The sequence below is a fragment of the Brassica napus genome, chromosome C8 (assembly GCF_020379485.1).
Source record: "Brassica napus cultivar Da-Ae chromosome C8, Da-Ae, whole genome shotgun sequence".
Lineage (NCBI taxonomy): Eukaryota > Viridiplantae > Streptophyta > Magnoliopsida > Brassicales > Brassicaceae > Brassica > Brassica napus.
The window spans coordinates 30,556,745-30,674,667 of NC_063451.1; the positions used below are offsets into that span (position 1 = coordinate 30,556,745).

A 117,923-nucleotide genomic window follows, 5' to 3' on the forward strand; every position below is an offset into this window, starting at 1 on the left:
GTTGAATTGATTTTGAACTTTTTTATAAATTGTTTATTATTTTTGTATTTACAAAACGTTTATATAAATTCGATTTAACAAAACGTTTTTGTATATAAATTCGATTTTTGGATTTATAAAAGATGATTTCATATTTATAAAAATATTTATATTTATTAAAATTAATTTTGTATTTATAAAACATTTTTTTGATTTATAAACACTATTTTTTTTATTTTTGTATTTATAAAAACTATTTTTAAATATACAAAACCTTCTTTGTGTATAAATTCGTTTTTTGGATTTATAAAAGATGATTTCATATTTTAAAATTAATTTTGTATTTATTAAACATTTTTCGATTTATAAACATTATTTTATTATTTTTTTTATTTATAAATATTATTTTGTAGGGAGAATTGCCAAGTGTGATTCAAAATTTGGAGTCAAACCCAAAACAATACCCCAACTTGGGTCAAAGGCAAAAGTAACCTAAAAGGCTATTGAAATTACAACTATCCCCTTGTGACCAAACAAAAAAACGGAATTTTTTTTACGTTTCTACCTCTCGCAAGTCGTCTGTTTAGACGACTTGAAAATAAGTCGTCCAGACGACTTAACTGAAAGTCGTCTGGACAGTTAGTCTTAAACATAATTTAAAAATTTTGTAAAAAATATTTTGATAAGTGAAAAATGGGAATTATGTAATTAACATATGTCTTAGGAGGTATAAATTAAGATATAACAAATTTCAATTGTTTTCAGCATAGATGAGTGAAAGTAGTGAGTCATGATATTCTTTAGTTTATGTTTCATCAACATATGTTGTAGTATTGTATGTGTTCTTAGGGTTAGATTTTGGAAAGCATTAAAACCGTTTTTGAAAATTTTTAAAATTACTTATGCGTGTTCATTTCTGTGTATAGTAAACACTATTTAAGTATAATTTGATTTTATAAAGTGGTTAGTTAGTTAATCTAGTCATTTTAGTTTAGGGGTTCATTTTAGGGTCTAGGACGACTTAATATTTTGTCGTTTGAAAACAGACGACTAAATATTAAGTCGTCTGTTGTACATTATCAGCCAGAATAAGTCGTCTAAACCGGACCAAACCTTAAAGTTTACCAATGTACTTTTAAAGCTAACCGGATTATTTACCCAATATATAAGGTGATTTTTTTTTGTTTCATTTTTCGCGAAATTCAGAAACCCTAACAGTTCTCTCTCAAAGGCAATTTCGAATTCCCACGATTTCCGAACAAACCATCGTTCTCAACGTCGGCTATCTATCTCACTTCATTCTCACCGTTGTCGCCGCAACTTCTTCTAACCCTAGCGCCGCCGATTCCTCTAAACCCTAGCGCCGCCGATTCCTCTAAACCCTAGCGCCGCCGCTTCCACTATTTCCGAACAAACCGTCGCCCTCGCCACCGTGGTCACCAATGTTCTCACCGCCGCTTCCTCTAAACACTAGCGCCGCCGCTTCTTCTAAACCCTAGCGCCGCCGCTTCTTCTCTGTAAACCTTAGCGCTGTTTCTCTGTAAACCCTAACGCCGGTAAATCATCAATCTCGAGGAAAAGATGAACATAAAACGTTGTCTCTATCAATTTACTCATTCTCACCGTTTCACGTTTATTTTTTCAGATCTATAACCGCAATTTCGAGTACTCCAACTCCTTCTGCGACTAACCAGGTCCACTTTGTACTGGAAGACTTGTAAGTAATTGAAGTCGTCTGGAAAGTCTTCCAACTGGACGACTTAGTAGATGACTTAAATATAAGTCGTCCATTTGGAAGACTTTCCAGACGACTTAAATTACTTACAAGTCTTCCAGTACAAAGCGGACCTGATTAGTCCGTTTGGAAGACTTTCCAGACGACTTAAATTTAAGTCGTCTGGAAAGTCGTCCAGTTGGAGGACTTTCCAGACGACTTAATTATAAGTCGTCTACTAAGTCGTCTGGACTTATATTGTTGTCTTTGATTATTTTGCAGACAAAAAGGATGGATATTCTAGAATTCCCCCGTAGGTTATACACATCAGGGGAAGAGCCAGAAGCCCACAATAGTATTTCGTATCATACGGATAACAGCAAGTTGCATACTGCTCTTAGGGAAGCTCTTACTGATGACGAATTTGAAGAGTTGAAGGAGTCGAGTTTGGGAGTTTTCATCAAGTTCAAGGAGCAGGGATTTGGTAGGGCTTCAAGGCTGGTTCACTACATGCTCAGTTTCAAGCTGGACATTAAGAAGAAGTATGAGATGTGGTCTCTAGTTGGTCCAGAACCTTTGAGGTTTTCACTGTTAGAGTTTGAAAACCTCACTGGTCTAAACTGCGAGTACATCGAGGACCTTGAGACACCAAAATGTGACGTTACCCAAGAGATGGTTTCTTTCTGGGGGATGCTGGGAGTTCATCTGGAAGCTGGGCCAACTACTGATCAGATAATAGCAGCACTGAAGAGATGCGGGGATTGGTCCAGGGAAGATCGCAAGCGGCTCGCGTACCTCTCCATCTTCACTGGATTCATTGAAGGGAGAAAGATTTCAACCGCTACACGATCTACTCTGGCAAGGCTAGTGATGGATTTAGAACGGTTTGAGAATTATCCATGGGGAGAGTCGCGTTTAAGGTGCTGATGGACTCTTTGTGGAACAAAGAAATTACTGGCTGTTACACCATGGATGGGTTTATACAAGTTCTTCAGGTCTGGGCATACACAGCTATGCCGGAATTGGGTGCTAGTATTGGTGGTCCCAGAGCAGACAGTCCGTCTCCACCGATACTGGCTTACGAGGGCAGCAGAGGCCGCAGATTAATGAAAGCTGCTATCTTGAGTCAGGTATTTACTTCAATCCAAAAGACTGCGCAGACGACTTATAATAAGTCGTCTGTAAGGTCGTCCAGCTGGACGACTTATCTAACTCGATTCTTCTATTTACTGCAGACCCGCGTGATCAACTTTGTTGAGAAGGGCATTAGTGAAATGTGGCCAAAATGGGACTCTGATGTTGAGGACCTGCCCGCGGAGAACATCATTAAAGTCATGTATGAGCGAAGACCGTGGAAGTGGACCATGGATTGCTAGGAAGTCACTGGTACTAAGGTCTATACAAAACCTAAGGTTGTGACTCCATCGAAGAAAGCCAAAGAGATGGTTGTGTTAGAGGAGGAGGAGGAGGAGGAGGAAGACAATCCAAGACCTCGGAAGAAAGCTCGTAAAGAGGCTCCTAAAGTGGCTAGTGAAGAGGCTAGAGAAGAGGCTAGAGGGGTGACCAGAGAGGATTTGGAAATTATGTTCAAGGGCGTAGCTGACTGCATGAAAGAAGGGTTTAAGAAGTGCATGAGGGAGTTTAGGAAGTTGTCCGATAGATTGGAAGCTGTGGAGAAGAAGGTTGGTGTCACCAATCAGCACTGAAGAGATGCGGGGATTGGTCCAGGGAAGATCTTGCCGGAGGATAAAGCAGATGGTGTTACCTCCAAAGAGATTGTTGCTATCACTTCCACCGATCACCAACCGAGCCTCGCTTCCACCGAGCCAAGCGATCCAGTTTCAGAACCGAGCCTGGTTGTATTGGACAAGCGTGCAAAGAGTAAACGAGCGAAGAAACCTGCTCCCACTGTGAGATCTCCTTATACGGCAGAGAAAAAAAAAAGATAAAGTGGCAGCCTATAATTCATTTCTGCCAGTAAACAAAGATAAGTTGAAGGAACTCGCTGATTGGTTGAAAACTGATCCGTAAGTGATTGCTTTACCCATAATAGCATGATTTAGTCGTCCAAAACTGATTGCTTTTTTGTTTGCAGTCATTATTCAACTAAGACCGAGGACAAACCACGTACATCACCAACAAGGTGGTACCACTTCCTCCGGACAGCCAGAGAATGCCTGGAAGACTGCGTAAGTCTTCTGCACACGATTTAAGTCGTCTACAAAGTCGTCCAAGTAGACTACTTTCCAGACGACTTAAAGATAAATCGTCTGGAAAGTCGTCTACTTGGACGACCACGTAGACGACTTATATTTAAGTCGTCTGGTAACTTCTAACTTGTTATATTTAATATGCAGCATATAGATGCTTGGATTAATGTGCTAAGGCAGAGGTATCAGGAGAACCCACAATATTTCAGGAGCGAGCGAATGTGCTTCCTGGATCACAACTTTCCCAGTCTTGGAGAGAGCAGTATCAGCTCTTCAAAACATCGGAACCTGATCACAAAGGTTTAGGAAGAGTTCTACCTGGTGGGGCGTCGAATTTTTATGACGGATCAATACCTTCATTTTGCCAATCAAACAAGAAGTGGGGGGAAGACATTGATGATATCTATGCGCCAGTGAACTTGAACGACAACCATTGGGTTGCTATTTGGATATCGATCCCTAAGAGGCACATAGTCGTCTGGGACATCATACCTTCATCTAGTGTACCAGACGCATGGGATGCGATAATGGAGCCTTTTCTCCAGATGGTCCCTTATCTGCTTGTTGAGTGCGCAGCCACCGACGAAATACGGGTCAAATACGGGTTGGAGCCATACACATATGAGAGACTGCTGAAAGGTGTACCCACGGCCAACAATGGTGATTGTGGCGTGTACGCTGTAAAGTACATTGAATGTCATGCTCTTGGGGTCTCCTTTGACCCTAAAGACTTCGCTAGGTGCAACGCGAAGAAAATGAGGGATAATATGGCGGTGGATATATGGAAGGAGCTTGTTGATCAGCATTTGAAAGAAAATGTGGATGGTGACAAGTTCGTGGGCATGTATGATTAGATTTGTGTTTGTATTTGAACTTGTCTTTGTATTTGAACATGATTTTTTAACGAGCGAAGTATTTGTATTTCAGCTTGTCTTTGTATAGATTTGTAAATATATAAGTTGTCTGGAAGAAATAAGTCGTCTGGAAGGTTTTCCAACTGGACGACTTACAAATAAGTTGTCTAGAAGGTTTGGACGACTTATTATAAGTCGTCTGGAAGGTTTTCCAACTGGACGACTTACAAATAAGTCGTCTAGAAGGTTTGGATGACTTATTATAAGTCGTCTGGAAGGTTTTCCAACTGGACGACTTACACTGGACTTCTAAAAATAAAATACACTGGACGACTTAGTAGAAGGTCGTCTAAAAATAAAATACACTGGACGACTTAGTAGAAGGTCGTCTAAAAATAAAATACACTGGACGACTTAGTAGAAGGTCGTCTAAAAATAAAATACACTGGACGACTAAAAATTTAGTCGTCTGGACGGGTAATCAAGACTGGACGACTTAAATTTAGGTCGTCTGGACAACTAGTCAACTGGTTGTGTACATTGTGGTTTCGTATGGCCAGTTTCCTTGCAGTTTGAGCATCTTCGTGCCCTGTGTTTCTTCCTGGGTTTGTGTCCTCTCATCCTAGATAGCTCCAACCAAGATTGCCATCTTGATTTCTTCGGTCTCCCCCGACCACGCTTTAGTTCTGGAGGAAAGCATTCTCGTTCCTCAATATGTTGTGACACGATAGGATATATATTCTCTGAGTATCCTGCATACAGATAATTCTTTGAGTACAGTGGACATACAAGTGTGGAGATATGCAAACCAGCATGTGTTCCAGCAGCTATAGCATGAGAGCAAAGTATTTTCTCCACTCCATAGACACCACAATCACACTTTGCATGTTCCAAATCAACCACACAGTCCATTTTGCCACCTTTGACAAAGAAATGCCATCCATCAATTGGTTCGACCGTCATCATATCCGCTATCTCTTCTCGAACAGCAAGCAAGTATTCAACACCCCGGCTATGTTCAGTTGTGAGACTCAAAGCATCTTGTCTCATTTTCCAATACCATTTTCCTAACTTCTGCCTTATGAACTCCAGCAGGAACGTAATCGAAAATCCTCTTGCTCGCTTCAGTGCGGAATTAATAGATTCAGCAATGTTGCTTGTTTTTATGTTGAACCTGTTCCCCTTACAATAAACCCTTGACCATAGCCTGACGTCGGCTTTCTCCAAATACGTTGCAAGGTCCGGGTTTGCACTCCGTATCTCAGCCATGTACCGGTCAAAATCGTAAACCGTGTGAGCATAAGCAGCCCCTTTCACCAAGTACATGAGATGTTTCCCTTTAAACTTTTTGACAATGTTATCTTGAAGGTGATAATAACATATTCCTCGGGTTGCCCAAGGAAACACCTTATCACACGCACTTTAAATGGCCTTGTGCCGGTCGGAGACTATCACCAGAGGCTTGTCATGAGATATACAACTAGCCAATTTTGTGAAAAACCATTTCCAAGAAGGTACATCTTCCTCATCCACGATCCCAAAAGCCAATGGGAATATCTGAAAATTGCCATCTTGTGCGGCTGCAACTAACATAGTTCCTCCATACTTTCCACTTAGGTGAGTTCCATCCACCACAATGACCCTTCTCTGATACTTAAAACCTTTGATAGAAGCTCCAAAAGAGAGAAATAGATACTTAAATCTTTTCATAGAATCAAGTTCTATCGCCGTGATAGAATCAGGATTTGCAATGGAGATTTGCTCGAGATATGATGCCAGACGCGAATACCCTTCTTCTGCTGATCCTCTCACCAATCTTTGTGCATATAACAGTGCTCTGTATGAAGTGGTGTAATCAAGCGCCATGCCAAACATGTTCCTCATTGCATCAGTGATATGCTGCGGAGTTATCCCATCAATGATTCCAACACGATCAATGAAAAGACTACCTACATACTTCGGAGTACAGTGTCTCCGCTGAGCGATTTGGTCTCCCACTGAGCATAAATGTTTTTCCACATACTTTGTTACCCAAAACGTGTTTGTCCCATGTTTGACACTCGCTCTGACCTTCCATCCACAATAGCTAACCCGACATGTTGCCACAACGAGAGTTTTCGTTGATTTGTATAATCTGAAAGAAAACTTACCCCTCACTGCTGCCAACCGCAGCTCTGAAAGCAGTGCACCCTTGCTAACAAAACTCTGGTTGACATAGATATTGGTACCATTCGATTTTCCTCCTTCAATAGCATTTGTCTTAGCATATGTCTTTTGGATTTCTTCAAAACAAATATTATCATCATCTTCCTCGTCCTCATCTGGAACCTTTCCATAAAGACTGTAATCCCCACCATTCTGATCCGTTTCACCAACAATAGAATTATCAGCATCCTCCTCCCCATTTTCCTCCTCCCCATCTTGATTTTCATCTTCAACAAACTCATTATCACATACATCTTCAAAACATTCATCAGCTTCATCATCATCACCAACATCTTCTTCCCATTCACCACCTTCATCATCATCACCAACATCTTCTTCCCATTCACCAGCTTCATCATTATCACCAACATCTTTTTCCCATTCACCAGCTTCATCAATATCCATTTTCTCTGAAACCGTTTCGGCCTTGCTGCGGCTTGATACACAAAGACATACTCTATGGGTTTTGAGTATCTCCAGCAAGTTTCGAACTTGTCTATCACTTGTAACATGAATGGGAAGACTGCCTGGAGCCATCATCATTTCTGCTGGTAATGAGTATCTAATCTCCACACTCACTGTTCTCATGTCCAGGTTATAATCTTCTTGAGCCATTGCAACAAGTTCAGCATGTGTTGAATCTTCATTCAATAAAACCAATCTTGCTCCTTTGAGATCATCAACCACAAAATCCCAACGGAAATCTCTCAACAACCATTCTCCATACACTGCATGTAACTGAAAAATCATCTGCAAATATTCAAAATAAAACACATTAGTAAACATAGAGAAAATGAAGAAGTTCAATAAACATTGCCGCAGACGACTTAGCATTAAGTCGTCCAGAAGACTTAAAGGGACGACTTAATTCTAAGTCGTCTAAAGAGGTCACTTTTGCAATTGAAAATTAAAAGGGACGACTTAATTCTAAGTCGTCCGGCTTTGTTTGTTAAAAAAAAAACTTAAGACGACTTATATATAAGTCGTCTACGAGAAACGGGCTAGTTTTGCATTTGACCGAATCGTGTCAGATCTTTGACTATTTTTGGACGACTTATAATTCAGTCGTCTCTGGGAAAGTTAAAATTTCAATATTTTATGAAAACTTGACGACTTACGTGTAAGTCGTCCTAGGTTAGTTTTGTAATTGAAAAATAAAACTTGAAATTTAACTTTCTCCAGACGACTTAGATGAAAGTCGTCCAGCTAAATGACTTAATTTAAGGTCGTCCGGGATAAGCAAGGTTTGACCAGAAAATTGGGAAAAATTCTGGACGACTTTGCTTTCCCCGGACGACTTTAAATTAAGTCTTCTAGAGGGACGACTTTATATTAAGTCGTCTGGTTAAAGTTAAATTATGAAGTTTTATTTTTCAATTACAAAACTAACCTAGGACGACTTACACGTAAGTCGTCAAGTTTTCATAAAATATTGAAATTTTAACTTTCCCAGAGACGACTGAATTATAAGTCGTCCAGAAATAGTCAAAGATCTGACACGATTCGGTCAAATGCAAAACTAGCCCGTTTCTCGTAGACGACTTATATATAAGTCGCCTGGAGTGTTTTTTTTTTACAAACAAAGCTGGACGACTTAATTTAAGTCGTCCGTTTGACCAGAAGACTCATCAGTAAGTCTTCTACATACAGATGACTTACTAGTAAGTCTTCTACGCGAACAAATCTTGAAAAAAAATTCAAATTCGTACCTTAAACTAGGTGAGATGACTTCGTTTGCACACAGGGTCTTCTCCAACCACCCAGAACCTCAAACGAAAGCAACCGTAAGTCAAAACGAAAGAAATATGGCTCTGTCAACCATAGCCCATATTTTGAATCAAAAGCTTGAGTTTTTTGGATGAATATAGAGAGAAAGTGAAAGAAATGTTGTTTTTAGTTCATAACAATTGAAACAGAGAGAGTGTAAAGAGATTTACGTGCATTAAAGGGCATTAAAAGCTCCAAACAGTTCGTACAAGGTTGTTGCCACTATTCATTGCAGTGGCAATATTGTAAATACTTGAAGAAGATGAGGTTGAGACAGTAAAGAAGCCATTTTCGAAAAAAAAATGTTAATGGCATTTTCGTATATAAAATGCAGGTGTGGGGTTAAAATCTCAAAAAAAAAGGAGTCAAAAGAAAAGGTTAGTTTTCTGTTTGACTCCAAGTTTTGAGTCACTTTTGCAAAAAGCCCCTATTTTGTAATTATAAAAAGATGATTTCATATCTATAAAAATATTTGTATTTATTAAAACTAATTTTGTATTTATAAAACATTTTTTTTATTTATAAACACTATTTTATTATTTTTTGTATTTATAAAAACTATTTTGTATTTATAAAAAGATGATTTCATATTTATAAAAATATTTATATTTATTAAAACTAATTTTGTATTTATAAAACATTTTTTACTTATAAAAACTATTTTATTATTTTTTGTATTTTAAATATGTTTTCTATTTCAATTTTAATTTTATATTTTTGAATTTCAATTTAAAAAAATAAATTTATAATTTTTTTTTAAATTTTGGAAATATTCCGAGGAAGTGTATCCCTCGGAATATTCCGACGACATATTCCTCAGAATATTCCGAGGAATTTCCGACGAAAAAAATCGTCGGAATTCTGTCAGAAATTTCCGAGGGATTTCCGAGGAAAGATGAATTTCCGAGGAGTTACTTCCGAGGACTTTTTTCGTCGGTATGTCGTCGGAATAGCGTTATTCCGACGACATACCGACGATTTTTTCCCTCAGTATGCCGCTGTTTTCTTGTAGTGACTTGGGAACTAACATCAAGATTATTGGGGGTTCTTAGCATGGGATACTCTTAACGGAATATAAGAACTCGGTTCTTAACTTTTAACTAAAAAAGTTAAGCAAGCCGGTTCTTAATTTTTTTAGTTAAAAGTTAAGAAACGGATTCTTATATTCTGCTAAGAACCTTACCCTCAGAACACCCAATAATCATGCTCTAAGAACCTGTTTATTTTTATTAGTCCACGGAACGGGGAAGACCAACATTCAGAACATATTTTTCGACTTGGATGTATGATTTTTATTGTTTTATATAGCAGAAATCTAGTTCAACAGTATAAAAACTAAACGTAAAGTATGACTTGAAATGAAAACATAATAATATATATGAACTGGCAGATCTGCATAGACTTGTGTCTCCTTTTTTTAATCAAAAGACTTGTGTCCTATGGTTATAATTGTGTAGGGAGAAAAAAAGTAGAAGTGTTAACGTTAATCCATAATTTTTTTTTTCACATTTACGGATGTTTTTATTGATGATACTCTGACTAAATAAGTCTTTTACACTTAATGAAAAAGTCTTTTAAATACTGAAACAAAAAGAATAATAAGCTTATCTATCTATACTATTAAAATAGAAATCATGACTTCTTTCATGTGTGATTTTTTATTTGGACCATCATTAGAAAATTTATTAAATTTTACATAACATAATTATAATATCTTTTAATTTCTTTATGTTATTTGAAATAATAATAAATATCTTAAAAATGTCTAACAAAATCTTTCAAATAGCTTATAGAATCTTTTTAAAATTTATTTTCAAAATTAGTTATTTAAAATTTTAATTATCATAAAGTATATTAGAAACTAAATTTTAGTTTAGTTTTGATTGTAAACAAATATTAATAATTATGTAAAATACTTTTAATAATATTTTCATGAAAATAATAATTTTAATTTGAATTAATTTTCAAAATTAAATTTAAGAAATATTTTAAAAGATGTTTTTAAAAAGAAATATTTTATCTATTTAGCACATAAATTATGACTTATTTCATATGTTATTTTTTTTTAATTATATCACTTGGAAGCCATACCTTTAAATGCTTTTACCATGCAATACAATTAATTTACACTTCTCTCCATAGGTGAAACATTTGATCTTAATTTATATCGTATATACAAGATTTTAGTCTACTATTATTAACGTATGCGTATTCACTTGAATTAAAAACCAATTCGGTTTATTATTTAAGAATCTATACTAAATTGGTTTAATTAATCACTATACACCAAATTCTCTATTATGTAGGTTCAACTTAATTTAATTTTCACATATATTTCAAATTTAGAAATAAAACAAAATTTATGTAAATCAGTATTGTTACATAATAATATTTTCAAAATAATTTTTTTTACAAAAATACAAAATTTATAAATTTTATAGTAGTAATATTATATGCAACACAAATATTATTATAAAATTAGATAATATATAACGCTAAATTATATTAATTTATTAACATATTTTATTGCATAACCTAAAATATTTTAATATTAAAGAAAACTCGCGGTCGTGCGGATCAAAAATCCAGTTCTTGTAATTAACAGAGGCGCTGACCTTAGTGAAATTATAAGTGCATGTACGAACGCAATTGATTTAGAGTACATTTAGACAAATTTAGACAAGGTCCTTTATTTCTGTGTCAATCGTGTCAGGATGAGATTATTCAGTAGTAGTATCTCAACCTTGCTTATACATTAATCTTCTGTCCTACCGAACCAACCATATGTGTTCTCTATAGTTTTCCGGGTCTATAGTATTTATTATCTAATCTAAGAAAGATTCGGGTGGAAGAAATGTCACGTGAATTGAAGATTGGCTTATTGAGAAATAATTGCTTTTATTTCAGAAATAATCGTTTTAAAGCTGAGGGTGATATCTTAAGGATCGGATCTCATCAAATCAGATACTATAAAGGTTTTGTGGATTTGATCATTTAAATATAAAACTTTAGCTGACGAAAAAGTAATAATAATATAAAACTTTATAGTGTTGTCGCTTGCCAATGATCTCCACGTAAATGGGTTGCAGTCTTGCAAACTTATAAATCCTAGGTTACAACGTGTTTCGATGTACTTTTACCAAACTATGTAAATGGTGTAGTCCTCTAGATTGCTTAAACTTTTGTTTCTTGAGCTATATATTGCTTTTTTTTGTTTTTTTTTTCAACTATATATTGGTTGGTTTTTTTTTTTTGTTTTTTTCACCTATATATCGCTTAAACTTTTGTAACCAAAGTCTGAAAAAAATCGTCCACCGTATGTTTTTTTTTTTGATGAATTATATATTCCTACATTCTTGAGTTGACTCTATGTTTATTAGTTTTCTGGCGACGAAATAAATAATTAAATAAGCCTATAACCTATTGTTACAACTTTCAACCGAAATTACACCACAATAAATATAGTAGCTGAACAATACAGTTAAACAAGTGTGAAAGCATCATGGTCTGTGAATCCAGAGTTTAGAGCATAGTCTCAACCAAGCAGTAGCTAGGGTCAATAAGGCATATGCGTATATTTTTTATACACAATACTCCATGCTACTATAATGTATTTCTTAATTAGTTGATATTAAACGAGATTGTTTGTTGGTGTGAAGCATTAAGTAGTGCTGGATTATGAAAAGTTATACTCCGTAAAGTCCCATTCTAATTTATTATTTTAATTATGAAACATTAGATTCGATGAAGAAAAAATGATAGATAAAGACATATTATGCGTGCTTTATCTTTCCATCTCTTAAAAGTCTTGGAGCGGCGGACCTGGCTCACTTGGGTCATGGTCGTTAATTTTGGGAACTTGAATTCACACCTTGATTATTCTGAATAACTAATTATATAAGGTATGCATTAAATAGACGGGAAGACATGCAATGAAGTAAAACATTTACAATAAAATTCATGTGGTACATTTTCAGAAAAAAAAAATAATTCATGTGGTACACTATCATATTACATATTTAACCTAAATCAGCTTGAGTATAACACAGTTCATATGATGACAATGAGAAACCAAATCCAGCTTACGTGCTTAAAATCATTCAATATACTTCTGTTGTTTCTTTAAAAAATGACATTTTACACACAAACAAGCAATAAAATACCTATAGGATGATCGATCGATTCTCTAATAAGGGCAAGCTCTGAGATTAAAATGGCCCCACGTCCACAATTTTTAAGTTTAAGATTTGAATGACAAAAATTTAAGCAAAAAGCTAACTAATAAAATAACCAAACTCACCACTTATGACCAGATATATATTAAAGCCACAGAGAAAAACTGCAGTTAATAATCTCTAGAATTATCTTATCCTAATAAAGTATATATGCATTTCTTTTGATTAAAGACAGATTATATAAACATATCTTGAACGATATAGGAACTAAAAATTTGAAGTGACCCACGAATCATACTTGTTTGTTAAAACCCGAAAATTGAATAGTCTATGGATGTGACTATATCTCATTTCCAAACGAGCAGCATATCTTTTTCTTTTGAAACTGGACGAGCAGCATATCTTACAATAGATATCTTGATGTGGACCAGTTTTTCGAAACAATGCCTTTCTAATTAAAGTGATGATCCTCTATAAGATTTTGTCCTCAATTACATGGAACTTTACCTAAATGTATCTTTCTTAGACTTATTAAAAACAGATTTGAAGTATGTAAAGTGATACATGCAGGAACTATATCAAACATTACTAATATAACGTTATAAATAAATTCTTCCACTTAGATAATAGAGGAAGCTTCTTAATTGTCTACTTGAAATTGACGTCTTTTGGTTTGACGTCGCATGAAATTTGTATCGGCATCAGCAATATTTTGCAGAACTTGCGGGCTTTCAATAAAATTATATACGAAACCATTTATATGAACGTATGAATTACATTTACATTTTTTTTTTCTTCAAAATTGAAAAGATCACGCAAATTCCTAATGGGAAAAAATCGGTTCTGACTTCCTGCAGTCTCTCTGATTTATAAATTTAAGAAAAATCAACAAAAAAAAAAGTGAAGGAATGAAAATAAATAAATAGATAAATATATGCCACAGGTTGCACTTAACAAATAACAATCATAAGAAAAAGCTGAGAACATAGTATTGAACATATCTTACATGTGTCAGACAATCAAAACACTGCAGAATCACAGTCGGAACCATATACTTGGGTAACACACTAACACCGTAACATTTTTAGTTCTTAACTTACAGAGTGGCCTCAGGTTAATGACATTGTGAATCAGGGCAACTTTAACAAGAATATGAACCCAATTGACATATATGGGCATTATCCTTTATTTAGGCCTCCAAAAAAAAATCTAAGTTAGCGAGCCGCGACAAAAGTGGGAACGATCTCTTCTCGAATTCACGCTTTTATTATTACTGACTCTCTCTACTACACTCATGATTTTGACACTTGGAGTCCAGTGCGAGCCATGGCGAACTTTGTATAGCCGTTAAAGTTCTTCTTTTACAGCCTTTTCTCTTTTCAGCTCTATCTCTCTTTCTTTGATTTGGCTGCAGAGTGATCTCTAAAGATTGCAATGTAAGTGATCATCCATTTGGTGATCTGTTTCTTGAGTACTCAAAATAAAAGTCCCAACTAGCTAAGCTCGAACATAAATCTCCTATTTGTGTTTAGGATTCGTCTGCAATGTTAAATGTTTTCCCTCACTTATTGTTCCTTGTTTTGTGATTTCAAGAAAGTGTTTTAAGAAGTGTTTAGTTTGAAGGAATCTACTGCTGTCTATGAGATATGTGAAGGAGGAGCCTATTGTGATGGACTTAGACAGTGATGATGACGACATGAATGATGTTCTTTGGGGACAAGTGAATGACTGTATGATGGATACGGAGCAGCAAGCTGATATTTCAACAGAATTTGAGGATGATAATCCTTTCAACAAGTAAACCTGGAAAGGAGATTCAAGTGAAGCGTGAGGATGAAGAATACAAAATATATTCTTCAAAAAAGAAAATCAGAGACCTCTATATCAAATTTTTTTATTATCTGATTCTTTTCACCCGATAGAGAAAATTCAGAGGACATTCCATAGTCTAAAAACGAACTTCATGGATAAGTTCATTTTAAATCCTCATATTATAGACTAACCTATAAATATTTTATCATTTATAACCTTTTTTTTGATACAGTCTTCCAAAACATCTATTAATTTTAGTTTTCATAAGATATTATTATATTTTGTTACCAAAATATAACAATACAAATTGATATAAAAGAATTTTAGTTAACTTCAAATCAAAAAGAATTTACGTCAATGATATTATAGTATCAAATGAATATCTACATTGATACGTAAACACTTATTTTTAACCTAATTTTTAAATCGCGTCCTCCAAGAAATTGCACCATAAAAACCACATATTAAGTAAGAATTTAGAAATTTAGTAAAATGTCTATTTGACAACTTAGAAAATTTGAATTGGACAGAAACAAATTGGATTATCCATGTGAAGATTAAAAGTATATGTAAAGAATCATTCACCAGGATGCAACACGGTGTTGATCGACGCAAAGGTACATGCAATTCAAAGTAATCTATACTTCTCTTTTATATACCAATACAAATGATTGATTTCTGTTAAGGGGCTTAAAATTCTAGCAAGAGTGAGAAACAAATTCATTTGTCGGTACGAATCTTATACTCCATCCGTTTCCAAAAATAAGATGTTTTAGATTTTTTACTTGTTCCACAAAGATAGATTCTTTATATGTTTAAGGTATTTTTTTATGCTTTTAAGAAACATTAAATGAAAATATTTGAATTGATTAAATTTCATTGGTGAAAAGTTATTGGAAAGTGGATAATAAAGTAAAAGAAAAATTAAATTATAAACATTTATTGAATTCTTGATAAGCGTAAACACTTTAAAAAATTGTACTTTCGGAAACAGAGGTAGTATAATAGAAGGAACTTGGAATCCAGTTCATGGAATGTTAGTTATTAACACTAAGCTTTAAGTTAATTTTAATTCTGTTGCATGTTCTCATATATTTTTTTTTTGTTTTTGCAGTAACAAGAAAATATATCAGTGGGAATAGGTTGATAAATCATTCGTAAATTAAATTTAAGAATTATCAAAGTCAATGTAATTTCTTAACTAGTGTCATTTGTTAACATTTTAGAATAATTAATGAATTCTATTTTTTTTTATTATGAATCACTGAAATATAATATTATTATATTTTCCAAATATTATGCATGTATAGTATTTATTATTATAATACATTCAATAATTATTTAGGTTTGTTATTAGGAATTTTTATTGTTAATTGACCCAAAGATAATATTAACTTTGATTAACTTTAAATATATATGTTTTAATTTTATGGGTGGGCCTTCAGATTTAGTGTTTTGAAGCCAGTGTTTCTCTACGAATTTGACCAATGATCGTATCACTGGCGAGACTAAATAACAAATTAAATCACTCGAGCTTTGCTATATAAGATTAATTAACATTGTACTAATACACATACATGATATAAACATAATATAATTCTTCATGAATTGTGATATCATATTCTTCGGGATATACTGGGTGTCCATACTAGATGTATAAGAAAACACGTGATATAGAATAATAGAAACAACTTTTGATGAAGAGTCGTAAAAATATAAACATCAAACTAAGTGGATAGTGAATCTGATACAAACATATCAATACTACATATCAACATACATGAATCATTTATTGCATATATATGGTCTACTGGAACCAAATAAAAAGTATATAATATTTAGAAGGCCACAAATGTTAAAACATAAAATTGTATTTATCATAACCAAAAAATCATATTAACGTGTGTCGTCCACCTAGTACAATAATATATTAAAACAATTGTTTTTAAAATAACTGAATATTGGTTTATGGGACTAAAATATCAAAATAATTTTATTTATAGAAATTATAACTCAGTCATAAAAATAAATAGCAGATAAAAATATAAGTATTTATTTTATAAAATTAAAACTCAAATAAATTATTTCAAATAAAATTATTATTTTATTTATATAAATTAATAACTCAATCATAAAAATAAATTTTAGATAATAATACGTAAATTTATTTTATAGAATTAAAACACAAATAAAATATTTCAAATTATTTTGAAATTATATTTTTTTTCTACAAAACCTTGTGTAAGAGTTTTGCTTTGATACAATATAGTATTTAATTAATTATTAATTAATTAAAAATAGCATTTTGTTCAAAAAAGGAAACAAAAATTTCATTATTATTGAACCCACAAATTTAGGTTTTGGCTGGTTTTAATAAATTGATCAAAAGTTTGAAATGTTAGTCTTGCTAAATTTAAATTTTAGAAAATCTATTTTGTTGGATATTTTTTTTTGAAAATCTTAAATAGTTTTTAAATTTATAAAAAAATCAAGGAAAAAATGTAGTTTGTTAAAGAAAAAAAACGATTTTTTTTAAACACTATTTTAAAATTATTATTGTCATAGTCGATTAGGGATAAGTTGAATCAATACTTTAAAATTATAAAACAATCAAGGCCATGGATTTTGTTTCTTTTATATGTAGGAGAAGATTAGGGAAGTTAGTTTGATAAAGCGAACTATAAACAACAGAAGCGCAAAAGCACAGAAAGCAGCAGAGAAGAGGCGAAAAGGTTTTTTCCCGAGAAAGTAAAACTCTCCTTTTGATTTGAGATTTTCAAGTACGCTTCTTGATTCTACTTCAAAATGATTGGTTCCTGTTTGCTCTTGCTTGTTAGTGATTGTAAAGTAGCTCGTAATCACACTTAGAATATAAAGAACTTGCTCTCTTTATTGAATGCTTTAGAAAATATGCTCAAAACTAAAACTCTTCTCTCTCACATTATATCAGGCCACAAGCTCGACATGTATATATATTAGAGTAAATTTCATTTTCCTAGTAATAGATCACTCCTAATACTACTAGGTTTATAACAAGCCTATCTTATCCTTAACCAGCTTGTTAAATGATACCTTGAGCACCAAGCTATCAAAGCTCACCCAACAGATTGTTTGTTTTAGGTTTTCATTTGTTGAATCTCTAGTGTTTTTCAATCTGATTTCGTGTGAAATTATGTGGGTACTGACTGTTTGGATTCACTTTTATCTTGCTAGATTCTGAAATTGTGATGTTTATTAATGATTTTGATAAGGTTTCCTATTTAGGTTTTTACAGAGTTTCGAGTTTGTGAAACGTCGTAGCTGCTCTCATTTTGATTTTTTTTTTTGTCTTTCTTTCTTTCTTTTGTGTGATCGCTTTTGGGGGATTGTTGTTTCTAGTTGAGCTGACCTCGACTAGAATTATTAGTGGGTTTAGGATTAAGAATTAAAGAGAAATGAAAAGAGAAAAAAAGATATTAATTCACTTTAATTGTGTGTAGATGATGGTCTGATCATCCTTTTCCATGATTTTAATCTGTTCTTTTTTCATGAAGAAGAGATTTGCGTCAATCGATGTTCTTCTAGCTGGATTATTGGTAGTAATTATTTGACCGTTGTAAGTTGTGATATGATAAGACCCCTATGTAGACAGCAGAAACTGATGTTCAAAACGACAAAATTTTTTGTTGTGCACAAAACTTGTAGTAGCGAGCATAGACTATCAACTTGATAATCTTTGCTCTCGCTACTACAAGGTTGCAGGTGTCTAATGTCAAGTTGATAGTCTATGATGGATGAAAGAATCGCTTCCACTATATGGATTTGATTGTTTGGATGTTGTTGTTTCTAAGATAGTGGCTCACCATGATGCATTCAACCTTGGCTCGACCGTGAATGTTTGAAGATCAGATGCTCCAGTGATAGTTCCAGTGTAATAAAGCTTGAGTTCTGATCAAAGGAGCACAAGTTCCAATTCCATGGAACAACAACTAGGCTTTGCTTCATGACAGTTCCAACTAGGTTTTGCTTCTTCTGAGTAATAATAATTTCATCACTGTGTATCTCAAGACTTTTCAAGTGGCTTCAAGTTTATTTATGTGTTTGTTGATCTCTATCACTGTCATTTCAAGTGCAATTTAATCTATTAAAAGGGGAGTATAAAATTAGATTACCCCTTACTTTAACCAATTATTTACAGTGTCATGCCATTGAGATATCTATTGAAACCTATATTTAAGTATATTTGTTTTTTCCTAATTTAAATTATAGATTTCCTTAATCGAATCTTAACCAAAATAGATTATTCAATAGATTTCTGAATATATTTCGTATAAACGTATTAAATGTTTTTGATATTTATTAGTAATAAATAATAAAGGAAAAACCACATATCATAATCAATTTATATAATATATAAATAAAAAATAAAATAATTTATGAAACACTATGATATAATAAAGGATTAAAATAATAAAAATATAATTATTCAATTAATAAATAAAATTGTTATGTTTTAAAATGTTATACTAACAATTAGTTAATACATTTTAATTTATAAATATATATTATACCATTTAGTAAAAAAAAGTTTTAAAGTGAAAAGAAATATTCAGAGGGTCAGAGGTCAAACTCTAGGAATAAACAATAACAACGCGAAATAATTTTTTTTAACAAATTTTTTTTAAAGGTGCTAAAATTTTGGAATTAGAAAGATTTGTGCCCAACCTATATTGTTTTTTACTACGAATGATTGAAATTTGCATCAAAATATTTTATTAAAATTAAAAATTTACTCTTTTTTTTTGTTATAACTGCATAGTTTACTTTTCAATCAAAATTTATGAATAGAAGGTGCAACTTTATTTCGTGATATATGTTTTTGTTTGTAAAAAATAATTTAAAATATATACTACAAAGTTTTATGGAGTAAAAGCAAACAAATTTTTGACTTTAAAAATTATGAAATTATCTGCAAAAATGATAGAAGTAAAGAAAGAAGAAAATCATACATGTTACTATAACATTATTTTGTTCAAATAAACCTTAAACGTTTGAAAATATTGTTAATGTTAAGAATATTTACCATTAATGAAAAAAAAACTTTTATGTATATAAAAATGAAAGCAAACACCCCAAACATCCGCGCGGTTGTACGGATCAATTTCTAGTAAACTTATAAAAGAAAAGAGAAGATAGACCAACAAAAACAAATGTATTCCAATTTGGATCGTTTACAGATAAATAACTATGTACAAATCGAAAAGAGAACAAAAGCTAAACTAACTCCCTAAAAAGCTACAAGATAACGTATTTGACAAAAGACACTGTCTTTCTAACAGAGAAAGCTTACCTTTGTAGTCACCCAAAACTGATACTTGCTTCTTACTGCATCAAAGCCACTGGTCTGATTAGATTGTAAACCGAAACCGGTTCTTCACTAGCACTGGAGACAGATTCCTCGCCGGCTAGATCACTGTTATCACCTGCTTCATACTCAGTAGCTCCAAGGAATATGAAGTCAAGGCCTTCTTCTATTCCAAAATCTGCACTGTTAGTAGGACGTCTATCCACTACCATTGGCTCAGACTCAGAAAAGACTTTGTGACGCGAGCCAAAGTAACGCCCACGGGAATTTCTCTCTGATGGCTCGGCTGGTCTTTTCCTCTTTCTTCCTTTGCTTTGGTTCTTGGGGTGGTGGAGCTTGCATTTCGATCCTTGAGAGCATGATCCAGTGGCTTCGAATACTGGGCAGGTGTAGGAATGCTTCTTCCGACACTGTTACCATTATGTAGAGACAATCCGCAATCTTAACTTCATCAAAGTGTTTGTGAGTGAATCGAGAGGGATATTAAAAGAAACGTGACATGAAGCCAGCGAAGGATCTCTCTTTCCCTTATACTCCTTGTGGTATTAGTCAACGTAATATGCTTATATTGACGTCCTCGAAAGAAGTATAAAGGATCAAGGTCGCTATAAGAGTCAGCAATATTCATAAAACGAGCATATTCATGTGAAAAAATCAATAAAATGAGCTAATCGCAAACCGTGCAGTGTATTCTAAGTTGAATCCTTACCTCGTCACCGTCTGAACAGTATCCTTTTAAGAACCCATCACATATAGCTGCACTCGGGTTGACATGCACATGCCTATACGGACACGCATCATTATTGCATAAGCCTGCGTTTATAGGAGGTATTAGTATTGCGCATAGCCGCAATTGGGAGCTTTGTACAATGGAAACTATTACCTTGCAGAAAATAAGAACAATCTGGCATCCTTGCTGGAATGACCTGTGGAAGAAATAAGTTCGGCAGTTAGAGATTTTCTGTGAAGTAAAACTCTGTAGCAATGACTTTAGTAGGACAACCTTGTGAGTCAATTTGCAAGTTTCATTGGCACACAAGCCATTCAAAAATTTGGTGCAAACTGCAATTTTCGAGGGGTCGTGAACATAGGGACACTTCCCGTCATCTTTGCTGCATTTCCCAAATCTTGTGAAGAACTGGCAGTACTTCTTCTTCTTTTTAGCCGACCGCAACCGAACATTGTGCAGGCTCCATCTGACCTTCTCATTAGCCAACGCACGAGTTCGTTTCTTTGGATCTCTGACAAGCTGGTTACCATTTCCCACGCGAACATATCTGCAAAATTGGATTCAAATGTTCGACTCAGGCCCCAGACTGTAGAGAGTAAAATTAGACAAATTTGAATCAAGGATTACATACTCTTCATTGCCTATCACCAATCTCTTTGGAATGAACGGTCTTTCTGCGCCTTTTCCATTTTCAGTAGGTCCAGAGCACGGTGAATCATCATCTGACAAAGAATCATGTCTTAGTTCGCAGAGATACGTCATGCCAAGACTCTCGTGCAACTAATGAGGAAACTAACATGTGTGTATGATCGGACCATCCATATACTATTACAAAAAGAAACTCCAAATATCCTACCAGATATTCTCTGAAGAGTTCGCCTTGAAGAATCCATTTTATAACGAAGGGAACCAATTCTGAAAACGCGCTCCCCTGAAAAACAAAAGTTGATAAGAAAAAAACCGTGAGGTATGCTGAAATAGTCATCCGGGCATCTCAAAAAACAGCAAGAAGATAAACCAAGACAACTGAAGTTGGAGCTTTGTGCGAACGGGCTAGGAGGCCTAAAAGAGAGAATAATTCGTCCGACTTACGTGTCAGATGGTTTCTGCTTGTCATCCTAGTAGTACTTTGTCCAGAATGCTTTTCACTTTCTTTCTTCGAAAATTCAGCCGCAGTCAAGGTAGCTTCCTGTACAAACAGGGAAAGAAAAAGAAAGTTGACACCACTTTCAGTTGTGCTAACTGCTAAACAAGCAAATCCTTACGCAGACAGGCCAAGGACAATTCAGTGAAGATATTAACCTGATTAGCTTTTCTCGAGTCTCTCTCAATGGACTTGGACCATTTCAAATGCGAACCACCAAGACTTAATACCTTGGATTTTCTAAGTGAATACCCATTTGTTGATCTTGTATAAACCGTATGTCTCTTCCTCATCATGGACAATTTTTGGCTGAAGATTAGAAGGCCCTGTCATCAAGTTTGCAAACACGAAAACAAAAGCGGTGCAGCCTAAGGAATATGAGTACATCAGATGCTAGATACCTGCTCTTGGAAAAGGAACTATTTCGCAAAGCAGAGCCGGAGACTGACTTCATTAGTCTTCTCCAGTATGTCACTCTTTTCCAAGGAACAAGCTGCGGCAAGATCCTCTGATAGCGCATGTGACTTGTGCGCAATCTTGACTGTGGATCATTTTGCGTCCAAACCAGAGAAAATTTTGAACGCTTATATGGTCTCGTGACAGCTGCAAATAAGAACAAGGGACCAGTTACTTAATTTATCGCATCTGGTTATGGGTGCAAAACAGCAAAAACATATGCAAGTCCATTAAAAGGGACTCTGATACGCCTGTTTCTGTAGGAAATCTTAAACCATGGATTGTGCGCTCCTGAAAAAAAAGAAAAGGAATAATGCCAAATTAAACCAATTATTCATTTTCTATTCCAGGAATTAACCATCATCTGTTTACGATCCCCTAAAGAAACATGCGTATCAGAATCAATTTGAACATAGTCCTGATAGATGCTCAAATAGCATATATTTACTTCACTTTTCATACCAGAGTCGGAGAAAGCTGAGCTAGATGATCTTTTCGGAACCATGGTTGTAGCGGCTTGTGAATCTAATGCATCATCAGGTGAGTGACTGACACAGCTCGCTGAAGTCCTCACTAGCTGATTTTTACTTCGCTTGAAATAGCCATCAGAGGTAGGAATCTGATCCTTAGTTGCACCATGAATATCCGAAGCTGCAATCAACTGATTTGCCTTCCTTTTTACATATACCGTTCTCTTCAAATTTGAAGAATCCAACGTAGTATGATTTCTCTTCTGCTGGCAATCTGAAGCATAATCTGTTTGAATCAGTGTGTCAGATGTCTTGGATGCATCTCCACCAGAGTGTGCAACATTGGCTTCTTCAGATGTAGCAGAGTCAATGATAGACTCAGGTAAACCAGAGATGAGGTGATCCCTGCTGTAAGATAACGGAGATTTTCCTGAGGAAGTAACAATGGCATTTGATACTTTGGAGGTGCTGCTATCTGAGGAAGGATTTGACTGCCTCTCAAGAGTGATTATTTCTCCTGTTTTAACAAGAGAACCATACGAGGGTTTTCGTAGAAGGCTATTCCCTTTACGTACGTAACTACTACTAGATTGGGCAGTCACAATGGGAAACTTCGGTTGTGTAATCAAAGTCGGCGACAACGGCTTGACAGCTACCAAAGGAGAGGCAGAACTATCAAACTTTCGATGCCATGTATGACACTTATTGGAAGGGTTAGCATCTTTCTTAGGGCCAGAGACAAAAGGCAGGGCACGGGAAAACCTTTTCTGAGCAGAGTAATTCGATTTCTTTTCCATGTTTTCTACATGGTACCAAGAGCTCAGAGATGTCTTACTTTGGGAATCCCGATCTCGGACAGATATTACATGATCTTTACCGTTGGAGTGTGATCTTGACAGAGGAACACCTGAATCACCAAGAATTTCAGCTCCAGAAACGTTTACAACAGATGACCATACTTCACCGTCAAATATATCAGTCTTAACCCTGTTCAGTGAGTATTTCTCTTGACCGCCAACATCAGATGTTACATCAGCTTCTGGAGTTCTGCACTTAGAGGTTCCACCAGATGGCTTTGCTTTCTCTTTGCAAGTGCTAGTGTCATCAACCATAGAAGCAACATGAACTTCACTCCGTATCTGCCTGTACAGCCTTGGTGGGTTGGATAGAGAACCACATGGAACTGAATCCCCACTAAAAGCAAAAATATTCGTTCCCCCAGTTCTGTACTTACTAGTACCACCAGAATGCTTTGGTTTCGGTTTATCTTTGCAAGTTTCATCAACTGTAGCAGCAACATGAATTTCACTCCGTATCTGCCGGAAGCTCCGCCTCGGTGAGCTGGATAGAGACTGACTTGGGAACACTGAGCCCCCAGTAACAGCCACAATATCAGTTCCCCGAGTTTTGTAGTTCAAAGTTCCACCAGAAGGGTATGTTTTCTCATCTTGAGTATCTACATCAGGCTTCTCAGCACAATTATTTTCCTCATGCATGATGCCATCTCGAGAATCACTGTAGTTAGCTTGAATAGAAGTTTTGTTTTGTATCTGCTCAGTCACTGCCACCAAGGGAGAAATATGACATGGAATAACAGGACTATCAGATACCAAGCAAGAACTAGCCCTTGAAGGATCCTCGTCCAGATTTTTATTCACAGCGAGATTCCAGACAGTACCAAATGCATCAGATACTGTTGAACATGGTTGACTTTCAAGGAGACCAGATTCAGCATCAGTAACAGTTTCATAAGCAGACATGCCATTAATTCCAACTGCAAGATTTGTTTTAGTTACCAATGGAGGCGAGCCAGGCAAACTATTACAAAAAGTGGAATCTTTTTGTCTAACGTCTCGCTGAACAAGACACTCAACTGAACCATCAGTAATACCTTTGCTCAGAGAAACATCTGGCTCAGGTAAACAAACTTCCAAACCTCTAATAGTTGAACCACTTAACTGATCCACAGAAGGAATTTCTGCAGGATAATGAGATGCTATACCCAGATCTTCATCAGACGCAAGTCTCTCGGCACTTACATTTTCCATACATACGTCAGATGGTACTGCCATAGCTAAACCTGATTCACCACTACCTGAACAGCCATCAGTTCTTTCAACAGGCAACACAATTGATGATTCCTTTACATCAACCTTTGCAAGAGATGAAGAAGTATCTTTTGCACAAGCCTTTTCACCTTTATCACTGTCCCGATTGTCAGCCATTTCTGCAGCACTATTACGAGCTGTAGTTTCCATGGATTCTTCTCTGTTACCATTCTCATTCTCAACTAATGGATTGACCATGGTATTGGTAAATGTACAAACGGTAGAACTGTGAGCATTAGCTAGATCCCCTGAAACATTATTATTTGCATTAGCAAGCTCCGTCGAAACATTAGGGATCTCCAGAGAGGCAGAGGAAACTGGACACTTGGGGAGACCCCTAGAGTCATTTTCAAGAGACAGAGAATCTACGTTCTTATTGATCCCCTTGCTGTCATCTTCCGCATTTACATCCATCACTGATAAATTCGTTGATGGTAAACAATCCATATCCACATCTTCACAAGGTTGAGACCGAACACTACATCCAAAACGAATTCTTGCTTCAGAACCCCCGGAGAGATCAGCAACTGTTGACCATGATATAAGTAATTTCTTAGGAGAAGTATTAGTCTTCTTCTTCACATTGTCTTCCATCTCCATACCCTTCGGCAAAAGAGCTTTACAACCAGTACCCGTTCTGTCCAACAGATCTTGATGAGACTTCAGTATACTTTGGTTTCCATTTTCTTCAGTTACCGAAGCCTTCTCACTTTTATCAGGCACCAATGCTCTTCCAGCTTTACTAGACCTAGGTGTCACAGACCGGCATGGGTGGATGCCTGCACTGGCAGGTGAAGCTACAGACTTAGCTACCAAGCGATTCGATTGAAACGAAACATCAAGATTAACTGAAGTTCTCCCCCTTTGATTCTCCACCAATCCACGATCAGAATAACCAAAGTGTTCTTTACACTTAAACGAATTAGAGTTAAACCTTCTCCCACTATAACTACAACGGTTCCGAGCATTCTCTCTACCGTTCAGATGGCTTCTTGGAGTTTCAAGCCTAAGAAGAGCACTCTTCTTCTGCGTTACTTTCCCAGGTGTTCTCTTCGAGTCATTGCTCCCCTCTCTCCTTCCACGATCTAAATGATAGTATTCATCCCTTCTCCGCGCTTCATTCCACCTCAGGTTTCTAGCCCCTTCACTGCTATAACCAACACGTGAAGATAAACTCCTATGTCCATCATCTAAACCCCTAAAACATTCTGCTTTTAACTGACCACGGTCTTGATAGTTTCCATCTATCCTAGCTGCTCCGGATTCTTTTCTCAAATGTCCAAGATTACGAAACTCATCTATAGACCAAGAACTACCATCTAAACCACGATTAATGCCAACACCTGATGAATCCCTCCGTCCCTGAGCAGCATCCACTGTCCATGAATCAAGCCTTCTATCACTGTAACCAACCCCAGCAGACTGAGAGATATCTCGAGATTCCTTAAACGACAACGGCTGCGAAACTTTTTGAGACTCATAGCTAAATTTCTCAGGAATGCATTGAAGATGCTGTTGCGGCGGCGGTTGCTGGGAGTAGTAGGGAGACGGATGATTAACCGCCGGCTTGGGTGGAAGATAATGGAGACGTTGCTCACCGTTTTGGCTTGATGGAACGTAGAAGTTAGGGCTATCGGGATGAGATTCACGAGGAGGAGGCACTGGCGGCGGCGGAAGGAGGGGAAGAGGAGGATTCCATTGGCCGTAGCTCGGATTGTAATGAGACGAATCCATAGCTGATCTTCGTCAACACGATAACGGCGAGGATAATACAAAAAACGAAATTTCTTCCGAAGCGCGGCGACTCTTGGCTGCCGTATTTATATACCTGCACACCCCTAATCTTATTGGGCCTTGTTGGGCCGAATAACTGTTATTGGCTTTGACTGAATTAATTTCGCGAGAATTCAAATTTGTATGGTAAAAAAAAGGAAAAGAAAGATTTGATTCGGCGGCTAATTTGATTAGCATTTATTTCGTCAAATCAACGTTCCCTTTTTAAAAGCAAACGGAATCTTGAATATGACAGGAAGATTAACTGAAATTAATTTCACGGAAATTCAAATTTGTATGCTAAAAAGGGAAAGAAATATTTGATTAGAATGAGATTCGGCGGCTAATTTGATTAGAATTTATTTCGTCTAATCAACGTTCCTTTTTAAACCCAAACGGAATCTTGAATAGGACAGGAAGATTTAACTGAAAATTAATTTCACGAGAATTCAAATTTGTATGCTAAAAAGGGAAAGAAAGATTTGATTAGATCATTAGAATGAGATTTGGCGACTAATTTGATTAGAGTTTTATTTCGCCCAACCACGTTCCTTTCAAACGCAAACGAATAGGACAGGAAGGTGCTTACGTCGTGAATTAATTACTACAGGACCATGATTTTGACTCAGTCACACATGGTTGGTCTCTCAGATTGTGATAGGCACTATAGAGAAATAATACATTTCTAAATTCTCGAAAACATTATTATATGAAATTTTATTTCAGTAAGATAATGCTAGAAAATGACAGTGAGACGTACGACGGTACGAGCATTACAGAACGGACAAAGACCATTGACGGTATATGCACATATTGTATTTCTGTTTTACCCCCAATAAAAGCAAATATTTCCAAAACAGGCCCAAAAAAATTAAAAGCTGCATTTACAACCCTAAACAGGTCCCAAGATAGTCTTCACCATCTCAGCTAAGAAAGTTTTGCTGTTGTGTAAAGAACCAAGCTCAATTGAAGCTCGATGAGCGGCTTTCTCTGCCTTTAAGATAATCCTCCACGGAGATGCCTTGCACCATGCTTCTCATGGAGATAGACTCCTCGTCCTCCATGTCAAGGAACGCTACGTTAAGATGTGACTGTAGATTAGACCTCTTCAGTTTCTCGTCTTTGAGCAGCTTTGAATCCTCTAAACCGTTACTAACTTGTTCCTTAGCCCATTTTAGCATCTCCACGTCACCTTTAAGAAGATTCAACACCTGCATTTTCACAACACAACATCTTATTAACAACCGTTATTACACGCCAAGGTCTAGATAATGACTCACCATTCCCATCTCTGGCCTAGATTGTGGGTTATGCCTTATACAAAGAGTGGCAGCTAACGCCATCCTCTCCATCTGGTCACTATTATTGTGATTAACCAAACTCTGGTCTAGTAACTGAGAGTGATCTCTATCATCAAGAATTGGTTTCGCCTGCACGTGTCATTACATTATCTGTTAATTAGCAAACTAGCAGAGAGTAAGGTTTAGACCTTTCAATGTAGTAGTAGTATCCACATACCCACATGACAAGACTCTCTCTAGCCTTTGGGGATTCGCTACTAACAGGTTTTCTTCCAGAAAGAAGCTCGAGGAGTACAACACCGTACGCATACACGTCTATCTTATCGTTCATCTTACCATACATAAAGTACTCTGGAGCTAAGTACCTGCGCCAAAAAAAAAAAACACATAACATTGTCAAGATTGTTCTCTCTCTAACCAACTTTGATTTAGTTTTTTCTCACCCAAAGGTGCCTGCAACATCTGAGCAGATGATCTGCGTTGTAGATACCGAAGCCCACTTCGCAAGCCCAAAGTCAGAAAGCTGTGAACAAGAGCTTCCTTGTAAGTATCTTCTTATATAATGATAATAGAAAAAAACTGAAAAAGACACTAACCTGTGGCTCAAAATCATCAGACAGTAATATGTTTGATGACTTAACATCTCTGTGAATGACAAGCTGTGGAGCTTTGTTATGTAAATAGTCCAACGCCTCAGCTACTCCCAAAGCTATCTTATATCTCTCGTTCCAACGAAACACACCGTGATCCTTCTTGTTGCCTAATTTTCAAAACCATGCGCTGTTAGAGAGCCACAAACATTACAAGTGGCTAAAAATGGTTAGAGGCTTTACCATGAAGATTCTCTTCAAGGCTTCCTCTTGAGAGATAATTGTACACAAGCAAGAGGTTATTGTTTTCAAAGCAGTAACCCAAGAGGGAAATAACGTTCTTATGGTTTAGCGTTGTGATGATATCAATCTCTGCCGCAAAATCCTTCAAGATGCTTTTGGTTTGCTTGAGAATTTTCACCGCAACCTCTCTGCCATTGGTCAGGTAGCCTCTATAAACCCTGCTGCTTCCTCCTTTTCCGATGAAATTATCTGAAAAAAAAAAGACATTGTTTTTCTCTTTGTTAAGACATAAAAAACATATTACAAAGAGTCTTAAACATGGTTCTTAGAGGAAACAAACCAGGGGAGAAATTGGATGTGACTGACACAAGTTCCTTGTACTTAAAAGATCGGCAAGATGTGGAGAAGAACCTCTGATGAAGACCCTCAGGAGAGCAATTCAAGGTCATAGAATCATTACCACCAGGAACAGTAGCTAGACTTTCATTATTTAAGCTAGACAACTGCTTAGCGTTTGAGCTACTAACGAGAGAATTGGTCCTAGAGGGAAGCTTGAGAACCCACTGAGCAACTGGTATCTGTCTGAAGGAATAACTTCTCGGGACGTTGGTCAACACATCAGGAGAAGCAACACGACAAAGCAGAGGCCAGCCTGGTCTAAACTCAGGCAGTTCGTTTACCAGCATAGTGATGAATCTGGTCAAATCTTCTGGAATCTTTACTGGCTCAGTGACCACTGACTTGTGGAAATCATCTTGATCGCCATTACAGCTAGATGATCTAGATAGATCTCCACAAACAGAGAGATTCTTCCCGAGGCAGGAAGACACTAAAGCCTGCCGTAGACTACAGCCATTGTAACGATCCTCCTCATCCTCCCAAGTGTTAACTACTTTTGTGTTCTTATGCATCTGAAAGAAGCTAGACAAAGTGTTCCGACCAGCATTGCCTTTTCCTATGAACAAACCAAAAGAGTTTTAAACAATTAAACGCACACAAGTCACCATGCAAAACATTAGAATACTCAAAAAGGACATACCTTTCAATGAGGAACCATCTTTCTGAAACATGACTTTCCCGTTGTCAACAGCCATAACCCAGCAGTCTTTTGACAGTTTCCTGGCTAAGTACTTAGCCACGGAGAGAGATGAGTGGCTACAGCTTCTGGAAACTCCAACTACAACTTTGGATCCATAACATAGCTTTGCTTCTTTAACTAGAATCTTGCGAGTAGAAGAGCCTCTGCATAGTTTCAGCTTCAGCTCAACCTAATTACAAGAGATCTCTTTAGACACTGAAGGAATCAAAAGCAGACAACTTTATGTATAATACCTGTTTCAGTTTGCAGAAATCTTCATAGGCTTCAAGAACAGAGTCGAAAGTTTTAACAAGAGAGACAGACGAAGAGTCGCCTGCTCGATCCACAGAGTTAAACATAAGAAAACCCATTTCCAAAAATATTAGCTTTTAGTAATATTATAAACTCAAAAAAGTACCATTGGTGAGAATGTGAAGAGCGATGACTGTATCACCCGGTTCAGCAACCTTGACCAAAGCCCAATCTAGAAGCTCACTGCTCGCCGCATCGAACTTCACACCCACCACAACAGTACTACCTCCTGTGATGATGCCGTTTTGCGTCATCTCTCTCTAGCTCTCTTACCAGTCACGAAAATGGTTGTCTGAGTTTCAGGTGAGTGCTTTGTGTACTTTCCTGAAGTGTGATTCCTGGAGAAACATAATCATCGTGACGATTATATGACTAGAAAACAGAGTTTCTCTTCCACTGTCTTTATGGCGGCTTTGATTTTGGTTCCGCAGGTTCTGAGAAAGAGAAGAGTAACAATGGAACAGCACACATCTTATTAATAAATAATATAAATTCTGATTTATTACTGTACCTATTTTGGCAGTCAGACAATTATTTTATACAGTTTTCAGAAATATTCATGAATGGTGAAACAAGTCAACTTTAAAAACTTTTGTTTTTGGCTTAATAACTTTAAAAATATTATGGAGGATAAAGCGAAAACATCAGGATACATACATATTGACTTGTAACTTGTAAGAAAACTCAAATTAATGTTTTTACCACTCTTTACTGACTCATAATCTACGTACATTGTACGGCATGTTTCACCGTTATCGGTTAATTATATAGAATAATAGAACGTAGTGGTGGTGCCGCCATGTATGATGATTACATGAGGGAGACACTATAATTTATAAATATCTACGGTTTGTTTCTAAATATAAAAAGAATTTTCATAAAATATTGGATTTATTCCTTTGTTTTATACGCTTTCATTCCTTGTCTACTTTTTTCTCTGTCGTCAACGTTTCAGATCGTTGTCTTTTGTTTGATTCTTAATTTATTTTGGTAGGTAGATGATTCAAAGATTTTTTTTTTTTTTTTTTTGATCAAGTAGACGATTCAAAGATAAGTATTAGAAAATGGTCGCAAATTTTGAGTGACGTATAAGCTTCTTAAAATATACGTATTGGTCCTAATGGTTAATTTAGTTCCATTTTGATTTTTTTTTTTCTAACTGAGTATCCTGGCCCCACCGAAGTGGTCCAGACCAGAGACCGAAGTGAGCATGGACGCTGCCAGGGCGTCACCATGTGGCTCACCGTGTAACGGTCTCGGGTGCTGCAATCCACATGTAAATTCCGCAGTGGCCAAGACTCAAACCCAGAGGCGGACACTCGAGCTGGAGCTCCTCTACCACTAGACCAAAGCAACTTGGTTCCATTTTGAGTCTTTGACCAATGCTTTATCTCTCGCCAAACTTCTTAATTTTTAATTGCAATCCCATTTTATTTGAGATATATCTACACATGTGTGTTTATTTTTCTGCTTACAATGAATTACTATATCACTTTTACGTGTAAATTTTGTTCTAAACTATGGTAGCATGCACATAATAATTCATTTATCAGTGTGTGATTGTTGAATAGGGTAGTTAATGTTTGAGGTCACACGATGGGCCGGTGGAACCACTCACACAACATTGAAAGCCACTGTCGGCCATTCCGCCAAATGTCATCCCACTCACGTGAAACCCCAAACAAGCCACCGTACACGTGTCCTCAATTATAAAACTAACTGTACATTGAGAGGTTTAGAATAACAGAATACCTGCCGTTTTAGTTAGTACTTTCGGGGTTATCACGAAAAAAACGACACGCCGGTTAAGGTCCAGAAGGCATACCACATCGGCAACTTAGCAAACGGATGAATCTAAGTGGGGGTTTAGAATAACAGAATACCTGCTGTTTTAGTTAGTACCTTCGGTTATCACGAAGAAAACGACACGCCGGTTAAGGTCCAGTGAATATGCTAAAGATGCAAACGGATGAATCTAAGTGGGGGTTATTGGTTCTAGTAGTTTAGCGGATTTAGAAATCCTTTTTGGATTTAGAAATCATTGACTAATCCATTGATTCTAAAATCAGACAAACAAATTTCAAAATTAACTATATAGATTTCAAAATAAAAATAAGTGGATTATTATAAATCAATGAAATGGATATATAAAGTTCTTATTGCGTAATTATGTATCTAGTTCTTCATTTTCATGCGATATATATATATATATATATATATATATATTTTTCTTCTAAAGTTTCTTAATGTCTAAAAAAATTATGTATTCATGTTTGATGATGTATACACTTGATAAAAAAACTTATCAAAACACGCACAAACACATTGCTTATGTTATTTGAATCACAATAATGATAACTAATTCAGTATTTTCGTATGCGAGACATGTTTCGTTTGCACCTATCAATTTAAAAGTTGAAGAAGTGTCAATAAGTTCTCTCTTCACAAGAGAAAACAACTCGAGAAACAATTCATCATCACTTTTGTAACAAGATAAGTAATACTGTAATAACACCAATTTCGTTTTTATATGTATTATACAATATGTTTGTATGCAAGACATGTGCCTAATGCATGTTTTAAAAATGAACAAAAGACGTAATATTAAGGTTCTTATCAACTACGTTTATTAGGATACACACAAAAAAACAAGGAATTGGAAAACACACAATAATACAAATCCAGTCAAAATAAAAAGGTTTAACTCAATATTTGCTCCTTTGTGTTTTACTCTTAAAATTATTTATAAATCCACTCAAATCTAAGTTAAAATCAAATCCTCAAAGAAATCATTTTAAAATCCATTTTTAAATTATAGAACCAATAACAACATATTTGAAATTGGATTTTAAAATGATAAAACCAATAATACTTGATTTGGCTTGAATTTTAAAATCAATTAAAACACTTAAACCAATAACACTCCCTAAGAGAAAACATTTGGATCAAAGACCGTTGAAAAAAAACTCAGTTGCAAAAATTGGAATAGTTGTTGAAGTAACAATATGCATAAACTAGCTTCTCTAGTCATTGAATGTTTGTCCATAAGACTGTTACATCTACACACTTGTTCTAGAGCCCATATCATCTACTAACACATTCATCTCTGCTGTTAGTGAAATTACCTGAGGTCAAAAAATCCCTGTCTACCATGGAACTACACATCTTGAATCTTACCCACCATATTATTGATTCTGCTCTCGTATTCCAACCTTGTATACATCATTTATGGATAAGGAAGAAAATCCACTAACTTGTGGTTTGGTTTCTCACGGGTTTGTTTTTAGAACCAGTTTGAGACACTGAAGTCTCGAAGCTTTCTGAGATGTTTCTCCATGTCTTCTCGTGTTTTGGTCCACTCTTCCCTTTCTATTACCGTTGTCGGGTCATCTCTTTCCCCCTGAAAGAATATAAACAGAGAGAAAAGTTGAGTAATGCTAGTTGAAGGGATACAAAATAACTGCCTGAAGAAATGGTTGTGTATATGGAAAGATACCACGTGTATGATTTTAAAGGAGGTTCCATTATCTCGTATCACGAGCAAGTCATCCTTCCTATCCCTTTTTCGTCCTCCCGGAACTGTCACCTGAAACAGCCTAAACCTTAATATGGGAAGGAAGATTGACCTAGCAGCTTTGAACTGTACAAGGTATCTTAAGCAAAGCTACGTGATTCAGAACTATGACATATATATAAACCACCATGAGACACATTCAGCTCAGGTTTGTGCTCAGACTCAGAACGAGAAAGAGTGCTTAAATATAGTGGAAGGTAACAATGAGACAAACCAAAACTCTGGCTCTGGTGATTGACTTTGACTTGGAGTCAATAACATAGATCTCTTCAAGGTCTAGCACAAACTCAGGGTCGTTTGATCTTCTATTCCGATAATGCTTCGTCAAGAAAACCTGCATTACGCATAAACAATGATCAAGACATCTGTAACCGCTGAACCAAACCAAGTAGTTTCGAGTCAACATGTTTCCTGGTGTGTGTTCCAAGCAATGTAGCCAAAAACAAAGAGAATCCTTGCATCAACGACCTGATGAATCTAACCGTTCAAAATGATGTACCTTGGATATATCCCTCTCAGATTTATACAGAGGATCTCGAGGAGCATCAATAGGCGGTTCAGTAACATTGTAACATCCATAGTCACTCATCGCACATCGAATATACTCTACTTGCAAAACATCATTAAAGCAAAAGCCGTTATCAGCACCAGAACAGAGCATACGTGTTCCAAAACATAACAACCAGTAAGGATTAAAAGGCTGAACCTTTTGAGGCATTGGGGCAAGAACTCTCGGAATCGAGTAAATATCCGTATCCGGAGGAGTCACATACATCTGCACCCACAAAACGACGCCGTATCACTTGAAAGGAAACCAACTGAGAAATTTTTTTTTAAAAAAGAAGCTAAAAGCAGAGAACTTTCTCGTTCTCCATACCTCTCGTTTTCAGGATCAGGCGGTTTCCTGATAAAGAAATCGCAGTCGAGCAAGCTGATCTTATGAAACTCGTCTTCGTTTATCCTGTAATCAACCACCATCTCCGAGTCCCATCCCTGCGTCGACACAAAGCTCTTGCTCTACACGAACGCGATGTCCCCGTCGCCGGCGCCGACGCTCGCGGCTAAGGTAGGGTCGTACTCGACGTCGTAGTCCTTGTTGTCTACCTCCTCCTCGTCCATGTCGTGTAAGTCAAATAAGACGTTTTTCATAATGGACGGTCGTGGACGGTGAAGGAGGTGATTTTGTCAATAATTATGGCTTTCACATGTCCAAACTTCTTCTATAAAAGGAGAGCTAAGCTGAAGAGTAAAGCATCCCAAAATCAAAATCACAGAGAGAACAAGAAGAAGAAGAACGTGAGGGAGAGAAAAAAAAAATTCTTTTTTCTTAGAGAGTTCAGATATTTTCTCCTATTATAACGAGAAAATTATTAATCGATTTCTCCGTTATAATTAAGAGGTTGTAACTCCTATTATTTTTCTCGTAATAAATTCTTCTACCTTGTCCGTGGTTTTTACCCTTTGGAGTTTTCCACGTTAAATCTGGTGTTCCATTTATTACACTATTTCCCTGCTCTATCCGGTCCAGTTTTACAACAAGTGGTATCAGAGCATAGGTTCTGAAAGAAGCAATGGCGGTAAAATTTGAGATCGAAAAATTCAACGGCAGTAACTTTGCGCTGTGGAAGTTGAAGATGAAGGCTATCTTGAGAAAAGATGGTTGTTTAGCGGCCATTAGTGCAAGACCGGCTACATACACAGATGATGATAAATGGAACGAGATGGATGGGAATGCTATGGCAAATCTTCATCTTGCCCTTGCAGATGGAGTGTTGTCAAGCATAGAGGAGAAGAAGATTGCAAAGGAAATATGAGATCACCTTGCAAAATTGTACGAGGCCAAATCGCTGCACAATAAAATTTTCCTCAAGAGGAAGCTTTATACCCTTCGAATGGGAGAATCTACTTCAGTGACGGAGCACATCAACACCTTGAATACTTTATTTTCTCAACTCACTTCGTTGAGTTATAAAGTAGAATCACAAGAACGTGCTGAGCTTCTACTTCAAAGTCTACCAGATTCATATGATCAACTCATCATCAACTTAACAAATAATGTCTCCACCGACAGTCTAGTCTTTGACGATGTTGCAGCTGCGGTTCTAGAAGAAGAAAGTCGGCGCAAAAGTAAGGAAGACAGACGAGAAAATTCTCAAATAGAGGCATTGACGGTGATGAGAGGGAGATCAATGGAACATGGCTCAAGTGGGAGTCACAAACATGGTAGATCAAAGTCAAGAAGTAAGAAGACTTTTAAATGTTACCACTGTGGCAAGAAGGGTCACTTGAAGAAGGATTGTTGGGAATTGAAGAATTCCAACCCTCAAGGAAATGTCGCAAACACTTCAGATAATGGAATCGCGCTATGTTGTGAAGCAGCAATTTCAAGCGAAAATAGAAGAAGGTTCGCTGATATATGGTTGTTCGACTCAGGAGCTACATATCACATGACCTCTAGAAGAGAATGGTTCCATCATTATGAACCCATCTCAGGAGGATCTATGTACAGTTGCAATGATCATGAACTTAAGATTGTTGGCACTGGATCCATTCAACTGAAGATGTATGATGGTACAGTTTGTACTATTCATGAGGTGCGACACGTGGAAGGCCTGAAAAAGAATTTACTATCTGTGGGGCAACTTGATGATCTTGGTTGCAAAGTTGAAGTTCAAAATGATACTCTAAAAGTAATTAGAGGAGCACTTGTGCTGATGAAAGGAGAGAAGATAGCTGCGAAGTTATACATGTTAAGAGGAGAAACTCTGTCAGAATCAGAAGCATCTATTGCTTCAAGCAGTTCAAGTGAGAAAGCTACTACGGTGTGGCATCAGAAACTTGGGCATATGTCTGAACAAGGCATGAAAATTCTTGCAGAGAAGAAGTTACTTCCGGGTCTCACAAAGGTATCACTATCCTTTTGTGAGCATTGTGTGACAAGCAAGCAGCATCGGTTGAAGTTTAGCACGTCAAATTCTAGAAGTAAAGTTATTCTAGAATTGGTTCACTCTGATGTGTGGCAAGCACCTGTTATATCACTAGGAGGAGCGAAGTACTTTGTGTCCTTCATCGATGACTACTCCAGGAGATGTTGGGTGTATCCTATCAAGAGTAAGGCAGATGTGTTTTCAGTTTTCAAAATTTTCAAAGCACGGGTGGAACTTGAATCTGAGAAGAAGATCAAGTGTTTGAGGACATATAATGGAGGTGAATATACTGGTGATGTATTTAGTCAATTCTGTAAAGTATAGGGCATCAAAAGGCAGTTCACTACATCATACACTCCTCAACAAAATAGAGTGGCAGAGCGGATGAACAAGACTCTGTTAGAAAGAACAAGAGCAATGTTGGGAGTGTTGGTCAAAAATCAACGCATGCAAGTTGGTGATGGTGAAGAACACGTTTTTTTCTCTTTGGTTTTTGGTTGGTAAGTTTGGTTGTTACACCAACTCACCACCAACTCACAAATCCCCTCCTATAAATACATGCACGAAGGAGAAGGGGAAAATCATCCCAAAACAAGAAGAGAAGAAGAAGAGAAAAACGTGAGAGAGAGAGAAAAAAAAAAAAAAAAAATTTCTCACAAAAAATCTTCTTTAAGAAATTACGAGTAATTTCTGAGTGTATTTGGGATCGGGGTGTGAGTTGTGAGCTTGTAAAATTTCCTTGGTTGATAATAAAAGATCTGTAGCAGGTCCGGAGACGTAGGCAACATTGGCCGAACTCCGTTAACAATTTTGTGTGTGTGCTCTTTTTCCCGCTCCCACAAATTCTGGTTTACCGCAAAATTTGACCGCGTATTTCCTAACAACTGGTATCAGAGCCTGAGTTACGGTGATCGGTCAAATTTTTTGCGGGGTTACTATTCACGTGAACAGTAATGTGTTCTAATACACGGTGGTTCCAGAAACGATGGGAGGCGAAGACGGTTTGGCGCACAGTATCGGGAAATTTGACGGCACAAATTATGCATTTTGGAGAATGCAAATTGAAGATTATCTGTACGGAAAGAAGCTTCATCAACCGCTGAGCAAGAAGCCTGAGAAGATGGATCATGATGAGTGGGAGCTCCTTGACAGACAAGTTCTGGGTGTTATAAGGTTAACACTGTCGAAAAACGTTGCTCACAACGTTGCGAAGGAGAAGACCACGGAAGGGCTCATGAAAGTTCTCTCTGATATGTATGAGAAACCTTCGGCAAACAATAAGGTGTTTCTCATGAAGAAACTCTTTCATTTGAAGATGGAAGAAGGTGGCCTGGTTGCCGCACATGTGAACGAGTTCAACACGATTGTCAACCAACTGTCATCAGTTGAAATCGAGTTTGAAGATGAAGTGCGAGCACTGATTTTGTTGGCATCTCTGCCAAATAGTTGGGAGCCAATGAGGGCAGCGGTTAGTAACTCTGTGGGTACTCAAAAGCTCAAATTCAATGATGTTAGAGATCGTATCCTTGCTGAGGAAGTTCGAAGGATAGACTCTGGGGAGGCATCAACGAGCTCTGCTTTCAACGTGGAAAACAGAGGGAGAAACCCAGATAGAAATAACCGAAGTAATGGCAGATCGAAGTCAAGGAATGGATGGGGTCAGTTTAAATTCCGACAGCCTGCAGAGTGCTGGAATTGTGGAAAGACAGGTCACATCAAGAAGAATTGTCGAGCACCACCGAAGGAGGAAGACAACACTAGAGGCGGAGCCAATGCAGTGACACGTGAAATCGCTGATGCATTGGTAGTGTCTGTTGATTCTCCGAGGAAAAGTGAAGCTTGTGATGCAGCTGGAAATAACACCAAAGCGTCAATCTCCTATGTTGATAGCCCAGTTGATTCATGGGTTCTTGACTCAGGAGCGTCATTCCACACCACACCGCACCATAACATCATGGAAAATTATATTGCGGGAAATTACGGAAAAGGTATATCTTGCTGATGGATTACCTTTGGACATAGTTGGTATTGGAGATATCAACCTGAAGATGTCAGACGGACTTGTGTGGAAGATTACGAAGGTCAGACATGTGCCAAAGTTGATGCGAAATCTGATCTCAGTAGGTCAACTTGATGATACGGGGCACGATGTTAATTTTGGTGGTGGAGCCTGGAGAGTCAGAAAAGGTTCCATGGTGGTTGCTAGAGGTCATAAAAGAGGTACTCTTTATATGACGACGAGCTATGAAGACACTGTTGCTGTTGTTGAGGATGTCAAACAGACCAAGTTGTGGCATTGTAGATTGGGGCACATGAGTGAGAAAGGGATGAAACTCATGGTAGAAAATGGCGCTCTTCCGGATCTGAAGACGGTGGATCATCAGATGTGTGAAAGTTGCATCCTTGGGAAACAGAAACGAGTTAGTTTCTCTAAAGGAGGAAGAGAGCCAAAATCTGAGAAGTTAGAGCTGGTGCACACTGACGTGTGGGGACCCGCTCCTGTTGCATCGCTGGGAGGTTCGTACTACTATGTGACCTTCATTGATGACTCCACAAGAAAGGTGTGGGTCTACTTCATGAAGAACAAATATGAAGTGTTCTCGGTTTTCAAGAGATGGAAAACCATGGTTGAGGTTGAGACGAATCTCAAGTTGAAGTGCCTAAGGTCTGATAATGGTGGTGAGTATATCAGCGGCGAGTTCACGAGATACTGCGCTGATAACGGGATCAAGATGGAGAAGACTATTCCTGGAACGCCTCAACAGAATGGAATAGCATAAAGGATGAACCGAACCTTGAATGAGCGTGCAAGGAGCATGAGATTACACTGTGGATTACCAAAGACGTTTTGGGCAGATGCAATCAATACCGCAGCCTTCTTAATAAACAGAGGACCGTCTGTACCATTGGGATTTAAGATCCCTGAAGAAGTTTGGAGCGGAAAGAAAGTAAACCTTTCTTATCTAAAGGTGTTTGGTTGCTTAGCTTATGTTCACATTGACGATGCTGCAAGAAGTAAACTTGACTCGAAGTCTAAAAAGTGTTACTTCATCGGTTATGGTGACACGGAGTTTGGTTACCGGTTTTGGGATGACGAAAATCGGAAGATCATCCGCAGCAAAAATGTTGTGTTCAACGAAGAAGCGTTGTACAAGGATAAGCTAAGAGAAGGCTCGGAGAAGAAAGAGCCTGGAGCTGTTGACTTAGAAGATATCCTGACACCGGAGTTGCCACAGGATACCGCAACAGCAGAAGAAGAAATCTCTCAAGACGAGAGTGGTGAGGCTGAAGAAAGTGATGATTCTGAAGTGGTCCCATATACACCAGTCACGGAGTTACGACGGTCAAGCAGAATCATCAGAAAGCCAGTAAGATTCTCTCCATCGCTCAACTACATTCTGCTCACAGACAGAGGCGAGCCTGAATGTTATGAGGAAGCTATGCAAGTTGATGAGTCGATCAAGTGGGAGCTTGCAATGAACGACGAGATGGACTCGTTGTTATCCAATCACACGTGGGAGTTAGCAGATTTGCCTAAGGAGAAAAAGGCATTGCATAACAAGTGGATCTACCGAATAAAAGAAGAACCTGATGGGAGTAAGCGCTATAAAGCGAGGCTTGTTGTGAAGGGATTCCAACAAAAAGAAGGCGTTGACTACACCGAAATCTTCTCTCCTGTAGTCAAGATGGTGACCATTAGAACGGTTCTTGGGCTGGTAGCACAAGAAGATCTGCATCTTCAACAGATGGATGTGAAGACGGCATTTCTTCACGGTGATTTGGATGAGGAAATTTATATGAAGCAACCCGAAGGCTTTGAGATAAAAGGGAAGGAAAGCCTTGTTTGCAAGCTGAAAAGGAGTTTGTACGGCTTAAAACAAGCTCCAAGACAGTGGTATAAACGGTTCGACAACTTTATTAAAGGCGTTGGTTTCTTGAGGTGTGAAGCTGACCACTGTTGTTACTTCAAGACGCTTGAAGAGTCCTACTTGATATTGCTCCTATATGTCGATGACATGTTGATAGTAGGAGCAGACTTGCACGAGATCAATAGTTTGAAGACGAAACTCTCAGAAGAGTTTGCGATGAAAGACCTTGGAGAAGCAAGACAGATTCTAGGGATGAGAATCAGTAGAAGCAAGGAAGGTCTTAAGTTATCACAAGAGGAGTATGTGAAGAAAGTCCTCAAGAGGTTTAACATGGATGATGCGAAGCCAGTTAGTACTCCCCTGGCAAGTCACTTTCGGTTATCCAGAGAACAGTCTCCAAAGACGGAAGACGAGATGGCATGTATGGATAAAGTTCCATATGCCTCTGCTATAGGAAGCCTGATGTACGCGATGATATGTACAAGGCCAGACATTGCACATGCAGTGGGAGTCGTTAGCAGATTTATGAGCAATCCAGGGAAGGAACATTGGGAAGCCGTTAAGTGGATTTTCAGATATCTAAAAGGAAATCCAAGTTTATCGCTATGTTTCACGAAGTCTAAGACGGGATTGCAGGGATATGTTGATGCTGACAATGGAGGTGACATTGACAGCACGAAGAGCACAACCGGGTATGTCTACACCTTTGGCGGTACTGCAATTTGTTGGGTTTCAAAGTTGCAGAAAATTGTATCTCTATCAAGCTGTGAAGCTGAGTATGTTGCTGTAACGGAGGCAACAAAAGAGATGATATGGCTACAGACTTTTCTAGAAGAGCTAGGCCATGACCAAGGGAAAGGTGTGTTGTACTGTGACAGTAAAAGTGCCATTGATTTGGCAAAGAATCCGGTTTACCATGCTCGGACGAAGCACATACATCGTCGGTATCATTTCATCAGATCAGCATTGGAAGATGAAATGTTGGTGCTTGAGAAGATCCCAGGAAGCAAGAATCCGGCAGACATGTTGACGAAGGTCGTGCCGTATGATAAGCTGAGGTTGTGTGCAACCTCAGTTGGCTTGTTGGAGTAACAAGCTGGGAGACCTGCTACATTGATCAAGGTGTGAAGACAGATTGAAATCAGTCTTCAAGTGGGAGATTGTTGGTCAAAAATCAACGCATGCAAGTTGGTGATGGTGAAGAACACGTTTTTTTCTCTTTGGTTTTTTGGTTGGTAAGTTTGGTTGTTACACCAACTCACCACCAACTCACAAATCCCCTCCTATAAATACATGCATGAAGGGGAAGGGGAAAATCATCCCAAAACAAGAAGAGAAGAAGAAGAGAAAAACGTGAGAGAGAGAAAAAAAAAACTTTTTTTTTCTCACAAAAAATCTTCTTTAAGAAATTACGAGTAATTTCTGAGTGTATTTGGGATCGGGGTGTGAGTTGTGAGCTTGTAAAATTTCCTTGGTTGATAATAAAAGATCTGTAGCAGGTCCGGAGACGTAGGCAACATTGGCCGAACTCCGTTAACAATTTTGTGTGTGTGCTCTTTTTCCCGCTCCCACAAATTCTGGTTTACCGCAAAATTTGACCGCGTATTTCCTAACAGGGAGCTGCAAGCTTAGAGAAGAAATTCTGGGCAGAAGCAGTCAAGACCGCCTGTTATATGATAAATCTGTCGCCATCAACTGCAATTGAGTTGAAAACACCGATGGAGATGTGGACAGGAAAGCCTGTCGACTATTCAGACCTCCATATATTTGGGAGTCCAGTGTATGTAATGTACAATAACCAAGAAACTACAAAGCTGGATCCAAAGTCTAGAAAGTGTGTGTTCTTGGGATATGCTGATGGAGTAAAGGGGTATCGCCTGTGGGATCCCACTGCCCACAAGGTTATAATCAACAGAGATGTTATCTTCACAGAAGATAAGAAGATCGAAGAAGAAAGAAGCAGTTCAAAAGAAAGGTCAGAGACTGTAGCAGTACAAGTGGAAAAGGAGAAATCTTCTAGAGCAACACCAGAACACGAGGAAGCCGAACCTGCCGAGTTGGAAGAAGAACTTGGTAAAGGAAAACGTGTAAGAACTACACCAGCTTGGCACTAGGATTATGATCTGAACTGCAACGTTGCATATTGTCTTTTAACTGAGGACGGAGAGCCATCAAATCTCCAAGAAGCAATGAGCAGTCCAGATGTTTCTCAGTGGATGGAAGCAATGCAAGAAGAAATTGAAGCTCTACATAAAAATAAAACTTGGGAGCTCGTACCATTACCGCAAGGAAGAAAAGCCATTGGAAACAAATGGGTCTATAAGATCAAGCGAAATGGTGATGACCAAGTGGAGCGGTATCGTGCTAGATTGGTGGTGAAAGGATATGCTCAGAAAGAAGGCATTGACTTCAATGAAATTTTTTCACCTGTGGTTCGACTTACAACAGTTCGGATACTGTTGGCAATGTGCGCTACATTTGACTTACATCTAGAGCAACTAGATGTGAAAACAACGTTTCTTCATGGAGATCTTGAGGAAGAAATTTATATGCTCCAACCAGAAGGTTTTGAAGAAAAAGAAAAGGAGAACTTGGTTTGCAGGTTAAACAAATCTCTGTACGGTCTAAAGCAGGCGCCAAGATGTTGGTACAAGAGATTTGATTCCTTCATCATGAGCCTTGGATATAGCAGACTTCATGCAGACCCTTGTGCATATTTCAAGAGGTTTAGTGAAACAGAGTTCATTACTCTGCTGTTATATGTAGATGACATGTTGATAGCAGGCCCCAACAATGATCGTATCAATGAATTGAAGGCACAGTTGGCTAGGGAGTTCGAGATGAAGGACTTGGGACCAGCAAACAAGATTCTAGGGATGCAAATTCACCGAGACAGAAATAATAGGAAGATTTGGCTGTCACAGAAGAATTATTTGAAGAAAATCTTGCGGAGGTTCAACATGTAAGATTGTAAGCCAATCTTTACCCCACTTCCTATTAATTTCAAGTTATCCTCCGGTATGAGTCCTAGCAGTGAAGAAGGAAGGATGGAAATGTCTCGAGTGCCGTATGCATCAGCAGTGGGGAGCTTAATGTTCGCAATGATTTGTACACGACCAGACATTGCACAAGCAGTGGGAGTAGTAAGTCGGTACATGGCGAATCCTGGCAAAGAGCATTGGAATGCCGTAAAGAGGATTTTACGGTACATTAAAGGAACCTCGGATGTTGCATTATGTTATGGAGGATCAGACTTTGTTGTCAGAGGCTATGCTGATTCAGATTATGCAGACGATCTAGATAAAAACAAATCCACAACCGGTTATGTGTTTGCACTCGCTAGCGGAGCTGTAAGTTGGGTTTCAAAACTACAGTCAATTGTAGCTACATCGACAACCGAAGCAGAGTATGTAGCAGCTACACAAGCTAGTAAAGAGGCGATGTGTTTGAAGATGGTAATGGAGGAACTCGGGCACAAACAAGAGAAAATTTCTCTTTTTTGTGACAGCCAGAGTGCCGTGCATCTTGCAAGGAATCCAGCCTTTCATTCAAAAACCAAGCACATACGAGTCCAGTATCACTTCGTTCGTGAGAAAGTGGAAGAAGGCACGGTGGATATGCAGAAGATTCATACAAAAGAAAATGTAGCAGATTTTATGACGAAAGCAGTCACTACTGACAAGTTTATTTGGTGTCTATCCTCTTGTGGCCTGAAGGAGACGTAAGCAACATGGAATGACAAGGTAGAAAGAATGGTGTGAAGATCCGATTGATCCTCAATCAAATCTTCAAGTGGGAGATTGTAAGTCAAATAACACATTTTTCATAATGGACGGTGATGGACAGTGAAGTTGGACGGTGAAGGAGGTGATTTTGTCAATAATTATGGCTTTTACATGTCCAAACTTCTTCTATTAAAGGAGAACTAAGCTGAAGAGGAAAGCATCCCAAAATCAAAATCACGGAGAGAAGAAGAAGAAGAAGGACGTGAGAGAGAGAAAAAAAAATTCTTTTTTTCTTACGAGTATTTGAGATCGGGTTGAGAGAAAATTATTTAGAAAGTTCGGGTATTTTCTCCTATTATAACGAGAAAATTATTAATCGATTTCTCTGTTATAATTGAGAGGTTGTAACTCCTATTATTTTTCTAGTAATAAATTCTTCTACCTTATCCGTGGTTTTTACGGGGTTTTCCACGTTAAATCTGGTGTTCTATTTATTACACTATTTCTCAAATTATTAGCTGCGACCCTGCTCTATCCGGTCCAGTTTTACAACATGTCGTACTCGTCCGGTTCTCCACCGTCAGCGTCGACGTCTTCTACTCTGACGATGGTTGAACGGTTACGACGGAGGGATTTGAGTGTTAGTGGCGCGAAATTGGGGACGGTGGGGAGAAGCCGATGCGTTTTGGCGGAGAAAGGCGGAGGAGGTTTGGAAGTGAGTGAGAGTAGAGATAAGGAGGGAGAAGCGGCGGAAGACGCCTATGGGGGAAGGGGATAAAGCTCTCAGTCTCACCGTTGTAAAATAAATTAATTTAAATGATGACAGTATTATTATTTCATTTATTTATTTTTACAGTAAGCTTCTGTCAGTATGATTATTTGCATCTCGAGGCTCTTATACTATGTTGAAATTAGAATAATTTTCTTCAATCGCGCTGTACCGGTTTCCCCCATCCATAATCCCGGGGGAAATTAGATTTGTTTCTCTGTCGCGAGAATCATCATCATCGACCTCCGTTACTTCTCTCTCCGTCACCGATCCCAATCGAGACTCCCTGCGATGTGGTGATCTCTCTCTCTCCCGCCACTGGTCTACGATTGCTCGCTCGGTGTAGCCTTGTGAATAATTAGGGGTTTTTTTCTACGATTCGATCGCGTGCTTCTGGACACTGTCTTCGCTGCTAGATTAGATTTCGGATCATTCTCGAATGGCAGCGGCGAGGCCGGCGGCGAGCCAGGATCTGTTCGATGCGTATTTCAGGAGAGCGGATTTGGATGGAGATGGTCGTATCAGTGGAGCTGAGGCTGTCGCTTTCTTCCAAGGCTCTAATTTGCCTAAGAACGTCCTTGCTCAGGTTCTTCTTCCCCCCCCCCCCCCCCCCCAAAACCTGCATCTCCTTTCCTTCCAATGCTCTAGATGTATCTACTTGAGCAAATTGAGTGATAGAGAAGCAATTTAGATGTATCCTCTTGTATGCATAGAACATTTCGTGAAATGGGGGAACTCTAAAAAAATTAAATATCATACGTTGTTGGACTATAGACAACATTTGCAGATTCGTTCAGCTATAAGTTTCTGAGCGCCTTTTGTACAGTTAGTCTCTGGATTGTTAATGGTGTAGACTTTTTTTTTGTTTTTCCATCCTTGTAGGTATGGTCTTACGCAGATGCGAAAAAAGCTGGTTACCTTGGTCGAGCGGAGTTTTATAATGCTCTAAAGTTGGTAACTGTGGCGCAAAGTAGACGGGAATTAACTCCTGAGATAGTCAAGGCTGCAGTCTATAGTCCTGCTTCTGCCAATATCCCTGCTCCCAAAATAAATCTTGCTGCGACACCCTCTCCACAGCCCAGGGGAGTTGTGCCTGCTACACAAGCTCAGGGAGGCGCGTCACTGCCATCAGTACCGGCTGGTATGAGAGGGCCTCAGATGGGTGGAACCGTAAGCACTAGTAACCAGCAAGTAGTCCCGGGCCAGCAGAACCAATTTACTGGGCCATCTTCATCTCAACCACAGCAAAACTTTCAAAGCCAGGGTATGCCAGCTGGAGGGACTAGTGCGCCTCGTCCTGCAACCCAACCTATGCCATCTGATTGGCTCAGCGGCAGAAGTGCCGGGCCCTCTGGGCAAGTGAATTCTCAAATTCCTTCGAATCAAAGTGGATATGGTTTGACAGCACCTAACTCAGTTGCTAACAATATACCAAAACCGCATATGACAACTGCAGTAATAAGTTCTACAACAGCCAGACCTCAAGAATCAGCGCCTGTGCATAAGCCCCAAGATTCATCTGCTCATTCAGGTGCTCGTGCTCTAGATGCTCCATCCAGTCAACTGGCTGCATCAGGAAACGGTTTTCCCTCTGACTCACTTTTCGGAGATGTGTTTACAGTTGCTTCCTCGCAGCCAAAACAACAGTCTGCGGGAACTATGTCAATGGGCATCTCACCTTCTTCTGGTACAACTGGCTCTACTGTTGGAGTTGGGCTTGCAGCTTCCAGTCAGGTGACCCAGCGTCAGTCTCAGCCCCAACCCCAACCCCGACCACAGCACCACCCCCGACCCCAAATCCAAATCCAACACCAACCCCACCCCCACCCCCAGTCCCAAGCCCCTTTGCCAAGAATGACTCCAGCTGCCGTCCAGAAATATGCAAAGGTATTTGTGCAAGTTGACACTGATAGGGACGGCAAGATCACTGGGCATCAGGCTCGGAATCTGTTCTTAAGTTGGAAGCTCCCGCGAGGTAGTCTAATTTCTTTTCTGTTGCTTCATCCGTTAACCACTATTTTAGTTTCAGTTTGACCATGTTCTTATAATGGTGAACATGCATAATAATTAAGTGACACATCTCTAGTTATGTATAGTATTGAAATTATTGGTCAACTGCCATTTTAGGTGAAATCTTAAGTATTTCATCTTTTGTTCAACGTGTAGACGATACATGGATAGTGATAAATATCATCTCAAGCAGAAATTGTTATACTTTATTTTTGGATTATAGACCGTTTTATGTGTTCAATGATGTTCCTTGGTATTACAGAGGCTTTGAAGCAGGTATGGGATTTATCTGATCAAGATAATGATAGCATGCTTTCCTTGAGAGAGTTCTGTATTGCTGTCTATCTAATGGAGCGTTATAGAGAGGGCCGACCTCTTCCCCCTGTGTTCCCAAGCACTATAATATCTAGTGAGAGCATGTTTACCTCTCCTAGTCAATCTGTGGCACCACAAGGCAATGCATCCTGGGGACATACACATGGTATTGCATCACACAAACCTTTTTTCTGTATTACTTGCATTAATTTTCTGAAGTATGCAGATTCATTCTTGGATCAAATATTGTAGGTCAAGTTCATGGGGCCCCGAGGCCACCAGCTATTCCCAAAGGAAAGCCTCCAAGGCCGGTCCCTCTCTCTCCTAGTGATGGAATGGTCCAGTCCACTCAGCCAAAGCGTAAAATGCCTGAGTTGGAAAAACATCTGGTGGATCAACTTAGCAAAGAGGAGCAAGATTCGCTCAACTCAAAGTTTGAAGAAGCCACTGCTATTGATAAAAAGGCACTCTCTTGTTTCTCCCTGATTTTAATGTGCTACTGTGGTGAATTTCTTTGATTAATATGGCACTAATATGATTAATTGTAGATTTTGGTAGTCATATTCTAGATTATAAGTTTCAAACCTGGAAGATATCAAACAACCTCTGAGAACTACGCATAGTCTTTAAATTTTTTCTAAACCTGATTGAACCTACTCACTACAATTTGTGTGATATTCTCGTGTAGGTGATCAGTTGTCCATGTAGTCTTTATTGACGTAACCTATAATTTTATGTGACTGCCATTTCTTTTTTTAAGTTCCTTGTATTTTGGTCTTCAGGTGGACGACCTTGAAAAGGAAATAGCTGATTCCAAGCAGAAAATTGAGTTCTTCCATGCTAAGATGCAGGAACTTGTAAGTATATTTATTTATTAAGCTTGGTCGTTTCTTTCCTAAAATGTTGTTTGAAATCGCTTTAATGATCACAAGAAGTAGACGCAACAATTGTTTGACACTATGATTGTATATTTATTAAGTGATTTCAAAAGTTCTAGGAAATAGTTGTTTTCAGGGACCTCATTATTATTACCAACGATCGGTTTGTTTATATAACATTTTCCATTTGGTTCCTTGGGTGACAGGTTTTATACAAGAGTAGATGTGACAACCGGTACAATGAGATTACGGAGAGAGTCTCGGGTGATAAACGTGAGGTATAGAGTTTCTGTTATCGCACTTCTTCTATAATGGTATCAAAGATCCAGTTTGATTACCTAACAAAATCAACCTGTAATCCAGCTTGAATCTCTAGCAAAAAAATACGAGGAGAAATACAAGAAGTCTGGCAATGTAGGCTCTAAATTGACTATTGAAGAGGCGACATTCCGCGATATACAGGTAGTTTAGAAGTATCATCGCAGGACCATGGCGTACTTTGAATTGTCGCCCTCAGAAATATGATAATCTTCCCTTTAAAATGCAGGAGAAGAAGATGGAATTGTACCAGGCCATAGTCAAATTTGAAGAAGGCAAGCTTGATGATAGTATTGTTAAGGTAGACCACACGTGCTATCTGGTTGACTCAATATAATTGGTAGTTCTAGTATGCTGAATGTTGTCTTGTAGGAGCGCACTGAACACATCCAATCGGGACTTGAGGAACTAATTAAAAATTTGAATGAGCGCTGCAAACAATATGGAGTACGTGGCAAACCCACTTCTCTGGTGGAGCTTCCTTTTGGTATAGATTTCACCTCTTCTCCTTAAAAGTTAAATATCACCTTTAGTATTATATTCTCTTGATCAGTGGCTCGAAAGGTTACCACATTTTCAGGCTGTTTATGTTAAAATCTATAATTTTATTATTCAAGAATTTGATTAAACGGTGATGCTTTTGTACAACACGAAACTCAGTATAGTTGGCTCTTTATGTAGTGTTGCCAGAAAGACTTCTGTGGACACAACTTTATACCTGGTGTATATTCATTTCTATATATTCATGGGATTTTCTCACGTTTTACAGGTTGGCAACCTGGAATCCAAGAAGGTGCTGCTGATTGGGATGAAGATTGGGATAAATTAGAGGAGGAAGGTGAGATTATCGAAGAAGAATGGCTTTACATGTTTAATCAATTTTCTTGTTCTTCTTTATATTTTTGCTCTTTTTGGGTTATTATCTTTCTTCCAAGACAGGGTGTAGATTTTGTAGTTGAACCCTTGAACTTTGCATCTTAATTTTTCTTCTTCTTCCAGGGTTTACCTTCGCCAAGGAACTCACAATGGATGTCCAAAATGTCATTGCCCCACCAAAGGAAAAATCATCTACTTGGAAGAAAGAAGTCACCGCCTCTTCAAATGAAGGTGAAAACCTTACATCCTCAGATGTTGAGTCTAAAAAGGAGAAAAATGCAAGCACTCGAGAAGAGGCATCAGAACATTCAGACGGTAAAGCAGATAGAAACGGATCTCTGGATGACTCTGATGTTAGAAAGGGTGTTGAAGCCGATGGTTCACCCGGAACCAAAGATACGACGAGGTACGCTTTTTTTCATATTAGACCTCGTGTGTCTTGGATTGCATCTTTCTCAACTATGAATTTTTATTTGCTTTCCTACACATCTCGCGCGACTTACATTGTCTATATTTTACTCACTCTTGCCACAGTGAAAATGGCCATGATGATGGTGAATCTACTGCTTCTGCTGGCAAAACTATAAACGAACCTAGTTATGACTCTCACGATGAGACAGATGACCACGGAAAGGTATAATGTGCTCATGAGCTCTAAATTAATATTGATGCTTCGTCATCTTTAATCTAATTGTTCTGAGTGTTGTATGTTTACGCAGGACAAGAAGCATGATAGTGATTTTGGATTCGGGTTCGGATTCGATGACTTCAGCATTAAGCCTATAAAAACGGGTTCAACCCTATCAAACGACTTCCTCCCTCCAAAGCTATCTATATTTTCCGATTCTGTCCCAAGCCCTCCGGCAAATGCAAATGACGGTTTCACTGCAAAACCTTCCTTGTTTGCTGACTCCGTCCCGAGCACTCCAGCAACAACCACTGCCTCTTACTCAGGCCAGAAATCATACTTCGATGAGTCTGTTCCAAGCACTCCTGCTTACGCAGGTAAATCATTCTTCGACGACTCGGTTCCAAGCACTCCTGCTTATCCTGGAAACTTGTTTCCCGAGAAGAAATCCTTCTTCGACGACTCCGTCCCAAGCACACCTGCTTACAGCACGTCTGATTTTGGTGGGAAGCCGTTTGCATCAGAGACTCCTCGTTCGGACAACTTGTTCCCAGGAAGAAGTCCCTTCATGTTCGACTCTGTCCCAAGCACACCTGCAGCACACGATGACTTCTCTTCCAACAGCTTCTCCCGCTTCGATTCATTCAACAGCAATAACAACAACGACGCTTTCTCTCTATCCCGCTCAGACTCGATGCGCAGCACAAGCGAGCCAGATCCATTCGCGTCTAGGTTTGATTCTTTCAACTATCAGAGATATGATTCCTTCAATGCACAAAGCTATGACAACAACAACGCTTCAGAGACACCTAAAGCTTCGTTGACGAGGTTTGACTCGATTGGAAGCACTAGAGACTCCGATTACAGTCACGGGTATGGGTTCGATGATCATGACCCGTTTGGTTCTACGGGACTATTCAAAACAACTACAAGTACAGCTGAGACACCTCGGAGTACGGATCATTGGAATGCCTTCTAGCCCCCGAAGCCCACGCGTGATGCGAGTATGATCACATATATAGTTTGCTGTTTTTCTCAGAGTCGGAAGAGTTAGCATTTTAAAAGATTTTTTTGGTCTCCTAGTAGTTTACTTTCTTTGCTCTTCTTTTTTTTTTTTTTTTTTTGGTCAAACTTTTTCTTTGCTCTTCTTTGTTGTGATAAATAAGAAATTTATTGCATCTTTTGTATGGATGGATTATATTCATATTTTTATATTAGATTGATTTTTTTTTTCTGTGGAATAGCCCGTATTTATCAATAATTTTATTTTATTTAAAACCTCTTTATTATAAAGTAATGATAAATTCGCTACGGTATATCAAATGTATATATATCTTTATGATCATATAATAGAAATCTCTGATAAAATACACCACCACGAATCAAATCTCATATTTCCTTGCGGGAAAACGTTTAATATCATATACTTTTAATTAATCTCACATATTTTCTATGATTACTGAAATGAACAAATTTCAATTTTGTCGATATGTTTTGTTTATCATTTAAATGTTAAATTCAAAATTTTAGATTCGAAATTATGTGGTACAACTTGTATAATTAGCTTTTAGTGTTATCAAGTTATACTTTGAGATAGTATAATTTGGTATAACTAAGTTCTAATTTAAAAAAGTTATACCGTTATCAAAGTATAACTTGGTAAAAGTATAACTTGGTATAATTAGGATAATTGTAATCGATCTATAGTATAATTTGATAAAACTGTTTTTCTTTTTAATTCTAGTTTTACATTTACGTTTCTTAGTTCTAAAAATTGAAAATATAAAATAATCAAAAGAAGATCGAAGAAAAAGAAATAAAAAATCTAAGAAATTCGAAAAATGAAAAACAAGACTGAAGAAAGAAAAACTTTAAAGAAAAAAGATGAGAAAAACGAACAAATCGATTGAGAAGAAACACGTCGATATAAAGGAGCAAACAATCAAAAGAGGATGATGAAATTGGAGAAAAATAAGAAGATCTGGAAAGAAATAAAGAATGACAAACCTAAAGAATAAGAGATTGAAGAATAAATAAGCTGTAAATATTAGGTTCAAAACAATAATGTCACACTTCATAAATAGATAAATTTGTTTAAATTGAGGTTTTACATCAGTTTGAAATTAAAGATAAGTAAGAATAAAATGAATTTTAGAAAAAAAGTATATTAGAATATTGTTTGGGAGCATAAGCGTTTCAACAATTGATTCAATCAACTATTAAAATTAATTGTTTATAAACTCTCAGCTGTACAGAAAGTGTTCATATGCTCCTCTTTATTTTATTTTATTTAGTTAAAATCGATATAAAAGTTAATTAAACCAAACCAAATCTAATTAATTTATAGATATTGCAATTCTCAGTTTAACTAAATCTATTTTAGAGCTCTTTTATTTATTTATTTTAGTTCTCTTCTTTCTTCATCTTTTTGGTTTGTTTTTCATTCTTCATCAATCCACATATTTGTTCTTTTCCTTGTCAATATACTCTTCTTTATTTTTGGATTTCCCATCTCTTAATCTTCTTCAATCTATATTTCTTCTTCGATTTCACCCACGAATTTCTTTTTTCGTTGGTTATCAACGTCTTTTTAATTCAAAAGCTTAACAATGTAATCAAACTTGAACATTACAATGCCTTATTTTCTAGCATTCAATTATATATATATATATATGGTTAGCAGAGAATGTGGTGTGTGGTCCCACTTGAAGATGTGATTTCCCAAGGTATTCTGATGTAGTTCGTGATGTATTTCAAAACGTGTGTCAAGACGGTAAGTTGTGAAGATGCTTACAAGGAAGTTTCCTTACATGGATTGCGTGTGTAAGTGGAGCTTGGAAAAATAGAATATCTTGTTGAAGACAAAAAACGTTTTCCATTAAGCTAAGGTTTTACTTGGAGAGGAAGTGTTACTTGAAGAAGAATAGGAAATTTTGCTTATTAGGAAATTGAAATTCATTAAAGTGCATTTAGTGAACTTGGAGAGCAAGTTTAAGATTTATTATATAAGGAGGGACGTGCCTTATGAGAAGAGAAGATCGAGAGAGAAGTTTTATTTGTTGATTGTATTGCTTGGTGTCAAAGTATATTCTAAAGCAGTTCGTGATGGAGTATGATGTGGACTTAGTTTGGTAACGTTGATGTTGATGTAGTGTCTGACGGAGTGTTCCGTTGTACTTGGTGTTGACGTTACGTGTGGTGGAGTTGTCTGGTGTATTGTGGTGATTAAGATGTGTGTTGGTGTTGACATGCTCATTGGTATGCTTGGTGTGCGTTAGGTGTTGACGTACTCGGTGACGTACTTAGTGAAATACATGGTGACGTACTTTCATTGAAGAGATCTGTAAAGATTGCAGATGTAGAAGATAGTGAACTCCGGTGAACCGGATGAGATCTATGCATGCGTACTTGATTCATAATCTTTGTAGATAGCTTACTTAGACAAAAGTGGTAAACACTAGTGTGTGTTGTACCATATATCAATTATAGATTACTTTTTGTTCTAAGTCAATGAAATCTGGACGAGGTCCCGAAAAAGTAGGAAACGAACTCTATTAACAAAGTGTGTCATTTACTTTCTGCTCTGGTTATTTCTGACTCAACAACACTTACACCACTTAACATGAATCGATCGAAGCTTATAATACAAATAGTTCTTGGGATTCCATTGGGGTTGACCAGTACTGCAAGATTGATTCTATAGTTAGCCTTCTGGTTGCACTCAGCATTGAGATGAAAAAGCGACATCCATCGATTTTATATTCTTCCAGAGGGTTTCTATGCGCAAAACTTCTGACATTCACCTGTTCACATTAAGGTTTAACACATAAGTATCAGACAGGCAGAAAGCAAAAAGAAAAAGAAAACATATGAGGATTCACAGTCGATACCGCTGAGCTTAGTTTATTCATGTTCACAAGATGATCTCTCCAGAAGCAATCCAACGTCTTTAAGAGAACCGCTCTCTGTTTTCAGCAAAGCAAAATCGATCAGGCGTTGCCGTGAAACTTACACTTAGAGATGCAAGAACAAACATGTACCTCTATTTCTTTTACGTAACCATCATCAAAGCCAGATTCTTGAACAGCACTCAAGTAGGAAGCAATCAGATAATCACCGAGGAACTTCCGGAGAAGATTGATTGATGTTCTGTACCTCCCACTCCTACAGAATATATAAGCAAAACTCAGAGTCTTTCTTTCTCAATGAGACGCATGTCAACAAATATTAAGACTCTACTAGCTTTAGCTGTTTAGCACTTACCCTGTCAAATCATCGGAGCAAATATCGAGCCACCGTCTTAGGGAAGCATTTTTTCTGCGTATTCCCCTGAAAGCGTTTGGAGGTTTTGGAAGGTGCGGAAGGTGGAAGTTATCCATATCTATCGAACTTGTCTCATGCAGGTTTTCAAGGGCTTGTAACATGGTTCCTTCTGTGATCCCAGAAAATGAATCTGATAGTGCTTGTTGTTAGTTTTCATGCGAGACGAGTGATCGTTTGTTCTCAGGAAGCAAGACATTGCTATTTCTAAAAATGAAAAACAAAGAAACAAGCTTACCATCCAGTAGGTTCCCTGAAATAGCCATAAACTCCTTCAATAACTTGGCCAAGTTCCAATTTCGTGGATGCTACCACAAGAAATAAGATATTAGGAAACGAACATAACAGCTAAAACCGACTATGCATGATTTCTTTTAGAGAAACGAGCAAAGTGATGACCCTTATCTGGAAAGATTTTACTAGACAACAGTTTTATTTACCTTATGTGGATCAGAATTTCCAACGACAATTTCATCTACAACAGCTTGCATGTACCTGAGAAAAAACAATGCTCATGAAACACATGCTAAGAGTTAAATGTCCATATCAAGTGTAGCACTTACTGGTAAATATGCTGGGAGCAACTTTCGTTATCACCCGTCAAAAGCAGTTGCCTTAGGTCATAGACATGCTTCCTTTGAACCTGAAGAAGAAGAAAAAGAACAAAGGAAAATGGTTGATTCAGATTAACGGTGTATCCTCAAAAGTTGCCATACATGTAATATGAGCTACAAATATTATAAATTGACGTTGGTCACGCGATAGCATCTTCTGGGAAAACAGTTGTAGTCTTTTAGACTTATAATCATGGTAAAGGATGTATATCTATAAATGGTCAAGAATTCGAGATGCAGATACAGTAACAGTAGTCGGCAAAGATGGTACCTCTAGCACTTCGTCAAACTCGACCAGGCTTTTTCTTATACCAAAGAAGTATTTCTCTGCATTTATCTGGAGAGCTAGAAGCTACATTGCCAATGAGATGAGCCAGATTAGCAGAAATAGACCAATTTTGCAAGGAAATTCGCAATTGGTGAAACCACAGAGAAAATAGATAAACAAGCTACCAACCTGTTTTACTATTGTGTCACCTTCAATTGGTAAATCTTCATCGTTTGTAATCTTTGATATAAGTCTCACTGCCCACTCAGTATCAAAATTGAACTTCTGAAACATCTCATCTTGCAAGCTGTACAACCAACAGTAATATAATCATGTTACAGTAAGAAGAGGAAAGACTGATATTGTTCCCAAACATTTTCGGATTGGTTCAAAGTTCATGTGATTACCTAACCATAAAACGCGTGGATCCAGGATCCCCTTGCCTTCCAGCTCTGCCACGAAGCTGTAAGAAATAATATGGACGCACAAACTTGGAAGATTAGCCACAAACAGATCAACTTGCATGTGGTGTTGATTTCAAGGTTCTACCATCTCCACATCGATAAATTAATTATTTAGTATAAATAATCCGGAAGAACAAATTGGCATATCCCCTCAGGAAAAGGAGAATGAATGATTATGTAGTTCACTGTGTTCATGATACTACCATTCTAGATAGTAGCCATAGAAACATACTTTTAAAACATTTGCAAGTCAAAATAATAGGTTTGGGGAAAAAGTCTTCTTGGGTTCCTAAAATACTAATAGATTAGCACATTTCAAAAAGGTAGCATTCAGGCAGAGATGCAAAACCAGTTCCTTACCTGATTATCAATCCTCCGAGACTCATGCAAAGATGTCCCGATCACATGAAGACCTCCAAGCCTCTTCACTTCAGACCCTTCATACAGACAATGGGCCTCACAGTCCTTTAAGACGGATAGATAAGCTAGAGCGATAGCAGGGCCTAAAGGGTACATTTCTGACTGCTCGTTGACAAGATTCTGAAGTTCCATAGGATCCATGGTCTGGCTTTTCTCCAAAGATTCTGTGACCACTGACTTTGCTTTTTTCCTGCTCCAGCTTTTACTTTCACTTTTGCCAACGTATTTTGCTGTGTCAATTGAATTGAAAGAAGATTACAATAGTAAACTAAACTAAACATCAAACATGATCCATAGAGAATGTGTTAAGAAATGAGAGTTGGAAGTTCAGAGACAAACCCATAAGAGAAGCTCTGGCTAGTAAAGCTAATGACGATGGTCCCACTTTTATTTTTGACAACACCTGACATCATTTACAGGAAAGTTCAATTATTCAACAATGGGATAGAAGTATCTACAAATTATCTGGCCTTTATCTTTAAGTATACCTACGTAAAGAGCTCATAATATGGGTTCAACAAATACCTTCTGTGATAATTCATTATCGTCAATATCATCTGCCAAAACTTCACTTGTTAAATATGAAAGGACGCTATTCTCTATGATTTCCCTTGCAAGCATCTGCAAGATTACAGCCACAAGAACATAACGGGTGTTATTGGCAAAATCAATACAAAACTAGATGTCCTCAGAAGTTAGATCACCAAGGAGACACACAATCAACGGCAGATCAGACAAACATCTGGAAAGTTAAGGATGTTATCCAAAATACCTTTGGATTTCCTCCTAGAATAATGTCAGTGCCTCTGCCAGCCATATTCGTAGAAATGGTGATGGCATATTTTCTTCCTGCTTGGGCTATAAAGTCAGCTTCCCTGGCAGCATACTGAATGAAGTAAAACACAGAGTATTAGAACTGGCTTATATCATTTGAATGCTATGTTAGTTTTACTATGCAGAGGGATAAGTTTCAGATCCACCTTGGGTCGCGCATTCAGGACATTGTGAGGAATACCCCATTCTTTCAGCAATGCTGATAAATATTCAGAATTCTCTACACTGCAAAATGAAGCTAAATTGTTAATAGTGGAAACGCATAAATGTGTTTTCGAAAAGAAATAATTGTCCCTATCATCAATGTATACTCTTAACATACACCACATGCGGTATTTTTTAAAATCTTAAAAAATTGGCCAAATCTATGTGTCAAAGGTTGGTTAAGTGGTTTAATCACATGGTGCTTACCTTGTTGTTCCTACTAAAACAGGTCGACCTTGTCCAAACATATCTTCAACTTCTCGACGAACATATTCCCATTTACCTCGAGCAGTCTAATATAATACATCAAAACAAAGGGATGAACGAGGAGCAAAAATTAGTTTACATTTTGGAAATGAGATGAACTATGCAAACGCAAATGTGAGTTTTTATGATGCTTACTGCAAAAGCTTGAATAGGTAGATCGATCCGAATATTTGACAAATTTGTAGGAACTTCAATAACAGGTATCTGGAACATTTTCAAAAACTCTTTCTCCTGCAAGAAGTTGAAGAAACAAGTGTCAAACTGTCTCGTCTAGTCAAGTAAATGATATCTTTAATACATATTAAGGAAGTGGATTGAAGTAAACCTCTATGTACATACCTCTGTTTTTGCTGTCCCAGTCATCCCCGAGAGCTTTGGATATAGTTTAAAGAGCGACTGATAGGTTATTTGGGCCACAACAATTGAATCAGCCTACATCACAGATTTTGGTTTCATGAGCATGAAGGTTTTGAGGCATAGCTTTAACCACGACTTGTGAGGCTGTGTGGTGTGACAGACCTGAATTTCGAGACCTTCTTTAGCCTCCACAGCTTGGTGGACTCCTTCCGACCATCTCCTTTTCTCTTCAACTCTTCCAGTCAACTGAAAATATTTGAAATCCTTAACTCTCAAAATGTCTTAACACTATAGTTAATAGCCATCTCACGTCAGTTTAGGAAATGAAACAATGAGTACAACTGAAGTCAGAACTACATATACCTCATTAATTATAAGTGCTTTCCCATTTCGCACAATATATTGGACATCACGCTTGTAAAATTCTTTAGCTTTTAAAGCATTCATAACAAACCTGCATTAATACCAAAAAAAATCCAATAAACAGCTATTACAAATAACTGCACAGCAACTTGGAACTAAAACTGAGAAAGAAAGATCGAAGCAGAAAAATAAAATATACAAGACAGGGTTGCAAATATGAAGTAAGATCAAGAACCTGTTTCTAACTGAAATGTTCTTACTAAAAGAATCTCTTTACTCATTATTATATATGGAAAATAAAATACTACCACTGCCAATATACTTTGTTCAACCAAAAGCCTTCTACTAGCAACAGCCTATATAGCATTTCACCTTATATCTCCACCAGAAACTGATAAATGCCAATATTCAAAAATTTGTAACCATGACCACCAAATTAAGAAATTCCCCATGTCTTACTACTAACTGCCAACCGCCAAAATCTTACGTTAAATAATATCAGTGGTAGTAACAAGTAGATACCTGGCCCATGGATCGTTTTCATCCCATAAATCACCCGTCTCAAGAGCCATTTCAGCAAGAGATATACCTTCTTCCGTGAGTTCCACTGAATTCTCTTTCAATTCAACTTTATAATGCTATTACCAAGAATTTCGAATATCATTTTAGAAAACCAGTTCCTGAAAAAGGGTCACAATAAAATAACAGAAAAGAGAAGAAGGTAAAACTCACACTATCTTTTACGAGAAGTTCAGCCACTTTAGCAGCAACTGGATATCGTGCGGCATTTTCATTAGCCTGTGATACAAGCACAACATAAAGGACTCCATCAATCATTACAATTATGTACCAATGATATATACTTTTTTTTGTACCAATGATATTGCTTTTCGTTGACTATCGCATCCGCAGTTCTTAACTAGATCCAGACTATAAACCAAATGTCTAATCTCCCAAGAATAAAACTTTTAAGCTTATCAAACTGAACTGTATTACCTCACCACTTATAAGCAAAGGATTTCTGCCTTCATCAATAAGGACTGAATCCACTTCGTCAACTATTGCAAAGTGAAATGGTTTTGGCCTGTAGATCATAAACTGTCACTACTGAACAAAATCAAAGAGTAAAAAAGATGTATAGGATGTACCATCTCATCACAAGTTGTTCACTGTTTGAAGTAAGGTTATCACGCAGATAATCAAATCCGAGCTCCTGAGATATGCACAAGTGTTAGCAGAAAGAGATGAGAGGAAAAACCATAAAAGTATGACCCATGTAGAAGAATGGATATGAACGAAATACTCGCCGAGTTATTGGTGTATGTTATATCACAGCCATAGTTGAATTTCCTCTCTTCAGCTTTCATTCCTCTCTAATTGTACAACACGAATCACCATTATTTTTCTGCTTTGATATACAGAAGGTAGTGTGCAAAGAGAACCTGTGAAACCTACCTGAATGAGACCAACTGAAAGGCCTAAGAAGCGGTGAACACGACCCATCCATTCTGCATCACGCTGGGCCAGGTAATCATTCACAGTAACCACTGCCACCAGAAAATATATACCAACAGGTTTGGCCATGTCTTAAGTTTGTTTATTAGTAGTGCGTGAATATTGAGGAAACTAGGGGATTTTCTCAAAGTATCAGCAATTATCAAGTTTGGGAGAGGAAAGCAGACAACATACCATGAACGCCCTCGCCAGTTAATGCATTAAGATATGCAGCTAAGGTAGAGACTAGTGTTTTCCCTTCACCTGTCTTCATCTCTGCAATGGATCCATCATGAAGCACTCCTCCACCAATTATCTGATGCAACCAAAAAAAATCCATAAGTATACACCTAAGAATCTCTCTTTTAGATGATAAAAACGCACCACCAATATGGATTAGAGTTTGAGTATAGACATAGACAGACCTGCACATCAAAATGACGCATCCCAATTGTTCTCTTTGCAGCTTCACGAACGACAGCAAAGGCCTCTAGAACAGAGGAAAACATACCAAAAAGGTGAGAAAGCATTTGCAAAGTATCATTCTTTTGAGAAAAAAAAAAGAGAGTAAAATCCAAGGTTTTGAACGAACCAGCTTGCAAATCAGCTAGGGACTCCCCACGTGCTAACCTTTCCCGAAATTCTAAAGTTTTGGCTTTCAGCTACAGAGGTCAATAAACAAAAACCAAATAATACATTAATGAATCATATCAATTGAAAAACAAAAATTTCAAGCAGTGAACACTAAGTTGAACCTGTTCATCCGAAAGGCTTTGAATATGTCGTTCGACGGAGTTAACAGATTGCACAAGACGGTAGTAGTCCCGCACAACCCAATAGTTCATGCTCGTAACATCTTGTAAATTCCTCTTCAGACGACCCAAATTCCCCTAAGATACGTAAACCAATCCCACGAATTATTAAAAAAAAAAAACTAGAAATCAGCAGAAACCTCATTAAGAAGAAAGAGACAACAGAAAACCACTAAGAGAAACAAAAGAGACAAATGATCGAACAGATGGTGTGCAAGTGGTAGTGTCAGATTTTAACGCATGCCCTTACCAATAGGGAAGCAGAGACACGGCTTCTCTGAACAACGTCACACCTCTGAATCTGCGTGACGGGCCGAGCGAGAAAAACACCAGATAAAAATGGCTTTGTCCATGGGAGCGTATTACTTCGAGACAGTGAGCAGGGAGCTGGATGGCATGTATTAGGAAGGTTCACAAGATTCAAAACAGTGCTCATATTCACACACAAGTATTGCTTCGTTACAGTAACTTTCTTGCTGTAAGAATCGAAAATCAGAACAAGTTTGAAAAACACTGCCGGAATATATGTTTCAGCCGATATGGTGGCGCTAAATTGCTGGTTAGCCCCCTATTTTAAATAATCTTTGCTTAAAAGTTTGATATTTAAGCCCCTGATAATTCTTGTTTCTCGCAATACGTCACTCAACTTTATAAATTATCATCTTAACCCTTAAATCCCCATTTTTTAATCCTTTTTTTCCTCTCGGTCGTCTTCTTCTTTTTTTTGTTTTCCGTGGAGCTGAGGAAGTGACGAGAAGAAGGGGCTTTTCTCGATCTGATAAGGTTTTTCAAGGTAATCAATCACATTCTCTGATCATAATGAGCTGTTTGCTTTAAAGATTTCATGTTTGATTTTCGTATGCGATTTTGCTCTCTCGTCTCTCGATTTGATCTTTCATTTTTTTTTTTCCGGATAGGAGAATCAATGGCGGGAGTTGGAACATCCATGCTTGTCTCTGTTCTTCTGTTCACAGTGGTGCTCTCGCTCCAACAAGTGTACCGAGGCAAACTAGCGTCTTCTGAGCTGTTCACGATCCTTGGAGGCTTCACTAGCTCCCTCCTCTTTCTCTTCTCTCTCACTGTACGTTGACTTAGAATAATTCTCTGGGTAGTCTTTGATCCGGTTCACAAATTTTACATCTTTTGGTCCTTAATATTATGCGACACTTTTAATTCTTCTAAATCTGACATCTTTGGTCCTTAATCAAGTGGTTTTGTGTGTGTTTTCTGGTTTTATCAAATTCCTATACATTTGGTGGTGGCTGATCATTTACTGTTGCAGTTCATAGGAAATCTCCAGGAGTCTTCTGGTGGGAAGAGTAGCTGGGGTGCAGGTATGTTTCTCTCTGACATACATTCACAATGAGAATGTGACTATCTTTGCTTTTATCCCTCTGCCCTGAATCAGTTGCTAGTTCAGAAGTTGACTTTAGATTTTGAAAATTTTAGATGATCCCTGCCCCCCCCCCCCCCCCCCAAAAGGTTTAGTTTTCAACGGGTGAATGTGAATCTGATCTTGAACGCGGAGTTATGTTATAAGATTAGATGTCCTAATTGATTATGTTTTTTGTTTTGTCATCACACACTTTTGCAAAAATCAGATTGAAAACTATCACCTAAAGTTTGTGTTCCGTTGACCTATGTAGTATAAGCTCTGCAGTTTATTAAAGATTTTTTTTTGTTTGTTTGTTTATTTGATGTAAGTGATTATTGCGGAAATCATAGCTCTTGTTGCTGCTAGCACGGTGCATCGAGTTTGTATTACAACCTGGTAACCCTTGACTGTCTAGTTCTGCTCAATATATATATATATCAATCTCCAATCGATAATAAACATTATTTGATAACTTTCTGTAGCTAAAAAAAAGATGGAATTGCTGTGTTGTTCAATGTTTTGGTTGGCAGTTTCTTGTTCTCCGCTGGGCTGTTATACGAGATGAACAAGATCTCAGGATACATGCTCTCCAAAGCTGAGTCCAAATCTAAAAGGCACTGAATCAGGGGGTGGGGTTACTAAGTACATGATGTTCTCCAAGTTTTTCTATCTTGTTTAGCACTAAAAGACTCAAAACTTCCAACTTCGTGAACTATGATATTTAGCATTTTCCTCAACTTATGCTTGACATGATCGGTTTTGTAGTTGTGTGTTGTTACTTTATGGTCTTAAACGAATGGTCAGATATAGGCACCATATATAAGGTTAGGCTTATAAAACCCAGATAAGTGATGTCGAGTAGTAATTGTCATCTAAGAAACCATGAATCCTAAGTTTTATATTCCATAGTGATGCATTCCGTATACTAATAAAATTTTGAAGTAGTACGAACTTTGCTGCTACTAGCCCTATTAGTGTTAGGAAATACGCGGTCAAATTTTGCGGTAAACCAGAATTTGTGGGAGCGGGAAAAAGAGCACACAAAATTGTTAACGGAGTTCGGCCAATGTTGCCTACGTCTCCGGACCTGCTACAGATCTTTTATTATCAACCAAGGAAATTTTACAAGCTCACAACTCACACCCCGATCCCAAATACACTCAGAAATTACTCGTAATTTTTTAAAGAAGATTTTTTGTGAGAAAAAAAAGTTTTTTTTTTTTCTCTCTCTCTCTCAGGTTTTTCTTTTCTTCTTCTCTTCTTGTTTTGGGATGGATTTCTTCTTCTCCTTGTGTGGTTATTTATAGGAGATTATGGGGAGTTGGTGAAACTTCTTGTTGCACCTACCAAAAAACACAAAAGAAATGTGTTGTTGAATTAATCAACAAACATGTTCTTGATACAACTTCTTGTTGTACCTACCAAAAAAAACATGTTCTTTACAATCTCCCACTTGAAGACTGATTTTAATCTGTCTTCACACCTTGATCAATGTAGCAGGGCTTCCCAGCTTGTTACTCCAACAAGCCAACTGAGGTTGCACACAACCTCAGCTTGTCATACGGCACGACCTTCGTCAACATGTCTGCCGGATTCTTGCTTCCTGGGATCTTCTCAAGCACCAACATTTCATCTTCTAACGCTGATCTGATGAAATGATATCGACGATGTATGTGCTTCGTCCGAGCATGGTAAACCGGATTCTTTGCCAAATCGATAGCACTTTTACTGTCACAGTACAACACACCTTTCCCTTGGTCATGGCCTAGCTCTTCTAGAAAAGACTGTAGCCATATCATCTCTTTTGTTGCCTCCGTTACAGCAACATACTCAGCTTCACAGCTTGATAGAGATACAATTTTCTGCAACTTTGAAACCCAACAAATTGCAGTACCGCCAAAGGTGTAGACATACCCGGTTGTGCTCTTCGTGCTGTCAATGTCACCTCCATTGTCAGCATCAACATATCCCTGCAATCCCGTCTTAGACTTCGTGAAACATAGCGATAAACTTGGATTTCCTTTTAGATATCTGAAAATCCACTTAACGGCTTCCCAATGTTCCTTCCCTGGATTGCTCATAAATCTGCTAACGACTCCCACTGCATGTGCAATGTCTGGCCTTGTACATATCATCGCGTACATCAGGCTTCCTATAGCAGAGGCATATGGAACTTTATCCATACATGCCATCTCGTCTTCCGTCTTTGGAGACTGTTCTCTGGATAACCGAAAGTGACTTGCCAGGGGAGTACTAACTGGCTTCGCGTCATCCATGTTAAACCTCTTGAGGACTTTCTTCACATACTCCTCTTGTCATATCTTAAGACCTTCCTTGCTTCTACTGATTCTCATCCCTAGAATCTGTCTTGCTTCTCCAAGGTCTTTCATCGCAAACTCTTCTGAGAGTTTCGTCTTCAAGCTATTGATCTCGTGCAAGTCTGCTCCTACTATCAGCATGTCATCGACATATAGGAGCAATATCAAGTAGGACTCTTCAAGCGTCTTGAAGTAACAACAGTGGTCAGCTTCACACCTCAAGAAACCAACGCCTTTAATAAAGTTGTCGAACCGTTTATACCACTGTCTTGGAGCTTGTTTTAAGCCGTACAAACTCCTTTTCAGCTTGCAAACAAGGCTTTCCTTCCCTTTGATCTCAAAGCCTTCGGGTTGCTTCATATAAATTTCCTCATCCAAATCACCGTGAAGAAATGCCGTCTTCACATCCATCTATTGAAGATGCAGATCTTCTTGTGCTACCAGCCCAAGAACCGTTCTAATGGTCACCATCTTGACTACAGGAGAGAAGATTTCGGTGTAGTCAACGCCTTCTTTTTGTTGGAATCCCTTCACAACGAGCCTCGCTTTATAGCGCTTATTCCCACCAGGTTCTTCTTTTATTCGGTAGACCCACTTGTTATGCAATGCCTTTTTCTCCTTAGGCAAATCTCCTAACTCCCACGTGTGATTGGATAACAACGAGTCCATCTCGTTGTTCATTGCAAGCTCCCACTTGATCGACTCATCAACTTGCATAGCTTCCTCATAACATTCAGGCTCGCCTCTGTCTGTGAGCAGAATGTAGTTGAGCGATGGAGAGAATTTTACTGGCTTTCTGATGATTCTGCTTGACCGTCGTAACTCCGTGACTGGTGTATATGGGACCACTTCAGAATCATCACTTTCTTCAGCCTCATCACTCTCGTCTTGAGAGATTTCTTCTTCTGCTGTTGCGGTATCCTGTGGCAACTCCGGTGTCAGGATATCTTCTAAGTCAACAGCTCCAGGCTCTTTCTTTTCCGAGCCTTCTCTTAGCTTATCCTTGTACAACGCTTCTTCGTTGAACACAACATTTTTGCTGCGGATGATCTTCCGATTTTCGTCATCCCAAAACCGGTAACCAAACTCCGTGTCACCATAACCGATGAAGTAACACTTTTTAGACTTCGAGTCAAGTTTACTTCTTGCAGCATCATCAATGTGAACATAAGCTAAGCAACCAAACACATTTAGATAAGAAAGGTTTACTTTCTTTCCGCTCCAAACTTCTTCAGGGATCTTAAATCCCAACGGCACAGACGGTCCTCTGTTGATTAAGTAGGCTGCAGTACTGATTGCATCTGCCCAAAACGTCTTTGGTAATCCACAGTGCAATCTCATGCTCTTTGCACGCTCGTTCAAGGTTTGGTTCATCCTTTCTGCTATTCCATTCTGTTGAGGCGTTCCAGGAATAGTCTTCTCCATCTTGATCCCGTTATCAGTGCAGTATCTCGTGAACTCGCCGCTGATATACTCACCACCATTATCAGACCTTAGGCACTTCAACTTGAGATTCGTCTCAACCTCAACCATGGTTTTCCATCTCTTGAAAACCGAGAACACTTCATATTTGTTCTTCATGAAGTAGACCCACACCTTTCTTGTGGAGTCATCAATGAAGGTCACATAGTAGTACGAACCTCCCAGAGATGCAACAGGAGCGGGTCCCCACACGTCAGTGTGCACCAGCTCTAACTTCTCAGATTTTGGCTCTCTTCCTCCTTTAGAGAAACTAACTCGTTTCTGTTTCCCAAGGATGCAACTTTCACACATCTGATGATCCACCGTCTTCAGATCCGGAAGAGCGCCATTTTCTACCATGAGTTTCATCCCTCTCTCACTCATGTGCCCCAATCTACAATGCCACAACTTGGTCTGTTTGACATCCTCAACAACAGCAACAGTGTCTTCATAGCTCGTCGTCATATAAAGAGTACCTCTTTTATGACCTCTAGCAACCACCATGGAACCTTTTCTGACTCTCCAGGCTCCACCACCAAAATTAACATCGTGCCTCGTATCATCAAGTTGACCTACTGAGATCAGATTTCGCATCAACTTTGGCACATGTCTGACCTTCGTAATCTTCCACACACGTCCGTCTGACATCTTCAGGTTGATATCTCCAATACCAACTATGTTCAAAGGTAATCCATCAGCAAGATATACCTTTCCGTAATTTCCCGCAATATAATTTTCCATGATGTTATGGTGCGGTGTGGTGTGGAATGACGCTCCTGAGTCAAGAACCCATGAATCGACTGGGCTATCAACATAGGAGATTGACGCTTTGGTGTTATTTCCATCTGCATCACGAGCTTCACTTTTCCTCGGAGAATCAACAGACACTACCAATGCATCAGCGATTTCACGTGTCACTGCATTGGCTCCGCCTCTAGTGTTGTCTTCCTCCTTCGGTGGTGCTCGACAATTCTTCTTGATGTGACCTGTCTTTTCACAATTCCAGCACTCTGCAGGCTGTCGGAATTTAGACTGACCCCGTCCATTCCTTGACTTCGATCTGCCATTACTTCGGTTATTTCTATCTGGGTTTCTCCCTCTGTTTTCCACGTTGAAAGCAGAGCTCGTTGATGCCTCCCCAGAGTCTATCCTTCGAACTTCCTCAGCAAGGATACGATCTCTAACATCATTGAATTTGAGCTTTTGAGTACCCACAGAGTTACTAACCGCTGCCCTCATTGGCTCCCAACTATTTGGCAGAGATGCCAACAAAATCAGTGCTCGCACTTCATCTTCAAACTCGATTTCAACTGATGACAGTTGGTTGACAATCGTGTTGAACTCGTTCACATGTGCGGCAACCAGGCCACCTTCTTCCATCTTCAAATGAAAGAGTTTCTTCATAAGAAACACCTTATTGTTTGCCGAAGGTTTCTCGTACATATCAGAGAGAACTTTCATGAGCCCTTCCGTGGTCTTCTCCTTCGCAACGTTGTGAGCAACGTTTTTCGACAGTGTTAACCTTATAACACCCAGAACTTGTCTGTCAAGGAGCTCCCACTCATCCTGATCCATCTTCTCAGGCTTCTTGCTCAGCAGTTGATGAAGCTTCTTTCCGTACAGATAATCTTCAATTTGCATTCTCCAAAATGCATAATCTGTACCGTCAAATTTCCCGATACTATGCGCCAAACCGTCTTCGCCTCCCATCGTTTCTGGAACCACCGTGTATTAGAACACCTTCGTCGACAAACCGATGTTACTGACAAAATTCACTATTCACGAAGTACTGTTCACGTGAATAGTAACCCCACAAAAAATTTGACCGATCACTGTGACTCAGGCTCTGATACCAGTTGTTAGGAAATACGCGGTCAAATTTTGCGGTAAACCAGAATTTGTGGGAGCGGGAAAAAGAGCACACAAAATTGTTAACGGAGTTCGGCCAATGTTGCCTACGTCTCCGGACCTGCTACAGATCTTTTATTATCAACCAAGGAAATTTTACAAGCTCACAACTCACACCCCGATCCCAAATACACTCAGAAATTACTCGTAATTTCTTAAAGAAGATTTTTTGTGAGAAAAAAAAGTTTTTTTTTTTTCTCTCTCTCTCAGGTTTTTCTCTTCTTCTTCTCTTCTTGTTTTGGGATGGATTTCTTCTTCTCCTTGTGTGGTTATTTATAGGAGATTATGGGGAGTTAGTGAAACTTCTTGTTGCACCTACCAAAAAACACAAAAGAAATGTGTTGTTGAATTAATCAACAAACATGTTCTTGATACAACTTCTTGTTGTACCTACCAAAAAAACATGTTATTTACAATTACTCCTTGTGGCCTTAACATATCTCAATGTTCCTTCACACTGTTCTTTTTAGCACATTTTTCTTTTCTTTCCCAGCTACTTCTCCTTTTTGTTGTCTTGTAAACTGCATCAACGGTAGAAAAAATTCTTAGAACGTTCACCATGATGGTCCTAGATGGACCAATGACTATTTCTCCAAACATTTTGTCCTCATCAACCTCCATCCAATACATGCTCTCCAGAGCTGAGTTAAAATCTAAGAGGCACTGAATCGGAGAACGGGATTACTAAGTACATGATGTTCCCCAAGTTTCTTTTGTTTAGCACTAAAAGACACATAGATACTGCCACTCCATGAACTATGAAATTTAGTATTTTCCTGAACTTACGCTTGACTTGATTGATTTTGCAGTTGCAGATGTTTATATGCATATCATGTTGATTAATACTGTGAGTGTGATATATATACGCATAAGACTTCATAACGAGACTGTTATGTGTACAGATATCCTGCCAGATTAGTACTGTTCGGATAGTCTGGTTGTGCCTAAACGAACGACATAAGTTACGTTGACCTTTAAATTCACATCACCCTTTCGGAACAAATCAAAGTTACACATGTATTATTAATTTAAAAACATTAAATGAAATAAAAAAATAGCTACAAAAAGTAAAACCCCAAATTTAAATGCTATAGGGTTTGGGTTAAGGTTTACGGTTTGAGTTTAGGGTCTAAGACTTGAGTTTATGGTATAGGGTTTACGGTTTGAGTTTAGGGTCTAAGACTTGAGTTTATGGTATATTTTTTGGGTTTAAGGTATATAATTTGGGTTTAGGATATAGATTTAGGGTTTAGGGTATAGGGTATAGGGTTTGGATTTAGAGATTTGGATTTGGATTTAGAATTTAGGGTATAGGGTTTAGAATTTAAGATTTAGAGTTTAGGGTTTCGCTAGCATTTTTATTTTTTTAGCTATTTTTTATTTAATTTAATATTTTTTAATTAATAATCTATATGACATTTTAATTGGTGATTAAGAGTGGAGTGAGTTTAAAGGTTCATCATACGGGATGAACCTAAGTTTTATTCTTTTTTTTTTCAAAGTTCATCTTTTAGGTGGTATTCTTTTCTATCGAATTTGAAGCTAAATGCTATTTTTTAACAATTCAAAATAACTTTTGATGAATCTTGAAATCCATATTTTCCAATAAGAGGTGATTTAGTGGTATCTCTACAAATGTTATCTATAATAATAAAACATAGTTTTCTCTCACCTTATCACTCCACGTCATTCTTCAGGGGTGGGCGTTTTGTGCCACGTTGCATCTAAACCTTCGACTCCTAAAATTTCCGTCTCTCGGTGAATGGGCTTTTATTTTAATTTCGTCTTTATAAGTATCAGATGTGTGGGCCCGTATTTGACTAAGTTTTTATGATTCTCGACTGAGACGCCCTAATCCTTTCGCTTCCCTTCAATCCGATGAAAATTCTGGGTAACGGATTCGTTTTTTAAGTCCACCATTAAAATGAGCATTTAACACCATCACACCCCTCCTCTCACTCCGCCTCATTTATTTATTCTAATTGGCGACGAAGGTAAGCGATGCATGTCTGAGTTTGGTACGAATTCAGACTATAAATGTCTCCGTTAGATGCCATGAACAGCTCCACCGCTAAGATTTCTCAAAGATTATACTCTGCCAAGCATCACCGCCCACTATGTCGACTTCCTACGTTCTTCTCGCAAATCTGAAAGCAGGCCGTTGCTCAAACACCGCCGAGGTCCGTTCTTGACGTTCTACAGAAGAAGAAACTTCGTGATGACTTGAAGAGCGTAAGAAGAGAAACTTTTCTTCCAAAGAAAAATCTCACTGTGGTGAATGAGACGATAAATTTCAAGCCTTTTTTCAATATGATTTTGTAAAGATTCTTCCTTCGTTTCACTAATGTGTTTTTTTTTTGTCATTAGATGAAAGCTACTACAGGAGAGGGAATCAGCTATTACTCGAAGGTTAGAGAAATTCACTTTTTTATTTGATTATATGTCACAGAATACATGTAGTTTGATTATATGTTTTCTAAATTCTAACATTGATATCCTGCTTTTAAGCTCTAAAAGAGACTCTGAAGATGATTCTGATGAGGATGATAGGTACCTATTTTCCATTCTTTCCTTCCTATTGCAGTTCATCTTTTGTGCTTTAGACTTCTAAAGATTCTTTACTTGAGATTTAATGCTTTTCCTCAGAGCCCTGGTTTGGGAATATGCAATTGCTTCAGTGTTATCCTTTTCGAGAGTTTTGATGACTTATATCAACTGAGACTCGCAATTTCCTTTGAGTTATCTTACGATCTGGTTGTCTTTCTTAGATATAAAGAAAGTGACGATGATGAGGGTGAGATTGGATCTCTTATGGCTGAACTAAACCAGATAAATAAATAAAGAGGCTCAGGAAGGTATGTGTTCTTGTCTGTGAGATGATTTCAGATTATAATTATAACAAAATGATTACGTTAGTTTTTTCTAAACACATTGACATAATGAAAGTTGTATCTTAATATTTATTATTTACATTTTTCCAGGAAAAGCAGCAACAAATGAAGAGCTAAACGCCAAAGAAGAGGAACTTCCCAAAGGAAACCCACTGCTTGACAACACTCCAACTGTGTTTAGTGTCAAAAGAAGGCTAGCATCTTTTGAAGTCTTGTTTCTTCATGAGTCTCTGAATTATATGAATTTTTGGAGGCACATATTAATCTTTTAAGTTTCCTCTTTTTTTCAGGTGGGATGATGATGTGGTATCGAGAATCAGGCACGTGGGGAAATGAAATTAAGCACCTAAGCGCTTCATCAGTAATACAATCAAGAATTACTTCCACAAAAAGTTTCACTTTTGCATTAACGAATGACTCAATGTGTTAAAAATTAATTGAATCGAACTGTTCTCTGTTTTTGAGTGCAGGAGGTCCTTGAGATAAAAGGCAAACGAGGAAAGTAGGCTTTTTTAATTAAAATGTCTACCACCAGAAGCAATCAATCTGATTGGACCGTAAGAATCTTCAACCACAGACGGTAATGTTTTTTTTCAAATACATATACTAACCAGCTATAGCTTTACATCAATAAATTCAGGACAGTGATCGAAATGTTGTCCCAGTTCATACACATGCATTTGGTTTCTTTAATCGGGCATTGCAGTGAGAACAATAAAAGGACCATTGTGCATGACTTGGATCGCCCAAGGTTGAGCTGGAGACAGAAGCTTGAGATATGTCTTGGTGCAGCTAGAGGCCTGCACTATATCCATACAGATTCCGCAAGAGGTATCATCCACCGCAATATGAAGTCTGACAACATTCTCTTCGATGAGAATTTCATGGACAAAGTTTCAGAATTTGGATTGTTTAAGACGTCCAGATCTTGACCAGACTCGTGTGAGTACGACGGTATAGAAGATTCATTATCTTGATCCAGACCAGTACAAGATAACAATTGACTGAGAAGTCTGATGTTTACTCTTTTGGGTAATGCTTGAAGTACTTGAGGGGGACCAGATCCATCTATTCCAAAAGAAGAGTCTTTAAGTTACTGTAGTATTGTTAGTTCATGAGGGAGGAAAGCCCGCATTTCTTTTTTATACCCATTGCATACAGATTATTGTTATACTTTCTAGATATTTATTTTCAAATAGTCTCTTTTGTGTGTTTGTGTAAAAGCTTAAAGCAACTAGGTCTAGGTATATAAACAAGAATCGAAAAACAAACCAAACCAGAACCAAAGTGGACCCAAAATTTATTATTCAGTTTCTACTATTGTTATCCAAACTGGAACAAAAACCAAAATAGCGAAAGTGAAATTCATAAATAACCGAACGGTAACCTATATCTTTAGAACCGGAAAACCAACAAAAACCAGAATCGAACCGAAAACCAAATGGTATAGAGGCAACCAAAGTGTTTCATGTTGCGTTTAGACAATGAACAATGAAACTGACTATTTATGAATTTCAGTTTGTCTGTTAATGTTTTTGTTCCGGTTGGACAACAATAGTAGAAACTGACTAATAAATTTTGGGTCCACTTTGGTTCTGGTTTGGTTTGTTTTAAAACATCATTTTGTTGTTAAATAATATAGATCAATTGTTATTTGTGAAATTATTGAAACTATTTATATATTACATTAAAATATAACTTTTTATAATTTTATTACATTACATTATATTTTCAATTGATTTAGCTTGGAAGTGGATTAATTTATAATCGGGAGACAATAATTAATTGTAATAGTATTATAATTATACTCTTAGAATTTGTTTTTTAAATGTTATTCTTACTTTAGATTTTCTTCAACTATATCAAAGTGAAATAGAAATAAAATAAGAAATATAAATCATTACATTTTCATAATTTTTTTTCTATAACCAAAAAAAGGTAGAGGTTTTTTCAACTCAAACAAAAAAATATTAATAAATACAATTTGATATTTTTTTAAAATATTATATTTATTATTTTATTTTAAAGTAAACTTTCAAATTTTTTTATAAAATTAATATATATTTTCATATATAAACTTCCCCGCCCGTAGGGCGGACCAACCACTAGTATCCAATAAAGGAAGATTTGTAAAGGTTTTTATAAATTACTTATCCATCCCGTTCCGTCCCGTACCAAGGCGGGTTAGTCGTTGAGCGGGTTACAGCGGGCCTGTCCCGCGCGGACTGGGGTCTTCAAAATGCCGGCCCAAACCCGTACCGCATAATATATAAGCCTTCGCAGGCCGTCCCGCGGGACGCCTCCTTATCAAACCACCTACTACAGTTTTTTTCATGAATGTTCAGGTAGAAAAGTTGTGTAAGAGAGTTGAAGAGAGCTCATTAAGCTTCCCCAAAGCATTATCAAAATCAATGCTACAAAGCTCCGTTTGTGCTTGCGTTCTTGAGTTAAAAGCCTTCTGTTGTTATCAGCATAAACTTTTGTTGAGTTTGATTTTGATTGAGTTGTTGTCTTTGTAATAATTTGGCTCAAGTGTTGTATGTCTTCAACTCTTCATCAAACCATCTCTCTTTTTAATTATTTGGACTGCAAAAAAAAATCGTGAATCACTTTGCCAAATTATACAAGTGACGTGATATACAACTAACTTTTCTTCTAAACAACACCATTGTAACCAAATTTAATTTAAGAAAAACACCACTTCACAGTACTTGAAAACGAAACCAATCAACTTAAACAAGAAATATCACATTGTAATAAAACAATTCATAGTTGTGTAATAAAAAGAGAAAACCAAATCAAAACACCACCAGAGCTCGAATCGTCATCGCTGGAGTCGTCATCGCCGGAGCTCGAATCATCATCACCGAAGCTCGAATCATGCATCATCGCCGGAACTCATTATGTTTTCTAGGAGAAAAGCCACAAAAATCGCTTTCTTCTCACTCTTTTTCTCATTTTTTCATGTAAAATAAGAAATGAAGAAAAAAAATGCGGGTCCACGTAATCCCGCATGACCCGTTTGAAAAATTAAAAATAAACTAATTAGAGTATATATGTCCAGAGACAAATAAATAGTTTTCAGTGAATGTTTGGAAACAGGAATTGCATATCCGGGAATTTGGTTTCCACCATCTGAATGAACTAATTAGAGTGATATATGTCCAGAGACTAATCAGAATTGAAAACAAAAAAAAAAACTGCTTATTTGGTTCAACAGTCTAACCGTCTAATTCGGTTCGAGGGTGTAAGGCGGGAGCGGGAAAACGCCATACAAGAGAAGTCTCTCAGTGGCAGCGCCGGTAAGCTTTATTATTGCAAAGGAGGGAAAGAGTGAGGAATGGCGCCAGTTCTAGAGAGCAGCACACAGCCATGGGTTGAGAAATAGTACGATTTTGCCTTGCTGTTTGTTTATGGAACTCGTATCGGGTTTTAACTCTTTTGTTGTGTTTTCGATTTTGGGGGTTAAAGCCGGCCGAGGCAGGTGAAGGACGTGGCGCATCAGGAGGAGGTGGTTCGTGTCCTCACCAACACTCTCGAGACTGCTAACGTAATCTCACAGAAACCGCCTTTGCTAATAATCTCGATTGCTTACAAAACCCAAGATGGTCGAACTGGGATCTCAAGTCTGGGTTTTTATTTAATTTTGTGGTTTGCAGTGTCCGCACATGCTCTTTTACGGACCGCCAGGAACCGGAAAGACCACTACTGCACTTGCCATCGCCCACCAGCTATTTGGGTATTAAACTTCTCTAAATCTCAAACTCTGATTTAATGTATATTTATTTGATTGTACGAGAGATCTTGTGACCCCTAATATACTGTCTAGCTACCTAATGTGAAAACTTGGTGTACAACAATAATGCATGCAATCACACAGTCAGAGAGTGAATTATCTCAGCATCCGCATAATGATATGTCAGTGTTTAGGTTTTGAATTTGGAAGTTTTAATCCTCTTTGAAGCTAAGTTGTCGTGTTTTTGTTCCATGGCCGTCTCAAAAAAAAAGAGTTAAGTTTAAGCTTCTTTTGAGGTTTGATTTAATCAGAGTGTCATTTGATTGCTTTTCATTGTGCTGTGATTACAAGCTAAAATTTGCAGCTGTGATAGGTGATCTAGCTAAAGATTTCTTTTTTTCTTTTACAGACCTGAGTTGTACAAGTCTAGGGTGTTGGAGCTGAATGCTAGTGACGACAGAGGGATTAATGTTGTTCGCACTAAGATCAAGGATTTCGCTGCTGTTGCTGTTGGCTCCAACAACCGTCCAGGGTATGCGTTAACCTTCCTTTTTTTTTGTTTTGGATATTGTCAAGTTTCCTTTTTTCTGGCTAGTTTCTCTTTTATGTTTCTGTGTGTAGTGTGCATTTCATCTTAAGACCATTATATTATATTTCAGCGGTTATCCTTGCCCATCATTTAAGATCATTATTCTCGATGAGGCTGATTCTATGACCGAAGATGCTCAGGTACGCTGAACATTATTTACTACCACATTTTCTACTTTGAAAAATGCGTATAACATGAACTATGTTATTGGTTGTGTAGAACGCCTTGAGGCGCACAATGGAAACTTACTCCAAAGTCACAAGATTCTTTTTCATATGTAACTATATCAGCAGGTAATAATCTTTTATTATGGTTGTGATAGATTTAGGCAATCCCAAACTCTATAACTTTGTAAAACTGTGTTTATTGAAATCCAAAAGCTTGAAGTACAAATACAATCACGATCTCATGACGATAGTGATAGTATTCATCGATCTCATAGCGATCGAGAGAGAAGACTCATAGCGTCTTTCAACTACAACATCAAGCATAAAAACAGAAAATAAAGTTTCAGCTCCATTTAAACAAACTCGAGCTTCAAACGATCGTAACGGCAAAGTCTCCCTCTCCACTAGTCTTTGCCTTTCTTTATTCTTCAAACCTTCCAAGTTTCTGCCAACTCACTTAATTCGAATCTTTCCCTCCAACGGCCTCTTCCACGTCACCACTCTCACCCAAGCCTCCTCTGTTCTTCCTTTTCCGATAATAAGAGTTATGAAATCTATCAATACTCCCCCCCCCCCCCAACAAAATTAAGCTTGTTCTCAAGCTTATAATGTGGAAAACTCCCTACAAACTCCCTCGACGACATCCAAGAATTCTCCAAACTTGGCTTATTACGCCATTTCACAAGCAACTCCAATCCGCCTTTCTCATTATAGCGTTTCTCCAATACCTCCTCTGGTTCAAACTCTAAGCCCACATCCGTAATGCACACAGGTGGCTGTGTTTGGCATTGATCATGAGCTCCCAATGCCTTCTTAAGTTGAGAGACGTGAAAAACGGGGTGAATTTTAGACCCTCCGGAAGCATGAGCTTGTAAGCAGTTTGGCCAATGCGTTCCAACACCTGATATGGTCCATAGAATTTGGCAGCGAGCTTCTGACAAAACCTACGAACCACTGTGTGCTGACGATACGGTTTAAGCTTCAAGAAAACCGAATCACCCACCTCAAACTCAATATCTCTCCTGTGTTTATCAGCTTGGTCCTTCATTCGCTGTTGCGCATGAAGTAAGTTCTGCTTCAGTTGATCCAACATTGTATCCCTCTCCCTTAATGACTGCTCCAACTCGAAATTCTTGGTTGAACCCATCTCATATCGTAAAATCGGTGGACGCTCGCGGCCATACACCACTTAAAAAGGCGTGGTCTTCAAAGACTTATGATACGTCGTATTATACCACAGCTCAGCCCAACTCAAACACTTCTGCCAAGTGCGCGGATGAGAAGAAGAAAAACACCGCAAATATGTCTCCAAGCAACGGTTCAAGACCTCCGATTGCCCATCAGTTTGAGGATGAAACGCCGTACTGAACTTCAACTGAGTACCCGCAAGCTTGAAAACATCTTTCCAAAACGAGCTGAGAAAGATACGGTCTCTGTCAGAGGAAAACCATGGAGACGCACTATCTCATTCACAAACTGATTCACCACGTCCAAAGAAGAGAACAAGTGTTTTAAGCTTATGAAATGTGCATACTTACTAAGGCGGTCGATCACCACGAGTATAACGTTAACACCATTAGAAGTAGGTAAGCCTTCTATGAAATCCATGTTTATATCTTCCCACACCTTCTCCGGAATAGGCAGCGGTTGTAACAATCCCGCTGGAGCCAACGTTGAGTGCTTATGTGTCTGACAAATCACACAATCCGCTACATAATCTTGGATCACCTTGCGCATCCCTTCCCAGTGAAAAGAACTCTGAACTCTCTTAAGCGTCTTGAGAACCCCTGAGTGAGCCCCACATTTGCTATCATGCGACTCCTGCAAGATCAATGGAATGAACCGAGATGCTTTTGGGATGACCAAGCGTTGCTTATACCAAAGCTTCCCATCCACAACAGAATACTTCTTAGACTGTAAAGTACCAGCTGTGAGTTGTAACAATACTGACTTGATCCCCTCATCCTCCGCAATCTCCGCAAAAAGGTCCTCCCATTGTAAAGCAGTAGGTACCGTTAATGACAACAACAAAGAAGACACCGCCATACTCCTCGAAAGTCCATCGGCAGCCTTATTTTCACACCCCAGTTTGTAAAATATTTCGAAATCAAAACCCAACAACCGAGTGAGCCACCGTTGATACTCCAAATTAACCTCATTTTGTTCAAGCAAATACTTCAAACTCCGTTGATCAGTGTGCACCTGAAACCTCCTCCCAATCAGGTAATGCTTCCACTTCCTTACTGCCATCACTATTGCCATCAACTCTCTCTCATAAGCCGGCTTCAACTGTTCGTGTGGAGTCAATGCGTGACTGAAGAAAGCAATAGGGTTCTTGCCTTGCATCAATACCGCTCCCAAACCGAACCCTGAAGCATCAGTCTCCACTATGAAAGTCTTTTCGAAATCTGGTATAGCCAAAACCGGAGTATGAACCATTGCAAACTTCAATTTCTCAAAGGCTGTTTGAGCAGCCAAACACCAGTTAAACTGATCTTTCTTCAACAAGGTTGTCCATGGTTTAGCTAACACGCCATAGTCACGCACAAACCTCCGATAGTACCCTGTCAATCCAGGAAAACCTCGCAATTGCTTCACAGTCTTCGGAATTGGCCAACAATTCATCGCTTCTGTCTTAACTCCATCCGTAGCTACGCCATTAATAGAGATCAAATGACCCAAATACTCCATCTGACCAACCCTAAATGAACACTTGTGGTTAGCAAAAAGATTCTGACTCCTTTAACACCTCCATAACTACCGCCAAATGCTCCAAATGTTGAGACCAAGTGGGACTGTAGATCAAAATATCGTCAAAGAACACCAATACAAACCGGCGAAGAAATGGTTTAAAGATCTGATTCATCAACGCCTGAAAAGTAGCAAGTGCATTTGTGAGGCCAAATGGCATAACAAGGAACTCGTAATGACCTTCCACTGTTCTAAAAGCAGTCTTCTCGATATCAACATCCACCATCCGAATTTGATGATACCCGGATCGGAGATCCAGTTTAGAAAAGACAGCCGCTCCATTCAACTCATCAAGTAACTGATCAATGACAGGAATATGATACGTGTCAGGAACAGTTGCGCGGTTTAGAGCTCGATAATCCACAGAAAACCGATGAGATCCGTCTTTCTTCTTCACTAACAGCACCGGGCTCGAAAACGGGCTTGTGCTTGGCCGTATTACTCCTATGGCAAGCATCACACTCACCATTTCCTCGATAACAACTTTACTCGCATGAGGGTATCTATAAGGTCGTACCGACACCGCATACACTCCAGGAACAAGCGTGATAGAATGTTCTTTTCCCCGTAATGGTGGCAGCCCCACTGGAATGGGAAAAACATCAGAGTAACGAGCCAACAACGCATTAATAGGTGCTACCAAGACCGGCAAGGTAGATGACACTGTCGTCGAGGCTAGGGACACTTCACTACCAAACTACAACTTCTTAGAACATGCTTTCAACGACTTGAGAGACAGCGAGGAACAATGCAACGACCTATCTCCCTGCAACGTTACCCACTGTCCTTCATAAGCAAAATAAAGAATTTGCTCCTTCCAATCTACCTCACACTTCCCCAAAGTTTCCAACCACTGGATCCCCAAAATGACATCCACCTTACCCAATTCAAGAGCTATGAAATCTGAAGTGAATTTCGTATCTCCCAACTGAAAAGGCAGAGCTTGACATACTCCATGAGCCTTGATTGTGACCCCATTTCCCAGTAACACATCCAAGCTACGATCCTCCCCCACAGTTAACCGGAGCTTACTCACAACGTCTGGAGAAATGAAATTATGCGACGCCCCACTATCAATCATCACAATAACATCACACTGACTGATTTTACCTCGCAGCTTTGTGGTTTTAGGAGACTCTAAACCAACAAATGAGTTGAAAGATAAAGTCATCAGCTGCTGCTCTCCCCCCAAAATGATCTCTTCCAGTTCATAATCCGGTTGTCCCAACACTTCCATTTCACATCCATTAATCACTGTTAAGACGCGCATCTCCTTGTTAGGACAATCGTGAGTTCTAGACACGGAGCCTTACACGTAAAACAGAGTTTGTCCCTCCTCAAAGCATCCAATTCAGCATCAGTATAGCGCTGACGAGCCCTCTGCAACGCCCTCTGCGGAGGTCCATTCTCCTTCAACACACCCGCATCACCACGTATCTTCTCAGCACTTCTCCCCAAACTACCTCCTTGAACTCTGCCCCCCCACTCTGTTTCTTAGTGTTTGGACGATCATCAAGGCCTTTAGCATCACCAACAACTTTACAAAAAGCACTTGACTCCATGCGTAAAACGGCTGCGATGTAATTAGAAAGCCCCTGAGGATCCTTCATCCTGATGACCTCCTTCATTTCCAACGACAAACCATTATAAAAAATCTGTTCCAAATGGCGATCCTGCAAACCAGGAACCTGTGCAGATAACTCCTCGAACTCGGAGACATAGTCAGCCACAGTCCATGTCTGCTTGATAGCAAATAATCTAGTGGCTGGTTCTTCATCAATAGATTCCGAAAACCGCACCAGTATTTGATTAATGAAATCCCTCCAATTTTGGAAACCACCACGACGCATCACCCACGCATACCACTTCTTTAGAGCTCCCTGTAAACACAAAGGAACGAGATCCAGTTTGGCATCATCACGATAACGCCCCAGTGTGTAAAAATACTCGATATCAACAATCCACTCTGAAATCTTCGATCCATCACAGAACGGCATCTCAACCTTCTTCAGCATACTCGCATGATTCTCCAAATTCAACTCCTCAACTCGATACCCCATCGAAACGCTACGATTATTCTCCACATTAGGTCGATGTACCTGAGATGTCTGATTTGACGAATCCGAGAACTGATCCACCTCCTGAACCGGCTTCTTCCCTGCACTTTTCATCATCGCATGAACCGCGGAAGTCAGATTCGTCATCGCCGACTCCATCAAAGACATCTTTCCTTCCATCGTCGTCACCGTCGAGTTCGTCTCCGCTTGCGACTCGTTTAAACGACTAAATGCGCCCATCAGAAACTTCACTTGTCCCTTCAACGATGAAGTCACCTCATCCAGATCCTCCTCGTAGATCGACTGCATCGGCGAACCACTAGTCGACATTCGAAGCTTCGTATTCGAACTTTGCACCGCACCAATGATAGATTTAGGCAATCCCAAACTCTATAACTTTGTAAAACTGTGTTTATTGAAATCCAAAAGCTTGAAGTACAAATACAATCACGATCTCATGACGATAGTGATAGTATTCATCGATCTCATAGCGATCGAGAGAGAAAACTCACAGCGTCTTTCAACTAAAACATCAAGCATAAAAACAGAAAATAAAGTTTCAGCTCCATTTAGACAAACTCGAGCTTCAAACGATCGTAACGGCAAAGCCTCCCTCTCCACTAGAGTCATTGCCTTTCTTTATTCTTCAAACCCTCCAGTTCTCTCCAAGTCTCTGCCAACTCACTTAATTCAAATATTTCCCTCCAACGGCCTCTTCCACGTCACCACTCTCACCCAAGCCTCCTCTGTTCTTCCTTTTCCGATAATAAGAGTTATGGAATCTATCAGGTTGCTTTCGTCTATAGACTTAAGTCTTATGATTGAGCTGCTAGTAGAAACCTTTTTACTTATTCATAATGAAGAACCTTTTGTTTAGAACGCGGAACTATTGACTCACCGATTTTGATAACTTTCATTTCTTTCTCTCAAGGATCATTGAGCCCCTTGCTTCAAGATGTGCAAAGTTCAGGTTCAAACCACTTTCTGAAGAAGTCATGAGTAACCGTATAATGCATATTTGTAATGAAGAAGGTCTCAACCTTGGTGGAGAGGTGTGCACATATGCTTTAAGGTTTGCCTTTCTTTTATTTAGTCTTTGTGGAAACTGCTTATACTAGCTACTTTCCGTGTAGGCTCTTTCAACATTGAGCTCCATATCACAAGGTGATCTCCGTAGGGCCATCACGTATCTGCAGGTTAATTTAGAAACTGTCTGTGAAATATAGTTACTGGACGAAATTGACTGTGGTTGTTGAATTTGATCCAGTTTTTCTTCTTGAATATTACAGAGTGGTGCTCGGTTGTTTGGATCAACAATAACTTCTAAAGATTTACTCGATGTGTCTGGGGTAAGGCTGAAGATAATCCACTTTTGCGCAAGTTTAAAACTCAGTCAGAGAGTTAATTTTGGATGTCTTCTGAACCTTTCAGGTAGTTCCTCTGGAGGTAGTCGGGAGATTTTTTACTGCATGCAAAAGTGGTGATTTCGATATTGCAAACAAGGAAGTGGACAACATAGTTGCAGAAGGATATCCTGCATCTCAAATCACCAATCAGGTTTTCTATTTCTTTTTTTCTTTAATTTGTTGTACGTTTAAGTCTCGCAATTGTGATTATAACCACGACTAATACAAGTCTCCTTTCAGTTATTTCATATAATTGTTGAGGCTGGTGATGACATAACAGACAATCAAAAGGCTAAGATCTGCAAATGTCTAGCTGAAACAGATAAGGTGAGACTTCTGCTCTGCGGGACTCTCGTTTCCTTCCTTCTAAGAAGTTAGTTAAAAGACTCGTGTGAAAATAGTGACCAGCATTTTAAGTCAAGTTCACATCTTTCATTGTCATATGGATCTTTTAGATATGTTTCAGTCTAACTTAAAGCGTGTATCATCTTTTCAATGCATATATGCAGCGACTTGTAGATGGTGCGGATGAATATCTGCAGCTTTTGGACGTGGCAAGCAATACAATTCGTGCACTCTCAGAAATGGCTCAAGACTTCTAAAGCAATGACCTCCACAACGTCAAAGCTCTGCATCTTAGATTTTCATTATTGTTTTGCTTGTGTTGAATCTGTAACTGTTTGATGATATGGCCAAAGACCAAGTAGAGAAAAAGTTTGACGAGAACATATTTTTGTAACTGTTTTTGATTCACAATGATGATTCCAGAAAGATATGATACCTATATGCAGACACTTCACTCATAACAACACCACTACTACGGTTCTCAAAAGCAAAAAAAAAAATAAAATCAAAAGTATTCAAAGACAATCTAGAACTTGGTATCACATCTCACCATGTTATATCTTCATTCATTCAGCTTGGAGCTTGTAACCCAGCATGCAATTACTTCCTTTCCGGAACCAAATCGGAAAGTCTGTGTAGGAAGTCTCTGTCCATTCATCACAGACCCCACAAGCTTTGTCTTTCCTTTTCTGCAAGTATGTTTCAGGAGGGTTCTCGCCAGCTTTAGCCGTGTCTTCGTGAGCTTATCAACGCCTCCTCCACCAATGTGGTGTCTAGGCACAGAAAGGCAAGGCTGCTCCAGATTGAACTCACCTTTATACTCTCCATCGGTAGCAATCAACAAGCCATCAACCAGAAACAAGTCATCAACGAACCTAGGGTTGAAGTCCAAACCGAAGCTGGTTATCTCCCAATATGCATCTTCCTTTTGAAGGGTGAGGAGTTACATGTCACTGTCTTGCCCTGAGAGTAAGTAGATGGTCGCTTGGTCTTCAGTTGGATCCATGTCCATGGTAGAGGCAACGACTCTTTGGCCTTCCGGGATGCTAGGGAGCGTAAATTTTCTTCCACTGAAAACGTGGATCAGCTTAAGGGAGACTGTTTCTGATTGGTAAGCCAGATCCAGAGTTCAACGACCCGCCGATGATCACCCACCCTTTTAATTCAAACAAGATGAACAAAATATCTCATAAAAGCAACAACAAGGTGAGTGAACAAAGTAATTAAAGTCTTTAACGATGAACAAGAGATCTCATAAAAGCAACAACGTATGCATATTATGTTTAAAATATTAATGTAATAGTTCATAAATAGATATACTTGTTTAGATTGAGTTTTTAGTTTGAAATTAAAAATAAATAAAAGTAAAAATTAATTAATTAAGAATATATTGAATTTTTTTTTGGGAGTTTCAACAATTGGTACAATTACATATCAGTTGTTTATATAGTCTCAGCTGCACAAAAAGTGATCGTATACTCCTCACTATTTTAATTTATTTTAAATTAAAATTGATATAAACAATTAAATCAAAACACATCTAATTAATTGTAGACGTGCATTTCTCATTTTAACTTGAATCTGTTTTATTTTTTGGTTCTCTTCCTTTTTTTTTTATATCTTTTGGAGGTTCTTCAATTCTCTGTCGATACGATCTTCTTTCGTTTTTAGATTTCTCTTCTCTTAATCTGCTTCAATCTATTTTTCTTCTTCGATTCCACCCAAAATCTTCTTTTCTTTCTGTTTTTTCAATGTCCTCATAACATTCCTTTTAATTCAAAAACACAATATATAATCAAACTTGAACATTACATGGCCTGATTTTCCAGCATTCAATTGTATATATAGTTAGTACAGAATGTAGTGTGTTGTCCTGTCCCTCTTAGCTTGACAGTCGAATCTTATGATACAAATAGTTGTGATTCCATCGGGGATGACCAGTACTGCGTCTTGATTGTCACAATGGCACTTGTCAAGCTAGTATTAATAAATGTGACAAAAAAGACAAATGGCAGCTTTTATAATTTTGATGATATGACCAAGTAGAGAAAGAGTCTGATGATGATAGATAGAAACATAATTTTGATTCACAATGATGATTCCAGAAAGTTCTGATACCTACATGCAGACACTAACTTATAACAACACTAAGGTCTCAAAGCAAATAACTTGGCTCAAAATAATTTTGGAAACTGATAGGCTAAGTAAGCTAAAGATATGGGGTCTTAGTTCAAGCCTAAGCCGGACCCGGATCCAGAACCCGTGGAAGACCTAACCATCGGGTTGCTAAACGAAGATTGGTTGATGGAAGCTGCTGCTCCACCTGCAGGGTTATTGAGTTGGTTGTTGCCAAACATGACATTCGGCGAAGCCGTTGATCCTGCACTGGTCTGTATCGCATTGAGAGGCAATCTCGGCCCAAATGAGAAGGCTTGTTGTTGTTGTTGTTGGCGTGCCATGAACTGCATCTGCGCATGAACTTGTGGGTTGTTGCTAAACCCTGGGATCATGCTTGGTTGAGAAGAGCCAGCTGAAACTTGCTGTTGTTGTAGTTGTTGCTGCAGGAGAGTATTGATGTTGTTACCACCACCTGTGGATAGAGACATGCCTTGGAGATTACTACTATTAGCCTGTGGTGTGATTCCTCCAGCTGATCCATATCTTGAAGAGAGCATACGTGCTCGTTCTGCAGCAAATCTCTGACGGGTTTTCTCTACTTGTTCGCATTCTTTCATCAACAACGTTTCTATTTCTGCAAACTGCTTTAGCTTCAGCTCCATCCTCTTCAACTGTGGGATGATTTAAAAGTTTTTTACTCATATCAGCAAAACACTATCGACAAAACAAAACAAATCAACCATACAAATTATCAACAGCAACTATGTTCTGCTACATACCTGGTGATTTACAATATTTGCAGAAAGTCTTTGGATTTCACGTTCCTCATGATCAGCAAACAATTTTGCTTTTGTCGATGCAGCTGATAGACCGGCTCTAAATGCAGCCATAACCTTGTCCTGTGGCAGTGGCGTCGGTGCTTCTGCTCCGTTTTGGCAGGATGTTTTCTGTGTTCCCGAGTTATCTTTTACCATCAAAGAGATTAGTATTGACAATTAAACAAAGGAGCCAAAAAAAATTACTGTAAAGAGAACAATCAAGCATACCATCTTGGTGCTGCAAGCTGGGTTCTTTTCCTTGCAAGCCATTAGATTCCAACCTTGATAGATTGAAAAGTTTCAGCATAGTCCATAAGATGTATAAAAAGAGAAATTGAATGAAACCTACCAAAAAGACTTAGAGAATGGATAGTGAACACGAGATACACTAACCTATAGTCGGCAGATAGGACCGTGAGGCACTCATGGGCACAGGACGCAGCAACTCTAGGTCCAACAGCTGATGCCAAAAATGCAACCTAAAAATGTATCAGGATCATCACAACAGACTCACAGTTAACAGGATTGATAGCACAGCATCTCGGTGAGAAGCGTATATGAATTTTGCAGCGGATAAAAATCACAAACCAGTGCCATAACAGGATTCGGAGACTTGACAAAAGGAAGATTGATCTCAGTGTCAGAATCTTGCTCAGAAGATCCTGCAAAAGCAAGTCGACTATGAGTATGGCATGTCGAAGAACATAACCACGGCCAATAATTTACAGTTTGAGATGAAGTAAATAGAATCACCAGGTAAAGCCCCATTTGAATCTCTTCCTCTGTGATCATATCCATTTGTAGGGTTTGCCGGATCAGTAACACCTGGAAGCTCAACATTATCCAAAAGACCATCCTCCACAGGTAACCGAAGAAAATGAAGAATACACTGAGCTTTTGATTTGGAACCGACATGGTCCGCAATCTGAACCCAGTTTTCATTGTAGAGCTCCACAGCTTCAAGAAGCAAGAGAGTTTCTTGATCACTCCAATTCTCTCCATCTTGATCCCTGTAATCTTTGCTTTTATCCACTCTTACAAAGTCAATACAAGAATGCCCAACCACAAATCTTGCATTGTGAAAACAATCAGAGCATAAGAGTACATCCTCCTGAAAAGTAGAGAAAATGTCCCTTTAGTCTGAAGCGGTCTAATATCAGCAAACAGTAAGCAAGATAAGAGGAATGTGAGTCTATTATATCAGGTAATGAAATACAAAGAAGAGTAGGTAGAAGAAGTAGGATAAGAACCTTCTTTTGTGATTGGAAGTACACAGTTGGAAGCGGTCTAGAACAATGGTTGCAGTGGTTCTCGCATAGGTGTTCACGAATCCTGATGTCTAAGTCAGGGAGGTCAACATCCGAACATGGCAAGGATGAACTGACTTCATCTGCCTTGTGTCTACAGATGGGCTTATCAAATCTGATCAAACTATCAATAGATGTCAAAGCAGCAGACGGCACATGGACCTCACCATTTGCATCTTCCCTAACATCAGACACATCCCTAGAAGGCCCAGGATGACACTGGGGAGCGGCACAGTAATTGATTATTCCCCAGTGATCAAGAAAACGGAAAACTCGTGCAAGATCTTCAGTGTCAACACCATTTACCAATCCTTGGCAATCAGAAATCGTCAGTGCCTTCTCAGGGTTATCCATATATTTCGAAACAACGGCGTTCCTGAATCGCATATAACTTTCTGGTGTATGGTTTGGCGATTTTCCACAGAAGTACTGTGGCAACACTTGCCTTTCAAGCCGATCCACTGTGTTTGGTGCAAACCAATCTGCTTAAATATAAACAAAATGATTGTGAGGGAAATAATGATACATTTTAGCCACAAGGCTACATGAATAAAGCCCAAGTAAAATTTAGACGCACATCACTTTGCGTAATCGATCAAAGTGCAACACAAGACACATAGGACTGCTCAAAGACAAAATAACATAAACCCTAATAAAGCCCTTTGAGATATCTTCAAAATGTCTTCAATTTAGTAGAAACGAACCTGAATGCATAGGCAAGACATGAACTTTATCCCCAAACCGTTTAACAACACCTTCGCCTTCCATAATAGAGGGTGGAGAGATAACACAACCCGAAGACACTCCATCACTCCTCTCAGGATCCAGTAACAAAGAATCAGCAGGTACACTAGACAACGCCTGCAACTGCCCATACGAAATATTCTCCAGAGAAGGAAGTAACAAGCCCTGCCCTTTAATCTCCCCCATCAAACACCCCCTCTCAGCCGCCACAACAGCCGTTACATACGCGTGAGGGCGTATCACCACGCGCCTCACCACAGAAGGGAAACCAGAGATGCGCTCACCGCTATCTTCAACTACCTCGCTAGTACCGCGTCCCGGATCGGGTGCTGCGCCTCCGTTTTGGTGAAGCTCATCGGCATTATTATCAGCATCCTCCATCTCCTCGTTGTTGTTGTTGTCCTCGTCTTCTTCCTCCATATCTTCCTCCTCTTGCTTAGGTCTCCTCCCGCCTCGCCTCCGCCGTTTCCATTTCCCTCTTCTATCTGCGAAAGAGCGGAGAATCAAGTCAGACCCATGGATACGATCTACATGGGTAATTCAAATCCCAATCCAAAATCGGATTTTGAGATGGAAAGAGAGACTTCCTTTATGCAATTTACCTTCAGAAGCTGGCATTTTTTTTTATCGGGTCTCTGATTCGTGAGAATTGAATTGAGCCTTAGGAGGCAAAGAGAGCTTAAAGTAATCGAATTGCTTTCCTTTTCCTCTCTTCTTCCATGCTCCGAGTCTCTCTCTCTCGTTTCCAGCTTCCGAGCAGCAACAGCAAATCTTCTTTCTGCCATTGGCTTTCGCTAGTCTCTGTAATTTATTCTTTCATTCACCAGAGAGAGACCTAACCTTCTTAGCGAAACAGAGGTTTTGCAAGATGGAAAACAAATATTCGGCTTGCGTTTTCGGTTACACAAAACCAAATTAAATTTCAATCGGTTTAGACTTATGCTTTTAATTTCACTCCAAACACTCTCTCAGTTTAATAAAAAGCATTACAGGTAGGGATGGTCAAAAAACCCGAACCAACCAAACCGATCCAAACCGAACCAAAGTCTATTTCAAACCATTCGGTTGAAGATTTTTCCAACCCGAATGGTTCGGTTCGGTTCGGCCGAGAAACCGATGTGTTTTTGTAATTATTTAAATTAAAAATATTAGTAATATCAATATACTAAAATTCTAATACCAAACATATTTTTCATTTTTATTCATTAACATATATTCTTCTAACCTAATATGTAACCATCAAATATTTTATTTAAAAAATAGAAAACTATGTATTTTTATATTCTTACATAGGTAAACGTGGATGTTAAATCTAAACCTAAAGCAAATTTTATTAAAAACAAAAATTCTTCTTCGTAGCGTCATATGGAAGATGATTCATTGCAGAAGTTTTAATAATGATATAAGAGACATTACTAATGATGTTGATTTTTTAATTTTAGCTAACTTTCATTTGTTTTAACTTTTATATACTTTTGTGAATTTTTTAAAGGTTTTTGTTTCAGTTTTATATTACATAATTTATGTTTTAAAACATATAAAAAAATTAAACTAAGAAGAACCTAATTAAATTGATCCAAAAAACAAATCGAACCGAAGACAAACGTAACTGAATATAAACCGAACCAAACACAAACCAAACTAAACCAAACCAAACTAACTATGGTTTATTTCAGTTGAAAAAATACTAGAACCGAACTAACGGGACCGAACCGAATCCGAACCGAGCCGAGAAAATAACCGTAGTGCCCACCGCTAATTACAGGTACTACTTACCATGTCGACTTTGATATCAAAAGGAATAGATAAGAACAGAATAAATTATATAGTTCGGTTTATATCATTTTTGGTATATGAATTTCAGTTCATCTATAATTGGCCACTCCTCCATCAAAACTACTCTACCCTTAATAGGTTAAAAACTTACCATTCTACATATCGGATCTAGATCCTTCGAATTTTAGAGGTTTGGATCTAACTAAATAGTTGTAAATTCGTTTCGGTTCTAAAAAATTTATAGTTATAAATATCTAAAAATTTGGAAAATAATTCGATTTCGGTTCGAAATTTGGTTGAACCCGTCATATTTAACTACAAAATTCAAATAACCAAAAAAATTATTAACAATTCAAATTAAACATTTTAAAGCTCTAAATTTAACCTTAAATTTTTATACTATTTGTAATCCTTTATATATTAAAGGAGAAGCATTGAAATAAATGTGTTCACACTAAACTAGACACATGTCACGTGTAAAAGCATTGTAATAAATGTGTTCACACTAAAATGGACACATGTAATGTAGAGAGCTTTTCAGCCAAACTCTACATAAATATGTCCACACTATGTACTTTACGTTTTTTTTAATATAAAACTCACATGCATGGTTCTTCTTTACGTTATTTTTACTGTTTACGAATAGAGCTAGACAAATTATTCATAAATTTTGATTCGATTCGTTATCCGTTTTGATTCAAACCGAAAAATCCGGATATTCGTTACTCTACGAAGCAAATAAATAATAAAATGCAATATCCGTAAAAAAAGTAAATCACAAATATCAATATTTATAGGAACGAATATCCAATTTGATCTGTTATATGTATATATATATACATATATTTAAAGAATTATATATAAGTTATATATTATAGTTTATATAAATTTTACAATATTTTTGTTTTTAAATAATTTCATTTTAAGAATTTTATTTTTCATGTATTATTTTGAAAAAAAATATCATTTAATATTAATTATCAGTATCCTTATATATTTATTAACCATCTTTATATACTGTTACATATACATACATGTGCACATTGACGTGAGCACCTTATAACTAAGTATTTACCACAACTGAAATATCTAATTTTTTTAGAAGTTAAAATATTCTTTTTCTTAATGCTTCTTTCACTATCGACCAAATTGTAGTAAAATGATTTGTCTTAATAATTTTCTTTTCTTTTTTTAACTATTATTTTTTAACTATTATCCGTTTAGAAACTATAATATGAAACCATTGGTTCGATATCACGACTATGTAAGATTCATAACATGAAAACAAACAAATAATAGTATTTTTTTATTATCACAGGAAAAAAAAACCAAAAACATCAAACATTTTAACCGAACAAACCAAATAAATACTGATTTAAAGTGATATTTATATTTTAGGAGATTAAAAACCAAAAAACAACCTAAAACCAAACCGATATCCAGATTAAACAGATTAATATCTCTTTATTAAAAAAATAACGAAAATAATAATCACATTCCGCGAAAGGCGCGGTTTATTACCTAGTAGTTAAATATTACGTTTTCAAGGAGATTTATGCTGAGATAGCTTTTTCTATCTTCTAGTTATCTTCTCTCTCTTACTCATCACGCTCACGCAGAGGAGAAGACAACGAAGACAGTGTCGCGATCAATGTCATGGGCTTGCCAGATCAAACATTGCAAGAATCTGGGAAAAGGTTAGATAAATATTACATTTATAAGGAGAGCAAGCATGGTTCAATCGGTTTAGACTGATTAGGTTGCTTTGAATTTCACTCCAAACACTTTCAGTTTAGTAAGATCTGTTTTTTTACGACAAATATAGAAAATAGAACACATGGAATATTAGATATTCATGTTTGAAAATTTGATATAGATCTGTTTTGGTTGGTTCTTTTCGGATCTGTTTTTTTTGGATTCGGTTCTTTAGAATAGAGAATTGTTTGCGCAATGGACAAGAGTCCAATGGAAGCTGAAGCCACAATTTATCTCCTTGTGGTAAAGACAATAAAGTGTACCTTCTAAAGCTGCAAAAGGGAAAGACCTCTTGGGATATCAGCAGTTTCAATTTGGGTTTTGATCCAAGGTATATTTTATAGATGAATTGTTTTTCGTTGATGGGAAACTCTTTGCCACTGATCAAGAGTTTGAGGGTGAGTATAACCTGGTGGAGCCTAGTCTTTCTCTTGAGTAGAAGATACAATGGTGGGGGAGGCTTGGCTGCTGATAAATATACAAAAGATGTTTCAGATTGCAAGAAGGTATATGAAATCTACATGCAAAGGCAAAACAAACCTCGTGAGAACAATCATGTACGACCAATGACTAACGTCTGCCTTCTCACACGTTTAAATATGGGTCAGGAAGAAGAGTTACAACTGTTTGGTTGACCGGTTCATACTTCCATAAAGAAGACATAATGTGGTGAAAAATCTCTTTGATTCATTCGATGCGTTGGGTAAACTGCAATCCTCACACTATGCTTCTTTGAATACTTTTTTTATTTTATTTTGAGCTATTCTAAGAATATTAGCAATGGCTCTAAATACCAATGATTCTTCCTCCCCTCAATGTAACTATCACAACCAATGTTTCCGGTTGATAAGAAGTACACAAAAACCAAGTTACAATTTCAAAGGGTTTAGACTGATACAGTAGCTTTAAAAATCAGTTCAAACACTTTCAGTTTAATAAGAATTTTTTACACAAAGAGACATTTTCTCACTTTACAATTACACAACAAGACACGTATCACTTGAGACACACTTTTTCTTGTATAAAAGACTCTTATGACCTTAAACTAAAAAGAATATATTGTCATACGCTTTTTTTTCTCATCACAAGAATCTCTACTCTTCTTATTTCACTTTATTGTTTTTCTTATTCCACCAATATTTTCAATTACTTTTATCTCAAATTCTAAAATATATTAAATAAAAGTAATTATCATAATAAGTTATATATAAAATTCTCTATCTTTTAAGATTCATATTCATACATAAATTATATATATATATCAACATATAAACAAAATTAATGTGGACATGGATACCAAAACGTGGATTGATAAAATTACAGATTACTTGTGGACATTGACATCTTGGTTGATACCTTTAAATTTTTTTTCTTTGGCATAGTCTCTGAAAAAGAAAAACCCACAAAACCACATTTCCACCGTTATTCTTATTGTCACCGGCACCGCTGCCGTCACCACCACAATTGAGTTATGGTTCTAACTCACTAAAAGTCTCATCTTCCGAATCGTTGTACACCAATCTGCTGAAGTCTTCCCTCCAATCCAACAAAACTAGCTCTCGATCTCTGATCAGACAGCTCGATCAGAAAATGTCTTATCTATTGGAGCTCGATCTTAGTTGTCTTATCGGAGATCGAGAGTGCTAGTTGCGTTGGATTGGATGTGATCATGGGGGAAGTCTCCAACAGATCGGAGTACAGCTGAACTAAGGATAAAATATTTAGCAAGTAACATGAACTCGATCGTGCTGGTGACGATGACGGTCCTCTGAAACTTGTACTCACCACTCCAATCCGTTGTGGTTCTTCTTCTTCTTCATTGTATCGAACTTGAGATTTCAAGCTTCGTCGTTGTCTGTTCAAGCTTATCAAGACGTCGTGATTTCACATCGTTTATACATAAAATTATTATATTTTAAATTGAAGAACATTAATGATTAACAGATGAAAAATCATCCACAAAATTTTGTTCACGTTATAGAAAAAATAGTTTCTACATGAACTTGTATTCATATGTATACCATCCACGTTTTTGTATCCCCGTTTTCAATAACCCACATTTTTATTTTTCATTTTGCTATTCATCCAAATATTTTGCATACATGCCAAAAAGAAATTGCGAAAAATGGGATTCTCTAAGCATAAGTGGACACTAAAGAAGAAGAAGCTCTTATAACTAGAGTATTTAAACATGAAACTGAAAAATGGTTTTACTTACTTGTAGACTTTGAGTACTATTTATCCGTGTGTTCATCTCCACACCTACTAGTTTTATTGGGTCAATGTCTGTCCTACTTGTTTACATATAGCCGTCCACAAATGTTCATCCACACATCATACGTCCACGTATACTCCATCCATAAATCATCCATCCACAATTATCGTTTTCATTAAAGGCAAAATTGTCCAGAGTCTGTAGCTGGGCCACAACAAACTGTGTCACATGTAAGAAGTGTCTCTAGGTGTAAGAGAAAGTCAAAAAGTGTCTCTGAGTGTAATCAACTCAGCAACATTGTGTAATCTGATATACTATTTAACATTACCTTAATTACAACTTATCATCAAAATGAATAGATAAAGAGAAACCGAGTTAATTCTGTAGCTCGGTTTTTATACTTGTTGGTATGATTACAATTCAGTTAAAATCGGTTGAACCGGGCACTCCTCCATCAAAACAACTCTATTACAATTCAAGCCCATGGGCTTGTAACAGGCCCAACCTATTACTGGCGGAAGAGAAAACTCGGCTGGAGTTTCTTCCAAGCCACCGTCGACTTTAAGTTAACTCTCTCTCTCTCTCTCTCTACTCCGTCTCAGATTTATCTTCTCCGCTCGGAAAAGCTCCAGACTTTGCTCTGCAAACCCTAATCTTCCGATGTCGGTAAGTTGATCACTCATTTGAATTTCAAAAAAAAAAAACCCTTACTCTTCGGCATCAGTGATTGATTGGGTTAATGGCAGATCTTCGAGTACAATGGAAGCGCCGTCGTGGCAATGGTGGGGAAGAACTGCTTCGCCATCGCTAGTGATCGGAGGCTCGGTGTGCAGCTACAGACAATCGCCACCGATTTCCAGAGAATCTCAAAGATCCACGATCGTGTCTTCATCGCCCTCTCTGGTCTCGCCACGGATGTCCAAACACTGTAAAGCTTATCGTGCAAGCTTCCAGATTTGTTCTTCTTCTTATCTTTTTGTAGTTCTAAAGATTTTGTCTTTTGGGAGTGAAGGTACCAGCGCCTTGTGTTCCGTCATAAGCTGTACCAGCTTCGGGAAGAGAGAGACATGAAGCCTGAAACTTTCGCCAGTCTTGTCTCCGCCATTCTTTACGAGAAGAGGTCCGTGCGTGTCTTGTAGCTTGCTTCTTTTTCAAGTATGATGACCAGATTGGGTTTTATTTTTTTTTAATTTCAGATTTGGACCTTACTTATGCCAACCAGTGATTGCTGGATTGGGAGAAGATGACAAGCCCTTCATCTGCACCATGGACTCCATTGGTGCCAAGTATGCTCATCTCCTTTTCTTTTCTTGCATCTCTGTTTCATTGTCATTTAGCTTCGTTAGTCTATTGTTACTTGTATTATACGACAAATAGATTGTTCGTGGAGGTCATTTATTTTCCTTATGGTTTGTTCTATACGTTTGTTGGCATTGTGTCTAATGCATACTCATATGAGTTGGCAATGTTCATAATTAGCTAGGTGGCACTTGTGTTTGCTGTTTTTGATTTCTTCTCCCTTAGTCTTGCATTTTGTTTGTTACTTGATGATATGGCCTACATGTTGTAATTAATACTTGTGGTTCTTTTTTGTAACAAAATGCAGGGAGTTGGCTAAAGATTTCGTTGTATCTGGAACTGCTTCAGAATCACTGTATGGGGCCTGCGAAGCAATGTACAAGCCAGACATGGTTTATCTACTAGCAACTTTATCATCTGTTTTTTTTTCATTATTACTGAATCCGTTCGATGCAAATTCTTAAATTTACCACGGTTTAGTTTGGTAGGTTTAAGTTTCAGAATTGGTGTACATAAAAGTAGAATCTTGAATTTGTGTGAAAAACAGGGTTGCTTGCTTAATCACAATAGCCTTTACTTTTTTTCTGTTGGATATCTTCATTTGGTCTTTTTGGTAATGTATCAAGACTATTGCTTAACGAATTGGAAATTTTCAGGAAGCCGAGGAACTGTTTGAGACGATTTCACAAGCACTTCTCTCCTCAGTTGACCGAGATTGTCTGAGTGGTTGGGGAGGGCATGTCTACGTTGTGTAAGTTTCCAATCTCTTCTTTGTTTTTCCCACGTTTTGTTATCCTGCATTAGTTCTTAAGCATACATTCACGGTGATATGTTGCAGAACACCAACGGAGATTAAAGAGAGGATCCTAAAGGGAAGGATGGATTAATCTGCTTCTATCCAAGTTGTTGTTTTTCTGTTGTTGCTGTAATCTGATTTTAATTAGATTTTAACCATCGTATCCCGGTTTAATTATATTCCTTCTCTCTGAAATTTGGAGTTCTGGATGAAGTTTAATTTCCAAAAGTATTAACAACTTCGAATTAATTCTGAGAGTTATAAAATACCTTTAGTTGGAACAGTTCGGTTAGTCCGTCACCGTGGGATGTCACTTGCTACATCCTACACCTTCTCTCAAACATCGGTAAGATTACTGCATACATCAAGGTGTATAAATTGGAGTCAGTGTGCACTTATACAAACAAAGTGTTGCCTCGAGCCTCCATGAAATACAAGATGAGAACCAATGACTTCAAATATTAACACAATGACAATGAAGACTCAAACTTATTTCTTAGGTGGTCTCTCTTGTTATATTAGGTGATTTGGGATAAGATTTTACTAATTGAGGCTCATAGGTTTGAGAGAAGATTGTTTACTATAGCATCTTGTTGCTTCCATAATGACCGTACATGGGAAGAAAGGGAATTAGCTGCATGGTTCTTTTTTTTTCTTTTTTTTTGTCGACGTCCATCTTCTAAGATCAAGTGGTAGACGGTCTTGAGACGTTCCGAAGAGACGCTCTGTCCGGCTGAGTCTGATCTATATTAGAAAAAAGAACACCATTAGATCTCGCCTCCTTGGCGAGAGAATCTGCACGCAAGTTTCTAGTCCTGAGTATGCGGGCGATGCTGAACTCCGAGAAACCAACTTGTAGAAGCCAGAAAGAGACTAACTCAGTGGTAAAGACCGACCAGTCGGTAGGATTTGCAATCATGTCCACCAGGTCAGAGTAATCTGTTTCCATATGAATCGCACTGCAGTGTAGCTATCGTAAACAAGACATTGCCCATATAAGTCCTTCCATCTCTGCATGGAGATGTGATAGGCTTTTCCGGCATCCTTGTAGTCCAACTCTTTCGACTCCCATTTGGTCCTTGTAGAACCATCCTAGGCCACTGACCGTGCCATTATCGATCCATGACGCATGGATTAGCTGCATGGTTCACTCGCCTCAATATGAAAGCAATACAATGATTTTTTTTTTGACTTACTAAATTGGCCTTTTTATTGAAGTTACTAGGATAAGACCTGCATCTTGCGCATGATAAATTTATAAGAAAATTATTTAAGAAATATCGTGTGGAAAATAAAATTTATATTCTTGATCAAATTAATATTTTTGGCCCTTAAACAATTTTAATTTTTTTTTTGTTAATTACATAATTTGTTTACTGATGAGCTGATCTTATTTTTGAAAATATTTTAGGTCAAAAAATCACTTATAGCATAATAACCTAACGTTTAGGCCGTAGAATCTCAAGCCTACTATTTGGTTACAATGAAACTATGTCATTGCGGTTTTATATCATGATTTAGCAATTTTAAAGTTAATTATGGTTATGAGAAGTTTACGTTCATGTGTCAATCCTATCTATGTTCAATATTTTTTCTTATTTTTGTCTCATTTTTTTTTTCATTTTGGTTATTGCTCGATATAACTAATGATTTTTGAGTTTATTCTTATTTTCGCATTAGATTTAGAAAATGTTTAAGATTTAAAATTATTAAAGAGATACATACTTAGGTTAAGATCTGCGCCTTGTGTAGAATAAATATTTATTTTTTTAATGTTTTTTGCATATTATGAAATAATAAAATAATAATTATATATTAAATAACTAAGAAATCATTTACTATTACGTAATAAATTGGCGTGCGCATATTAATCAAAAGACCACTCTTGTTTATTCGCAATTAATTTAGGATAAATAAGTCAAAACAATCAATTTTATCTATCGTATATGATATATAATTAAATTTAAATGATATTAATATAGATATGTAGTATACTTTTAATATGGATATTTATTAAATGAGGTTTCTACTCATATGATTTTATGATTATTTGCATATTTGTGTAGCAAAATTTTACACCAATGTTTTATTGTAATTCGGAATGTTTAGTGGTTTCAATAATTTATTATCATTTAAAAAAAACAATGAAGATTTCAAAATAAAAATATTAACTTTTCAATATATGTTCAACGCATATCAAAATATAAGTATGTATTTTCATATTGTATAGTTTATTTTAAAGGATTTGAAATATATATATACATAAACACCTACTAAAATAAAATTCTTTATTCATATGATTTTATAATCATTGTACCTTATTATAGAAAAAATTTTAACCTTGATCACAAAAGTTTATGTGAAACTTTTAATAGTTTTAGTAATTTATACTCATTTTGAAAATTCAAAATACAAAATATACAAAAAAAAAATTATTTTTTATTATATGATTAATGTAATTGTGTAGTTTATTTTAATAATAAATAATTAAGCAAAAATGATAGAAAGTATACAGGCTGTTAGAAAATCTTTATTAAATAAATTATTAATTGCCGCATATATCTTAGTCACATTAGGTAATTTAGTAGGTTTTATTTAAGGAAAGAATATATAATAATTTCAATTTGATAAATGAATGGTTCATAATGGACGTACTATATAATATAACATTTCCTAGCAATTTAATTTTGGACTAACAAAATTCTCAATTGATTCTCAAGCCGTCACGTAAGCAAAATTAGCATTAGAACACATTTTTAATTAGTACAAACTAAGGTTATAATTTTTTTAATATTTTTCTATTAATATATAGGGATATTTTAGGTCCCCAGTGTTTGATCTTTTCACATCATCATCTATTAATTAGTAGATATATATGTCTAATAACTGAAATTAGTAGATATATATATATATATATATATATATATCATAATCAGATTTTATATATATTGATACTTTGTTCTAGTTAATAACCAATAAATTAATTTGTAATCTACATGAAGATCATTTAAATAGTCATGATGAAATCTTAGGCAATTAAATAAAAATGTTGGATTTCAATATCCATCAAAATTGAATATATTCTCTACTTTAGTTAAGTCACTTATATTATGGTGAGATAGTCTTGCCTTCTTTACTGAAATCGATTGCTACATTTGGTTGAACCTGTTGTTACTTTTAAGTCAATAGGAAAACTACTTTTTCACAACCTCACAAGTAAAAAAATACAATCACTGAAATAAGTAGGAAATATTCATTATTAATGGATATTATATTTTTGAAATTTTGTTTTTAAAAAATAACTAAAAATTGTCTTACAGTATAAGAAAACTATAAACATATAATCTTTTAAAATTTAATGATTCCATGCATCAAATATTTTATTAAAAAAATTATATTCCAATTTTAATGATTTTGTTTTGCTTCTTTGGAATTGGCAAAGTAAAACTTCTTTATAAAAGGTGAGACTATCCTCTCACTTTTTGTCATCTATAAAGTTGTTGTTTATTAAACATCATCACAAACAAACTATTGAAATAAACCCAAAACATAAATCAAAATAGGACGTACAGTTCTCACTTTTGATAATGAATTCCTTGCCTATGCATCTCCTAGACAAGATTCTCTTCAGATTAGATCTCAAATCTCTGGTGATGATGCAATGCACAAGTAGATCCATCAAATCACATATATTGGATGATCCGAGTTTTGAAATCGGATATTCATCTCGTGCCCGACTCAGTTTTATTTACACTTTTAGCAAAGGCGCCCCTTTCATCTTCTACCAGCCTTTTGGCTCTCAATGTGAATCTATGTCAAACGTAAAAACATTTGCTTCTCTCCCAAGAGTAAACTGTTATATCCTCGGCTCCTGCTCCGGCCATCTCCTACTATACACGAGTGGCCTCTACGTCGCGAATCCCCTTACAAAGAGGTTTCGACTCTTGGATCACTCTGGTTCAATGCTTCTAACTACAATATTCAATGGTCCCAACAACAAGGCTAATGATACAGAAGAGAGAGCTATGTGCGTTGGTTTTGCGCTAGATCAAAGTCGAGCGACCACCATCAAGAGATTCAAGATCATTTGCATACTTGAGACTCATACGACGTACGCATTTGAGATAAGCGACGGAAACTCGTGGAGATTTTCTGAAACAATCATCACCACCACCAACTCAAAAAGTGAGCTCACAAAGCGAATGAAACCTGTTTACGTGGAGGGAACTCTACACTGGTTGAGAAACGACGGTAGCATCATAGCTTTCAATATTGAGACAGAGCAAGCACGCTTGATTCCCTCTGTATTCCATCCGGAACCAGAGATGAAGCTGCTTTTAAGATCAATCGTCTAACCTTAATATCGGGGACCAAAAAAACAATCTCAGTACACACACTAATGGGAGATACCTCCAAGTGGGTCCTTGCCAGGCAGTATACAGACTGTTAGAAAATCTTTATTAAATAAATTATTAATTGCCGCATATATCTTAATCACATTAGGTAATTTAGTAAGTTTTATTTAAGGAAAGAATATATAATAATTTCAATTTGATAAATGAATGGTCCATAATGGACGTACTATATAATATAACATTCCCTAGTAATTTAATTTTGGACTAACAAAATTCTCAATTGATTCTCAAGCCGTCACGTAAGCAAAATTAGTTCTCAATTTTGGACTAGCATTAGAACACATTTTTAATTAGTACAAACTAAAGTTATAATTTTTTTAATATTTTTCTATTAATATATAGGGATATTTTAGGTCCCCAGTGTTTGATCTTTTCACATCAGCATCTATTAATTAGTAGATATATATGTCTAATAACTGAAATTAGTAGATATATATATATATATATATATATCATAATCAGATTTTATATATATTGATACTTTGTTCTAGTTAATAACCAATAAATTAATTTGTAATCTACATGAAGATCATTTAAATAGTCATGATGAAATCTTAGGCAATTAAATAAAAATGTTGGATTTCAATATCCATCAAAATTGAATATATTCTCTACTTTATTTAAGTCACTTATATTATGGTGAGATAGTCTTGCCTGCTTTACTGAAATTGATTGCTACGTTTGCTTGAACTTGTTGTTACTTTTAAGTCAATAAGAAAACTACTTTTTCACAACCTCACAAGTAAAAAAATACAATCACTGAAATAAGTAGGAAATATTCATTATTAATGGATATTATATTTTTGAAATTTTGCTTTTAAAAAATAACTAAAAATTTTCTTACAGTATAAGAAAACTATAAACATATAATCTTTTAAAATTTAATGATTCCATGCATCAAATATTTTATTAAAAAAATTCTATTCCAATTTTAATGATTTTGTTTTGCTTCTTTGGAATTGGCAAAGTAAAACTTCTTTATAAAAGGTGAGACCATCCTCTCACTTTTTGTCAGCTATAAAGTTGTTGTTTATTAAACATCATCTCAAACAAACTATTGAAATAAACCCAAAACATAAATCAAAATAGGACGTACAGTTCTCACTTTTGATAATGAATTCCTTGCCTATGCATCTCCTAGACAAGATTCTCTTCAGATTAGATCTCAAATCTCTGGTGATGATGCAATGCACAAGTAGATCCATCAAATCACATATATTGGATGATCCGAGTTTTGAAATCGGATATTCATCTCGTGCCCGACTCAGTTTTATTTACACTTTTAGCAAAGGCGCCCATTTTGTCTTCTACCAGCCTTTTGGCTCCCAGTGCGAATCTATGTCACACGTAAAAACATTTGCTTCTCTCCCAAGAGTAAACTGTTATATCCTCGGCTCCTGCTCCGGCCATCTCCTACTATACACGAGTGGCCTCTACGTCGCGAATCCCCTTACAAAGAGGTTTCGACTCTTGGATCACTCTGGTTCAATGCTTCTAACTACAATATTCAATGGTCCCAACAACAAGGCTAATGATACAGAAGAGAGAGCTATGTGCGTTGGTTTTGCGCTAGATCAAAGTCGAGAGACCACCATCAAGAGATTCAAGATCATTTGCATACTTGAGACTCATACGACGTACGCATTTGAGATAAGCGACGGAAACTCGTGGAGATTTTCTGAAACAATCATCACCACCACCAACTCAAAAAGTGAGCTCACAAAGCGAATGAAACCTGTTTACGTGGAGGGAACTCTACACTGGTTGAGAAACGACGGTAGCATCATAGCTTTCAATATTGAGACAGAGCAAGCACGCTTGATTCCCTCTGTATTCCATCCGGAACCAGAGATGAAGCTGCTTTTCACGCTCGACGATAAGATCAATCGTCTAACCTTAATATCGGGGACCAAAAAAACAATCTCAGTACACACACTAATGGGAGATACCTCCAAGTGGGTCCTTGCCAGGCAGATCCAGAATGTACTTATTACAGATAGTGAGTTGGAATACTGGAACGTGGTTGCATACGATGGGAAGCACATGGTGGTGAGAGATAAAGAAAAGGATAGTTCAACTGGTGTGGCTCATGTGTACAACATGGAAGATAACCGTTGGGGAGCGTGGTGGCCAACCGCATGTCAGGCCAAGTACAACCTAGACGTCTTTAGGTTTACACCCTTCTTTTCCTTTTTCGAGCATACAGAGTTGGTTGAAGATTCTACAAACGAACATCTAGCTCGAATTATGAGACTCATTGACACAACCAAGCGAACAAATCCAGTGTTTAGATTGATGGCGTTAGGATATGATAAATAAAATATATCCTGATGATTAGTGTTTGTTTCACATATGCATCACATGGTTTGACTATTTGGAGTCAATAATTAATATAAAGTTATATAAGACCGTTTTATAAGAAAAATTCAGACCCAAATCTCTTTATGTTCAACTAATGGATGATGATGTGAAAGGAGCAAGTTGCTCCGAGCAACAACAATAACTAGAGAAGATAGAGCCACGATGAGCCGTTTCTATAATCAAACACTTGGACTTAAAATATAACTTCGATAAAAATGCCAAATTAGTCATTTACACCATAGATCACTTTCCAGTTTTTATTACAAAATCTATACGATTTTCTTCGATAATTACAATGCCATGACATTGTCATATTTTTGAATTACTTTTTTTTTTAATTAATCGAAAATCAGTTTCTTTATTAAATACCTGGCATATTCTCGTTTCCATATTTTGCATATAATATTAGATTGTTACTCAAGTTTATCTTGAATAAACACATATTCAAAAAAATCTTACTAACTAAACAGAATTTTTTTTGAAATTTACTTTAGTTTCGAAAATAAAAAAGATTCTTACCGAAATTATGTAACAATCCCACCGACACAATCTTCCCCTTCTGCGCGATATACTACTTTATTCTATACTAGTGGTTTGTCCGTCCTACGAGCGAGATGTTGTTTCAATTACTTATGTGTCATATTTTATTGTATTTTAAATGTAATTCAATTTTCTTGTTTTAAAAACTATATCAAGTTGGTCTATAATATTTAAATTTTTATATTAAACTGTGAGAGTTTTTTTGCAACTTCTAAGTTGTGTTCTTGTGTGGTTACGCGTAATTGTTATTTTCAGTAAACTTTTTTAACAATTTCTAAGTTGTGTTTAGAAAGAGTGTCAAATATGCAAAAGTTTTCCTACTTTACGAAGTTTTTGTGTAAATCTACGTCATACATATATAGCATTTCTTCTATTAGTTTTTTTCGGTCTCAAAATGTTTTTGGTTGGCTTGTATTGTTGGGACAAAAAAATAACTAAATCATTTTCTGACCTTGCGTATTAGAACTAAGACTAAACAGAATATTTTGTTTTTGTTTGTATGATTTTTTATTACCCACATATAACTATTGGTCGTTGTCTCGTTGATAATGTTTGTAAGTTTTAAATGTGGTTTTTGAATTCACTATAGTTGTAAGTTAATAGGTATATTATTTTGTTGTTGTCTCACATGTTGTTTTATTTTTCACATAAGTTTTCTAGCTCTAATAAATCCATGCAAAATATATGAAACTCAAATTTGATCAACCATTTATGATCTGCGTGCAACTTATAATATTTTTAAGAATCACTGTCTAACATAGATGATTCCAATATTTTAGTTCCTAAAAAACTTATAAATGATTCTAGAGGTAATGATAATATGACTGTTTATATTAGAAACAAATCATCTTATTATATAAAACTTGGTTCTTCAAATTTGTTAATTAACATGATCGCGACATACGGTAATTATATTTTAAGATTTTGACATGTCTTAATCTATCTCATAATTAAAAAAATATATACTAATATATTAACAAAAACAAATTTTATTAAAAAGAATTATAAATATTATTTAATAGTGATTTTCCTTTTTCAGAATCCTAATCAAAAGATTATTGCAAAAGATTATTTAATAATAATTTTTCTTCTAATATTATGACATGTGTTTAAATATATAATGATTAAAAATATATATAATAAGATAATAAAAATGAATTTTGAAAATGGCAACTTTTAAAAACAGTTAATATTAACTGGAAATAACTATTTGATAGAAATTTTATTTTTCTAAATCCTAGAAAAAATATAATTGTAAGAGATTATGTAATATTAATTTCCTTTTCTAAATTCCTATAAAAAACTGTAATAGAATATTGATAGTTTTTTTCCTTTTTATAAAAAAACCTAAACAAAATAAATTTGTATCATATTTTTATGTCCAAAAGAGAATTGTACAAATTTATTTGATAATATTTTTAAGAGAGTATTTAATGATGAATATGATGCTAAAAATTATTTAATTAACAAAAGAAGTGTAAAATTAGTATTGATACGAATTGCAAAAATTATAATTTTAAAACTATTTATTAATAACTAAAAATAATTATTTGATAGCAATTTTATTTTTTTCTACAATTTTAAAGAGAAGATAATTGTAATAGGTTATATGACAATAATTTTCCTTTTCTAAAATTGTAAAATAGTATTTAATATTATTTTATATATTTTATTGTAAATAAAAAGGAGATTTATAAATAGAATGTTTTCCTTTTTTAAAAAAAAATCATAGCAAAATAAATTTTTAAACACTTACTTAATAAAATATTAATTAGTACATGAGAACATGTATAATGTTGTCATTTACTCGATTGATGTATTTGACTTTCATTTCTTTTTAATTTTCATTCAATTTCTTATTTCGGGTTGTGTTCAATTTAAATGTTTAGGTATATTATTTTCTCTAATCCGAAGTACAAAGTTTATAACCATTCATCTATGCACCATGATTATAAAATACAAATATTAACTTGAACTTATGTATAACAAATATTATGGTGTAAAGTCTCTTTAGCTCTATATTTATATTGGATGACGTACTGTCGAAGGCGGCGAAGATGGATATAGTAGACATAACATGTATTTGTAAATGTGGTAGTGTAGTCCTATAATAGATACTAGACCGCACGGGTTTGAATTTTCGGTTTTTAGTTATTTATTTAACTAAATAATGTATTTGTAATATTTGATGTATTATATTCACCAAGTAAATAATTTTTTGGCATCTTAAACCATCTATTTACGATGAATATTCGATATCATATAAAAAATTGAACAAATAGACGTAATTAGAGAATTGTAGACGATATATAAAAACAATGGTTATTAATGTAAAATATGAAGAAATATTATATTATGACTTAGTATAACATAAAAGATTATAAATTAGTTATACACGTTTAAAGAAAATAAAATGATTTTTAAACTTCTATGAAAAATTTAACATATAAAAAAGGGCGATAAATTAGTCATCAAATTGTAAATAATTTCATAATTTTATTAATAATAAATTATTTATAGTCTTTGTTTTTCGTCAAGATAATTATTAAATGTCCATAACATTAATATGTTAAAAGACCATATTATGAAAGCCCATGTTGTTACCGTTTTTTTCCGGGAAGTGTAACAAAAAAAAATTACATTTAACTCTTTGTTTTGTTTAAGTTTGTGTCGGTAAAAGATTAAAAAAATATCTCTATCTTTTTCAATGTTCAATTTGAAGCTTATTATGCGGAAATCATACGCAAATATAGGCAATTGGTTGGAATCTCTATATCTTTATATTCTTATAAATTTTAAATTTATTGTTTTCTCTTCTTCAAGCAAATCAATTACCGAAGTAATAGATCAATTGGTTGGAATTAAATCTATTCTTATAATTAGTGTAATTATGGTTACAGTTTCTATATTTAATAGGTACATTAAAGATACGACATTGAAGATTTTATGTTTTGATTAATAGAAGATATTGGATTTTGAGTTTGTATTTATTGATTTGTTTTTTTATAAAACTTAGAAAATCAATGGGATGATTGGTTGGTTGATATATCCTATAAAGAAAATGAAAACTATAGGTGGTTTGAATATTGTACATCGATCGATGCATGATGTAAGTTGACTTTATAAAACTTGAACATGATCATTTCAAACTAAAGTATAGGTAGGTTATATGCATTTGTTATATTGTAGTTAATATATTTTAAATATTACATAAGTCAAGTGATTCAAGTTTTCGTAAAAATAAAATTCAAGTTCATTATTGGACCGTATTCGTACGTAATAAGCTACGTTAAATATGATGTATTTTTAGGTTCATTTAATGACATTAAGTTTAAATTTGATTAAGGAAAACTCATTAATTTAACTAGAAAAGACACGCATTAAAATATGTAGGTTTATTTAATGACATTAAGTTTAAATTTGATTAAGAAAAACTCATTGATTTAACTGGAAAAGACAACCATTAAAATAGGTAGTTTAATTTAATTCTCAGTGGCATGGAAGTGTAAATAAGTTAGAAAACTTAGGAGTATTTTTTAACAAGTACTTCTCTTTTAATAATAGAGATTTGTAAACATAGATTATTGAAGTGTAATATTTAGAAATAATTGGACAAAACTAAAAATGAGATATGTTGATGGCAAAAAATCTAAAAATTAAAAAATGATTAATATATAGGATATAGCTTGTGGAAGACTTAATCAAGTCTCTTAATCTTACCTATTAGACACCTATCATGTAGTAACAAATATCTCATTTTTTTAACATTTCATTAGAAAAAGGTTCCCTTGAAATTAAGGATTTTATTATACTATTATTTTATTAATTGATTGTGTCCGTTATGGACTTCTGGTATATAACTTTTGTTTGTAAAACATACGATAATAAATGAACATTATTTGTTTGTTTTCTCAAAAAAAAAAATATTATTTGTTTGTATATGTTACTAATATTGACGTTAAAAGTTTTTGATAATATAACAGAAAATCAGAAAAAATAACATGGAACATGAGTGCATAGGTGTCTGTGTCTTTTGCCTTTATTTTCTATGTCTTTTGGTTATCAATATCTTTTTTGAACTTCCACTTCCAGTCTAATGGCCGATCTAAAATTCTAGATTTCCCATTTATATTTTTTTACTTCCTCACCCTTCGCTCAAAAACAGAGAGAACCTGTAAAATTTTCTAAATCTCGATTTGTAACAACTCTCTCCTTCTTATCTATCTTCTCTCTTTCGCTTCAAGCATCACCATCTCAGTCTATGTACATAGAAATACATCAGCTTATAAGCTTTAAGAATCAACCCCAAGATTGGTCTGCCAGCAAAGAACTTGTGTACCTTTAATGGCGTCACGTGCAGAGATGGCATGTTTTTTTTGGTTGATATCTACTCCAAGCCTCTCAACGTCAGGTTTAATGATAGATGAGCTTCAAAGGAAAAGTATGGAATGTTTTGTTGGGACAGATGATTATCATGTCCTTCCTCCGTCCGTATTTATAGTCCTAAAGTTTCATACGTTACCATGGTGTATGAGAAATCAATGCGAGGGAGTGGAGAGACTGGTTTAATGATTATTATTGTGATCATTACAACTATTGAATGTAAAGGGAAGGCGTTACTTGCCGCCGATTGTCAAAAGAACAAAAAAACGAATCGCAGTGTGTCCTTTTCGGCTTGAGCATAGAGGTAAAGAAAGAAGAGGGTTTAAAATTTTGTGGTTGGGAATTGTGTAATAAAATGTCCATGAGTGGGCTAACACAAAGCAAAGATAGAAAACTCGAGAAGACATGGCCGGCGTGAGACGAAGAACAAAGGAGAAACAGCGGTGATTGCTTGGTGTCGGGAAATAGAGAAAATCCTAAACGAAAACGGGCCAGATGAGTTACATTTTGTAAAGACCCATAAACACACACATATGAAAGAGTGATGAGAGCCCAAATAGAAAAGATGAGGAGATAGTAAAAATGACACATGTCCAATTTTAAACAAAGGAGTGATGAGGTGGCATCATGAGAAGTGAGAAAACTCAACTTTATTGTAATAGATGGATGTTTTACATAGTTCTTATACATTTTATTTGTTTATGTTCCTGTTTGTATTTTTTAATTTTTTTTAATAATATTGGTGTGATCATAAATGTTTTCTAGGCCCAAGTAGTAATCAGGCCCATAGAAATCTGGGTTTTCTTACCACTTAAGTCGTCTATGGGTGACCAAGGAGAATCGAACCCAGGACGGAAGCTCAAGCTGGAACTCTTTTGTCACTAGACCAAAACCACTTGGTTTCTTCCTGTATGTATTATGGTTATGTCGTGGTTTGATCTTTTTTTGTTAAAGTTGCTTGTTAAATTACGGTTTTAAACATTACAATCGAAACCCCCACTATAATGTTTTAGTAAAATCTGGTAACATGAATTACCTACATACTCACAAATTAAAATGGTCTTTGGCAACTCTGTAATGTTCCTGGACAACAAAATAGGCCAGGAAGAGAAACAATATACTTATTCTAGCTAGGATATATAGCAAAGACAAGAAAACAACATTATATGGAAAAATACACACAAATATGGCAAAAGCCTAGGATTAAAAAAAAATGATATTGTTTAGATTCATTGAACAATAACGACTAATCAGCTTATAGTCATGTTCACACACAATTGTTTCCCACAAAGTCTCATCTCATCTGTTAATTTATCCTCTAAGTTTTACTTAATTGATTATTTCATATATTGATAATAATCTTTTTCACTCGCATTACTTAATTAATTATTGCATATATCAATAAGTATTACATGAAGGAATAAATGCGAGTGATCACTGGCATAACAAAAAATATAAACTTCTCGTTCCTTTCATCCTGATTTTCTTATGCTTAACGATAGTTCTACATAAGTTGTAACCAAAATGTACACAATAATGGTCCAGGAAAAGACTATGCACTCATGAAGAAGAGTTGTGCCATGCCATGCCATGCCATGTGGTGTCTTTTACGAATTGTATCCTAACGTTATCATTTCAACTTCTTCTAAATAATTGTTTCTTTTCCTTAACTCTCTCTAGCTTGTGGCAGTCTTTTGCTTTTCAATCATTGGCGTGGGACTCAAACCGAACCTCAAACGGCCATTTTCTTTATAGTGATCACACGCCAATTCTTCATATTTATACCCCTGAGGATGGAAGACGCTTCTCGAGAACAAACACTCACCTAACATTCTCTCTCACTTGGCTCACAAACAAAGAACAAAAAGAGAGAAAATCTTTAGACGCGTTAAGAGTGATCCTATCTATATAAGCTCAGGTTGAAACTTGATCCTAGCTTATTATATGTATACAAAAAGGTTTAAATCATCTTATAACCGAACTCCTGTTTTTTTCTTTTCAATAGCTTGATTTGGTGACCTTAGTGGAACTTATGGCAGTCTTCGAGTAAAATTGACTGATTAACGCATACAATCGTATCTTCAGTATTTTGCAATAAGAGGAATTCTACCTACCTTGGATAATTTTTAGTAACAAAGAGTCCTCATGAACATCATGGCACCAAGACATACAAAAGATTCTTCAAAAGCATTTCAAGTTTTGGCAGCTAATCTCCTCAAACATATTATGCATCTATATACAATAACATTTCTACTCTTCAGGAACCGCACGATGATCCTGAAGGATACAAGCACAGTGCACAGACGTCATCAAGTACAGACAAACCGCTCATGACAAGCGAACACGTGTGAAGAGGAGGAAACTTATCGTAAACCGCTTGAACAACTGAAGGTGTGAGCGCATTAGTATAGCCCCAGTGACCTCAAGTGGATACACCAATCAGCTAAAGCTACCACACTCTCATCTGCCAAAAGTATTACAAGGCGAGTTAGAAGAGGGTCTTTGACATTAAAAGTGTACTGACCAAGTGGTTTTACCTGTGATGAGAACACAACCACACAAGTCCAGGGTCCTGAGATCTGGACAGCGATAAGCTAAACTCATAAATCCATCACACTGATTTTCTCAATAGCCTGCACACACACACACACACAAGAAGAAGGAATCTATTTTTAGTTTTTTGATCAAAAACCATGAATGAGAAAGTGCATAGAGGGAACGATCACTAAGTTTTAAACTTTTGCTGAGATCAAGCTCTTGTAGCTCATGGCAGTGATTTTCTATGGCATCCACTGCATTATCCTCTAGTTCAGGTTTGTCCTGACGCAGTATCAAAGTTTGCAGGTTTACAAACTTGGGAGCAAGAGAAAGAACCAAGCTGTTCATGTTGTTGTTGCACCCGGCAAAACAAAAGAAATAAAACAAAGCAGAGGGTGTTAGACAAAGATCAATCTGAAAACACAGCAAGTGACAAGATAGAACAGAGCTTCTAAAGGTTCAAAGACTCAAAAGAGTTGTCTGTCATCTAAAACAAAAGATCTGAGCTTTACACAAACCAGACATAACCCACAAGATGAAACCAAACATAGAGACCAGATGATTGTACCTTGACAAAGCTTCTAAAGGTTCAAAGACTCAAAGAGTTTGGCATCTTAGACAAAAAGCAACAACAAAAGATCTAAACTTTACACAATTCAGACGATGGATAGATAACACGAGAAGAAAGAAACCAAACAAATGAAAAAGGAAACGTGTGTGTGGAAAATACACTGAGTGGCAGATTGCATTGTATTAATTTTCTTTCTTGAAAATGTGCATATACTGGAAAGAAGCTAATTTAGCTAATTCAGTTGAGGAATAAAATTAAAAGATAGACAAGAAAATGTACTATAAACCAAAGAGGATCAATACAAATTCCTTTAATAAACTTTTTTTTAAAATCAAGTGGTTTTCAACCAGGCTTTTAAACAGCTAACACAAATTTGAGGGATAAAATTTAAAGATGGAAAACAAAACAAAAGTGGCAAACCGGTAGTTCGTGAGTCCTTCGCACCATTCAAAAGTGGAAATGGTTCCAACATATTTTTGGAAACGCGCAAATATTTATAGCAAAAAAATAGTAACTATGTCCCTTTAGACTAATCTATATTTTATGTCATATTTTCCTATAATACCCTTTAATATTTATGAAAATAATTTTAATAAATAGTTTTACAAACAAAAAAAATTTGGAAAAATAGTAACATTTGTTAAAATACCTATATGAACTTAATGGTATATTTTCCAGTTATAAAAAAGTTAAAATTACAAATTTCAGATTATGTTCTAAAAAAAGTAGAAATGACATTCTACGAAGTAGACAACGAAATCTATTTTTTTCATTGAATCTACAATGTTTAGAATACGTGATCTACGTAAATAGGAGTATTCTACAAATATGTAGAATACACATTTCGCGCTTAACCTACCATTCTAAAATTCTTAGAAATCAAAATCTACACATTAATCTAATTCTAAAACATGTGGAAACCGACTTCTACAGATTTACTATAAATCTAAAACATGTAGAAATCAAATTCTAAACATTACTATAATTCTAAAAAACTGTAGAAACTGATTTCTACATATTAGTTGTATTCTACGGATAAAAAATCAGTTCCTAAAAATATGGAAACAAAATATTTGAGAATATTCACTTTTATATTTTTTAAAAAAATCGATTTAAAAAAAAACGAAAAAGGAACAAAAAAAAGCGACAAATCGATTTGAGAATATTCACTTTCATCCCAGAGAAAAATATCCTATTTTTAGAAATTCAAATTCAAAGGGGGTGCTACTGGTTGTTGTCGATGGAACATTCTTGAAGAGGTGTGTCCTATTTTTAGAAATTCAAATTCCTATTTTTAGAAATTCAAATATTTGAGAATATTTGAGAATATTCACTTTCATCCCAGAGAAATCGAGTTTAAAGAGTTGAAATCATGCTTGGTCGGTTCAAATCAAGTGGGAATCAATCCAGATATAATCATACAAAACCAAAAAAATCGATTTGGGATTCTTTCCTCGGCAGGGGATCGATCGATCTATTCTTACAGATCGGTCGATCTGTGTAAATCGACCTTCGCCGATCGAGTGAAATGGACCAGGTCGATCAGTATATATTTCGCGTTTTTTTTTGTTCTGGATAATGATCGGGATCGATCGATCCACTATAACTTGTAAAGTGGGATCGATCGATCCCCCTTGTCGAACTCAATATATATCTTTTTAAAAAAATTACAATTTTAAGGGCATTACTGCCATTTTGAAAAAAAATAGTCTAATATGACATAAAATAGTATAATTTAGTCTTAAAGGACATAGTTACCATTTTTTTGCTTTAAAAAAACAGATTTCCCTATAAAGTATTCCACATCTAATCTAGGAGAATACTATAAGTGTGATAGTGACAGATAGAATCTAAAGGTCTAGTATTAGCTAATATTCCACCCGCAACACATAGAAACACGGTTCCCTTTATTTATAGAAACCGGTAGTTCGTGAGTGTTCAAAAGTGGAAAAATGAAATGGTTCAAACATAAATGCGTTAATATCCATTTTTAGAAACGTGCAAATATTCACATGCAATTTAGGAGAATACTAATGAAGTGTGATAGTGACAGGGCAACACCAAAAGTTCATACAAAAACTAGTACAAACAAACCGTTCCCGAAGCGCGTGAGACAGTTGAAAATGAAAAAGCAGAGGTCAACATCGACTATAAAAGATGCAAAACACTGACATTGCAATCATCGATTATAACAGTGATTCAACATCAAAAACTATCTACTCTATCAAAATAAAGTTTCCTTTTTGTCGATTACGTTTTGAACTAACACAGAAAACTTATCATTTAAATTTTTTTTTTTTTTTTTTTTTTTTTTAACCAGGGGGTGGGTTCAGGCCTTCGGCCCTACTCCCTCCCCCTAGGCCCGGAGCCAGCCTGCGTCTGTACCGGTTAAGGTCCTGGACACTCCTCCCATAGTGGATCGAACCCAAGAGCGCAACAACACCAACGCCTGCGCTTAAACCAACTGGGCTGCCACATCCGTGGTATCATTTAAATTTTAATGATCTAACTAAAATTTACAAATATCATATGGTATAATAAGAATAATAATAAATCGATTGATCTAACAAAATCTAAAATATTAAAGATCTTACATATATTAAATTAATTTTAAAAAGTAATAGATTATATGATAATGGAAAGTTAATGATCTCTGAAAATCTCTGTATTTAAATCATATGATTCTTTCTCCTATGAAACAAACTAAATCTTTTAATCTTGCCATCATATATATATATATATATCTTTTTTAAATAACAAAAAAATATTTTAAGAAATATAATCTTAACAATTACATAATATAATATATTTTTAAAAAAAAATAACAAAAAAATATTTTAAGAAATATAATCTTAACAATTACATAATATATGAATTAAAAACAATTGTAACCACTAAAATGCATTTTCATATAATTTTACTTCTATTAAATATTGGTATCTTATAGTTTCATGTTTTTTTTTTTGTAAATATATAGTTTCATGTTTACTACATTAGTAACACAAATTCAAATAAGAAGAAGAGAGCTAAGGCACAAGGAAACCATTTAACTTTTGAACAATGTAGCTTGAAGCAGCTTACAACTGGCCAGTGCCAGTTTTTGAAGCTTTAAGAAATTTCACACCACACAGTTGTGAAAAACTGATGAACATGTTAGGTTTCAACCGCAACAGCCCAAGTATTTATAACTGACAGTCAACAACATCTATTATATGAAAATCAAACTAACAATGTCATGAAACTAAACTAATAAAAATAAGCTGATGTCATTTTCACACCAGTGATTGCTTTTAAGATATGATGTCGTTATATACTTAAGAAAACTCTGACACATCAAAGTACAAACCCATGTTTATTTGGATTTCCAAAACACAGTCGAACCAAAATCTATATAGTTTACATGATTTATTAGATTTTCTTAGTAATTCATGTTCATTTGTTTCTATTTAAAAGAATACTATATATGTTTTTTTTCTTCTCACGAATCGCTTGGGTATAGTTTTGAGTCTATTCCACCACTAAAATGATAAAAAGTCACCAAACTACTACTCCTAACATTCAACTTCAAAATGTCTCATTCCCATTTCGTTTTCTCTTCCAATACCGAACTCGGTTCATTTAATGCAACGTTGCAAATTATGTGATAAAAACAAAATAATTTTAAATACATTATCTTTTTTTTCAAGGATTATAGAGTTAATGGAGGACACCAAATTGAAAGAGTACATAACTACAAAGTATAAATGGAGCGGACTGAACATCATTAAAGTCAAACTCTTTACTTCCACCTTAAATCTTCTCCTTCACATTCACAATCCAAATCCTAACCAAATTATATGTTTAGACTTATTTCCTGATTAAAATATATGATAATGGAAAGTTAATGATCTCTGAAAAGCTCTGTATTTAAATCCTATGATTCTTTCTCCTATGAAACAAACTAAATCTTTTAATCTTGCCATCATATATATATTGGTAATAAATAAAATATTTTAAGAAATATAATCTTAACAATCACATAATATATGAATTAAAAACAATTGTAACCAATAAAATGCATTTTCATATAATTTTACTTCTATTAAATATTGGTATCTTATAGTTTCATGTTCACTACATTAGTAACACAAATTCAAATAAGAAGAAGAGAGCTAAGGCACAAGGAAACCATTTAACTTTTCAACAATGTAGCTTGAAGCCGCTTACAATCTGGCCAGTGCCAGTTTTTCAAGCTTTAGGAAATTTCACACCACACAGATGTGAAAAACTGATGAACATGTTAGGTTTCAACCGCAACAGCCTACGTATTTATAACTGACGGTCAACAACATCTATGATATGAAAATACACTTGGAATTTTTTTAACCCAACAGTCTTCTTCATGCGGGACTTATTGGTTAATCTTTCTAAAAAAGAAGAAAAGAAAAAGCGACTTTGTAACCACTGAAACACATGAGGGCTCTGTGTATTTATAGTAGTAGCAGAGGGACCAACATATCATATCAGAAAAAGATTTAAGCAAAAATTAGCAGAAAAAGATGGGTGGTGGAATCATGGTCTTCGACTATCAAAAGCAATGCATAACGCTTCTTCATAACCGCGACAACTGGGACGAAAGGTTCCCTTTTCTTCGAATGTTGTGTTACTTTGATGTTTCTTTGGTGTTACTCTCCATCTACTCTTTCTCAGAACTTAAACTGTTTGTCTTGCTCTTATCTCTGTGGTTTTTGTTACCATCACTATGTAACATTTGCTAGTACTTAACTGAAAGCCTTTCTCAAAAAAATATTATATACGGTAAGCCACTTTTGAATATTCTATACATTATCAAGGTGGCCGAGGACCTCAAAATTAGTTTCATGCAGCTTTCAAAATATAATCTTATGTAGGAATATTTATCCAAATTTCCCCTAATAAGTAATACATATGAAGGTGAGATAATTCATAAAATCACTGAAGTGTTAATTCTCTATACTCTTAACTTTTTAAACATACGATGCATTATATTAAAAGGAAGCAAAAGATATTTCTTTTCAGGAACAACACTTAGTAGAACCATATCAAAAGAACAACCTAAAAGTGGAAATTAAAGCCAATCCTGATATTTCAAATTGTTGACCATAGTTCTTCGTTTCTTCTTTTTTTTCCGTTCATGTTAAACCAGATAAAACCAAATATTTTTTTGCATACTAGTAGGTTATCAAGTAACGTGGTAATTTATATACTCTGACTTCGTACGTAGACGATTTTTGATGTGATTCCAGCAAGGTCCATTTTCATTTTACTTAGTTTATATCTTTGTATATTTAATTTCTTTTTTTTTTTGAAAAAGTTATAATTTAAAGTTGTAGATTGAGGGTTCTTTAGTGATTCTACAAAAGTGATTTATTAAAAATTTACGGGAGAAATGTTTAAAGGGAAGTTTTACTATGTGCAAGTTATATCTAAATATGTTTTACTTAACATTTTTATGCTATGTAGGTAAATGCATGTCACTGTCGTAAAAACTTTATGGTGTTCTAAAAAAATAAAAAAATGTTTTTTTTGTCAAACTTCTGAAAAATTGTTTTAATCTTATTACATACGTGTTGTTGTTCTTAGAGTACTCTTTTGTTCTTCGGATATAATGGGCCGGAAGATAATTTATCATTTTTCAATATTTTTTTGGACAACGACAATTTATCATTTAGTCCATTGAATATGTGCAATAACACTAATGAATGGTATCAAAGGATGTAGGTTGAAATTCTTGTACACACAGTGGTCTTTAGGCGGCAATTGCTAAAACCGGTGTTGTTTCTATACTGTTACGGACGCTTATTCTAGAAAATAGGGACACACTTGCAATGATCTCAACTTTTATTGTGCCTTTTTCTGCCCTTTTTTGTTACTTTAAATTATTGTTCAATAGGCTGCACTTGTATTGGGTTCATTGTTTGCCTTCTTAGTTAGGCTCACATCTTTTTATTTGACATTTTATTCACTAAGGTCGATTGAAGCTGCCGATTGGGATTATACGGGTATCTTGGGAGGCTTGTGTAAGAGTGCACAGAACTTTGGCGTTTGGATAGGAGTTTGCAAAGACGGAAGGTTCGCCTGTCTTGCTGATTCGTGCCTCCACGACAATGATGACAACCGCGTCAGTGTTGTTTATAAAGCATCGCATGGCCCGTGTAGTTTACCGGTTGCGTACTTGGAGGTATGATTAGTACTTGATTAGCAAGTCAGTTTTTTTCCTCATTTGCCTTACTTATTTGAATGTTTCCCACAGGGCAAACACACTCCAGAGTCGTTTGCAGAATGGATAGAAACGGGTATGGCATTTGAAAATTTTCCTCGGGATGATCCTGATCCGAGAGAGCTCACGTACACGTATGAACTCATTGTGGGAGATCTATCAACCAGCACTGTGTTTCATATTTCCAAACCCGTTGCGTCAGAAAGAGTTATACACACAAGACGCGTGCCGTTTGGGGTTCATACGCTGTCATTGAGCGGTTTGGACAACATAACTTCGCTAAAGGTGATCAATCTCCTTCTAAACCTCTCTGTTTTACTTTAGTTTACGTAAAGATCAATTAGTTCAGCAGGTTCCATAGTTAATTTTAGTTTCGGCGAAACCCGAGTTCGATTCTTAGTTTTGTTGTCAACCTTTTTTTATATCGAACACGGCCAAGACAGCCCAATCAAAACTAATGATCAAATGCGTAAATATTACAGAAGGAAATATATGTAGCAATTACTAATTACTAATATGATCAAATGCCAAAATATTCAATCTGATTCTAATGATAGTAATTTATTGATGGAATTAAAACTACTGAAAATCTAACAAAAAAAAATAGAGATTGGTGTGAGGTATTATAAACTATGCATAGCATAACAATTTTCAGTTAAAAAATCATAAAACTGTATCAAATGTCTTTTAAAATATAAAAAATGCTGAATGTTGTTAGTAAAAATATAACTAACTTTCGATTATATAAAATTTCCCACAAATTCTGTTTTTGTGAAACGTAGGATACACGTCTTAGGACGCTGTTTGAGGAGCATATTGGTTCCTATGAAAATGGGGTAGCATCACTGGAGGAATTTACTCAAAAGGTATTGGGTGATCGTGTAGAGACGGTTCCAGGAGACAAGATGTCATCCATCTTTGTCGAGAAGAAAGATTACCATGGAAAGAAACGGTATGGCTTTCTCAAAAAAAGGAACGTTATGGAACAAGCAGCTCGACGGCACTTGTCGTCAAACGAGTTCTAGAAATAACAGAAGAAACGGCTGTTCCTGTTCTGGAAGGGACATTCTACGAGCTGCATCGCTCACGCGGCCGCAAATTCGCATTTGAAATCGACGCATAGAGCCAGCATCCATGGGTCACACTAGTAAACTAAATAAAATGTGTAAAACAATAGAACATAAATTATGCTTTTAATATATTGTTGTCTTCTTGAGTGTGGTATTGGTATAAAAATGGTTTAAACAATAGAACATAATTTATGTTTTTAATATACTCTTTTGTGTGTTTAGATTTGTGTTATAAAATATTATATATATAAAGACATTAAGCCTCTTCTAAGCAACTTGCTATACTGAGAATTGTATTATGTTTGTGAACGTTGTTGCTCTCTTAGACCACAATCAGTTTCAAAAATAGTTTCACTTTATCTCTCCGTAAGAAAATATTCTCACTTTAAGACCGGCATAAAACACGTGGCGGATGCAGTTGATAGCAAATGCGATCACGTGTCTCGGGTAAAATTTGACTTAAAAAAATAAAAATAAAGCAAAATGTTGTTTTAATTTAAATAATTAGCTTACAGAAAAGAAAATACTCCATTGTGAGCGAGTGTAGCAAACTTATACGGACTCTCACTTTCTGAAACTTTTATCACATTTTAGTTAGGTTTTCTGGTCAAAATGAAACTATAGTCATCATGACACCTTTTTTTGTCAAGCATTGTTTTCTCTCTATCCGTCCCCCCTTCTCTTTATCTCCAGCTGATTTCACAGATAAAAACCCGCAAAAAAAAAAAAAAAAAAAAAAAGTCATGCCTTTTCATGTTCTCCAGTACCAAGCGGCGTACGATTCGCAGGGGAGGAAACCGAAAGAAAGATTTGAGAAATTCGTTGACGAACGAATTTGAGGGGTCAAGATCCAATTTGGTATCGAGAATTGGGCAAGGAGGGGAAGGTTTAGGGTTTAGGGATTTCAGTAGAGAAGGTGGGTGGGTCTTACGGTAGTAGTGGAAACAGAGAATTTGGGCCTTCGAATATGGACTGGACTGTGTCTGTCAACAAGCATAGTTGAGGAAAATGGAATCTTCACCGGTCCGTTTACAGGCAAGACTGCTCGGAAAACGCTGATCCAACCGTCGTCGTTGCGACCACCCACCGTGCTCCACCACCTTTGACTCGGCGAGTCCCGTTCCGAGTCGGCGATCCCACTCGGCCTGAGCCTCCGGGTTAACCCGGTTCTCAACTCGTGCGTCGACACGTAGGCTAGGCTTGTCTTTAAACGAATTAATAACACTCCGATGGTTACCGGTGGGTAGCTTCCAACACGGAACGACGTCGTTTTGATTTGGATTCGGATTCGGATTCGGATTCGGAATCGGAATCGTCGCCGGTCAAGTAGATCGCTGGAAGTGCCGTGACGTGGATGAGGTGGAGAGGGGAGGAGTCTCCGAGTTTGTATTGAGTTTTCGTCGG

At 36.7% G+C, this 117,923-nt stretch overlaps 10 protein-coding genes, 1 long non-coding RNA gene and 1 pseudogene across 11 annotated transcripts; 7 read left to right on the forward strand and 5 right to left on the reverse strand.

Moving 5' to 3' along the window:
• Window positions 1–19,890: 19,890 nt before the first annotated feature.
• LOC106437310 (uncharacterized protein At1g21580-like) lies at window positions 19,891–27,191 on the reverse strand. Its single transcript, XM_048766499.1, has 10 exons — window positions 22,853–27,191; window positions 22,336–22,537; window positions 22,093–22,243; window positions 21,883–21,979; window positions 21,647–21,721; window positions 21,422–21,512; window positions 21,064–21,337; window positions 20,944–20,986; window positions 20,770–20,873; window positions 19,891–20,470 (listed from the first exon to the last, which is right to left on the reverse strand). Exons 1-10 carry the CDS (start codon window positions 26,700–26,702, stop codon window positions 20,078–20,080), a joined length of 5,280 nt encoding a protein of 1,759 aa, XP_048622456.1. The 5' UTR covers window positions 26,703–27,191; the 3' UTR covers window positions 19,891–20,077.
• Window positions 27,192–27,431: 240 nt separating this feature from the next.
• On the reverse strand, window positions 27,432–30,795 carry LOC125591733 (protein kinase STUNTED-like). Its single transcript, XM_048766502.1, has 11 exons — window positions 30,777–30,795; window positions 30,372–30,699; window positions 30,208–30,287; window positions 29,915–30,143; window positions 29,216–29,830; window positions 28,876–29,124; window positions 28,639–28,802; window positions 28,486–28,565; window positions 28,260–28,407; window positions 28,022–28,171; window positions 27,432–27,952 (listed from the first exon to the last, which is right to left on the reverse strand). Exons 2-11 carry the CDS (start codon window positions 30,517–30,519, stop codon window positions 27,704–27,706), a joined length of 2,112 nt encoding a protein of 703 aa, XP_048622459.1. The 5' UTR covers window positions 30,520–30,699; window positions 30,777–30,795; the 3' UTR covers window positions 27,432–27,703.
• A 2,456-nt stretch (window positions 30,796–33,251) lies between these two features.
• Window positions 33,252–34,956, reverse strand: LOC106425901 (PLASTID TRANSCRIPTIONALLY ACTIVE protein 6, chloroplastic). The gene is made up of 6 exons (XM_048766503.1): window positions 34,717–34,956; window positions 34,546–34,614; window positions 34,339–34,445; window positions 34,054–34,173; window positions 33,762–33,851; window positions 33,252–33,665 (listed from the first exon to the last, which is right to left on the reverse strand). Exons 3-6 carry the CDS (start codon window positions 34,426–34,428, stop codon window positions 33,549–33,551), a joined length of 417 nt encoding a protein of 138 aa, XP_048622460.1. The 5' UTR covers window positions 34,429–34,445; window positions 34,546–34,614; window positions 34,717–34,956; the 3' UTR covers window positions 33,252–33,548.
• A 9,926-nt stretch (window positions 34,957–44,882) lies between these two features.
• LOC106446599 (epidermal growth factor receptor substrate 15-like 1) lies at window positions 44,883–51,388 on the forward strand. Its single transcript, XM_048766500.1, has 13 exons — window positions 44,883–45,715; window positions 46,012–47,104; window positions 47,402–47,620; window positions 47,707–47,918; window positions 48,237–48,311; window positions 48,539–48,610; window positions 48,696–48,794; window positions 48,880–48,951; window positions 49,023–49,137; window positions 49,420–49,488; window positions 49,650–49,932; window positions 50,061–50,160; window positions 50,246–51,388. Exons 1-13 carry the CDS (start codon window positions 45,569–45,571, stop codon window positions 51,131–51,133), a joined length of 3,444 nt encoding a protein of 1,147 aa, XP_048622457.1. The 5' UTR covers window positions 44,883–45,568; the 3' UTR covers window positions 51,134–51,388.
• Window positions 51,389–53,689: 2,301 nt separating this feature from the next.
• Window positions 53,690–61,126, reverse strand: LOC106448584 (protein translocase subunit SECA2, chloroplastic). Its single transcript, XM_048766501.1, has 31 exons — window positions 60,822–61,126; window positions 60,515–60,649; window positions 60,352–60,421; window positions 60,185–60,249; window positions 59,955–60,075; window positions 59,721–59,812; window positions 59,573–59,638; window positions 59,414–59,478; window positions 59,262–59,349; window positions 58,998–59,063; window positions 58,788–58,903; window positions 58,266–58,356; window positions 58,065–58,148; window positions 57,885–57,977; window positions 57,681–57,776; window positions 57,486–57,571; window positions 57,221–57,299; window positions 57,013–57,126; window positions 56,766–56,861; window positions 56,580–56,643; window positions 56,181–56,470; window positions 55,764–55,819; window positions 55,546–55,663; window positions 55,360–55,440; window positions 55,038–55,117; window positions 54,915–54,969; window positions 54,713–54,782; window positions 54,418–54,607; window positions 54,195–54,318; window positions 54,045–54,119; window positions 53,690–53,957 (listed from the first exon to the last, which is right to left on the reverse strand). Exons 1-31 carry the CDS (start codon window positions 61,005–61,007, stop codon window positions 53,793–53,795), a joined length of 3,177 nt encoding a protein of 1,058 aa, XP_048622458.1. The 5' UTR covers window positions 61,008–61,126; the 3' UTR covers window positions 53,690–53,792.
• Window positions 61,127–61,148: 22 nt separating this feature from the next.
• Window positions 61,149–62,710, forward strand: LOC106446600 (keratinocyte-associated protein 2). The gene is made up of 5 exons (XM_013888374.3): window positions 61,149–61,364; window positions 61,489–61,652; window positions 61,854–61,905; window positions 62,276–62,342; window positions 62,477–62,710. Exons 2-5 carry the CDS (start codon window positions 61,497–61,499, stop codon window positions 62,565–62,567), a joined length of 366 nt encoding a protein of 121 aa, XP_013743828.1. The 5' UTR covers window positions 61,149–61,364; window positions 61,489–61,496; the 3' UTR covers window positions 62,568–62,710.
• A 5,552-nt stretch (window positions 62,711–68,262) lies between these two features.
• On the forward strand, window positions 68,263–71,738 carry LOC106449892. Its single transcript, XR_002662924.2, has 3 exons — window positions 68,263–70,183; window positions 70,402–70,488; window positions 70,615–71,738. It is a non-coding gene; the product is annotated as an uncharacterized LOC106449892 (long non-coding RNA).
• A 1,871-nt stretch (window positions 71,739–73,609) lies between these two features.
• On the forward strand, window positions 73,610–82,003 carry LOC106449893 (replication factor C subunit 4-like). Its single transcript, XM_048766504.1, has 12 exons — window positions 73,610–73,911; window positions 73,996–74,074; window positions 74,184–74,263; window positions 74,670–74,792; window positions 74,920–74,989; window positions 75,069–75,142; window positions 80,756–80,876; window positions 80,958–81,020; window positions 81,114–81,173; window positions 81,256–81,381; window positions 81,471–81,557; window positions 81,740–82,003. The coding sequence occupies exons 1-12, from the start codon at window positions 73,865–73,867 to the stop codon at window positions 81,830–81,832; spliced, it is 1,023 nt and encodes a 340-aa protein (XP_048622461.1). The 5' UTR covers window positions 73,610–73,864; the 3' UTR covers window positions 81,833–82,003.
• A 1,615-nt stretch (window positions 82,004–83,618) lies between these two features.
• On the reverse strand, window positions 83,619–87,410 carry LOC106446602 (SWI/SNF complex subunit SWI3C). Its single transcript, XM_013888375.3, has 9 exons — window positions 87,165–87,410; window positions 86,523–87,047; window positions 85,762–86,300; window positions 85,265–85,622; window positions 85,100–85,173; window positions 84,905–84,990; window positions 84,740–84,792; window positions 84,473–84,657; window positions 83,619–84,364 (listed from the first exon to the last, which is right to left on the reverse strand). The coding sequence occupies exons 1-9, from the start codon at window positions 87,178–87,180 to the stop codon at window positions 83,801–83,803; spliced, it is 2,400 nt and encodes a 799-aa protein (XP_013743829.1). The 5' UTR covers window positions 87,181–87,410; the 3' UTR covers window positions 83,619–83,800.
• Window positions 87,411–92,803: 5,393 nt separating this feature from the next.
• LOC106446603 (proteasome subunit beta type-3-A-like) lies at window positions 92,804–94,652 on the forward strand. Its single transcript, XM_013888376.3, has 7 exons — window positions 92,804–92,974; window positions 93,055–93,236; window positions 93,321–93,428; window positions 93,505–93,594; window positions 93,915–93,999; window positions 94,264–94,358; window positions 94,446–94,652. The coding sequence occupies exons 1-7, from the start codon at window positions 92,969–92,971 to the stop codon at window positions 94,492–94,494; spliced, it is 615 nt and encodes a 204-aa protein (XP_013743830.1). The 5' UTR covers window positions 92,804–92,968; the 3' UTR covers window positions 94,495–94,652.
• A 2,548-nt stretch (window positions 94,653–97,200) lies between these two features.
• LOC111198131 (F-box protein At1g20360-like) lies at window positions 97,201–98,982 on the forward strand. Its single transcript, XM_022708691.2, has one exon. The coding sequence runs from the start codon at window positions 97,991–97,993 to the stop codon at window positions 98,756–98,758; it is 768 nt and encodes a 255-aa protein (XP_022564412.2). The 5' UTR covers window positions 97,201–97,990; the 3' UTR covers window positions 98,759–98,982.
• A 728-nt stretch (window positions 98,983–99,710) lies between these two features.
• LOC106425893 lies at window positions 99,711–101,902 on the forward strand (annotated as a pseudogene).
• Window positions 101,903–117,923: the final 16,021 nt, after the last annotated feature.

Bases quoted from the DNA above. Each gene is read 5' to 3' on its own strand.
- LOC106437310 (XM_048766499.1), bottom strand. From the start codon at position 26,702: ATGGATTCGTCTCATTACAATCCGAGCTACGGCCAATGGAATCCTCCT. The intron at 22,244-22,335 runs GTATCTAGCATC...TCTAATCTTCAG, and splicing joins AGTTCCTTTTCCAAGAGCAG to CCAAAAATTGTCCATGATGA. The intron at 21,338-21,421 runs GTATGTAATCCT...CCAATTTTGCAG, and splicing joins TTGGTGATAGGCAATGAAGA to ATATGTTCGCGTGGGAAATG.
- LOC125591733 (XM_048766502.1), bottom strand. From the start codon at position 30,519: ATGACGCAAAACGGCATCATCACAGGAGGTAGTACTGTTGTGGTGGGT. The intron at 28,803-28,875 runs GTAAAGCCTCTA...TTTGAAAATTAG, and splicing joins CCTTGAAGAGAATCTTCATG to GCAACAAGAAGGATCACGGT. The intron at 27,953-28,021 runs GTGAGTCATTAT...GTGAAAATGCAG, and splicing joins CTAGGCCAGAGATGGGAATG to GTGTTGAATCTTCTTAAAGG.
- LOC106425901 (XM_048766503.1), bottom strand. From the start codon at position 34,428: ATGAGTGACTATGGATGTTACAATGTTACTGAACCGCCTATTGATGCT. The intron at 34,174-34,338 runs GTACATCATTTT...TGCGTAATGCAG, and splicing joins CTGAGAGGGATATATCCAAG to GTTTTCTTGACGAAGCATTA. The intron at 33,666-33,761 runs GTATCTTTCCAT...ATATTCTTTCAG, and splicing joins CCTTTAAAATCATACACGTG to GGGGAAAGAGATGACCCGAC.
- LOC106446599 (XM_048766500.1), top strand. From the start codon at position 45,569: ATGGCAGCGGCGAGGCCGGCGGCGAGCCAGGATCTGTTCGATGCGTAT. The intron at 48,795-48,879 runs GTAGTTTAGAAG...TTTAAAATGCAG, and splicing joins CGACATTCCGCGATATACAG to GAGAAGAAGATGGAATTGTA. The intron at 48,952-49,022 runs GTAGACCACACG...GTTGTCTTGTAG, and splicing joins TTGATGATAGTATTGTTAAG to GAGCGCACTGAACACATCCA.
- LOC106448584 (XM_048766501.1), bottom strand. From the start codon at position 61,007: ATGAGCACTGTTTTGAATCTTGTGAACCTTCCTAATACATGCCATCCA. The intron at 57,127-57,220 runs GTGGATCTGAAA...TACTTCATTCAG, and splicing joins TCCTGAATGCGCGACCCAAG to TATGCTGCCAGGGAAGCTGA. The intron at 53,958-54,044 runs GTATCGACTGTG...TAATGTGAACAG, and splicing joins TGAATAAACTAAGCTCAGCG to GTGAATGTCAGAAGTTTTGC.
- LOC106446600 (XM_013888374.3), top strand. From the start codon at position 61,497: ATGGCGGGAGTTGGAACATCCATGCTTGTCTCTGTTCTTCTGTTCACA. The intron at 61,653-61,853 runs GTACGTTGACTT...TTACTGTTGCAG, and splicing joins TCTTTCTCTTCTCTCTCACT to TTCATAGGAAATCTCCAGGA. The intron at 61,906-62,275 runs GTATGTTTCTCT...ATTTGATGTAAG, and splicing joins GAAGAGTAGCTGGGGTGCAG to TGATTATTGCGGAAATCATA.
- LOC106449893 (XM_048766504.1), top strand. From the start codon at position 73,865: ATGGCGCCAGTTCTAGAGAGCAGCACACAGCCATGGGTTGAGAAATA. The intron at 74,793-74,919 runs GTATGCGTTAAC...ATTATATTTCAG, and splicing joins GGCTCCAACAACCGTCCAGG to CGGTTATCCTTGCCCATCAT. The intron at 75,143-80,755 runs GTAATAATCTTT...CTTTCTCTCAAG, and splicing joins ATATGTAACTATATCAGCAG to GATCATTGAGCCCCTTGCTT.
- LOC106446602 (XM_013888375.3), bottom strand. The intron at 86,301-86,522 runs GTTCGTTTCTAC...ATATTTAAGCAG, and splicing joins TGTCTTGCCTATGCATTCAG to ATTGGTTTGCACCAAACACA. The intron at 85,623-85,761 runs GTTCTTATCCTA...TCTACTTTTCAG, and splicing joins ACTTCCAATCACAAAAGAAG to GAGGATGTACTCTTATGCTC.
- LOC106446603 (XM_013888376.3), top strand. The intron at 93,237-93,320 runs GTAAAGCTTATC...TTGGGAGTGAAG, and splicing joins GCCACGGATGTCCAAACACT to GTACCAGCGCCTTGTGTTCC. The intron at 94,000-94,263 runs GTTTATCTACTA...GGAAATTTTCAG, and splicing joins CAATGTACAAGCCAGACATG to GAAGCCGAGGAACTGTTTGA.
- LOC111198131 (XM_022708691.2), top strand. From the start codon at position 97,991: ATGAATTCCTTGCCTATGCATCTCCTAGACAAGATTCTCTTCAGATTA.